The 110,005-nt window shown below is 44.0% G+C and overlaps 1 protein-coding gene across 1 annotated transcript; it reads right to left on the minus strand.

Annotated features, from left to right (window-relative positions):
• Positions 1-10,038: 10,038 nt before the first annotated feature.
• On the minus strand, positions 10,039-55,858 carry LOC134355962 (mitochondrial adenyl nucleotide antiporter SLC25A23-like). Its single transcript, XM_063066519.1, has 7 exons — positions 55,790-55,858; positions 41,529-41,699; positions 23,249-23,398; positions 18,915-19,022; positions 15,931-16,098; positions 12,940-13,090; positions 10,039-10,557 (listed from the first exon to the last, which is right to left on the minus strand). Exons 1-7 carry the CDS (start codon positions 55,832-55,834, stop codon positions 10,379-10,381), a joined length of 972 nt encoding a protein of 323 aa, XP_062922589.1. The 5' UTR covers positions 55,835-55,858; the 3' UTR covers positions 10,039-10,378.
• Between the last annotated feature and the right edge of the window lie 54,147 nt (positions 55,859-110,005).

Here is a 110,005-nt window from a genome sequence, read left to right on the forward strand (position 1 = left end):
CGGAAAAAGCAACGAAATGGACTTCTAAGATAGTAAACCAGTGGGTTGTTGTTATGTCTCCCGTTCGCTGTGAAAATGGGGGACACCTCCCTCTCCCTTACCAGGGAGAGAGAGAACCTGTGGGTTGTCGAATTTGGATGAAATGCCAAACTTCTGGGGTAACTGCAAGGTCTGTGTCTTTGCTATTGCTTACCTCATGCTTCAGCTTGGTGATTGTACCGATGCACATTTTTTTGCTGGTGGAGGGAGGGGGAGGGGGATTTCCGCTTACGTGCGGGGGGAGCTGGGGGGAGCTTTGGGGTTCTCACGTTGAACTGCCATTCATTCTTCGGGGCACTCCTCTGTTTTCATGGATGTTTTGCGAAGAAAAAGCATTTCAGAATGTATATTGTATACATTTCTCTGACACTGAACTTAACCTTTGAACAACACAATAGGACACAGCACAACAAGCAACAACACAAGCCCTATTCCTCCCCGTTACCCATCCACTCACTCACCCACCCACACACATCCACAGTCCTCTAACTCCAGAATGGAACAGCCTCCAGCCTTCGGTCTCCAGTAGACATGTGGATTTGCAGATATTGGGCTTCAGCTTCCCTAGTGGACACATAGGGCTTGGCTATTGGGCCTTAACTTCTGATCAACCTTTGAGCTTCAATCTTCAGTATCAACTCCAGGGCTCACTGGTGACAAGAAAGGAGGACCCTGGATGAGGAATCCAATCTCCAGACCAGACTGGGACCAGTCAATCAAAACTGACCAGGTCTCAGCTATGAACAAGTTTCTCAGAGAGATGAAAGCATTAAAGGGATTGGCCAACACCCACCAGTGGTAGGGTCTCTGGAACACCCACAAAATGCTGGAGGACCTCAGCAGGCCAGCATTTTGTGTGTGTTGCTTGAATTTCCAGCATCTGCATATTTCCTCTTGTTTGTGGTAGGGTCTATGGATACTTACTGATGTAATATGAAGTGGCTGGCATAGCAACATTATAATAAGTACTGCTTCCTCTTTATCTGTAACTGATGTAGAATTGCCCCTCACAGATAATGTTGTAAAGATGTGTCAAGTATGAGGAGGGGAAAAGCTTACGGCACTTAATGGACCTGCCCTACTGGGAAACGCAAGAGCTCAGGGAAAACATCACATCTGGTTTTGTAAGACTGCAGAAGGAACAATTTTCAGGATTGATTCAGGGTTGGCGAACCTATGGTACAAGTGCCCAAGACGCCATGTGCAAAAAGTTTGTTGGTATCTGGTATGTAGTGCCACCCTTCGATTCTTTGAACCCCACCCATAGTAAAGAGATGCATATATCTTTTCTGCCAAGTGAAGTCTCTTACAAGCTGAGAGCAGTGAGCTAGTTTCACAGGAAACCCAGTTACAAGAACGCATGACGTTGAATGATACGTTTTGAAGTCCTTGCAGACCTGATGTATACCCATCAGTATTTGGATAATAAACAGTTACAATACTATTTAGAAATTATGTTATTTTTCAATTGGCTTTTTAAAAGATTAATATTAATTATTTTTGAATAGGCTTTCTAAAATGCTTCACTTATTTCAATCTGTCTCTGTAATACTTTCATTAATAGTGAAAGAACAAATACTAGACTCATCCTTTTTCCTTAATAAGCTATTAATTATTATTACTAATTCATTCATTAATGATAAACTCTACTCAAAATTACTGTGACACACAAGAGAAGTTTTCAGAAGGTTATCACCAAACTGGGCACAATTTCTCAAAAGGTTTTCCTACCCTGCTAAATCTGGGAGCAGTGACAGATGAGAAACCTGATGGCATTAAAGTGGAGTAAACCCCATCGTGTGGAAAGACGAAGGTAGAAACTAAAACATGATGGTTAACAGATGCTGGTCATTGAAATAGACTGGGGAACAGAAACAGGTGGGGTGACACTTGTTGGTGTAATGCTATAACTGAGCAGCAACCTGGGTTCAAATCCATCACTGCCTGTGAGGAGTTTGTATGTTCTCCCTGTGACCGTGTGGCTTTCCTCCGGGTGCTCTGGTTTCCTCCCACAATCCAAAGAAGGTTAGAAGGTTGATTATTCACATGGATGTAATTGAGAGGCACGGTCTCTTTGGGTGGGACGGGCTGTTACTATGCTGTATCTCTAAACAAATAAATACTAGTGTACCGACCCCACAGCAGAACCCTGGTCAGAACATAGGAAACAGGATCAGGACCCTGGTCAGAACATAGGAAATAGGACCAGGACCCTGGTCAGAACATAGGAAATAGGACCAGGACCCTGGTCAGAACATAGGAAACAGGACCAGGACCCTGGTCAGAACATAGGAAATAGAAACAGAACCCTGGTCAGAACATAGGAAACAGGAGAAGATTGGGCCAGCCAGCCTGTCAAACCAGCTCCATCACAAACCCGTTATGTTGACAGTGGAGCCTCCAGGAGCAGGGATAGCAGGCAAAGCACTGATTCACTCATCTGGCCAGTAAACACACAAGATGGGTGGTACCAATTGTCGGCAGACTAGACCCACGGCATTGTGAAAGAGGACCTACCATGATCCTTAAGAACAAAACTGGAGCAGGATATGTTTTTCTGTATTAGAAAAGGCAAATGGGTTCTGATCAACACTGGTATACCCCAATTACCAGCACAGTAGTGGGTTAGGGGTGGACATTATACATCACATGCCTGCTTTGCTGCTGCTGCTACTGTGTGGTCTCCGGAGGGGAAGGCCCAGAGTCCTCGGCTTTGCTTGTTGCTTGGCGGCCAGGGTGGGGTCGAAGTGCTCGGCAGAGGATGGTGCTCAGAGAGGCTGTGTTGGAGGCTCGAAGTTTTCGGACAGACTCAGAGTCCGCTGCGGTCGGATGCTTCCAATGGTGCTGCATCGGCAAGTTTGCGGCGCTTGGAGGTTCATGGCAGGGAGAGTTTCTCCCTTCTGCCGCCTGCATGAGATGATGAGGCTATCAGGACTTTGAGACTTTTTTTTTTAACCATGCCCATGGTCTTCTCTTTATCAAATTATAGTATTGCTTTGCTCTGTTGTAACTATATGTTATAATTATGTGGCTTTGTAAGTTTTAGTCTTGGTTTGTCCTGTGTTTTCTTGTGATATCATTCTGGAGGAACGTTGTATCATTTTTTTAATGCATGCATTTCTAAATGACAATAAACGAGGACTGAGTGCCCTCATAATCTAAAAAAAATAGGATGCCTCAGGGTCATAACAGCCTACCCATATTTCACTGACTTACTCAGATCACTCTAGGCAGGGCAAGGAGAACTATTTTTCAATATGTCAACAGCGAACTTGAAACTTCAGAAGGGGTAAAGGATCACATGAGGCTTATCCTAAACCCTGAAAGATGAAATGGGAGTGGGAGAGTTTTCTGGTATGTCCACCAGGCTCGAGGACAGCTTGCTATGCCACTGTTTTAAGACTAGTGAATGGTTACCTAGTACAATTACCCAAATCTCACCACCCCTAAATCTGAGGGCAGGTTTACTACCCCCACAGGACACCACGGTATCATAGCGGTTACCACGGTGCTATTACAGCTCAGGGCTTTCCGGAGTTCCGAGTTTAATTCCGGCACCGTTCTGTACGCCCTCTCCGCAGAATGCATGGGTTTTCACCGGGTGCTCCAGTTTCCTCCCACAGTCCAAAGACGTAGCAGGTAAGTTAATAGGTCATTGTAAATTGTCCTGTGATTAGGTTAGGGTTAAATGAGGTTGGGGAGTTGCTGGATGGCGAGGCTCGAAGGACCAGAGAGCTTACTCCGCACCATATCGCTAAATAAATGAGTAACTACATACAATAAGATAGACACTTGACCTCACAGTCTACCTCAGTATGATCTTGAACCTTAATGCTTACCTGTGCTGCACTTTCTCTGTAGCCGTTACACCCCATTCTACTTTCTTGTTCTATCTCAATGCACTGTGTAATGATTTGATCTGCATTAACAGTATGCAAGTCCAGCTTTGCACTGTATCTTGTATAAACCAAATCTGATTCCAAATCCAATTCCATTCTAGAGCTGGCAAAGTGATAGCATGAACTTAATAATGATGTAATTGAACAGCAGAGGATTGAGGCAGATTGGGAGAGGGAGACTGTGAGTATCAAGGCCAAAATACCAAGGAAGAAAATGGTTATCATCCACCAAGGAAGCTCTGGGCTCCAGCTCTCGTGCGCAGGACAATTCATTGTTACACCAGTGGGAGAAACATGCACCCTAGTGGACGTGAAGGGAATAGCCAGATGGAAACACTAAACACACTGAAACTGTCCCCACTGCCAAATGAGGAGAATTATCTATCTGACGGAGACCTAGACTGTCGTTTTATACGCAGGAGTTTGATTTTTTTCTATGTCCATCGGAAAGCATGGCTCAGTTCCTGGGTCCAAGCACTCAAAATAGGCCAATCAAGGAGGTGGTAAAGTCTGATGTCTGAACAGACCAAAAATAACAAGCAATGTTTGGAGTAACCTGTTTCATGGTCTTGTACACTATCCAAATGAAGTATGGAGACCCAAAATGGTGGAAATTGTGACACCAAGGTGGTGGCAACGTAAAAACAGGATTGGATGGTTAACTACAATTGTCTACAATTATCAGTGCTGACAACATCCTTAGATTCCATCTCCTTTACAACTCCTGAAGCCCCAATCCAATGTGATAAAGATACAAAAGTACTGGATGGTCATGGGTTGCTGATGGCCTCAGATCAGTCAAAGTCAAAATAAATTTATTATTAAAGCACATATGTCACCATATACAACCCTCGAGATTAATTTTCTTGCAGGTACTTACGAGAAAATAAAGGAATGCAATAGAATTTATGAAAAAACTATCATAAAACAACACTGACTAATAGCCAATATACAAAAGAAAGCAAACTGCACAAATAAAATAATGCCAAGAATATTAATTCTAGAGTCCCTGAAATTGATTTGGTAGGTTGTGGAATTAGTTCAGAGTTGAGGTGAGTGAAGTTATCGAATCCATTTTAGGAGCATGATTGTAATAATTGTTCCTGAATCTGGTGGTATGGGACCTAGGGCGCCTGTACCTTCCTCCCCATGGCAGTGGTGGGAAGAGAGCACGGCCTGGATGGTGGGGGTTCTTGATGACGGATGCTGCTTTCTCGTGGCGGCGCTCCTTGTAAATGGTATTCACTGTGGCAAGAGCTTTGTCTGTGATGGACTGAGCTGTATCCACTACTTTCTGTAAACTTTTCCATTCCTGACCACTGGTCTTCCAGTCCAGGCTTTGATGCAACCAGTTAGAATACTCTCCACCTCCATAGAAGTTTGTCAAAGTTTCAGGTGACATGCTGAATCTATGCAAATTTCTAAAAAGTAGAGGCACTGAGAAAGCAGATGAAAAAAAGTAACCCCTTTTTCCCGTGCTGTTGACACATCAGGCTCTGTTTAACATGTAGAAATCCTGTACAGGGATAGGCTGCTGTGCATGCGCTATTGTCAAAACTAACCTCGTTATTAAATGCCTAACTAACCTAGACCCTTCTGCTATACAATGCCCATATCCCTCCATTCTCTGCACATTCATGAGCCTAGCAAAGAACCTCTTAAATGTATCTATTGTATTTGTCTCCACTACCAGCCCTAGCAGCACATTATAGAGATCTACAACTCTGCATGTAAAACATTTGCCCCACACATCTGCTTTGAATTTATCCCCACTCACCTTAAATACTTACCCTCTAGTACAATACACCTCGGAAAAAGATATTGTCTATTTACTCCATCTATGTCTCTCATGATCTTTTAAACCTCTGTCAGGGCTTCCCTTCGCCCTGCCTCCAATGCTCCAGAGAAAGCAACTCAAATCTGTAAAGCCTCTCTTTATAGCACATGCCCTCTAATCCAGGCAGCATTCTGGTAAACTTTCACTGCACCTTCTCCAAAGCTTCAGTGGGGCAACAGGAACTGAATGTTTACTCCAGATACAACCCAACCAGAGTTGTGTAAAGTTTTATCTTACCAGGTTGGGCATCACAAACTGGTGTTCTACACCCACAAAGGAATTATTCCAGCATTTGTTAAGGAAGCAGTTAATAGGGAAAAGGGTAAGGCCACGTAAAACTGGAAGAGGACTCACAGAGATAGTGGGAGCATGATATGCTGCAGAGATAGCCAGAGCTAGTACGATAAACAGATCAAGAAACTGGGATCAGGTGGAAAAGCTGAAAGGTGAGATATGAGTGGCAGCAATGGGATTTAAGTTAGATGGGGAAGGAAGTAGCACAAGCATTCCTTAAGAAAGTTTAAAAAAAAAGCTCAAGGCAAATGAGGGAACAACAAATAGAATGAGTAATGTCGCTCATGAAGAGCAGTGTGGCTGTTGTCCCAGGTATGGGGCAGCATTCGCTGTTTAACCAACCACCAAACTCCAGTTGGGCTTTGACTCCACAGCTGAAACCATAGAGTCAGAATGTGAAACCAGACTGCCAAATGTAGTCATCAGCAATAGCCAATCAGAATATGCAAACTGACTGCCAACGGCAGTCATCAGCAGCAACCAATCAGAATATGCAACCTGATTGCCAACGGCAGTCATCAGCAATAGCCAATCAGAATATGTATCCTGATTGCCAATTGTAGTCATCAGCAATAGCCAATCAGAATATGCAACCTGACTGCTGCCAACATTCATCAGCGATAGCCAATCAGATGGGATGCTCAGGGAACACATATTGTAGGGACATCCCACACCAGTTTCAGAACAACACCTTTGTCCTTTACCAGGTGCATAATATTGGAGAATGCAAGCAGAGAATTTGGGTAAAGGTTTACAGTGTTTCACATCCAGCTATAATCATTGATAAAGAGCAAGGCACACTGGATTAAACAGATGTCATCAAGGAGGGATGTTATTGTGGGTTCATATGTTATAACAAGTGATATAAAGTAACCCCCATTACAAGTGTTATTCTGTCACAGGGAAGATACCACGTCACCACCTCAGTTAAATGGTACCAGAAGAATGGCTGGTATTGTGTCCCACCTAGCCATAATATTGTAGTTTAGCGTCTCACAAGGTCTATCAGAGACAAGGAACTGAAGATACCACATGAGGAGCATCAGACTGTGGCAAACCTTACTGTACTGTAAAATTATTTAGATGGGACCTTGAGGAGATATATTACCACCAAGCCGCCACCAATACTGCACCTCCAATGGGGAGTGGATGGCAGTGGTGCAAGGCAGTGAGAGGGTGGCTCATGAATGGCTCCAAAATACCAAAATTATTCGGAATCCTGATACCATAAGACCATAAGGCATAAGAGCAGAATTAGGCCATTCAGCCCATCGAATCTGCTCTGCCATTCCATCATGGCTGATCACAGACCCCACTCAACCCCATACACCTGCCTTCTTGATGCCCTGACTGATCAGGAAACGATCAACTTCTGCCTTAAATATACCCACAGGTTCACCATTCTCTGGCTAAAAAAATTTCTCCTTACATCTGTTCTAAAACGCCACTCCTCAGTTTTGAGGCTGTGCCCTCTAGTTCTGGACACCCCCACCATAGGAACACCCTTTCCACATCCACCTTATCTAGTCCTTTTAACATTCAGTAGTTTTCAATAAGATCGCCATGCATTCTTTTAAAGTCTAGTGAGTACAGGCCCAAAGTTACCAAATGCTCCTCATATGTTAGCCCCTTCATTCCTGGAATCATCCCCGCGAACCTCCTCTGGACTCTCTCCAATGACAACACATCCTTTCTGAGATATGGGCCCCAAAACCGTTGACAATACTCCAAGTGTGGCCTCACTAATATCTTATAAAGGCTCAGCATTATCTCTTTGATTTTATATTCTATTCCCCTTGAAATATATGCCAACATTGCATTTGCCTTCTTCATCACAGACTCAAGCTGTAAATTAACCTTCTGGGAGTCTTGCACGAGGACTGACTGCTAAGTCCCTCTTCACCTCTGATGTTTGAATTTTCTCCCCATTTAAATAATAGTCCACACTATTGTTCCTTTTACCGAAATGCATTATCATATATATCCCAACACTGTTCCGTGCATATTGCATGCAGTAGTAACTGTACATTTAGTTGTTTCGACCTTCCTACTTTGGGGTAATGGAAGGCAATATAAGAAGCTGAAAACCCTAACATTTATGAAGTAATCAGGAGGTAAATCACCACTCCCAAAGAGAATATTCGTGCTACTTAGTATGGTTCATGGGTGTAGCCAAGGGCTAGCAGAGGGGACTAAAGAAGGAATCTCCAGAAATTATAGGAAAATTAGGGAAGTTTGTAATAAGAATCTATTCTTCTTACATGCTGGAAAATTATTATGGAAAATTAGCCCAATCAAATATAGGTAGTTTGAAGCAACAACACAAAATGCTGGAGGAACTCAGCAGGCCAGATAGCATCCATGGAAATGAATAAACAGCCAACGTTTCAGGCCAAGACCCTTCATTGGGACTAGAAAGGAAGGAGGAAGGAGACCTTCACCACTTGCTATTCCTGTTTCCATCTTTCACCTTATCTCCTTATCTGTCCATCACCTCCCTCTTGTGCTCCTCCTCCTTCCCTTTCTGTCCTCTCCTATCAGATTTCCCCTTCTCCAGTCCTTTATCCCTTTCACAAATCATCTTCCCAGCTCTTTACTTCAACCGCCCACACCCCCTCGCAGTTTCACCTATCACCTACCACCTTGTACTTCTTCCTCCCCTCCCCCACCTTCTTAGTCTGTCTCCTTCCCCCTTCCTTTCCAGTTCTAATGAAGGATCTCATCCTGAAACATCGACTATTTATTTATTTCCATAGATGCTGCCCGACCTGCTGAGTTCCTCCAGCACTGTGTGTGTGTGTGTTGCTTTGGATACCCCGCACCTGCAGACTTTCTCTGGTTGAAAGTAGTGTGAAGGGCGTGCTGGTAGAGGAATGACAGTGATTAGGCTGGAGAAGAGCTTAAACTTCAGGGCAGGGTTAGTTCATCAAAATAGCCATGGATAGAGTTAGAACGTAGGATGATGAACAGAAAATGAGGATGAAGGGATTCAGATAGAAAATCTGGTCCTTTAGTATGTACAGATAATCAACGGCGGAACCATTATCTACAAGAAGAATTGAGTATTTGTAGTCAGGGAAGTTCCATATAAATCAATAACATGATCACAATCTACAATGAAAAACAAGAACATGATAATTTATTATGAAGCTGTAAAATCTACAACTATTCTAATATTCATGTGATTAATACAATAAATACTACTAAAATCTAAAAGTTTTTTGGCTCGATGAAGCATCCTTGGCCTCTTGCTTGTAAGACCCCCCCCCACCCCCGAAGTACATGTAGCAGCAGTCCAGAATAAACTGACTTGTTCAAAAACTTCACTGAGCTGTGAATAAGGCGGCAAATGGACCTCATGTGAAAGCCAGATCTTGAGTGTGGGTAAACGCACAAAATCCCTCCAGCCGATAGCCAGTCCACGGTTGGACATCTGGCTCATTTTGGTGACCAAGACTCCTATTGGTTGGTTAGTAGCCTTTTGTTGGTCAATGGCTACATGGCAATTGTGACTTTTACCCCCATGACAGTTTATCTTCCAAGGGTTTGATGACCTTTCAATGGTGGGAACCTTTCTGTTGCTTGGTTACTCTGTAGCCTGATGGCTTCCTGGCTTTCTGACTCCTGTCTGACAGTCCTGCTGACGATTGATAGGTGGCCTGAAGATGATAAGTTAGTTGTTGATTGATTAGCTGGATCTGAAGAGGTGAATTACTAACCTTTAATGATTGGTTGCTGTTCCCCTCCACGCCTTGTGATGCATCAGGTGGCGAATTTGTCGTTTCTTTTGCATTTTTATCTGCTGTTACAAGGCTGAGTTGCTACCTTGACATTCAACCCAGCATGGATTTGAACCTGGGGTCACTCGCCTCAAAGTCTGGTGTTGATTCCACTACACCATTGGCTTGGCCAGCCTTCTTACTGTTGGTAATGATGTGATTTGTCACATGACTTTCTGCACTACTATTGTTTAGTTGTCTTCTACTTTCTGACAGTTGGTTTGCCAGTTTTTGAGTGGTGGATTGTCCTAAATAAGTTAGATAGCAAGATGACTTCTGGTGGATAAGTTTGTTGCGATTACTGATTAAGTTTAGAAGTTGAAGTTTGATCTGAAATAACAGTTAGTTAAGTGGTCCTTGTCTGCCCATATCTGGCTGCTTGTTCTTTCACTTTGTTGGCCGTTCAGATCTCTGAAGTGGTTTTTGTAGTTTGATCATTCGATTTCCTCTCCTGTTTGTTAGTTATTGCATTGCTGGTCCGGATCAAAGAGAAGGTTGGGAAAAATGTGTTTGAGACATATTAGTGTTGATTAATTGATGCCAAGGAGATTTTTCATCTGTTCATAGACGACAAAGCTGATGCCCACAGCCGGGACAACCTTCATGCAGTTGGGTGTGAATCCTCGATAAAAACCTCTCCAGCCTTCCTCTTGCATGATAGTGCTGATATGTTGAAGCACGCTTGCCTTGGCCCCATCTTTGGCAATGACTAGAGAAAGAAATTTTATAGTGTGTTACACATAGGATCAATTGAGCCCATTGCTTCAAATCAAGGTTCATTCTATGTGTACGATTTTCATAATTATCCAGAACTTATTGGACTATATTATAGGAAATTGATGACATATTGACTTAATTCCACAATCATTGAACATAAACCGTCAAACATTGCAAGCACAGGAACCGGCCCTTTGGTCCATGATGACTGTGCTGAACACAAAGCTAAATCTATTAAAATTCCCCTGCCTGTCCATCTCCCAGATCACTTCATTTCCTGCACATTCCTATAGGTCTCTAGGTTCCATACGTAGTCCTCAGTTCTAAGAGACTAATTGCTGAGTTGCCTGAATAACTGCAAGATTTGCTAGCACACCGGGGTGTCATGCAGCAGGGGTGGGAGATGTGGAAGCAATCCATGAACTGTGCAGCTAATTATCAGGCTCTGCCGTTCACTTTGGTTACCATAATACAACCTAGAACAGCACTGCACAGAAACAGGCCTTTCGACCTGCAGTAATTGTGACAACGACGATGCCAAGTTAAACTAAATCTCCATCTGATCCAAATCCCTCAGTTCCCGGTGTATTCATATGTCTAAATGCTCCTGAAATCCCTCATCCTATCTGCTTCCACCATTACCCCTGGCAACCTGTTCCAGGTGCCCGCCCCTCTCTGTAAAAAGCTTACCGCTCACGTCTCCTTTAAACTTCCCCCCCCCCCCACCCCAACACTGAATGCATGTGTTCTAGTTTTTGATATTTCTACCCTGGAAAAGGACTGTTGAAGTTTTATAACACGGCATGCTGCGGTGCCTTGCTTCCAGGAGTGATTGTGTTGATACATTGTCGTCACCAAGAGAAATTGTTAAGTGGTTCTGAGCATCTTGCTAAAGTTAATGAAAATACTATGGGGGGCTGGGGGTGGATGTAAACAGGCAAAACCTGAACCCTGCAAGTAACCAGACATTTGGGCAGTAGTATGGGCAGCATGACAGCGTAGTGGTTAGCACAACACCTTACAGTACCAGGGACCCAGGTTCAATTCCCATGGCTGCCTGTAAGGAGTTTTTACGTTCTCCCCGTGACTGTGTCAGTTTCCTCCCACAGTCCAAAGACTTACCGGTTGGTAGGTTGATTGGTCATTGTAAATTGTCCTGTGATTAGGCTAAGATTAAATCAGGGGATTGCTGGGCGGCGAGGCTCGAAGGGATGGAAGGGCCGATTCTGCACTGGATCTCAATAAATAAATGAATGTAACCGCAAGATTCCATGTGTTTGAGGATTTAAATTTCAAACTCTGTCCCAAATCTGAAGATGGGATAGGGTTGAGTTAGCTCCTCTCAGGAATCAGGGACAGGTAGCAAATCCGCTGCCCAGTGGAGAGGCAACAGGCGACCCATCAGGTTGGTAAGAGGCAACCCATCTGGCTTTGGATAACCGGGTCTCCATGCTTCCCAATCATCCTTCCGGGTTTCCCAATGAAAAGCAAAACTGCTGCAGCCATTCTCATGGACCATTGGGCCGTGGGGCTGGAACAGTTAAATGGGCAGAAAGCAGGTAAAATTAGAGCACAAATGCCACTGCTCCATTTGGGTTGGGATACTGGACCTGCTCAGAAATGCACAGCTTTCAGGGCAGTTCTTCAAATTACTGCTTACTTGGTTTGGAGCACTTCGAACGTTTTGTTAGGTACTTGCTGCTTACTTTACAACATTCGCAATGGGAAAGTAGGTGACTGCACCTTGCCTGCCCACAACCTGCAATCACATCTCTTAGAGCAGGCCAGCAGAAGAGCAGCAATCACCAAGTCCCTTACTCCCAGTCCAAGCCCCCCCCCAACTTACTCCCAGTCCAAGCCCCCCCCAACTTACTCCCAGTCCAAGCCCCCCCCCCCAACCCGCTCTCAGCTACTTGCCTCCTGTATAAGGCAGCATGGGGGAGAACCCTCTGGATTAGGAGGTGGCACTGGGTGTTGTGATGTTACCCTCTGGTACACACCTTGTCTGCTGCCAGATCATTTCTGAGTCCAGTTTCAGAGAGATTTCTGAGCGGCCCCTCAGGTATCACACAATTCACAAAACTGGAATATCAAGAAAACGCTTGACGCCGGAAATGCCATCATGGGACTTATTGCAATCTATAAGCTCTCCATGCTTCCTGTGCTTCTTCAGTCACTATTCCCTTATGGTTTGCTTCTGCCAATAATTTATACCTTAGAGGCCAAGAGACAGGTTCTCTCCATGTAATTGGGAGACCTTTTCAGCCAGGTACCCAGATTCTCGGTGATTTTATTCAGAAAGCAGTCACCTCACACATCCATTAGCAACGAGCTCCCTGTGGGGGCCTAGACCTGAAGGTGCGAGAAGGCTCACCTTGTGCTTGCATCTTGGTCTTGATGAGTGCCAGGGGGTAGCTACCCAGCTGCCCACAGGTGCTGGAGATGGTGCCACAGCCAAGGTGGATGAACACTCCAGGTTCATTTGGCTCTTCACTGTACCTCTGACAATAAGCTTTCTTCAAAACCTGGCAAGAAGTAGTAAGTAATGCACATCGCTAGAAAAAGGCAACATGTAAAACAAATATGGCAGTTCGCTATTGTTATAAACATGCCAAATATTTCTCAGTCGAAGGTTAGGAAGGTCAGTTGGTAAATTGGTTTATTATTGTCACTCGTACCAAGGTACAGTGAAAAAATTAGTTTAGCATGAGTCCATCGTGTCAGAACATTGACATAGTAGAATAGAAAAATAACAGAATGCAAAATATAATGTTCCCATTAGAGAGAAAGTGCGGTGCAGGTACAAAATAAAGTAGAAGGCCATGATGTGGTAGACCGTGAGCTGATCATTTTACTCGCCATACTACAGGAGGACTCTGGTTGCTACAGAACTTAGAACACAGAAGTTCTTCAGCCTTCGATGTTGTGCCAACACTTTAACCCATGCCAAGATCAATCTAGATTCATGTGCCTATCTAAGAGTCTCTTAGGTATCCCCAAAGTACCTGCCTCAATTATCATCCCGGCAGCATTTTGCACTCTCACCACTCTCCGTAAAAAAACAGCCTCTCAATACTTTCTGTACACAATGAATTAGGCTCTAGGGTGCACAATGGAACAGAGGGACCTTGGTCTACAAGGGTGTCGTTCACTGAAAGCGGACTTACGGGTAGAAGGGTAGTGAAAAGGGTGTTGAGCCAGCAGCCCATCATCAGTCAAGGCGTTGAATATAGGAGTTGAACATTACATTGCAGTCGTGTAAGTCACTGGTGAGGCTGGATCTGGGGTACTGTGTATAGCTTTGGTCATTGTGTTATAGGAAAGGTATGATTAAACTGGATAGAGTGCAGAGAAGATCTACAAGGATGTTGTCAGGACAAGAGAGCCTGAATTATACAGAGATGTTGGTCAGGGTAGGCCTTTATTACTGGAACATGGGGGCATCAGGGGTGATTTTATAGAGGTGTTTAAAATTATTAGTGGCAGAGGTAAGATGGGTGGTAACACGTCCAAGATTGGGGAGCATATATATAGGGTTAGGGTGAGAGGGAAGAGAGTTAAAAGGGACCTAACGGGCAACTTTCTCAAGCACAGACTGGTCAGTGCATGGAGTGAGCTACCAGAGGAAGTGGTTGAGGCAGGTACAACAGAAACACTTAGGAAGTACATGGAGGGGTGGGGCTTTCAGATGGGCCGAATGCAGAAAATTAGGACTAGCTGGATGGGCAGCATAGCCAATCTCCATGCTCTATTGCTTTTTGATTCTAACAAACCAACACCCACATTTATGGCCACTGCACTGAACAAAGATAAAGGGAAGTGTGGTTCAACAATTTGGACACAATTCTTGGATATTTTTAACTTAAGTAAGTTCTTCATTTCCTTTGCAATGTTGACCAGGTCTCAGTGGATGGAACTTTCCCTCTGAGTCAGATGGTTGTGGGTTTAAACCCAATTTTAGGAATCTCCCTGTAAGGCCAAATGTGAACCATTGCTTAGCATGTGAAGACAGATTTCTGAACCACACCATCAGTGAGGACCTGTGCGAGGATACCACTCTTGTTGGTACCAAGGTGATTACATGAACCATGAACTCTCTCCACACTTCCCACTGCCTTAGTAAGCAGACAACATAACCATTCCAACCTAGACATTCTTCTTCTCCCCCCTCCCATCAGGCAGAAGATACAAAAGCCTGAAAGCACGTACCGGCAAACTCAAAGACAGCTTCTGTCCTACTCTTACAATACTACTGAGTGGACTTCCTGTACAATAAGACTGACTCTTGATCTCACAGTCTACATTGTCATGGCCTTGCACCTCATTGTCCACCCGCTCTGCACTTTCTCTGTAATTGTAACACTTCATCCTGCATTCTGTTATTACTTCTCCTTTGTACTACCCCAATGTGCCGATGTAATGACGTGATCTGCTGGATGTCACGCAAAAAAAAGTTCTTCACGGCATCTTGATACATTTTACTACAACAAACTCATTTACATTAAACAAATCACACGCACGTGTGTAATACTGGGAGAGAATTGTGTCCAGTAACCTGATCACAATCAATTGGTCACTGTCATCTTGCTTCTTATGAGAGCCTTTTGTTTATAAACTGTCTCCATTATTTCCTACTATGTTTCAGTCATATCTCAGTAGCATTTTGGGACAACATGTGGTTTTCAAAAGCCTTTTTCTAAAGTGACTTTAATATTTCCCAGCTTTTCTCACAATGCCAGTTTCCTGGAAGAACACACCCGGGTAATTCTGGATCCGAGGCTCATCTGCTGGGACTGCCCACCCACACCTTAGGTGAATATTTAGTCTGGATGATAGTCCCACATCAAAAGCAATGCAACAACCAACAGCATAGAGAGTTGATGTACTACTGAAGTTCTTTTGCTGCATGTCTGCTTACTGCTTTTGGACCGAGCTTCCAGAAAACAGAGGGGCTTTAAAACAAGAGTTCATGGATTTTCAAAACCAGAAGGATTTGGTCCTGCAAGGCTGCCCCATCATCCAAAATGATCTTCTATGCCAGTTCCCATTGCCCAAAGTTTCCCTGATCTTTCTCAATACTCCCAGTAATCATTCCCCACAACACTCTAGGATGACGAATTCCACAGATTCAACATCATCTTCAAGAAGTACACCTCAGTCTCCAATACACCTCAGTTTTAAATGACCACCTCTTAATCTTGTAACTGATGCTTCCATTTAAGATTCTCCCACAAGTGAAGACAGTTTAACAACTACAGTTCGGCTGCTCAAGATTCTGTATGTCTCAGTAAGATAGTTCATCGTTCTCCTAAAATCACCCCAAACATCTCTCACGAAATCCAAACTACCTTGCTTTGAAACTTACCTCATAGACAGTAAGCTCAATCCCTGCATAAGGAATGATGCCAAATAGGTTTGGAAGGTAACCTCTGTAGAGGCTGGACAAGCCTTCATTTTTGATGATAGTGTTGAGACAATTCCGGAACCCGTTGTACTGCCCTGTGTTTCCAAGTGCCAGTCTTGTCTTTATTACCTAGACCAGTTAGAAATCCTCGTTAGATCCTGTGACCTCAATAGATATCAATAACTCTGGAGTAAAGAGATTCCTCCAAACAATAGTCAAAATAATTTTCAGAAATATGTTTTTTTTCAGTAATGTGTAGACCTCGTGTATCCATTTGAGATTCCTAGAGAAGAAAGCAAAAATATAATGCAGGTGAATGTGGTTATTTAATTTTTTTAGCATGGGCTTCCAAAAAGTTTTTGATGAAATCTAATATATCGAAGATCTGAATTCAATATAGTTACAGTAAAATGAGCTGAGACTGAAGGGAGGTGCAACAGTAGAGTTGCTCCCTCTTTTGATATATTTATTTTACCAGGCTGGGTGCAAAGTTTGTAATGGACACAAAGCTCAGCTGTTGTGAGCAATTGCGAGGATAGCACGACACTCACTATCCTCTCAATGAGCGAAAAGAACAGATGAATGGCAGGCAATGTTTAACGCAAACATCTAGAGGATGAGGGCATGACACAAAACAGTGTTAATAGTGGAGTGCAGTAAATGTGATACTTCTGACTAATAGTGGAGTAAATGTGATAACAGGAATATTTATACAGAATTTTTGAACAAGTTTTAACCTTGGTTAACAGTACACAAAACTCATTAAAGCCAAGGAGGTATGGATCCTATATGCAAGCATATTCTGATAAACTATAAATCATCTATAAGTGTTTGGTGCTTTGTGCCGGATCTTGGGCATCACTCGTCAGAATGCCATTGCTTTAGAAAGTAAAAAATACTTGTGGGTCAAAAGCCGTAAAGCCTAGGAACTATCACTAAATAAGACTGCATCTGATCACCCGACCAACCCTCATTCCCACCTCAACCCTACATTCCTTAAGATTTTCCACAAGCTCTCTTGTCTGGAGAACTTCAAGATATCACAGTTACTTGTGTGAAGCGATGTCTCCCCAACACCTCAAGTTCTGGACTCTTAAACAAGGTGGAAGAACCAACCAGCCTCCACTTGTGCATTCCTTTTCGACCAACGGGACTGGGTTTTGTATCATTCGTTACGGTTATGGTCATGGCTACGGGACCCCCAACCCGCCTAGGTCACAGGGGCACTGTACAGATGAGCACTGTATCAATAGAATGACGGCAAAGGTCAATTATGCTGCTGTCACATTGTGACCCTGGCCACAATCACCGGTATATTTGTATGTTCTGTTAAGTGCAAGAACCCAAAGGTTGCTTGGAGTTCTTCAATTTCCACAGACATTGCCACATACAGTAGCTCTCTGATATCTGATCCTTCAGGTGTTTGCAGACTTTGTGTGAAGTATAAGTGAACTTTTCACGGTGCACAGTTTAACAATCTCTCTGGACCTCTAAAAGGAATATTATGAGACTCTCCTTTTTTGTGTAACTGCTAAATTGCCAAGGATTTTATTTAAGTTTTCATACTTTATCTTAATCTTTTCACACCTTGTACTAAATGTTTAACATTTTTAATTAAATTGTATTTCTTGGTGTATGTGCTTTATCACATTTTACCACTCGGATTTTTCAAAATGCAATGTTATGTTTTTCAATAAGATCTCGTTTTAGTGACTACAGTGGCGTTAGTCCACTGTACTCAGCTCCCCTCTTGGACAGCAACCTATTAAGTCAATACACATTGGTAAAACCTCCAGAGCAAATACACCCTTCCTTAAACTAGAAACCCAAACTGCACATAACAAGTATGGTCTCATTAAAACCTGGCACTGTGAAGCAGGAGGTCCTTACCTTTCTACTCCAATTCTCTTTGACTTCCTGTGTTTTAGGAACAGCTTTCTCCCCTCTGCCATAATATTTCCAAACAGACCATCAACCCATGCATGAACACAACCTCATTTTTTGCTCAAGCAATACACACAAAATGCTGAGGAACTCAGCAGGCCAGGCAGCATCTATATGGAATGAAAGCTGACAGGTCAGAGCAAGAAGGTGGGGGGAGGGGAGGAAGAAGTATAAGGTGGTGATAGGTGAAAGCTGGAGAGGGCGAGGGGTGAGGTATAAAGAGCTGGGAAACTGGTCAGTGAAAAAGGTAAAGGGCTGGAGAAGGGGGAATCTGATAGGAGAGGGTAGAAGACCATGGAAGAAAGGGAAGGGGGAGGTGATGGGCAGGTAAGAGATGTGTATGACTCAGATGCTGGGGATCTTTGACGATGGATGTGGCCTTCTTGAGGCTGTGGATTGGTGGGAAGGGATGCGTCTGTGACGTATTGGGCTATATCCTCTACCAACTGCAGATTCTTATGTTGCTGCACATTTGAATTGCCGTACCAGACTGTGATGCAGCCTTTCTGTAGAAGTTTGTTTGAGTGTCTGGTGACAAACAGAACCTCCTAAGAAGGTAAAAATATTGGCACAGTTTCCTTGTGATTGCATCTATATGCCGGGTTCAAGACAAGTCATCTGATACGTTAACATTCTGGAACTTAAACCTGCTTACTCTTCCCATTACTGACTCCTCGATGTAGATTTGCACAAGTCCACCCCCTTCCCCTTCCTGAAGTCAGAAATCAATTCTTTAGTGTTATTGACACTGACTGAGAGGCTGTTGTGGCACCACTCAACCAGGTGTACTATCTTACTCGAATAAGCTGAATTATCACCATCTGTGATTTGTCCAACAACACTGCTAACCAATTCTATGACTTAACCTCAGCAGATTATCTGCTCGTTAGGACATTGCTCATTATGTGAGTTTGGGAAATTGAAATCTTCTAATGTTAATGAACCTGGATTAACATATACAGGTCCCATGTTGGAAACTTCAGAAGCCCTGTAGACCTTACCTCCATGGGATAGATGATGGTCTGAGCAGTGACTCCAGCCAGAGATCCTGCAGCAAAGCGTTGATGGATGTCCAGCTTGGCCCGGTTGTCAGAGAAAAGCCTCTTGTACTGTTCAAAAGGGATTACACCGTTACTATAAGGATGGAAGCAACAGAACATTTCTCTGTTAATTTATTTAACGTTGCTGGGTTACAGTGGCACTGCGACTAAGCTGGTGGACCAGTTTACTATGACTTGGGGTGATGGTTGGAGGTAAGGTTTGGATCACACCCATACAGCTAGTGAAATAAAAGTCAAGGAATGAATCTAATAAAATCCAGATTCCACTAAAAGTGATCGCCAGGCCACTGGATGTTCATGAAAACTCATTAGGTTCATCAACACCCTTCTGTTATTCTTGCTTAGTCAACTGCTACAAGTCCTTAAGCACGAGTTCAGTTTGAAATGGTACGGTAAGCCACCCAATTTAATGAAAATCAGGTTTTGACAACAGCCACCTTGCCAGCAACACAAGATGATCAGTCACTTCACTTCCAGCGTAAGACGCACCAATATCCAGACTATCATTGTCATAGCATTGGAAGTTGAGTCAAGTAGGAATGACCTGTCAGTGTAGCGTTACAGACCACAGAGAGATCTACATGTGATGCTCTATACTATGTCTGAGAATCCATTTGGACCACTGACCCGGGTCACTGGAAAGCTCAGGTTTGGAATTGCAACCTGACCCCTCTGTTTTGTGATACAACATTGCACAGACTGGTCAAAACTGGCCACAAAAGCAACATTGGGGACCAAGGTACAGGAATAATCAGTGAGAGATCGAAATGGAAATAATTGGCTTGGTTATTAATTGTTACTAAATCTTTACACTAACTGTTCTTTGAAAAATAACAACAACGACAATGACATCGAAAGCAACAACAACGACAACGACAACATCATCAATAACAGCAACAACGTGAACAGCGACGACAACAACAACAACATCAACAACATCAACATCAACAACAGCAACAACATCAACATCAACAACATCAACAACGTCAACAACATCAACATCAACAACAGCAACAACATCAACATCAACAACATCAACAACATCAACAACATCAACAACATCAACAACATCAACAACATCAACATCAACAGCAACATCAACAACATCAACAACATCAACATCAACATCAACAACATCAACATCAACAACAGCAACAACATCAACAACATCAACATCATCAACAACATCAACATCAACAACAGCAACATCAACAACATCAACATCAACAACATCAACATCAACGTGAATAACAGCGACGACAACAACGACAACAGCGACAACAGCAACGACAAAGCGAAACAAGACAACACACGAAACAAACCCCTTTCTCACCCTGACACCCACCCACCCTCTCGCACACAGACAGACCTCCAGTGCCCAGACGGACAGCCTCTGGGCCTCCAGTCCACGGCCCCAGATTTCTCAGACTTGCAGATATCGGGCCTCCAGATTTGAACTTCACCCCAGGCCTTGCTGATCACAGGTTTCACTATCAGGCCTCACCCTCCAGACTTGCATGGAGCTCTGATGCAATGACCCTGACCCTGGTGACTTCTCCAGGCCTCTACCTTTAGACTTCTATCTCCTGGCTTGCTGTGCTCCAGATTTTGACTTTCGGCTCTGCCCTATGGACTTCGCCAACATTTGGGATTCGACTCCAGGACACGTCGACCTTCAACGGTGAAGAACACCGTGATGGGGCACATGGTGAAATCCAAGAGTTTCAAAAAGAATGTTCTATTCCCTTCAACATGAAGAGTAGAAAGTCCACGAAGCATCATCATTCCTCATGGTTATCATTATCACCCTCTTCAAGGCCAAGATTACTGAGCTGCTCAGTTTGATAACTATCTATTCCTAAAATATCCATCAGCAGCCTGAGCTAATCTCATCACCATTATTTCCTCTACTTCTAGTAATCTTCTTCTTCTTCAGTTGTCCCTCAAAATCCGATGACGACGTCCACTCCTTTAACGGTGAGATCTTTGATGGTACAGTCCTATCCTGGACCCACAAGCTCTATTGCAGGTGGGACATGTATATGTGATAGTGGTGGCAGCCATGGCTGCATTTCCCCTGGCTCTCTTCTGCTGTCTTCTGGTTGTTCGTTCCATCTCCAGAATACGAACCCCGTCCCTACACAGTTGTCGCCAAGTGGTACGGTCAGCAGCAAAATCCTTCAGGTCCTCGGGTCTGATCTTGCGCCTCCTTAAAGCATTCTTCATCTGATCCTTATAGTGCTTCTTTGGCCTTCCAGCTGAGTGTCGACCATGATGTAGCTGACTGTATAACACTCTGCAGGGTAGCCGACATGGGGGCATCCTTATCACGTGCCCCAGCCACTGCAGCTGACGCTGGGTGATAATGGCCTCAATACTCAATTACTTCTAGTAATACACATACCATCAACTGCTGCCAAACTTTGTTGCTGTCTTCTTCCAAGCTTACGTTTCCTGTTTCTTCCAAACTCTCTTATGGATCCCCTACTTTACACCTTACAAGTACAGCTTTGCACCCCCCCCCCCCCACCCCGGTTGCAACCTCTCCTCCTCGCTCCACTCTGTCTGGCTGCAGGGCATCAATGCAGAGAGAATTAACTGTGCCACTGATCCGCAGTAGCGTCAGCAACTTTAAAGCCCCTCCAACAGCTTTTGGCATGGTCAAACCTTCTGTGCAGATCATTCTACAACTGGATAGATAGATGTTTTAAAATATTACAGCTGCTGTGAATCGGGCACGTTGAATGGTTGGCTCCTGTGAGAAACCTTTGCTGTTTTTCTGAGCAGGTAAACACAGCAGAGATTTGACCGGGAACTTGTGAGATGGAGCGAACTTTGAACAAAGATCAAACTGCACGCCAGGAGATACATCCCGTGTAACATTCACAGATATCAAGGACACAATTTTGCATGCTGTGCACACACTATTTAAACACAAAACCACTGACATTCACCCAGGTTGTGCCAGTAAGAATTTCACTATGCAATCGAATTGCTGGCCCTCATTCGATTCCAGGGTGAGCGGTCCGAGGGAATAGTTTATCAGCAGGGAAACATAAAAGGGGACATGTCATTCCCACAGTTTCACAAAGCCACCAAAGGACTTTTGAAATGTCACTGTTGTAACTTGAGAAAGTTGGAATCCAATTTACACGCAGCAAGTTACTAAGAAAATCCCAGGTAAAGGGAATTTAAAAAAACAAAGAGCATAGTTATAAGGTGAGAGGAGAGAAGAAAATTTAAAAGGGACCTCGTTACACAGAGGGTGGCCCGCACATGGAACAGGCTGTCAGAGGAAGTGGTTGAGGTAGGCACAGCAACAACATTTAAAAAGTATTTGAACAGGTACTTAAGAAGGAGTTTAGAGGGATATGGGCCAAATGCAAGGAAATGGGACTGGCTTGGATGGACATTGTGATCAGCATAAATGACTTCGGCCAAAAGGCCTATATTTGCTCTCCATTATTCATAACCAGTCTGCCCTCACTGGAGGGAGGGGTGATTCCAGTGTCTTACTTCAAATGGGGGTGAATTTCTATATCCGTCTGAGAATTGAATGCTCTCTGAATCAAATCTTTCTGCTGTCCCTTTGCAGGTTGCTATATCTGTGCCAGCTCGTAGACGTGTGCCCAGGTGCGTGGTGCCAATCGGAGGCACCGCACATCAGTAAAGTGAGAGTAAAATAACATTTTAATAGCATTTCAGGGACGATCCCCTGTACGACATTGCCCTGGGAGACACATGAGGTTGCAGACACTGGAATCTGGAGCTGAAAGTCAGCTGCTGGAGAGACTCAGTGTGACAGACAGTGTCAGTGGACGGTCAACAATCTGGGTTGGGACCTTTCAGGGGGACCGCCCTGGGAACCGTGCCTCGGCTCTCTATTGGTTATGTCCTCCTGAAACACTGCTCAGTGACCATCCCGTTTGCTGTGACACCATCAGAGTTGATGTTGCCCGAGCATCGTCCTCTCCACGACCCCAACCAACCGCCTGGCCCCAGCCTGACCTATTCACTCCATTCGGTGCTGGCTTATTGAGACATCTGAGTCACAAAACATCCCTGGACCAGAGCCTCAGGCTAACAGTCTGACAAAACCAACAGCAGTCTATCATTCCCTTCAAACTAGTCCAGTGTGTCAGCCATCGCCTGACAGAGTGCAGCAGATCGTGTTAGCTGAGAACGGGCATTGTCATCAGTGTGGACTCTGAGACAAACGAGGCCGGGAAGGTTCCTCCAGGAAGGTTCTCCCCCTGGCTCACTGAGTCAGTTACCTGGTCATAAGCCAGAAACTTGATGCCAGTCTCTGGTGCTATTTTTGCTACGTTGGTTCCATTGCCCCTCCAGAGTGAGATGTAGCCACCCTCCTTCACCATCGACCTCCAGCTGCCCAGCAGATCCACACCCTGTTTGGCAGCGTTGACCTAGAGGAAAGAGAGACAGAAGCCGTTTATCCACACTTCCTAACCACTTACATTAAAATTCCTAACATAGCTGCAATGTTGTGCTGTAATAAATGTAACACATTAATTCTGTATTTTAACATGATGTTGTAATGTTCTGCTGTCTGATGATACAGTAAGAACAAAGTTAGAATGTGGTACTGTAAGATACTGCCGTAATGATGTTGCAATGTGGTATTGCAATATACTGTGTAACACGGGGCCTTGTGGAAGCATATTAATAGAGGCTGGAATTCCTCTGCTATAATCCAGGAGCATGACCAGATATTAAGTATTTGCAGCACGTTTATAAAATTCCAATACAATTAAAGTTCAAAGAACAAAGTAAACTTTATTATCAGAGTACATATATGTCATCACATACAACCCAGAGATTCATTTTCCTGTGGGCATACTCAGTAAATCTATTGGATAATAACTGTAAACAGAATCACTGAAAGATCAAGAGCATAGAAGACAATAAACTTTGCAAATGCTAATATAAATAAATAGCAATAAATAACGAGAACATGAGGTAATGAGATAAAGAGTCCTTAAGGTAAGATTACTGGCTGTGGGAACATCTCAAAAGATGAGTGTAGTTATTATATTCTGTTCAAGGGGTAGTAACTGTTCTTGAACCTGGTGGGGTGTGAGTCCCGCAGCTCTTGTCCCTTCCACCTGATGGCAGCAGCGAGTAAAGAGTGTGGCCTGGGTGGTGAGGATCTCAGCTGATGGATGCTGCTTTTGTACAGAAATGTTTCGTATAGATGAAACAATCACACAGAGTGTAAGGTTTTATGAAAGATAAAATGTGTTTGATAAATTTGTTAGAAATCTTTGGGATATAACTTGCAGCATGGATGACAGGGAGCCAGTAGATGTCGGCAACTTGGGTTTCCAAAAGGCATTCAATAGTGTGCCACATAACGTGAGAGTTTATAGCATTGTGACAAACACTTCATCCTGGGGAGATGATTAGCTAACTAACGTTGTTTTCAGGTTGATGGGCTGTAACTAGTAACAAGGGGCAATTCTGACTCCTCAACTAATTATAATCAAAATTTAGTGACTTAGATTAAAGGACCTGGTACATTATAGCCGAATTTCCTGGCAATGCAAAAATGGTTAGCAAAACAACTTGTCACGAAGATGCCAAATATCTGCAAAGGGATCGAGATTGGTTATGTGAGTGGCAGATGTGTTATATAAAGTTATGCATTTTGGTGGGAAAGGAAGAGAAACTGAACATTGCTTAAATGCTCAGAGTGCTGGTGTCCTATGGGACTTAGGAATCATTGTATAAGAAACACAGAAAGTTTGCTTCAGTTGAGAGTAATTAGGAAAGCATTCCACTGAAAAAGAGAAGATGCTAAACGTCTTACTGAGTTTAAAGGTGGACAAAGGACAGTAAATGTGGTATCTTTATTCAAAAAGGGAAGCAGGAATAAGCCAAGTAATTACAGAGCAGTGTGTCTAATATCAGTGATAGGGTAATGATTGGAAAAAGTTCTAAAGCACTGGTTTAATCTCAATTTGAAGTGACAGGGATTAGTCAAGAATTGTCAAGCATGGCTTTGTTAAAGAGATGCTCTGCATGACTAATCTGATTGAATGTTTCAAACAGATAATTAAATTTATTCATGACTTTGGTAAGCCTGTGACAAGTTTCCACGTGGGGCGCTGGTCCTGAAGCTAAGGGCTGGGGTATACAGGGCAGGTTGCCAAAATGTGTTTAATAATAAAGGACAGAGGCTGAAGGGGGAAAGTTGTTTTTGAGATTGGCAACCTTTGACCAGTAGTTCTGATAGCCTTAGTGCTTGTTATATGTGTCAATAATCTGCACATGGATATAGGAGGTATGGTTGGTATTAGAAACAGATTTGGTTTATTATTGTCAAATGTACCAAGACACAGTGTAAAGCTTGTATTGCATTCTGTTCAAATAGATCAAAATTATTACACAGTGCATTGAGCTAGAACAGGGCAAAATGCTAGAATGAAGTGTAAACCCTACAATGCAGGTAAACAATAAAGTGTAAGATCATAATGAGGTAGATTGTAAACAGGGTCTATGGAGGGGAGGCTGGTTTCCGTGATATGCCGAGCTGTGTCCACAACTCGTTACGGTTCCTTGTGGTCAGGTACAGAGCAGTTGTTATAGCAAGCCATTATGCTTCCAGATAGAACACTTCCTATGGTGCACTGATAAAAATTGGTCAGGGTCGCCAGGGACATGCCGAATTTATTTAGCTTCTTGAGGAGCGAGGTGTTGGTGAGTGTTTTTGACGGTAACTTCACAGATGGTGCTGTTGAAAGGAGGAGGGTCTTTTTTTTGGCTAAAGATCATATCAGTGAGAGAAACTACAGTCAAATGTGTCAGTATTATAGTGGAGTAAAGGGAATTGCAGAGGCATGAGAGAGGAGCTGGCCAGAGTTTATTGGAAGGGGACATTACCAGGGATGATGGCTGGAGTTTTGGGAGCAATTGGGAAAGTGCAGGATTGATACATCACTAAGAAGAAATATTCTAAAGGCAGGACAGGGTCTAAGACAACATAAAAGCAAACCAGAGGGCACATAACAGAGCAAAAATTAGTGGGAAGTTAGAGGATTGGGAAGCTTTTAAAACTAACAGAAGGCAACTAAAAAAGCCAAAAGGAAAGATGAAATATGAAGATAAGCTACCCAATGATATCAAAGAAGAAACCAAACATTCTTTCAGATATAAAAAGAGTAGAAGAGAGGTGAGAGTGGATATTGGACCACTGGACAATGATGCTGGAGAGGTAGTAATGCGGGACAAGGACATGGCAGATGAACTGAGTAAGTATTTTGCGTCAGTCTTCGCTCTGGAAGACACTAACAGTAGGCCAAAAGTTCAAGAGAGTCAGAGGGCAGAAGAGAGTACAGTTGCTATTACCAGGGAGAAGGTGTTGGAATGTTGTAAGGTCTGAAGGTAGATAAGTCGCCTGAACCAGATGGTCACTCCAGGGTTCTGAGAGAGGTGGCCGAAGAGTTTGTAGAGGCATTAGTAATGATCCTTCAAGAATCTTTAGATTCTGGCATGGTTCCAGAGGACTGGAGAGTTGCAAATGTCACTCCACTCTTCAAGAAGGGAGGAAAGTGGAAGAAAGGAAATCGTAGCAACACATATCAAAGTTGCTGGTGAACGCAGCAGGCCAGGCAGCACCTCTAGGAAGAGGTACAGTCAACATTTCAGGCCGAGACCCTTCGTCAGGGCTAACATTAGGCCTGATACGTCGACTGTACCTCTTCCTAGAGATGCTCCCTGGCCTGCTGCGTTCACCAGCAACTTTGATGTGCGTTGCTTGAATTTCCAGCATCTGCAGAATTCTTCGTGTTTGCGAAAGGAAATCGTAGGCCAGTTAGCCTAACCTCAGTGGTTGGGAAGTTGTTGGAGCCGATTGTTAAGGATGAGGTCTCAAGGTACTTGATGGTACATGATAAAATAGGCTGAAGTTAGCATGGTTTCCTTAAGAGAAAATCTTGCCTGAATTCGATGAGGAAATAACAAGCAGGATAAACAAAGGAGAATTGGCAAATGTTGTGTACTTGAATTTTCAGAAGGCCTTTGACGAGGTGCTGTACATATGGCTGCTTATCAAGATAAGAGCTCTTGGTATTATAGGAAAGATACTAGCATGGAGAGAAGATTGGCTGATTGGCCGGAGGTAAAGAGTGGGAATAAACGGGGCTTATTCTAGCTGGAATATTAGTGGTGTTCTGCAGGTTCAGTGTTGGGAACACTTCTTTTCACATTATATTCCGATGATTTAGATACAGAATTGATGGCTTTGTGGCCAGGTTTGCAGACGATACGAGGATAGGTGGAGGAGCAGGTTGTGTTGAGGAAGCAGGGAGACTGCAGAAGGACAGGTGAGGAAAATGGGCAAAAAAATTGCAGATGGAATAGAATATCGGAAAGTGTATGGTCATGTACTTTGGTGGAACAAAAGCATAAACTATTTTCTAAATGGGGAGAAAATTCAAGAATCTGAGGTGCAAAGGGGCTTGGGAGTCGTCGTACAGGATTCCCTAAAAGTTAACTTGCAGGTTGAGTCAGTGGTGAGGAAGGCAAATGCAATATTAGCATTCATTTTGAGAGGACTAGAATATAAAAGCAAGGATGTAATGTTGAGCATTTATAAGGCACTAGTGAGGCCTCACTTAAATATTGTGAGCAGTGTTGGGTGCTTTTCTAAGAAAGGACATGCTGACACTGGGGAGGGTTCAGAGGAGGTTCACAAGAATGGTTCCCGGAATCAGATGGCTCCGGGGGTGGCTTCACCAAGTTCATCTGCGAAACAGTTTCAATTATTTTCTTCAATGTCTCTTTTCTTGTCCTTTTCAAGGTGGCTGGGGTCCTGATGGAGTCTGTGATTTACAGCTGCAGTCATTCACACCGGAGGGTTCCCTCAGCGGCCTAGCACTTTGAGTGTCCCCAGGGGCAGCCTGGAAAATGTGCTCCTGCAGCCCTGCGGACAACCTGATTCCTTCTTGATGTCGCCAACTGAACTGGCATAGGAAATTGGAACATCAAGACAGCCAGTCCAGCTGTCAGAGGCCTCTGCTCTCTCTCTCTGTCTCGATGGTGAGTTTGAGTTTTCTGCCAGTTGTTGAGTAGGGGGTAAACTCTAAGCGACACTGCAGACTGCAACATCGGAGCAGAGGAATGTTGGTCTCCCCTCTCGCGGTGGTAGCAGCGATATCTCTTTAGTGAGACAGGGAACCCGTGGCATGTCGAAATGCTGGGATGAACAGTGTCTTTTTTTATGCATGCTAGATCCCGGTCTCTGTGGAGGCTTTTCTATTGCCTGCATCAGGGGTGGTGAGGGTCTGATGCTTTTGCTGAGGCAGGTGAGGGGACGGTTGACGCTTTACTGCTGCTTGTGTGTAGGAGTGGGAGGGAGCTTTAGGGTTCCAAAATTTTTTCTGTCATTCATTCTTTGGGGTTTTATTCTGTTTTCATGGGTGTCTGTGAAGAGTAAGAATTTCAGGTTGTATACTGTATACATTCTCTGATATTAAATGGAAACACTGCACCATTGAACCATAAAAGGCTTATATGAGGAGCAGTAGATGGCTCTCGGCCTTTACTCGCTGCAATTTAGAAGCATGATGGGGATCTCATCGAAACCTTTTAAATTTTGAAAGGCCTAGATTGAGTAGAGTGGAGAGAGAGTTTCCTACAGTGATGGAGCCTTGGATCAGAAGTTACAGCCTCAAAATAGATGGACAATTATTTAGACTGGAGATGAGGAAGAATTTCTATAGCCACAGGGCAATGAATCTGTGGATTCATTGACACAGGCGGCTGTGGAGCTCAAGTTGTTGGGGATACTTATGGTGGAGTTTGATAGGTCCTTGATTAGTCAGGGCATGAAAGGTTAAGAAGAGAAGGCAGGAGAATGAGGTTGAGACAGCAAGTGCACCAGCCATAATGCAATGGAGATGCAGACTCAATGGGCCAAATGGACTCATTCTGTTCTTATGTCTTGTGGCCTGAGTTATAGGGAGAGGTTCAGACTTTACCTACACTTTGGAACTCAGAAGACTGACGGGTGACCTGGCAGAAGTGTACAGAGTCAGGAGGGGTATTGTCAGAGTGACTGAAGGCAAGAGGTCTTTTTCCAAAGGGAAGGGCGTAGGTTTAAGGTGAGAAGTTGAAAGATTTTAAATCTTTCTCCTCTTTAAGACATGAGGGACAGAGGGTGAAGAGGATGAACAACGTTCAGAGAACGTTTGGATATTACATGGATAGAAGGAGTTCAGAGGGATATGGGCCCAATAGGGACAGATGAGACTAGCCTGGTGGGCACCAAGGTCTGTGTGGATGTGTTGGGCCATGCTCTAGTACTCTATGACACTAAATTGGATTAGTGTGGATCGTTAAGGCACTTTGAATAACTCCATGGCTCTCCATGTGTGAGAACGTAGAGCATAGCACACTTCAGCACAGGTTAGGCACGTTGACCCATGATGATGTGTTGATCTTTTAACCTACTCTAAGATCAGTCTAGATCTTCCCTCCTACATAGCCTGCCATTGTTCCCTCCTCCATGTACCTATGTTACTTAAATATCCCCAATATATCTGCTGCTCCCACCATATCTCTGGCAAGGCATTCAATGCGCTCACCTCTCTCTGAGTAAAGAAATTACCTCTGACATCCCCCTGTACTCTCCTCCAATCATCTTAAAATTATACCCCAGTATTAGCCATTTCCGCTCTGGGAAGTAAAATGTCTGGCTATCCACTTGATTTCTGCCTCTTATAATAGTGTACACCTCTATCAAGTCACCTCTCATCCTACTTTGTTCCAAAGAGAAAAGCCCAAGCTCACTCAACCCATCCTTTTAAGACATGCTCGCTAATCCACCTATCAACCTGGTAAATCTCCTCTGCACCCTCTCTGGAAGCTTCTGCACCTTCCCATGAGGAGGTGACAGGACTGAACACTATGTTCCAAGTGTGGTCTAACCAGAGTTTACATCACAGTTCCCGAGCTCAGTCCCCCTGACTAATGAACATAAGATGAGTCTTCTTAGCATCCCTATCAACTTGAGCGGCATCTTTGTGGGATCTGTGGATGTGGGCTCAAGATCCCTCTGCTCCTCCACACTGCCAAATATCATGTCATTAACTCTATATCGTGTCTTCAAATTCAACCTTCCAAAGTGGATCACTTCACGCTTCTCCGGGTTGAACTCCATCTGCCTCATCTCAGCCCAGCCCTGCATTCTGTCAATGACCCGTTTAAGCTACGACAACATTTTTCACTGTCTATCACCCCACCAGCCTTTGTGTCATCCGCAGCTTACTAACCCACCCCATCCAATTCATTTATAAGATTCATAAAGAGCAGGGGACCCAGAACAGATCCCTGCAGAACACCACTGGTCACCGATCTCCAGGCAAAATAGTCTCCATCTACTACCGCTCCCTGCCTTCTATAGATAAGCCAATTCTGTTCCACTCTGTCAGGTTTCCCTGGGTCTGAAGCCTCCTGACTTTTTGAACAAGCCTACCATGGGGAATCTTATCAAAGGCCTTACTAAAATACAAACGTTTGTACATATACCCTACATCCAAGGCATTTTACACACACGCGAAGAACAGGAGGATAGGACCAATCAGGAATAGAAGAGGAAACATGTGCTTATGGTAGGGGAGGTCCTTAATGAATAGTTTGTTTCAGCATTCACCAGTGAGATGCATCTTTGTGAGGACAGCATAAAACAAACTGATATGCTGGAACATATTGTTCTGCCTTCATCCATGTGCTTTGTCACATCCTCAAAGAACTCACTCAGGCTTGTGAGACATGACCTGCCCCTCACAAAGCCATGCTGACTATCCCTAATCATACAATGCTTCTCCAAATGCTCACAGATCTTGCCTTTATGAATCTTTTCCAATAATTTTCCCAGCACTGAAGTAAGGCTCACTATTTCTATAATTCCCAGTTATCCCTACTCTCTTTTTTTGAACAAAGCAATAATATTTGCCATCCTCCAATCATCTGGAACCACTCCTGAAGCCAATGAGGAGGCAAATATCATCTCCAAAGGCCCAGCAACCTCCTTCCTCACTTCCTGTAGTATCCTGGGGTATATTCCATCTGCCCCGGGGGGGACGGGATCCTGATCGATGCAAAAGTTGCAGCACTTCCTCTTCCTCAATGTCAGCATGTTCTAGTATATCGTCTTTGGAATGTGAGAAGAAACCAGAGCACCTGGAGGAAACCCATGCAATACTGAAGCAAAGTACCTCACTCACATTCTCCACTTCCAAGAAAGTGTCCGGCACTTTAACCCTGAGTGGTCCCATCCTCTCCCTAGTTATCCCCTTGCTCTTGGTGTACGTACAGAATGCCTCGGGATTCACCTTAACCCTACTTGCCAAGGACTTTTCATGGCCCCTCCTGGTTTTCCTAATTCCCTTCTTTAGTTCTTTATACTCCTCATGTGCTTCGTTTGATCCTAACTTCCAAAGCTTTACATACTTTTCCTTTTTCTTCCTGACTAAATTCATCACCTCTCCAGACATCCAAGGTTCTCTTCTCTTTCCATCCCCGTCCTTCCTTCTAACAGGAACATACCTTTCCTGTACTCTGTGCAATTAATCTTTAGACACCCTCCACATAGCTGGTGTGGACTTGCCAGAGAAAAGGTGTTCCCAATTGACTTTTCTTAGTTCCTACCTAATGCCCTCCTCCAATTTAAAACTCTCCCTGCTAGGATCATAGCTATCCTGAAAGTTAACGAGTTGTGGTCACTGTTCCCTAACTGTTCACCCTTTCGTCCATTCTATCACCCCACTCCTACCTGCACTAGTAGTCTGGGACTGTAATACAGTGCTATACAGTAGGGTCCTGATATTGTGATACAACACTGCAATGTTGACAATGCAATTCTATGCTGGGGTGTTGTAGTGTTGTTACACAGTGCAACACTCAAAGTTATGCTGTTGTATGCAATGCAGTGTTGTAGTTTTGTAATACAGTACAGTGTAGTCCAGTTCCATGGTACTCGGCTGTAATGTTGTGGTGTGCTAAGGCAGTGCCACAACGCAGTACTGCATTGAGGGAAGAATGTGCTATCTGCAGTGTTGTGACATCATAACACAGTGTAATGCTACTGTGCAGTAATGCATTGCTGTAATGCATTGTTGTCTTATCACTGCTGTTGCATTACAGTGTGAGGCAGTGTCATACAATACTGTACTGCGGCATTATCAGAATCAGGTCTATTATCACTGATATTTGTCATGAATTTGTCGTTATGTGGCAGCAGAACAGTGCAAAATACGAAAATAATTACCCTGTTACAACATGGTGCAAAAGATGAATGACAAGGTAGTGCTCATGTGTTCATGAATCAGGAATAAACTCGTTCATGGATCGGGAATAATCAATAAACAGACTCATGAATTATCAATAGACAGATTCATGGATCATCAATAAACTCGTTCATGGATCAGGAATCATCAATAAACAGGTTCCATGATCTATTCTAGTATTTAGTTATCTTGTACAAGAAGGGGCTTGCTTGTGTTGGAATAGATAAGGTTGACTGTACTGCAGGAGTGGAAGGGAGCCACCCTCGTGCATCAGGAGGGGGAGAACTGTGAATTCAAGCTTCAAGTTTTAACATTGTTTAATGTAATTTCCAGTACACAAGGGTAAAGGAGAACAAAATAGTTGTTACTCAGGATCTGATGCAGCATGAAAAACACAATAAGATAAATAAAACAATAATACTAAATAAACATAATAAATATAAATACATAAGATATCATACTTCCTTGTTAAGTTAGACTCAGTCTACAAGTAGAATGCAGACACCAGTTTTTGTGGCTATATAGATAGGTTTGGCAAAAACAAAGTCAGAAAGGCAAGTTACATACAGCAACCAAACAGGATATTATAAAACTACTGGAAGTGTACGGCAGCTGGAAGGGTGAGACACTGGAACATTGTGGTGGCATACTTGGTGCGATGTTGAAAGTTGAGCAATGGTGTGGCCATTAAAAAACTTCAATTGGAACATCTCCAAAGCAGACTGGGAGATGATTGAGGCACAGAGTCATACAGCAGAGAAACAGTCTCTTTGGCCCAACTAGTCCATGCCAAACGGCTTGTTTCTCTGCTGGTCCCTTTCACCAGCATTTGGCCCATCTTCTTCTTTCTTGCCTCATGTTTGTACCAGCCAGCCGATTGTGAGACCGGTGAATGCTGATGTACAAACATGACCTTGCATAACAGTCACTGAAAACAACCAAGGAGGTGAATCAAGCAGCTGGGAAGGCAAGTGGTTTGTACATGGGCAGTGATGACTTGACGATTAGACTGGACACAGGGATGGTATATTGGAACTCTTGGTCTTCTTATCTAAAAAAGCCATGCTTAGCCAAGAGGAAGTGCAACAAAGTTTTACCATACTGACTCCTGCCATTGTGGGATTGTTATGTGAAGAGACATTGGATCAATTATTATTTTGTATTGAAATGGAGGAAAACAGAGTACCTGAGAAAGCATGGAGAATGTACAAGCACCCCTGGAGATCAGAACAGAGCCCAGATCATTGGCCCCCTGAGGCACACCATTCCTGCAACAATCTCTATGCCTCCCCATGTTTGGAAGAATGAATGGGAATTTCATCAAAATGTGGTAAATTCTGACTAGGATTGACAGGCTGAAAAAGCTGGAGGACATCTTTCAACTGATCACTTCATTCTCAGGAGCCAGACCCAACAAGGCTCCCTTCCTGAGTCACCTTGTTTCTAGCCATTCAGAACAGTCTCCTAAACCCATTTCAGCCAGTCCTCCTTCTTCACCCTGAAGCTGAAAGGTCTGAAGGTAGATAGGTCACCTGGATCAGATGGACGATGCCCCAGGGTTCTGAAAGAGGTGGCTGAAGAGATTGTGGAGGCATTAATAATGATCTTTCAGGACCACTAGATTCTGGCATGGTTCCAGACTTACCTACCTACAGGCCTTCCAGCTTCCTAAGCACCTTCTCTCTAGTAATAGCAATTGCTCTCAGTTCTGCCCTTTGACACTCTCAATCTTCCACCATACTGTTAGTGTCTTCCATAGTGAAGACTGATGCAAAATACTTATTCAGTTGGTCCGCCATTTCCTTGTCCCCTATTACTACTCTGTAGCATCATTTTCCAGTGGCCCAATACTTATTCTCACCTCTTCTCTACACTTTATGCATCTGGAAAAAACTTTTGGTATTCTCTTTTATATTATTGCTTACCTTACCTTCACATTTCAACCAGTTTGATGCAACCATGGCCGACAAGGGAAGCAAAAGAACATATACACAAAAGAGAGGGCATATCATAGAGCAAAAATTGGTGGATACCGAAGCTGTTAAAACCAACAGGAGGCAACTAGGAAATTGCCCTCTCTTTTGCTTATATGTTGTTTTTCACTTCTCTTGTCAGCCACAGTTGCATCATCCTGTCTTTAGAGTACTATTTCCTTTTTGTGATGTATCTATCCTGCGTTATCTGAAATTCTCCCAGAGACTCTGCCCATTGCTGTTCTACCATCATCCCTGCTACCGTCCCCTTCCAATCAGCTTTGGCCAGCTCCTCTCTCATGCCTCTGTAATTCCCTTTACTCCAATCTAACACTGATACATCTGACTCTAGTTTCTCCCTCTCAAGGAGGAGGAGAAGATGGCGGTGCGACGGCAGCGCGCACAGCCTCTCCGGTGATGATATCTGTTATCTATCAAGTAGGGGACCGTGCACAATCCTGATTTGATGGAGACAGATGTGAGAGCGCGGAGGAACATCTGGAAAACTTCTGAAATGCCCGCTTCGCTGCCACTGCTACTGTGTGATAACCGGAATCTCCAGAGCAGAAGGCCCTGAATCCTCAGCTTTGCTTGTTTCAGCGGCCAGGGCTTGGTCGAAGGTGCTCGGCAGAGGATGGCGCTCGGGAGGCTGTATCGGAGGGGCTGGTTGGAGGAGTAGATCACCAGGCTCCTCAAACCTGTCCCATCATTTACCCCTTAGTTTCCTTTCAAACACCCTCTCATATTAATCCTAATCCTCCACTTTTAGGCACCCCTACCCAGTGAGACAGACACTGACTAACTACCCTACTCATGCATCTCGTAATTTTAAACACCTTCTTCAAGGATCAGGGATCACCTTTATTCACTGTTTACATTGTCACGTATTGGGGATTTGCTGTGGTGTGCTGGCCTGACATGCAACGAAAATCATTCAACAATTCTAAGAATAAAGAATTGTATAAAATAAACTTAGAGGTTAAAGTACAGGTATACCGTGGGAAGCACGGTAGCGTAGTGGTTAGCACAACGCTTTACAGTACCAGCGACCAAGGTTCAATTCCCGGGTCTCCCTGTGACTGCGTGGGTTTCCTCCGGGTGCTCCAGTTTCCTCGCACAGTCCAAAGGCATACCAGTTGGTGGGTTAATTGGTCATTAGGTTTGGATTAAATGGGAGGATTGATGGGTGCTATGGTTTGGTTTAAAGGGCTGATTCTGCACTGTATCTCAATAAAAAATAGAAATGTGCATAAATACATAAACAACAACATTATTAAAAGTGTTTTAAAGAGTTCCTTTACTGGTTTAAAGTGTTACTTTAAACTGCTTCAGAGAAAACAGACGCAGCCCACTTAGTCTCTCTCCACGACTTCAGCCCTCTCTCTAATCCAGGCAACTTCCTTTTGAATCTTTTCTCTACTCTCTCCAGTTTAATCACATCCTTCCTAGAGTGGGGAGCTATGCATAATACTCCAAACGTGGCCTAACCAATGCTTTGTGTAACTGTAGAATGACATCCCAGCTCTAACACTCTGTGCCTCAGTCAACGCCAGACACACTTTGCCAGCAGCACCTTGTCTGCCCGTGTCCCTGTGTGCGTGCCACGAATCCACGCTTGCAGAATTCACATGTGCCATCTGCCTGCTCCTGAAGGAAAGGGGTCTGCTCTCTGTTTGTTCAGGAGAGTGATCTGCTGGAGAGGAATCTGCGGGGACCACGGTGAGCTATTGCAGACTTGCTGCTCGCAATGCCCAACGGCGGTGTCGTGCTGCCCTCTGCTGGCCGGTCGCTGTGGAACCCGGACCTCAGACGTGCTTCCTGAGACTGAGTTTCACTGCATGTCAGTGCGCTCTCGGGAGCGGTCACTGAATCAACACGCGTTACGTGATGCGACTGACTGATGCTAAGCTCGCACAGGAAAATGCGCAGCATCCGGAGGTCTCCAGGATCCAACACAACCTCGTGCCCCCACCTCCTCGGCAATCACACATGAAAACATGCCCGCCATCTAGTGGTGCGTTTAAATCGGTCTCATTCTGAAAGCATCCCGATCGGTGTGGGTTGGAATGAACACCAGATCACCAACGCCAGTTCCCGGTGTGTCTATCGCCCTGTGACACGTATCCTTTTAATCCATCTCCCCCTCCCTCCGGTTCACAATTATAATGAAAGCCCAAACAACAGGAATTCTGCAGATGCTGGAAATTCAAGCAACACACATCAAAGTTGCTGGTGAACGCAGCAGGCCAGGCAGCATCTCTAGGAAGAGGTGCAGTCGACGTTTCAGGCCGAGACCCTTCATCAGGACTAACTGAAGGAAGAGTGAGTAAGGGATTTGAAAGTGGGAGGGGGAGGGGGAGATCCAAAATGATAGGAGAAGACAGGAGGGGGAGGGATGGAGCCAAGAGCTGAACAGGTGATAGGCAAAAGGGGATACGAGAGGATCATGGGACAGGAGGTCCGGGAAGAAAGACGGGGGGGTGGGGTGACCCAGAGGATGGGCAAGAGGTATATTCAGAGGGACAGAGGGAGAAAAAGGAGAGTGAGAGAAAGAATGTGTATAATGAAAGCCCATCCAGTTAAGACCCTAATAAATAGGAGCAGAATTACACTATTTGGCCCATCGAGTCTGCTTTGCCATTTCATCAAGGCTGATCGATTTTCCTCTCAGTCCCAGTCTCCTGCCTTCTCCCTGTAACTCTCCATGCCCTATCTGATCAATAAGCTATCAACATCAGCCTTAAATATACCCACAGCTGCCTGTGGCAAAAAATTCCACAGATTCACCCCTCTCTGGCTAAGTAAGCTTCTCCACATCTCGGTTCTAAATAGGTGTACCTTTATTCTGAGGCTGTCCCCTTTGGTCTTAGACTCTCCCACCTTAGGAAACATCCTCTCCACATCCACTCCATTCAACATTCAATAGGTTTCAATGAGATCCCCCTCATTCTTCTGAATTCAAGTGGGTACAGGCTCTTCGTATGGCAAGCCCAGAATCATTTTTGTGAATATCCTTTGAACCCCCTTCAATGTCAGCGCACCCCCTTCTTAGATAAGGGGCCCAAAACTGCTCCCAATACTCCAAATGAGGCCTCAACAGTATCTCATAAAGTCCCAACATTACATTCTAGTCCTCCTGAAATGAATGCTAACATTGCATTTGTCTTCCTCTCCGGTGACTCAACCTGCAAATTAACCTTTAGGGAATCCTGCACGAGGGCTTCCAAGTCTCTTTGCACCTCAGATTTTTGAATTTGCTCTCCATTATAGTTAACACTTTTACTTCTTCTGCCAAAGTGCAAGACCATAGACTTCCCGACACTGTATTCTATCTGCCAAGGCGCTGAACGGGCAAGCGTGCAGTGCAGCTCCGCGTGAAAACTCTGATTCTGTTCTGTCAGTGTTCACCAGGAGTTTGCGCTAATCCCTGGGGAACTGTGAGGTACAGGGACACATCAGTAATAACAGCCTGCTGCTTGGGACGGACAAGAGACGCGGGGGATCTGCAGATGCTGGAGGTCTTGAGCAACACAAGATGCTGGAGGAACTCAGCGGGGCAGGCAGTGGAGAGGAATGAGCAACGATTCGGGCAGAGGCCCTTCATCAGGATTGAAAACGAGGGGGCAGAAAGAAACGGGAGGGAGCGGTAAGGGGGCAAGCTGGCCAGCGATTGCTGCGAGAGCAGGTGGGGGACGGGGAATGATGTGAGAAGCTGGGGGTGGATATGTGGAAGAAGTAGAGGACAGATGGACAAGGACTGGATTTCGGCCTGGCAGAGACCCATAGTGTTGTGTCAGCACCAGCTTGGAGCGGCCCCAGCATCTCTCCACTGACCGGAACAGTGACCCTCTTGGGCACAGGGGCCACGTTCCCACGACTCCAGGGTCAAGCCCATTGACAGACAGCTGAGATCAGTTCTCTGTGCCCTTAAGCTGCAGGTGGACGTTGAGCTGCACACGTCCAAACAGAACGGGGTGTTGGTGGATGTCCAACACATGGAGCAGGCAACCCTGTCAGTCGTCATCCTGCGGCAGGGAAGCCTGCTCAGATATGCGGGGAATACGGTCACTGTGAACAGTATCATCTGTCAGCTGTTGCTCTTTCCAAACCGCTGTCTGACCTGCTGAACTGTTTTTAATTTCAGATTTCCAGTTTTCATTTATCTGACGATAGAAGACTTTACAGAATCACTGAAGACAAATGGACTGTGATTAGCTTGGAAGTTAAGAAGCCAAGTGTGTAGATTAGCCACGCCATTTAGTTCCCATGCCCCATGAGAATTAACTGCTCAGCAGCAATTTCAAGAGATCAAATACAACAACTTAAAACCAGAGCACTGGGTAACTGAGAGATGGGGAAAGACCGATTATCTCACCACCTTGGATCTGACCAAAGCTACACATGGTCCCAGAAATTAGAAACAATTTGTGTCCAAATCTCAAGAGGCTTGGTAGAGGCATTTAAAATGGTGAATGGAGACTAAATTAGAATCAATTATTTTCAATTATGGAAAGGCTGGCATTCAATAGGAACAGATTTAATTGTCCATTACTGTCATAAGAAAAATAACTCAAAGATACTTCACTGAGAAATAGTTGAAGAGGAGGACAGTTGTGACCATGGGGGAAATGATGAGGAATGGGTCTCCCTGGATGGTTCTTTCAAAGATACAGTCATCTGATTTCATCTATTTCCTGCACCTCTAACCTCAGCCCTCTTCGAGGTGTCACAACCGCAGGCTCTGCTGTGGGGTCAACACACCCACGCAGGTGAACTGCGGAACAGATTCATCAATCACGCTTCTGAGTTTGCTCGTTCCAGCCAATTAGTGTTCCATTACTGTGGTGTTTAACTCCCTCCTTTTCACTCTAGTCTTGTTGAGACTTGGCCAAAAGCACAACAACTTTTACCATTCTTGCTTACCCTCATCCTTGTCTGGGAAAGGAAGACTACCATCTTGATTGATGCGGTATGCTATTCATTTAGTACTTAGGCTTTGGCATCAGCCATTGTGTCGGCATTAACTTTCAGTTTGAGAACTTTAGTTAACAGCCCTGTTGGCCTAGTGCTTATTGTTCTCTTTTCTTTAAATTCTGCAACAGTTCTCATTAAAGTCAGTGAACTGTTGACCTCTTCAGGGCCTCTTTCTCTCTCCGCACTTGGGTCATATCTGCACCAGCTGACACTAGGACTCAGTACTGGGTTCTCAAACTTCTCATAATCTTATTTCTGTTTGTATCAGCACTTGATATTTTTGCCCGCCTTCAATCTGGCTCACTTTTTCACACTTCAATCTGGCTCACTTCTTCACACTTCCCTTCTTTTGTATTGTCTGTCCAGCCCAACACCGTGATGGTATTGGGTTCACTGTCCACAAAGCCCTGAACTCAAAAGGAGATTTTAAGCCCCACCTGATACAGGTATCTATGGGTACCTTCACTATAGGCTGGTTATATGAAATCATAAATCATCCTGCTCTTTAAAGACTAGCATACTTCCCTGTCTCTTCTCTGCACGGATACGGGTGAGGTCTAGCTGCCAATACCCACCACGTGAACGCTGGGCTCCCTCCCCTACCAAGGAAAAGATACTTCCAGCTAAAAAAAGTAGTCTAAACACAGTTTATCTTTTTAATGACAAACATTTAAATTTGGACAAATAGTTCTTAACACATATTTAAAACTCACAGAGGATTTCTGATATATTCTTAAAATTCTGAAGTTATAAAAGATTTATAAACTATAAATTATATCCAAATACAGATAAAATTTTTATGAAATAAAAGAATATTACCATCGAATTGCAGATGAAAGAATTGACCGCCGCAGAAACCAGTCTGAGTTTTGAATTCTGGTTCTTTCTGTCATTCTTGTGACTCCTATAACTTCTGAATGCTTTCTAATAGTTACACTGCCCTGCTACTAGTTGGCAGTCTCTGCATGTGATGTGTTTCAGATACCTTTGCTGGGACAAAGTAATTCACACAGATCGTCAAACAGCTACTGTGGAAAGAGATCCGACAGACCCAAAAATAATGCAGTGAGGGCTGAATCTTTGAGAAGAAAATTATCTCGAATATTGATTGATCAACTATACCTGTGACCATGACTTTACACAGATGGTCTAAAAACTTCCAGAGGCAGAGATCCCAGTCCCACCTAAAATTAATGATGTGTGTCAGACTCGCTGAATTCACAAATCTCCCAACTATAGCAGTGACCATGTTTGATGTGCTAAGCAACAAAACCAGTCGAGTCTGCAAGCTCCTTGAACTCAATCACAGTGGTGCAAATAACCTAGCCAGAGCTGTCTGGTTTGATGCAGGCCAATGAACGTAACCCAACTGCCCTGGGTTGGTTAATAATGGGCCTACAGGACCTCACTTTTTACTTGTTTACAACAAGAAGCTGACCAAGGAATAATGGTTAGAAGTTTAATTTTGTCACAAACAACTCTGATCAAAAGTTTGTGCTACTACGCTAGAAAGCTGAGGACTAGTTTAATTGTAATGGGCCCTTTTTTTATCTTTTCTCTTTTTTTTTCTATTATCTGTTTGATAAAGCTGAAATTAGTAAATCTACTTTCTATATAATTTTATACGGTGCACGATCTGTTATTTCTTGCCAACCAATAATTGTGTATGGGCAATATTTACACAGCATTCACTCAAATCGAGGTTCCTTAAATCAGAATTCTTGGAGTTCCTGTTTGGCTGAACCCCAAATCAGAGCGACCCTAGACGTATATTGTTTATGAAAGGTGCCCTTCTCACTGCCGAGTCACGTGGCTGTTAGCAGAGTTAGTTAACGAGCTGAGTTTGTATAAGAGCCCCAGCGAGTGGGTTGCACATGGATAGGAGGTATATCAAGGGGTACAGGCCAAATGCAGGCAAATAGGACAAGCCTGGTGGGGCACCATGGTTGGCATGAATAAGTTGGGCTGAAAAGTCTGTTTCCATGCTGTATGACTCTATCATGGCCAGCACGGACATGGTGGGCCGAAGGGCCTGCTCTGCATTTTAATCCATAAGGAGATAGGATTGTATTGGGCAGGCTCAAAGATCAAAGAACATGTATTATCAGCGTCTGTGTACATTATACAAACCTGAGATTTGTCACCTTACAGACAGCCACAAAACAAAGAAACCCAAAAGGTCCCATTTTAAAAAAAAAGACCGTCAACACCAAATGGAAGAGTTAGCACTGGGAGACCTCCGTAAGTCATTCCAGTACGCCAGACAACCAATTTGTTTCCCTTCACCCTTTTCACGTTACCTGTACAAAGATCTTGAGCCGGTCAAGAGGAGCGGTCCCTGTTCGTGACACAGCTCCGGCCATCGCTCCGGCTGCCAAGTGCTTCCACCACGTTCCAAAAAGTGTTTCATGTAACGAATTCTTGGAAAGCAAGCTCTCGCTGAACAGCCCCGACTTGTAGTCAGACTGAAGCTGGAACCAAGAAGATACAAGTTAGAAGAAGACATGCGTTTTCTTCCTCCATTGTAGTTTAACTCTGCTGAGTGGCTTCTGTGTTTTGTGCGGATTTCAGGCTGGGACCGTGAATTCTTCCTGTTAACATCCGGCAGAAGGTGCATGGCACCCCTTAGAAGTCCATCACTATCGATGGCATAAACATGAGAGATTCTGCAGATGCTGGAAATCCAAATCTATGCACACAAAGTGCTGGAGAAAGATCTCAGCCCAAATTGTCAACAGTGTATTCATTTCCTTGGCTGCTGAGTTCCTCCACAATTTGTGTGTGTTGGTGACTCCTTCTCCTTCTACTCTTTCACTTTGCTACACATTTTAAGATCATAAGATATAGAAGCAGAATCAGGCCATTTGACCCATCAAGTATCCACTGCCAGTTCATCATGGCTGATCCAATTTTCCTCTCAGCCCCAATCTCCTGCCTTCTCCCTGTATCCCTTCATGCCCTCACCAATCAAAAATCAATCAACCTCTGCCTTATCTATACATAGAGCTGCCTGTGGCAAAGAATTCCACATATTCACCACTCTCTGGCTAAGGATATTCCTCCTCATCTCCATTCTAAAAGCACGGCCCTCTATTCTGAGGCTGTGTCCTCTGGTCTTAGACTCTCCCACCATTGGAACCACTCTCTCCACATCCACTCTGTCAAAGCCTTTCACCATTCGATAGGTTTCAGTGAGGTCACCCCTCATTCTTCTGAATTCCAGCAAATTGAAGCCCGGAGCCATCAAACGCTCTTCATATGACAAGCCATTCAATCCTGGAATTATTTTCATAAACCTCCTTTGAACCCTCTCCAGTTTCAGCACATCCTTGCTTGGATAAGGGGCCCAAAACTGCTCACAATACTCCAAGTGAGGCCTTACCAGGGCTTTATAAAGTCTCAACATTACATCCTTGCTTTTATATTCTAGTCTGCTTGAAATGAATGCCTTCCTCACCACCAACTCAGCCTGCAAGTTAACCTTTAGGGAATCCTGCACAAGGATTCCCAAGTCCCTTTGCACTTCAGATTGTTGTAATTTCTCTCCATTTAGAAAATAGTCAGCCCTTTCATTTCTTCTATCAAAGTTTGTTCTCAGTACTTGAGTCAGGGTTACATAGGCATAGTCCAGATGGAGTCATAATCATTGAGGGATCCATCGTGGAAACAGGCCTTTCAGCCCATTGAGTCTATGCTGGCATTCAACCACTCATTTATATCAATCCTACATTCAGCCCATTTCCTGATCTTAGCTCTGAGCTCCAAACTGCTCTCTGTCTCCGTTTTTCACTGAACTGCTGGCTGCGCAGTCAAGCCACTCTCCACAGATGCCATCATAATTGCCACATGTGACTTCCTACCCTATCTCATAAGAACATCACTATTCAATTGCACTATATAAACTTCATTATCTAAATGTCCTTCAGAGACCCAACTCTCGAATCCCACCACGTACATCTACTTCCGTACAATTGCCAAACCCTCTCCCAGACACACATATATCCCAGGCCTATGAAGCCACCAGACCACAAATACCACTCTGCGCTCACTCCATTTCTCCACGCACACTCCTCTATCTAACATCACGAGCACACCTCGATTGCCACACCCCTCCATCCCTGTTGCAACGTGAAGCAGAATTCACCTTCCCTTTCAGACACACCCCTCTCGTCTTTTCACACAATCCACAGAACCCTGCCACACTCCAATAGCTCCAACTTCCCTTTCCAACACACCATGCACTTAAAAAAGGGAACAGTTTTCCTTAGCATATGCCAACCTCCCTCACTCACACACAGGCACCAGCACATAATCTGCTCAGTATACACACCATCTACATCGACCCCACTATTCAATCACACAACAGACAGAATATTATCTAAACCCTCAAATCACATCGGAGTGTCCAATCTCAAACCCACAGCTACTGTACCTAACCACACCTCACTAGCTTTTCAGTTGCACTCATAGATAAAGGGAAGCAGGTTTAGGAAGGAAAGGATTAAACAATTGAGAGGTCAAAATGGCAACATGAGCCGGCAACTTTAAGAAGATTGTAAAGTTCTGAATGAATACTTTGCATCTATTTTTGTGGATGGGGTTTGGATGCAGTTGTGGGACATTAAGTAATCATTATCATAAACCAGGAAGAATTGGAAACTTGAGAAATGGCTAACAAGCACAGTGAGTGAGGGAAAGTGAAAGAGAGAGGGGGAAGAGGAAGAGAGAGGGAGAGAAAGGGAGTCAGAGAGAGGGAAAGGGGCAGAGGGGATACTCGGAAAGAATGATGAATGATATAGAGGCAGGGAGAGAGACCGGGGTGGGGGGAGAGAGAAGAGAACAAACATATTAAGGGTTTAGCCATCTTTATCACGGATTAATTGGCAGGTTAGGAAAGTTTCCTGTGCACTTATAAGAAGTAAAGGAGGAAATGCTGCAAGAAGTAACATTTCTCAGTACTTTTGGGCAGTCAGCACTCTCTTCCGTGCAAGCTAATTCACTGAGATGTGATCAAACCACTGGGGTTTTCTCTGGGTTCTGGGTTCCTCTGCATTTTCTTAATTCCTGCCATAGAATATCTTGATATAGAGTTCTCCGTTCCTCCCAATCCACAGATTTTACCCCATTTCCTTTTTGACAACAGTTCTCAAACCCATTTTTATTTTCCAAATATGTACCAAGCATTGCCTGAAATTGTTTTCCCTCATGTTGCCTCTGGCTCTGTTTAAATCTTTTCCCTCCTGATATCAGACCCACAGCCAGCAGGCCCAATTTCTCTTTGCATATTCTATCTAAGCATCATGTTTGAATTACCTCTGTAAAATCATCCCTTATCCTTTTTGCTTTAAGCAGAAAACCTGACTCTTATAGAAAATAACACTTCACAAAAACGTATGACAGCAAAGTGCAGCTTTCGGCCCACATCCATTGCGATGGGATTAGTGTCGGTGATACATCTGTAGCCCTAGGAAGTCCTTCTGCTGCTGAGTTTCTGGAGAGGAAAGGATTAGAGGGATACGGTACAAATGTGGGCTAAGGGAATGAGTTTAATGGATGCCTTGCTAAGCATGGATGAGATGGGCTGAAGGGCCTGGTTCTATGCTGCATTACCTTACTCAAATCACTGACGTAAATCCCTCCTCACAGCTAATGAATCCGAAGTTACAATACCATATTCCAGCCAGCACTGAACAGGTACCTTAATTAGGCTTAGTCTAATTTTAACCATATAACCATATAACAATTACAGCACGGAAACAGGCCATCTCGGCCCTTCTAGTCCGTGCCAAACTCTTACTCTCACATAGTCCTACCGACCTGCACTCAGCCCATAACCCTCCATTCCTTTCCTGTCCATATAGCTATCCAATTTAACTTTAAACAACATTGAACCTGCCTCTACCACTTCTGCTGGAAGCTCGTTCCACACAGCTACCACTCTCTGAGTAAAGAAGTTCCCCCTCATGTTACCCCTAAACTTTTGCCCTTTAACTCTCAATTCATGTCCTCTTGTTTGAATTTCCCCTACTCTCAATGGAAAAAGCCTATCCACGTCAACTCTATCTATCCCCCTCATAATTTAAAATACCTCTATCAAGTCCCCTCTCAACCTTCTACACTCCAAAGAATAAAGACCCAACTTGTTCAACCTTTCTCTGTAACTTTAGGAGATGAAACCCAGGTAACATTCTAGTAAATCTTCTCTGTACTCTCTCAATTTTATTGACATCTTTCCTATAATTCGGTGACCAGAACTGTACACAATACTCCAAATTTGCCCTTACCAATGCCTTGTACAATTTCAACATTACATCCCAACTCCTATACTCAATGCTCTGATTTATAAAGGCCAGCATACCAAAAGCTTCCTTCACTATCCTATCCACATGAGATTTTCTGATTTTTGAACTGTATAGGTCTGGAAATTCACATGCGTTAAGGACTGCTTTGAAGATACGAGCACAAATAAGCCATTGTCTTTCTGTAGTTACACTGCCTTGTATTGTTTCTGTTTGTACTTCCCACCAATCATGTCAACCTTCACATTTTGGGTGTTGGATTTTAATTTCCTTCAGCGCCCCTTTGAAGTCCATCATGATCATGCTATATGTTACCTACAGCTCCATGATCTGTGCCAACAGGAAATTTCACTCAGTATCCAAGTCTAAGACATTAAAGTGCATAATAAAAACAATATGGTCCTAGATGGATGGGGCAGAATTTGTTAGTTGTGTCCAGGAAGGATTCCTGCTCAATATGTAGACAGACCAACTAGATGAGAGGCCATGTTGGATTTGGTGCTCAGCAAGGTCAGGTGTCAAATCTGTCAGTGGGAGAACATTTTGGAGACAGCCACCACAACTCGCTGACCTTTACGATAGCCTTGGGGAGGGATAGGAGCAGATCATGTGGGAGGTGAGCTGATAGAGATGTACAAGGTGATGAGAGGCATTGATAGAGTGGAGAGCCAGAGACTTTCTCCTAGGGCGGAAACAGCTAATACAAGGGGGCATGATTTTAAGGTGATATAGAGGACGTATCTGTGGTCAGCTCTTCACACAGAGAGTGGTGAGTGCGTGGAATGCCCTGCCAGGGTTGGTGGTAGGGGCAAATACATTAGGGGGCATTAAGAAATTCTTAGATTGGCACATGGATGATAGGAAAATGGAGAGTAATGTTAGATTGATCTTAGAGTAGGTTAAAATGTCGTTACAACATTGTGAGTCGAAAAACCTGTAATGTTCTATGTTCTAGAACTGAAACTTGGAAACTCCCTCTTATCTGAAAATACCACAGCTACTACCATAACTCGCTGTCTTGTTCCTAAAAGCCCCATCAGGTTATTTGACCACTGTGCATTAACTCTAGTTGTGTAGGCAAAATTTGGGTTGAATTGATGTGAATGAGAGAAAATGACATACAGGGAAAATGTGTGCTGCTCTGTGAGCTGAAACTTGCATAAAATCAGAACCAGAATTGGGCTACTGGCACCGACATACGTCATCAATAGAGCGGAAAAAGGAATAACGGGGTAGTCTTCATGGATTCTCGGACCATTCTGAAACCTGAAATCCAGCAGAGAAGAAGAAGCTTATGTAGTAGCCTTCTTCTATGTTGTAAGGAAATACGAAAATGTAGATTAAATAAATTACCCTTGATCATCTTACCAATGAATTGAATCAATATATTCCCTCATGAGTTGGCCTTAGCATACAGTGTAACACTTCTCCTGTAAGGAAAGATGAAGTAGCTGCCTTACAAGTCTGCTGAACATTAATCAATATTGATCCACCCACTTTTCATAAAGCTCTCCCTCTCTGAGACGTTAAATCAGCTTAATCCACACAACCATCAATGCAAATTCAGCCTCACAAAGAGCTCGCGAGAATCAAATCAAAATAAAACCAAAAACTGTTACCTCCTCATCAGTGTCGAAAAGCACTGATTTAGAATTTAAGTAAAAGAAAATGGAATTCATTGGGATGGTAACCGAAAATGGTAGTTTCCACCCCAGACACTCCCGGATAAAATTCATGCTGAAACCTTCAAAGCACCCGAAAAGCACTTCCGTCGCTATGTTGTTGGTAACTGAAGCTGACTGAGTGGCGATTACACAGTGGGTGGATGAAAAGGGTATCTCACAATGGAAACCTCTGAGCACACAGACAGTGCCTATGTGACCTCACCACTGCATCAGCCAGCACTTAACATCACAGCACGTCACCTCTGCCCAGCCGATCAGGTGAGGGGAGGGGGGAGGGGTCCAAGATAAGGACCAACTGAAGAGGAATATCATTCAGAGCAGTGGAGATGAGAGGAATGTCGCTGGGGATGGAATGCTTTCATTATGAGGAGGGGCTGGACAGTCTGGGTCCGTTTTCCCTGGAGTGGAGGAGGCTGAGGGACATTATAAAGCTGTACCAAACTATGATGGGCCAGAACCTGAAGCTGTTGCCTCACTGCAGGTGTTATCCGTATCCTGCGGCAGAGGTTCTGAGCACAAAAACCTTTGGGACAGGGTCCGTGTGCAGTGAGGCATCAGAACTTCCCACAATGTGACCAGATGACTTCCCAGAAGGGGGAGACCATCGGAAGTTCAAGTTTAATTGTCATTCAACCATGTACATGAATACAGCCAAATGAAACCCTGCTTCTCCAGGGCCAAGGTGCGGGACTCAGTACCAACAATCACACACAGCACACAGCACATAGCACAGATAATTATGATACCAGCAAAACATAGATACAAAAAATTATAATATAAAAAATAACGTAGCCCCACTCCCCACGTGTCATGGCCTGCACATCCATGGTGCACGAGATGTTGTGCTGGAGCCACGTTTCTGCGAGAACAAGACCACAGCAGTTCCTCATTTCGAACAAGTGCAGCCACAGACGAACACACTTTTGCATTGTCTTCCATTGAGCAAACTCTGGAGGGCAGTAGCAACCCAGCGTGGTACCCCTGCTCTATCTAGAGGACCAGGTGGCCCACAGTTAAATAATGCAACTTTGAGATACTTCGGGCAAAGTCTGGGAGCATGAATGCTTGAGTGAGTCGTCTGGGGGCCTGGAGAAGCCCATCATAGCACAAAGCTTTGCATGGAGTCACTTGATCAACTTCAGTGGGAAGATGGCTCCATCAGTCTAAAGGTAGAACGCAGTACAGGCCATTCGGCCCATGATGTTGTGCTAATCTTTAAACTTACTCCATAGTCAACCTGAACCTTCCCTCCTCCACATACCACAAACCTCCATTTTCATTCATCTATGTGTCTGAGGCTACTAAAATGTTACATCTGGTCAATCTTGCTGTATGCTTCCGAAACATGGACTATAACACCAGAACTCCAAAGAAACTTGGAAGCAACAGAAATGTGGTTTCTTAGAAGAATGCTGAAAACATCATATAGAGATAGGGTAACTAATGAGACAGTACTCCAACGTGCCCATACAAAAAGATCTTTAATGAGAACATTAAATGAGGGGAAACTTAAATTTCCTGGGCCATGTCATCAGAAAGGGAGAAATAAAATGCCTTACATTACAAGGCCGTATCCCTGGGAAACGTGGAAGAGGAAGGCAAAGAAGAAAATATATGGACACTGTGAAAGAACTAACAGATCTAAGTGTGCGAGATATCATTGATGCTGCGAGGGATCGTTCGATGTGGAGAGCCAATGATCACCCAAGCGTGTAACGCGCAAGGCACATGAAGAAGAAGAATTGTCTGAGTCTCTGAAGCGTCCGTAAAGTCTCCGCTTTTACCACCAGACCCACAGTGTTTTCCAGGCACTTACCACTCGCTGGTTTTAAAACTCTGACATCTCCCCTAAACTCCCCCCCAATCACCTGAAAGGACGTCCTCTAATATTGGCCATTGGCACAGTAGCATAGTGGTTAGCACAACACCTGACAGTGCCAGTGACCACCACTGGCACCATCAATTCCCACCACTGCCTATAGGGAGTTTGTACGTTCTCCCCGTGACCGCGTGGGTTTCGCTCGGGTGCTCTAGTCTCCTCCCACACTCTAAAGTCAGACTGGGTTGGTAGGTTAAATCGTCATTGTAAGTTGTCCTGTGATTATGCTAGGATTGCATTGGGGGGCTGCTGGGTGACATGGCTCAAAGGGCCGGAAGGGCCTATTCTGCACTTATCTAAATAAATAAATACGATGCTGGCTGTCTGGTCTGTCTATGCTTCTTATAATCTTATACTGTACTACCCTATCGAGTGTCCTCTCATCCTCTGCTGTTCCAAAGAGAAAGGTACCCAGCTTGTTCAACCTCTCCTCATAAAAGATGTTTGCTAATCCAGGGTTTCAAGAACATTACCATGAGGTAATGTTTGGAGCAACAGGAGGTGAGTTGAGGTACTCATGGCTCTCCTCTGCACCTTCCCTAAAGCTTCCATATCCTTTCTATAACGAGGCAACCAGAACTGAACACTGGTCTAACCTGAGTTCTCTAGAGCTGCAGCATTTGCTCATGGTTCTTGAATTCAGTACCTCAACTAATGAAGGCCAACAAATGAAGGCCTTCGGAACCACCCTATCAACTTGTGCAGCAAGTTTGAGGGTGGATAGAGGTCAGAGCAGAGGTCGGACAGAGGTCAGAGGTCAGGTCGGAGGTAGGAGCCATCCATTTATTGAGTGCTGCCATACCCATTAGACCGGACGAAATTCCATGAACACTCAGGAGTATTCAGCCAAACTGATGTGGATGTGCTGCCTGTTGCTCACTTCTCGGGGAGGAGATGAATTATCCTCACGGTGTGATTGCAGCAAACTACGAGTGACATACAATGACTTTCAGCCAGTCCTACTGGTCCAGAGGCTGAGCAAATCAGGGCCATTTTAACCTTCAGATACAGGGTGAGCCTGACCTGGCTCCACGGACCTTGGCCTGCAAAGCTGGCAGATCTGAATGACCTCTCTCATATATCTATCTGTGTGCCATACTGTGATCCTTTGGCATGTAGCTTGCCAGTTTTGTAACTGTCCATAGCAGCTACTTCAAGACTCAACATATGGAGTGGCTACTGCACAGGACCAAAAGAAGCCGCAGAAGGTTGTAAATCTAGTCAGCTCCATCTTGGGTACTAGCCTACAAAGTACCCAGGACATTTTTAGGGAGTGATATCTCAGAAAGGCAATGTCCATTATTAAGGACCTCCAGCACCCAGGGCATGCCCTTTTCTCACTGTTACCATCAGGTAGGAGGTACAGAAGCCTGAAGGCACACACTCAGTGATTCAGGAATAGCTTCTTCCCCTCTGCCATCGGATTCCTAAATGGACATTTACTTATTTACTTATTATTTTTTTCTTCTATATTATGTATTGCATTTGAATTGCTGCTGCTAAGTTAACAAATTTCACGACACATGCTGGTGATAATAAATGCAATTCTGATTCTGAAAAGGACGAGAGGCGTTCTGACAGATAGAAGGATAAACGATAACAGATATAAAGATAAAAGATGTTCCGTCTTGAGATCAAACCAGTACCTCGTTTTGGTAAAAGTGAATGATGGCACTTTCTCTTCAGGATTGTCGAAGGACTTGGTTGGCCAAGTTTAAGTGCATTCCATGCATCAATTCTGATTCATTGTGATCCAAAGCTTGCAACTGTCTAAAGCTGGTGAAGAGTCTTGCCATGTCCAGGTCGGGGCAGCTCACTCCCTTTGGTCGCCACCAGACACTCAGCTCTCACCTGTGGCTCCAAACAGCTGTTTGCATGTGACCGCGACTGCTTCCCAGTACACCACTGGGACAGGCGGGCTAAACCAGGTGAGGACACCAGCAGCCTCATACCCGGGTGAGATAGGGTGAGATAGGGACCTGCCTGTGTTAGCCTGCAAAGTCAGCTCTGGCGGATTGGCTGGATGAGATCTACAGTGAGATCCAACTGCGATGCTCCATGGAGAGCGAAGGTACAGAAGATGTCGCGGTCATCCACCGCAACCAAGGAAGACCCCAGTTTGTGGCTCTTGTTGGTGCCACTGGACCCGGACTTCTGAGGTCGAGAGAGTGGAACTACCCCAGTGAAACGTCTTTTCCACTTTAAAAGCACTCCCACACAGGTTTCCTGTCATCGGTGGACACGATGGACAACCAACTACCAGTCTATCAGTGGGTCTGATGGGGGTTATAGTTATGGCACAAGAGGACCGTCAATTAAAACTGAAGGGTGCAGAAATGTCATCTTGGCAGAGCGATGAGTCTCTGGAGTTCTCCAACCTGGAGAATTATAGAGACTATGCGCAGTGGTACATAATAACGACACAGGAGGTACATATCAAAGTAGCCACAGAGTGCATATACACTCAGATCATTGGGGTAATTAAAGGAGAGGCAGGTAGATGTTAGAGAGACTGAGAAATTGGTCTCCTTGGGGATTTGGCACAGAGGAGGGGTGTGGCCTGCGAACAGTTGCAGTCCTCAGTTAAGGAGCCATGACTCTTCAAAGCAGGGTCCACAGTGTGACCACTTCATTCAGTTATTCTAAATGCAATGATCATCACACAGCTTTGAAGAGCTAACCGCTCCAGCTACCAAAAAAAAAGTCACATTTCGATAGCCTGCAGATCCAAGAATAACACAGACAACAAAAGCAATTTCTGTGGTTATATGAAATAAACGCAAGATGTGACCTCATGTCTGGAAACCCTGAGAACCATTTTGTACAGAATCTGTTCCACAAGTATTAATGGCAGCAAACACTCCATTTTCTAGTCAAGGTTAATAACCAACCCAGTCATGCACGAATTGAAACAAAGATGCTGGAAATAGTAAACAGGTCAGGTGGCATCTGTTGGAGCTGAGAAGGAAGAAGAAAAAATCATGAAACTGCAGGGAGGATGGGGGAGGTAATATCTTTGATAGGGTAAAATTGAGGTTCCCAACTTAAACTGAAAGCATGGTTATCTGACCAATGAGTGAATGGGAGCCCTTAGAGTGAAGCAGTAAATTAACAACTTTAAATTCTTCGCTGTTCTTATTTCAGAGGATCTGTCCTGGGCCCAGCACGTAAGTGCAACTACGAGGAAGGCACAACAGCAACTCTATTTCCTTAGGAGTTTGTGGAGATTCGGCATCTAAAACTTTGATCAACTTCTATAGATGTGCAGTAGAGAGTACATTGACTGGCTGCATCACAGCCTGGTTCCGGAAACACCAAAGCCCTTGAACGGAAAATTCTACAAAAAGTAGTGAAAACGGCCCAGACCATCACAGTTAAAGCCCTCCCCACCATTGAGCACATCTACATGAAATGCTGTCGCAGGACAGCAGCATCCATCATCAGGGACCCCCATCACCCAGGTCTTGCTCTCTTCTCGCTGCTGCCATCAGGAAGAAGGCACAAGAACCTAGGACTTACACCATTAGGTTCAGGAAGAGCTACTACCCCTCAACCATCAGGCTCTAGAACAAAGGAGATAATTTCACTCAACTCCACTTTCCCCATCATTGGAATGTTCCCTTTCAAGGACTCTTCATCTCATGTCCTCTATATTTATTGTTTATTTATTTATATTGCTGTTTCTTCTGGTTGCATTTGCACAGTGTGTTGTCTTCTGCACCCCAGTTGATCTTTCACTGATTCTGATGTAGTTACTATTCTATAGATATGTTGAGTATAGAAAGAAGAAGAAGAAAGCCCTTGACTCCTTGTGGAGTCATCGGGACGCCGTCATGACGGCGTTTTTTTAGCAGGCTTTCTTAGTTTTACGAGGCCAAGTTGCTAGCTCAACCCATCATGGATGGAAAGCGTGCAAGGGAGCCGGGTGGATTCAAACGCGGGAGCCTTCGCTCCGAAGTCCGGCGCTGATGCCACTACGCCACCAGCCGGCAGTTTGTTGAGTATGCTTGCAGGAATCTCAGGGTTGTGCATGGTGACATATATGTACTTTATGATAAATTTACTCTGCACCTTGTAAATTAGCAAATAGGAAAATTAGTTTATTGTTGTCACAGGTACCAAGGTATTTTGAAAAAAATTACCTTGAGTACCAGTTTACACAGACCAATTCTTTACAACAGTGCATTGAGACATGACAAGGTAAAACAGTAAGAGACTGCAGACAAAAATGTTACACTTACAAAGACAGCACACTGCAGGCAGATAATGAAATGCAAGGTCATTATGAGATAGATTGTAACATCAGGTCTTCATCTTATCATGCTAGGGAGCCACTTAGTAATCTTATAACAGCAGGGCAGATGATGTCCTTGAGCCTGGTGGTATGTGCTTTCAGGCTTTTGTGTCTTTTACCTGATCAAACAGGGAGAGGGGAGAGAATGCCCAGGGCGGGTGGGTCTTTGACTATGCTGACTGCTTTACCGAGGCAGCCAGAAGCGTAGGCAGAGTCCATGCAGGGGAGGTGGTTTTTGTGATGTGCTGAGCTGTGTACACAGCTCTCTGCAGTTAGAATGTGGGAGTATGAAGCGCAGAGCGAGGAGACTTACCCAGCAGGTCAGCTGGGGGTGCTCACCTCTCCCTGAGATACAAGGAGAAAAAAAAAAAGTGCAGAGCAGACAGACAGTAAGGTGCAACAACCAGGTGAACGAATGATAGGTGGCTTGATGCAGGCAGGGAAATCAAAAGATCAATAGAGTTCAATACCGTCCAGAAAGCTGCACCATGCCCTGATGGACGATGAGGTACAGTTTCCCAGTCTTGCTGTAGGTTTCATTGTAACAGTCCAGGAGGCCACAACCCAACAGGTCAGAGCGAGAATGGAATGGAGAAGTAGGAGGCAAGGGGAAGCTGGGGGTCACGAAACCCAGACTGTGTCTGGTTTCTCCAGAGAATGCAGTACACTAACCTGGAAGAAGTGAAAGTGAAACACTGCTTCACCTAGAAGGACTCATCAATGCCGTGGTTGCTGGGAAGGGAAGAGGTAGAAAGAAAAACTTTTGCATTGCCTGGTGTTGCAAGGGGAAATGGCACAAGGAGGGGGGAGATTTGGGTAGGAACAGAAGAGTGGACAATGGCATCATGTAAGGTCCAAAACGCTGAAACGAGAGGAGGGAAAGTCATGTCTGGTGGTGGAACCCCTTTGGCAGTGGCAAAGATTGCAGAGAATGATCTGATGAACGGAAGAGCCTAGGTAGTGGAAGGTGAGCACATTCCTTGAAACTTGTGCTGGCTGACTCATTCTTTGATGAAAAGTAAACTGCAAACTTACAGAGTTTTACTGACGTGAATAGAAATGGTGTGGGCAGAGCAACACAAAGGCCAGTCGTCCCCATTACCAGCCGGGCAGTCTCACAGGTCACCTTAACTGGGCAAAGATGGGCCAACAAAACCTCGATAGACTGGAAGCATGTTATCAGAATTTCACATTGACACATTAGAAACGTAGAGAATTAAAGTTCAGAAACAGGCCCTTCAGCCCACTGAAGCATGCCAGCCATCAAGCACAAATTGACACTATTCCCACGTCAATCCTCTTTGATTGCCCCCCCCGACCCTCATCAATGTCTCCACTTTTCTGCACACCAGTTGTAGTTTACAACGGCCACATGACCAGCCAACTGACACATGGGAGGAAGCCAGAGCACCAGGAGAAAACTCTGTCGCCGGGTGAAAATGCAAATTCCAACGCGGACAGCACCCGAGGTCAGGATTGAACCCAGCTTGCTGGAACTGGGAAGGAATAATGAATGGTTCTACCTGCTGCACCATAGTGATGCCCACATTGTGGGAAAGACCTGCCAGAATATTCAAAGGCAGCTCCGCTGGTATTTACGAGTACAAAGCTCAAAGTTCAAGGTACATTTATTATCAGCGTATGTGTACATTATACAGCCCTGAGATTCGTCTCCTTACAGACAGCCACAAAACAAAGAAACCCCAAAAGAATCCATTTAAAAAAAGACCATCAGACATCCAATGAGCGGAGAGAGAAAAATGCATCGTGCAGAACTGAAGGTTTATGAAAGACACGAAGCCAGGCATCACTGCAGCTGGAGCAGGCCGCAGTTTCAGTTCATCGCAGAGCCAGTCTCTTGTAGGTCCGACACCAGTCCACTATAGAGTCAGGGAGTGTGAGCCAGTCTCTTGTAGGTCCAACACCAGTCCACTATAGAGTCAGGGAGTGTGAGCCAGTCTATTGTAGGTCCGACACCAGTCCACTATAGAGTCAGGGAGTGTGAGCCAGTCTATTGTAGGTCCGACACCAGTCCACTATAGAGTCAGGGAGTGTGAGCCAGTCTATTGTAGGTCCGACACCAGTCCACTATAGAGTCAGGGAGTGTGAGCCAGTCTATTGTAGGTCCGACACCAGTCCACTATAGAGTCAGGGAGTGTGAGCCAGTCTATTGTAGGTCCGACACCAGTCCACTATAGAGTCAGGGAGTGTGAGCCAGTCTATTGTAGGTCCGACATCAGTCCACTATAGAGGCAGGGTGAATAAGCCAGCACAGTGTGCTGTGCTTACGAAAACCAGCCTGGGTGAGTGGGCAGGATCAATACTGATGGTGCCTTAGGCAGACCATGTGGAGACTATAAAGTCACAATAAATGACGCTGGAGGTAATGAATAATAACCAGTACCTGATTCATAATTCCTGTACAGCCAGTGAGTGAGATCAAAGGCATTCACTGAAGTGGCCTCCACTGCACAGCCGGGATAATGCTGAGAAAGAAGTCAGTAATAACTGACCAGCAACATGCACCATGCTGCCAAGTTTAGTGGACAAACAGTCAGTGACCTGGACCAACAGTCAGGAGACCCAAGTTCAATTCAGGTAGTGCCTGGCATTTTAACAAGAAACAGCTGGTCCTAACGCAAAAGTGCTGGAACTCCTGCTCAGCAGGCTAGGCGATGTCTGTGGGAAGTCACCTATTGGCATGAGGCCTCCTGCAACACTCCAATTGATAAAAGAATTTTAAAACCATGCAGTTGTACCCCGTTGGCTTTGAAAGTAGTTTGGTATCTCCAACTGTCCATCCTGTAAGGCACGGTGAAGGTTACCCCGATAAGTAGCAATAATATCATTGAAACAGAAGAGCTGGTCTGGGTGGTGGGTGCATTTCCTTCAATAGTGTTGAGCTGGATATGGTTGAAAGCTTCAAGTTCCTTAGTGTAAACGTAACCAATACCTTGTCCTGGTCAAGCCATGTAGACATCATGACCAAGAAAGTGCACCCAACTCCTCTAGTTCCTGAGGAGGGTAAGGAAACTTGGTAAGTTCCTGCTGACCCTCACCAAATTCTATAGATGCACCGTAGGGAGAGCCCTACCTGGAATAACACAGCTCGGTATGGCAACGGCTCTGCCTAAGACCACATGTGACTGCAGAGAGTTGAGGACAAAGCTCAGCTCATCACAAAAATTAGCCTTCCCACCATCGATTCTGTTTACCCTTGCCGCCTCAGTAAAGCGGCCGACATAATCCGGTCCCTTCCGGTAAGATGGCAGCACACACGGTCGCAGCAGCCTCTCCAGGTCCAACCAAAGGTGTCATGGTTTTCACTTTGCAGCTTTTTTTCAATCGCAAGACGCGCTGCTGACTACGAAGAACTTCAAGTAGTGCAGGTCTGCCCCATCAGGAAGTTGCGTGAGAGCGATGGAGTTGGACTTACTCTGTGCCATGTTGTCATCTGGACTTGTTGTGTACTGTTGCTGTGCAGAGGCCGTGCACAGTCCAACAAACAGTGCAAATGATTGTCTTGGACTTTTTTATTGTGATCACAAGACCCTGTAATATATTGGTAACGTAGAATACTTCCAGTCTGCTTCACTGCTTCGTTGGTGAGATCGATGGCGGGAGGAGCTGCGTTGCCTCGGCTGTGGTATGGACCAGGCCTGCATGCCATGGTGTTGCCTGTTGCAGCCACCCAGGAGCGGAGACACCAAAAATAGCGTGGGAGAGAGCAGAGGCCTCTGTATGCGTGCCGGAATCCACACTGGGTTGAGGACTGGGCCCTCCTTTCGGTACTGCCCTCCAGCGCTCGCTCCATGGAAGACACTTTGGACCAGGTCAACCTCCCTTGCACCATCAATTTGCAGGCTACGCCACTCAGAGACTTGGGCTATGTTATTTTCTGTAACTGTGTTTTTCTGCTGTCGTAACTATGTGTGCTGTGTGCTGTTGGTACTGTGTCTCGCACCCTGTCTTCAGAGGAATTCTGTTGTGTTTGGCTGTATTCATGAGTATGGTTGAATAACAATTACGTTGAACTTAAACTTTATAATCAAAGATTCCTCACACTCCAGAAATTCACTACAAACACTAACGACTTGCATAGAGAGACACTCTTTAATGTACTAACACATTCTGCGGCCAGTGGTGTAGTGGCATCCACACCGGACTTGGAGGCGAGTGGTCTCGGGTTTGAACCCGGCTGGCTCCTTGTGCGCTCGGGTTGGGCGTCGAGCTGGCAGCTCGGCCCCGTAAAGAAGCAGACAAGTGCTGAAGAAATGGCATAGTTGCCACCTGATGTGCCACAGGGTGCAGAGAGGAACAACGGTAACAACAGCCACAAAAACTTTGCTTAAAGCTTGAACACATGAATTGATACTAGGACAGATGAGATGCCCGAGATGCTATCACTGTTTTTTGCTCCATAGACATCACCTGACCTGCTGAGTGTTTCCAGCATTTTCTATTTTTATTGCTGAATGTACCTCTTGCAATATGAGGGACCCTTCACATGACAGTCTGAATGAGATGCTCTGCTAGGGAGATTTTGTATATGAATGTCAACCAGCAGTCATTGCCTGGATCTGAAGCTTCTACTTATGTCATGACTGCCGAAGCGTGACGTAACATTGCAGGAAAATCACGATCGTGAATTGACTTAAAAGAACCCAATCAATTTGCCCAGAGAGGCAGGATGCAACCCAGACGTGGTCAAAATCATGTTCCCCTCTAGGTATGACACAATTTTTATTGCAAAGTGTTGAGAAATGGGATATAATTTCTAGGCAGTATTCTTTCATGCAATCTGTGGTTACAATCTGGAATGTGCTGCCTGAAAATGCAGAGGAGGTAGATTCAATAGTATCATTCAAAGAGCAATTGGAAAAATATTTGATAGGAAAACCTTCACAGGCCTTTGGGGGAGAAGCAGGAGCCCGGAACCAGCTGGACAGCTGTTTTAAAGACCGGCGTCCTTCTTTGCAATGTCTCTCTCTGATGACAAGCCCTCTTTATGTATTTCGTAAATTCATGTCCTGCTAGCTAAAAAAAGCACTTAAACAACACCTTTTTGCATACAGTTACTCTTTAACAAGGATGTGGTTTACTGCACATTATCATTTCCTATGAACCTGTAGTTGGTTGACGTTGTACTTGGTCAGTGTTTGAATGTCGTATGTAACACACAGATGGGATGTTCAGTGCTATGATCCAATTAAATGTTTAATTTGCTTCAAAACTAGGCAGCTACTTGGCACTGGACTGAAACAATTGCCAAGAGTAATTGATAACCTTCAGGTAACCTGAAGCTCAGCTGACAGTTGTTACTGTTTCAAGCAGATTCAGTTAATGACACTAAAATATTTAGAGGTAAGCCGGAGCTGGGACATATACTGATTTTGACAGGAAATGGGATCTGAGAGTCAAAAATAGAGGCTTAAATTTGAAAAGTGGTGAGGTGATGGTGGACTGGTTAGGCCACAGCAGAAGTATTGCACCGGATTCTGGCCCCTGAATTTTGGAAAGTGATGCAGAGGCTGCAGAAAATATGTACTCAGTTGGCTCCAGAGATAAATGTTCGGCTTCAAGTTTAGACTAGGGAAACTATTTGATGGAGGTGTACCAGACTGTGACTACTTTACATAAGGTATATGAAATACATTGGGAGGTTCAGGGGGGCAAATTTAAAGTGAAGAGCAAATGACACAAGGTGCAGATATTTTTTAATTCTTTGCTTAAGCAGAGAGAAGTTACAAACTGGAACTCAGTGCAATTAAGGGTGGCGGAAAGAGAACTAATCATCTTTCTCTGACAGGAATCTGGCAGGGAATTAAAAGAAGATTCTATATAACACCATGGGGAAGAAATGCAGCTCTTACAGTGGAGCTGAAGACTCTTATTTCTTCCAAAACTTATCTGGCAGGGAATTAAAAGAAGATTCTATATAACACCATGGGGAAGAAATGCAGCTCTTACAGTGGAGCTGAAGACTCTTATTTCTTCCAAAACTTATCCTCATTCCTGACTTCCAGTGCCGGGGCAATTTTCACTGTTGACCTAATCCATCTGAGTCACCAATTGTTCACATCCAACAGAAATATATCACCCACTTCAAACACATTGCAACTGCATCTCTGTGGTCGGTATCAGATCAAACCATGCAACATCATAATTGGTCACAGATGACATTATTACCAATGTTCTGTTCATTCAGATTTAACACTACACTTTTTATTTTGACTTTCAATTTTTTTACTGTTTTCCTTTCTTTATTTGTTATGCTTTGTAACTCCAGAAACTAAACAAAAGAAAAACATTGGAACCCGGGGATAAATGTGTTTACTTCATTTTAGTTCAGTGAGACGCGCGCATATGACATGGAGACGTGATGACGTATACCATTCACATACTTTTACAGTGACTTATGAGAACAACAAACAATGCTTAATCAAACAAGATATTTACAATATTACTTAAATATTACTGAAATATTAAATACGCAACTTAGCTCTAAACTCCAACTCAATATATAATGCATCTCAACTATATACATATTATGCTATATAATACAACTACTATACAGACATCCACAGCATAGTATCTAAATCAGAATCAGAATCAGGTTTATTATCACCAGCATGTGTCGCGAAATTTGTTAACTTAGCAGTGGCAGTTCAAAACAATACATAATATAGAAAAAGAAAAAAATAATAATTAATTAAAGTATATGTATACTGAATAGATTAAAAATCATGCAAAAAGCAGAAATAATAATTTTTTTGAAAATGAGGTAGTGTTCATGGGTTCAATGTCCATTTAGGAAATGGACTGCAGAGGGGAAGAAGCTGTTCCTGAATCACTGAGTGTGTGCCTTCAGGCTTCTGTATCTCCTACCTGATGGTAACAGTGAGAAAAAAGCATGCCCTGGGTGCTGGAGGTCCTTAATAATGGACGCTGCCTTTCTGAGACACCGCTCCCTAAAGATGTACTGGGTACTTTGTAGGCCAATACCCAAGGTGGAGCTGACTAGATTTACAACCCTCTGCAGCTTCTTTTGATCCTGTGCAGTAGCCCCTCCATATGTTGAGTCTTGAAGTAGTTGCTATGGACAATTACAAAACTGGCAAACTACATGCCAAAGGATCACAGTATGGCACACAGATGAATATAGGTATATGTATATACTAGTAAGTTAGTATGGAGCTGACTAAATTTACAACCTCCTGCAGCTTCTTTTGGTCCTATGCAGTAGCACCCCCCCCCATACCAGACAGTGATGCAGCCTGTCAGAATACTCTCCACAGTATGTCTATAGAAGTTTTTGAGTGTACTTGTTGACAAACCAAATCTCTTCAAGCTCCTCATGAAGTACAGCCAATGTCTTGCCTTCTTTATAGCCGCATCGATATGTTGGGACCAGGTTAGATCCTCAGAGATCTTGACATTCAGGAACTTGAAGCTGCTCACTCTCTCCACTTCTGATCCCTCTATGAGGATCGGTGTATGTTCCTTCGTCTTACCCTTCCTGAAGTCCACAATCAGCTCTTTCGTCTTCCTGACGTTGAGTGCCAGGTTGTTGCTGCGGCACCACTCCACTAGTTGGCATATCTCGCTCTGGTACATTTTAAACTGTCTCATTCAGCCCTAAAGATTTAACTGGTGTGCAGGACTTCTTACTCTTGTGGAATAATGTCTTTCTCTACTTGGCGGGAGAGACTTGTAGCTGTGAAACAATCTGCGGTTCTGGGGCTTCCTCCGTGGTGATTGTAGGAGTTAACTCTGGGACTGCAGGAAGTGATTTTTTTCTGCTCTGACAATTGTCCAATATCCTACAAAATTCTATTACCCACTGCTAACACATTGGAACTACGTCTCTGCTCTCCTCAACTGATGGATGTGTCACCTCCAGTGTAGAAGAGCATTCTGTTCTGTCCTCAATCCTTCCAAGTACCCATTTTTGATCATCCCTGTAGTCCCTCGCCAGGACTGCTTGTCTGGGAGTGAAACATTGAACCTCCTTGTTTGAGGAGCCCCCAATTTGTCTCAGCTCTTTGTCCTGCATAGTCATCTGAAATTGGGTTTGAGGGGATCCAAACATGAACGCAAGGGACAACCCAGAAATGATGTAGCCGGTTGTAGAGTATGCTGCATTGTGATATGCAAGCAGGAAATTGGTGAGCTTCTGATTCAGTGTTAGTGTCGTGTGTTCTGCTGCGATTAGCCTCTGGACAAACCTTTCTGCCAAGCCATTTGTAGCTGGGTGATATGGTATAGATGTAATATCTCTTATTCAATTCATTTTCAGAAATGGCTGAAACTGTCCCACCACAAGCTGTGGTCCATTGACACTGACTAAGTGTTCTTGAATATGAGCCCTTGAGAAGAAGCATCTCATCACAATAGTGTGTGAGGATGTAGTAGAGGCTATTGAGAACATTACTGGCCACTTAGTAGCTGCATCTACTACTACCAAGAAAATTGTGCCCATGCATGGTCCAGCAAGATCCACATGAATCTTCCGCCAGGTCAACACAGGCCATTTCCCAGGGATGGAGAGGCGCTGCTCTAGGCATCATCGGGATGTGTTGGCATCCCACTCAGCTTCGAGCCAACACTTTCATTTTGAACGCACCTAGATGACCGGCATATAGCTCCTTGATCAGCATAGCTCTCAGCTCGCATGGCACTACAACTCTCAATCCCCACACAAGGCAATCCATGTCAAGGGCAAGTTCATCCAGACACTGATAAACATGGGCGAGCTGGAACTTCTGCTGCACAGAAGACAGCGTGAGGTCTTTTCTGATTTCCCTTTGTATCATCTCTGCCATAATAGGGCAACTTTTAATATGCATTAGGGAGAACAGAAGAAGTAGAGTATCATCTTATACATTATTCAGGTATTCCCTCTTCCAAGGATATACCGAACAATCCATCAGCATTCCATTCTTAGTTGTCCCCTTGAACTCGATCTTGTAATTGTCTCTTCCAAGAAACAGAACTCATCTCTGCTGTCAGTGGAACACCCTTCTGTGGATTGAAAATGAACACTTGTGGTTGATGATCAGTATTATGGTTAACTCTCTCCCATACAGGTACTGGTAGAAATGGTTTACACCCCACACTCAAGGCCTCTCTGTGAAGCTGTGATTGTTTTTCTCCACAGCAGTAAGGGAATGAGATGCGAAGGCTATGAAGCATTCACTTCCATCACTCATAACCTGTGACATGACTGTACCTACACCGTAATGTGAGGCGCCGCAGGGAAGCTTCACTGGATGATGTGAATCGTGATGTGTGAGTACAGTGTCTGATGTCACTTCCTCCTTTGTCTTTTTGAAAGCTACGTCACACTGTTTTGTCCATTGCCATTTCTTCCCAGTCTGTAGTAATGAGTGGAGCACAGTAGCCAGGTTTACCAGGAACCTGTTATCGTAATTGACAAATACAAAAAAGGACTGCATCTGTGACACGTCCTTTGAGTTTGGGCATCCACCACAGCCTGAATTTTGTCAGCATACTTGTGTAAATCTTGTGCATCAATGGTGTGACTACAGTAAGTGATGCTTGGTTTAAATAATACACACTTGTTACGTTGTGCTCTGAGCCCCTGATTTTCTAATCATTTTAACACTGTCTTGAGAGTTCGGAGATGTTCTGTGTCATCCACACCGGTAACAGTGATGTCATCCAGGTAACACTGAGTACCTGGGCAGCCTTGCAACACCTGGTCCATAGCTTTCTGCCAGAGTGCAGGTGCAGGTGCTACTCCAAAAATAAGCCTATTATTGTGATAAACCCCTTTGTGAGTGTTTATGGTGAGAAACACATTGGACTCTTCTTTCATCTCCACCTGTAGGTAGGCCTCAACTGTCCACTTTACTGAAGTGTTTTCCTTCAGAAAGATATCCTCTATCCTAGGCAGAAGGTATTGATCTACTTTCAGTACAGGGTTGACGGTGACTTTAAATCACCACAGATCCTGACAAACCCATTCTTCTTGATTACTGGGACCACTGGTGTTGCCTGTGGGCTCCACTCAACCCTGGAAAGAATTCCTTCAGTCTCCATGGGATCTAGCTCACGAGCCACTTTATTGTGCAATGGTACAAGGAACTGGACAGGCTTTGTAAAGCTTGAGCGTGGCATTTTCATTTAACATTACTTTACCCTTTGATATGTTTGAGTTTTCTAATACTATCCTTGAACATTGTTGTGCAATCATTCAGTACCTTTCTTAATTCGCTTTGAGTAGGCTCTGTCGTAGGGGATGTGGCATGCAAATTGTGGATGGATCTCCAACCACATTGCAATTATCTCCGCCAATCATGGCCCACAAGGCTAGTCCTCCTGATTTTACCACATACAAGTCCAATGTGGCTTGCTGGTTATTGTATTGCACTGTTACAAATGTTATTCCCACAGGAGTTACCTTTTCTCCAGTATAAATTCTTAGATGGATGTCTGCAGGCTTCAGTATCTTTGAAATGCCATTCAAACTCATTTTGTGTCCAACTCCATTTTAATTAATTTGCCATTCACTTCTGGTATAAGCCATATTCTTGGCCCTTGTTAGTTTTCACATGTAGATCTCAAGGCTATTCAGTCCAGTGTCACTCTCATCATTATCAGATTTTTCATCAACAGCATGCAGATTAGTGCTCATTGTGAAGCTGCAACTTGAAGACGTTTTACATTTTTCCCTTCCATGTGCAGTCCATTTATTTTTGTCTGCCTGACATGCTCTTTGTTTGTACCCTACTTTGTTGCATTTTCTGCAAGTTTCACCTTTAAACCTGAATTGGCCTGGTGTATGTGAGCCCCTGTCACAACAGAAACACTATTTGTTCAGCCAGGCAGGTTTCTGTTTAGATGTTGCAATTTTGTTCATGCTCACTTCCATTCCTGACTGTGACTCAATTGCTTCTCTGGCTGCTGTTTCCATTGATACAGCAGTTTCCACTGCTCTTTTAAATGTGAGTTGTCCTTCAGTTAGGAGCCATTTTTGAATGCTTTCTTGCAAGGTTCCACAAACTAAATGATCTCTCAGTGCATCATTGAGCCCATTACCGAACTGACAATCCTCAGATAAATTCTTCAGTTCAGCCACATAAGCTGAAATGGACTCCTCTTCTTTTTGATTATGCTTATGAAACCTAAAGTGTTCTGCGATCATCAATGGTTTTGGTTCTAAATGGTCCTGCATTACTTTCACAATATCAGCAAAGCTCATTTTGACTGGTTTAGTTGGAGCAGTCAGACTTCTAAGCAAACTTTATGCTTTTTATACCTATTTCACTCAGTAACACTGGCACTCGCTTTTCATTAGCCATTTCATTTGCTTCAATATATTGCTCAATTTGTTCAGTATATATGATTCAGTCATCTGTTGTGTACTCAAATGCATCTATCTTTCCAATGTAGCCAGCCACTTTTGCTTTTTTAAAAAATTATTATTATTATCACCTGGTACTCAATATTTATGTTTCCATGAACTTTGTCCGTTTTCTGCCTTTTTTTTCTAACCCAGCCATCTTTCTCCCCTTGTAAAGAAAAAGGCATGCTGCACTTCAACGGATAGTCAATCATTCCAGTTTTGTTTTAAAACTTACTCACCACCACTGTTATGTTTTGCAACTCCAGAAACTAAGTGAATGAAAAACATGGGAGCCCGGGGATATCAGAATCAGAATCAGGTTTAATATCCCCGGCATATGTCATGAAAAGTGTTAATTTTACAGCAACAGTACAATGCAATACATGATAATAAAGAGAAAAAGAAACCTGTGAATTACAGTAAATATATTAATTAGTTAAATTAAATAAGTAGTGCAAAGATGGTTAAATAAAATAAGTAGCGAGGTAGTGTTCATGGGGTCAATGTCCATTTAGAAATCAGATGGCAGAGGGGAAGAAGCTGTTCCCGAATCTTTGAGTGGGTACCTTCATGCTTCTGTACCTCCTTCCTGATGGTAGCAATGAGAAGAGAGTGGGTGATGGGGCTCCTTGACAATGGGTGCTGCCTTCCTAAGGCACCGCTCCTTGAAGATGATCAGGATACCACTGAGGCTGGTAGCCATGATGGAGCTGGCTAATCTTACAACTCTCTGCAGCTGATTTCAACCCTGTGCAGTAGCTCAGCATGCCCCCGCCCCCATACCAGATGGTGATGCATCCCGTCAGAATGTTCTCCACAGTACATCTGTAGAATTTTGCAAGTGTTTTCAGTGACATATCAAATCTCCTCAAGCTCCTAATGAAATATTGCTGCTATCTTGCCTTCTTTAGAGCAGCATCGATATGTTGGGTCCAGGTTAGATCCTCAGAGATACTGACACCCAGGAACTTGGAATTGTTCACTCTCTCCACTTCTGATCCCTTCTGTAAAGACTGGTGTGTTTCCTCATCTTACATACTTCAGATAGTAAACCAATGTGGTTTCACACTGTGATTTAGATCTATTCTAGGTTTTAAGCTCTTACCTGTGTTTTTTTTCGCCCTGTATGGACAATGGCAACTGAATTCTCCCCCTTTCTTCTCCAGCCATGCCTCTGACTGAGTAACACCGGCTTTCACATTCTGATGGTGGCTGGAGTGAGCAGTTTCCAACCTCCTTACTATACCATGCCCACACACTACCACAGTCAGGGGAGAAAAGTGTTATGGGACAATGGAAACAAGGTTCTAATGAGAGGTGGTGGGCTGGAATGATGTAATGGTTAAAGGTGGAGAAAGTGCCGGGTAAGCAATAGGTAAACCAAAATGTGATTTACAGTAGGGAATTACCTAGTCATAATAGCGACCTGCAAGATTCAGATGGTGCAAAGGTAAGCCAGATGAAACAACATCATTGAGAGGGAGGTTGCCATTATTCCTCAGGCAAGTTTGGACCAGACCAATGCTGATATGTCTATCCACAATAATGGTATGATTGAGAACAGCCTCATTAACACATTATGGAGATGCAGGAAGAGGCCACAGAACTGGATAAGTCAGTGATTGGCATGACTACCCTGCAGTGGATGTACTGCGTAGGATGTTGCGTATGGGGCAAATAGTGTTGCAAATGATAGGGTGGCAGCAATGAATTCTTCAATGGACTTTTGGGGGGATTAGAGAAGCAGAAAGGGAGCGAGAGGTTTGGTTAAGAGATTGGTGGCAGGAGAACTGAAGAAACCGAAAGGCCAGATTACCTGAAAGGAGAGAAATGAACAAGTATTAACATCTGGTGTGGGTAGTGCAAGGATCATGGAGAACAGAATTTTCAGAACTTGGGAAAATGTAGGAACGTTAATGGTTTGGGGACAAGGTTGCTCAAAGGGTTCAGAGGGAAATTCAAGTTATAAAGGCCCAATCATGTGGAAATGGTCAGGATACAACATTTATCCTGGAGTTATGCAGGGAATAGTGGGATATTAGTCTGAGGCAGTGCTTTGGGATAAAGTTAATGAGCCAACCCCAGCAACCCATCATTCTCACCACCCATGTTATCTCTGCACTGAGGCCTTGGGTAGCTTGGACGGCTTCAATCCAAAAGTGAAATCTCGACATTTCCTCTCCTCCAACACATCCTGCTCAACCCATCCAGCAGATAGTGTGTCGCTCCAGATTCCAGCATCTGCAGTCACTGTGTATCCTTAACCAGCAGATCTCAAAGCTGCACCCCTGAACTCCTGCTGACAGCCAAAGACATTACATATACTGTATCTGAAATCAATCTATATAATTTAAAATATTTTTCAGATAATAATAAACTTAATTGATGATATGTTGGACTGAAAGAAATATGTTCAAATCATTATAGGAAAACATTTAAATTTAATTCTCAGCTCAGATGGAGGGAGTCATGTGAATGTACCCTGATCATAATTGATGAGAAGGGGTTGCAAATTCAGATGCAAACTCTTTCCCGCTCCCTCGGCTTAAAGAGCTGATTATCAACTACAGGAGGAAGAAGCCAGAGGTCTATGAGCCAGTCCTCATTAGAGGAATGGAGATGGGGAGTGTCAGAAGTTCTAAATTCTTTGGCATTACCAGCACTCGAGTGTCGTAGCAAAGATCAAATTGATCCAAACCCAACAGCTAGCCAGTGGTTCTCTCCAGAATCATGGCTGGGGTGTGGCAAAACCCAGTCCAGGCAGCTAGCAGAGTCACCACATCGATGACTGTCATCAGTTCAGAAGTTCAAAGTTCAAAGTGAATTTGTTATCGAAGTATCTACTACAATATTCTACCTTCTATTTTCTTACAGGTACATAACGGTAAAAAGTACAATAAAATTTACGGAAAAACTATCCATAAACAGATAAAGACGGACAAACAATCAACGTGCAAGAGAAGACAAACCAGAAAAAACAGTGAAAACATGAATTGTTAAGAGTCCTTGAAAGAGATTCTGCAGGTCATAGAATTTGTTCAGAGTCAACGAGAGTGAAGTCAACCACGTTAGTTCAGGAGTCTGATGGTTGTGGGGTAGTTATTGTTCCCGAACCTGGTGGTGTGAGACCGAAAGCTCTGTACCTCCTGCCCAATGGTGGAAGTGAGAAAAGGGCATGGCTTGGACAGTGGGGGTCTTTGATGATGGATGCAGCTTTGCTGTGACAGCATTCCATGCAGATGTATTCATTTGTGGGGAGGGATTTCCCTGTGAAGGACTGGGCTCTGCCCACCACTTCCTCTAGCTTTTTCCATCCCTGAACAATGTTCCTTTCCACATGAGGCCATGAGGACACTCTCCGCTGTGCGTCTATAAAAGTGGGCATTAACACAGCCCAGAAGTTCAAAGAGGTTGTACCAGTGGAAGTGTTGAAGATCCAGAATGTTTCAGGGTCATGTAGCATAAAAATGAAAATGTTAGTGGAAACCTGAAGTCACGAACAATCCAGAAGTAGTGGCTCCAATGCCAGGGCTGACAAGGAAATAGAGCTGGGAAGGTCATGATTTACATAGGAACTAAGAACACTGGTAGAACTTTGTAAAATATCAGGTAGGCCACAGCTGAAGTACTATGTGTATTTGATCATCACATTACAGGGAATCTGTGTTTGCTTTGGAGAAAGTGCAGAGAAGATTCATCAGGATGTTGCCCGGACTGGAGGATTTCACTGATAAGGAGAGACTGAGCAGGCTAGGGGGAGGGTGACTTCTCTCGCTTGGAGGAGAGTAGACTGAGAGTTGACCTGACAGATGCACATAAGATAATGAGAAGGATAGGCAAGGGTAGATAATAAAAATCTCTGTACCCCCCTGTGTATAAGATAAGAGGCCAATGGTTCAACGTGAGAAAAGAAGATTGAGTGGGAATCTGAGGGTACAGAAGGTCGTTGGAGTCTGGAAAGCTCTGCCTGAAGAGATGGTAGAGGCAGACGCTCCCAACACATTAAGATGCATCTAGACAAGGCGTAGACGGCTGTGGATGTAATGCAGTTAAATGGGGCAAGTGGAATGTACAACAAGAACATGATGGGTCAATGGACTTGATTCTGCGCTATAGGACTCAATGACTCTTAGAAGCTGTGAACTGTTATAAAGATAACTGTTCTGCAGAAGCTGGAGGAGAAGATGGTGGCGCGACAGCAACGGCGCGGCCACTTCGGTGATGATGTCTGTAATCTGTCAAGTAGGGGACCGTGCACAATTCTGATTTGATGGAGACGGATGTGAGAGTACGGAGGAACATCTGGAAAACTTCTGAAATGCCCGCTTCGCTGCCGCTGCTACTGTGTGATAACCGGAATCTCCGGAGCAGAAGGCCCTGAAATCGTCAGCTTTGCGTGTTTCACTGGCCGGGGTGAGGCCGAAGGTGCTCGGCAGAGGATGGTGCTCGGGAGGCTGTATTGGAGAGGCTGGTCGGAAGCTCGAAGTTTTCGGATGGATGGACTCAGTGTCGGCTGCGGTCGGCTACTTCCAAGGCATCGGGAAGTTGATGGTGCCTGGAGGTTTATGGCAGGGAGATTAAAAATGCAAACACGAGGAATTCTGCAGATGCTGGAAATTCAAGCTACACACATCAAAGTTGCTGGTGAACGCAGCAGGCCAGGCAGCATCTCTAGGAAGAGGTACAGTCGATGTTTCGGGCCGAGACCTTTCGTCAGAAAGGTCTCGGCCCGAAACATCGACTGTACCTCTTCCTAGAGATGCTGCCTGGCCTGGCAGGGAGTTTGTTCCTTTTGCTGCCTGCTATCGGAGACTCGGGGACTTTTGAGACTTTATTTACCGTGCCCATGGCTTGTTCTTCATCAAATTATGGCATTGCTTTGCACTGCTGTAACTATATGTTATAATTATGTGGTTCTGTCAATGTTAGTCTTTGGTTTGTCCTGTTTTCTGTGATATCACTCCAGAGAAATATTGTATAATTTCTTAATGCATGTATGCATTTCTAAATGACAATAAAAGAGGACTGAGTGTTCTCATAATCTAAGTCAGCTCAGCATCTCAGATATGAGGTTAGGGTTTGACAGAAAGTGAACCAGCGGACAACCCAAAGCACGGAAACCATGGCTGAGTTTAGATGCAAAGTTACCTTTATATTTATAGCTCTTCAGACACAGCAACTGAGTCTCACACTGTAGGCCAGCGTAGTCCAGAATGCAAGTACTGTCTTGGTGCCAAGAGATGCCCAGGAATTTGGAAATCAAACGCAAGAATCGGTGGTCACTTAAAAACGTGAGTAACATAGTGGTCAGGAGAGCTACAGAAATCCTGCAGGGTAGTGCAGGCCACATGATCAAGTTGTCAGGGGAATCCAGGATTTGGGAGACAAATGTGAGCACACGACTGTTGTTGAAAGAGGGAGAGTGAGAACAAAGAGGCAGCCGTATTGGTGGGCATCAGAAAATGCTGGAAACATTCAGCAGGTCAGGCGTATCTGTGGGAAGACAAACACAGTTAACATTACATTTCAGGTCAAAAGCCCTTCATCAGAAATCAGTTAGTGGAAATGAAAAATGCAGAAATGAGATAAAATCAGAAAACTTACTTACGCATCTGGTGTTTATAGTCAGAAAAAAGAAGTCTGAAATACACTGTCAGTGCATTTTTGTAGTGTATGAAAATTCACAACCTCTAACTCAGCCCGTGCTTGCAAAAGGTGTTAGCTCAGGAAGCAAGTTCCAAATAATACTCACATTGCAACTTGCTTGCACCTCCTTTGACACAAAGAGTCCTGAGTTCCAAGTTTGATGCCTTCACAGGAAAATTCTGGAATGGATGCTTCCCTCAGAGGAGGAGGGAACCGAGGACATACTCAGTAAGATTTGAGAGTGCAGTAAAGAGTCGCTCTTTACAACGCAGAATAACCTCCTGCCAAATATGTCCAATTCGTTGCTATCATTAGAAACCAAAAAAAAAGCTAATGCGGGGACACTTCAAAGAGAACTTGGTCAATTCTCTTCCTCTTTAGGGCAGCAGTGTGGTGCAGCTCGGAGAGCAGCTACCCCAGAGCACTGGAGACCTGGGTTCAGTCCTGACCTTGGGGCTTGTCTGTGTGGAGTTTGAATGTTCTCCCTATGACCAGCTGGGTTACCCCAGCATCTCCTGTTTCCAAAGATGTGCAGACTGTTAGATTTTATGTATTTGTTGAGATACAGGTGGAGTAGGCCCTTCTGGCCCTTCAAGCCGTGCTGTCCAGCAATCCCCCGATTTAACCCTAGCCTAATCGCAGGACAATTTACAATGACCAATTAACCTACCAGCCAGTAGGTCTGTGGGAGGAAACCAGAGCCCTCCGGAGGAAACCCACGCAGTCACAGGGACAACGCACAAACTCCTTACAGGCAGCAGTGGGAACTGAACCCAGGTCGCCTGCGTTGTACAGCAATGTGCTAGCCACTACGTTACCGTGTCGACCACAATTAGTTGGCCAGCGGTGATTGCCCCGCTTGTGTAGATGGGTGGCAGAATCTGAGGGGAGTTGATGGGAATGTGGGAGGAACAGTAAAAGGATGAATACAGGATTAGAGTTGTGATGGACAGCAGTCACTTGATGGGCAGAAGGGCCATCCCCCCCCCCCACCCGCTTGAATCTACAGCTCTACAAAATATAGCTTTCAAATGAAATTATATGGACTTAAACATGGCCTTGAACTTGTTTGTAAAACGTTTGAGGTCAGAGGAGTGGAGTCTCAAGAATGTGGGGGGGATTCAGTGAAGACAAAATTATGAGTGGGAGGGACAGGAATGAGGTCGAGGGATTGGAGAACTGATTGGGATAGAAGGGGTGGAGCAGAGACGTTTGGTGCGGGGTGAATCAGAGGAGTCTAAGGGTGGGATAAAGTCGAGTGTGGGTAGGAATGATTCCTGCAGCCCACGGACAGCCGCACTGATCGCCGACAGCAGGTGGATCTGATGTCAGGACGGCCAGATGTTTCCTAAAGGCTGGCAGGAACTCCTGTAAAGGATACAGGTCCTAGCTGAAGGAGGGAGAAAGCACACTGATTCTGCAGGGATATGAAAGGAGGACGGAAGCTTCCTGGGGTGCTTGAACAGCTGTGGAATGAGATGGTCTCTGGGGATAAGGACATCACCAGTAGCTCCTGACAGTGGCCACATTCCTGACAAGAGCAAGGTTACATTTCGGGGAAGATTTACTGATCTGAAACTTGGAATGGGTTGTCACGGAACACTGAATAGGCCAGGTTGGTATTTGTTGAGGTTTTAGAAGACTGAGGGGCAACTTGAGTAAAACTTGAAACATTCTGCGGGGTCTTGATCAGTAGATGACATTTCATCCTGACTGAGAAACCCCTAACTTGGGGCTACCATTTAAAAATAAAAACCACCAACTTAAGGTAGACACAATGCAATTTTTTGTTGTTCTTTTACGGAAGGTCATGAAACTCTCTTCCTCCAGGGGCAGCAGATACAGTGAATTTGAATATTTTTAAGGTAGAGATACAGAGATACTTGATAAACAAGGGGTGAATAGTTACTGGTGATGTGGCAGGTGGAAAAGACTACAGAGCTGAGTTATAGTCAGATTAAGCACAGTTTTAATAAACAGTGAAACAGATTTGAGAGGTTGTGTGGACTAATCACACTCCTAATTCATATGCAAGTCTGGTACAAGCAGTGTTAAGTACCATATGGTTAAAACAGCACCACCCACATCCTCATTCCCAACAATAATCAAAATAATGCCCAGTCACAGCACTTTGCATTCCACTCCAACCAGCACGTCTTGCTTCATAAGACTCATTAGTTGAACTGCATACTCAGCATTATTGCAGACTGCAACCAATAACTCACAACTCAAAGTACATTTGTTATCAGAGTGTGTAAGTATACTGTAAACAGCCTTGAGATTCGTCTCCTTACAGTCAGCCACAAAGCAAAGAAACCCAATCGAACCCAGAAACAAACACCCAATGTGAAAAAAGCAACAAATTGTGCAAACAATTAAATAACATTTAGCACTAAAGTTCACGAAAGTGAGCTCCCAGCCATGAAGCCAGTCATCATTCCAGCCGGTCCAGGAGCCATTAGTTGCAGGCCGCGGCCTCAGTTCAGCACAGAGATGAATAAACCTCTCCAAGCAGCAAGCTGAACACTGGCCCATCCCTCGCCTCCGGCCTCAACACCCTGCTGCCTTGCCTTGGATTGGCTCCAAGCCCACTCCAGTGATGGCCAAACATTGGTCCATTCCACACTCTTGGGCCCAGGCCCCACCGCCGGCTCATTCCACACTCTCGGGCCCGGGCCCTGCTGCCTTGCCTGGGATTGGCTCCAAGCCCACTCCAGTGATGGCCAAACATTGGCCCACTCCACACGCTTGGGCCCAGGCCCCACCGCCGGCTCATTCCACACTCTCGGGCCCGGGCCCTGCTGCCTTGCCTTGGATTGGCTCCAAGCCCACTCCAGTGATGGCCAAACATTGGCCCACTCCACACGCTTGGGCCCAGGCCCCACCGCCGGCTCATTCCACATTCTTGGGCCCAGGCCCCACCGCCGGCTCATTCCACACTCTCGGGCCCGGGCCCTGCTGCCTTGCCTTGGATTGGCTCCAAGCCCACTCCAGTGATGGCCAAACATTGGCCCACTCCACATGCTTGGGCCCAGGCCCCACCGCCGGCTCATTCCACACTCTTGGGTCCAGGCCCCACTGCCAGCTCATTCCACACTCTCGGGCCCGGGCCCTGCTGCCTTGCCTTGGATTGGCTCCAAGCCCACTCCAGTGATGGCCAAACATTGGCCCACTCCACACTCTTGGGCCCAGGCCCCACCGCCGGCTCATTCCACACTCTTGGGCCCAGGCCCCACCGCCGGCTCATTCCACACTCTTGGGCCCAGGCCCCACTGCCAGCTCATTCCACACTCTCGGGCCCGGGCCCTGCTGCCTTGCCTTGGATTGGCTCCAAGCCCACTCCAGTGATGGCCAAACATTGGCTCATTCCACACTCTCGGGCCCAGGCCACGGCTCCTCTATTCAGCCCATACACACCACACAGCAACCATCCTGCACTTCAGATCACACTGCAAACTTGCCAGGTCGTACAGACGATTCAGAAGCTCATCTCTGAAAGGGATTGTTTACCAGTAGTTTTCGCACAGATACAGACAGCTACTCAGCTGTGTTGACTATATTCTCCACAAGGTTCACATTTTTCTTGCAGCATGTAATGGTAGGAAACGCCAGGCAGCTAAGTGCCCATGGCTGGAGTAGACCATGCCGCTACTTGTACCACCACAAGTGTCCATTAAGGCTATAGATGAATTTCTGCAGCCACTCCGCTTTCTCACCTTGTCCCTGGTCTTTTGTGACTCTTCCGCTGCCTTCAGAGTTAAAGAGTCCAAAGCCTCTAGCCGAAGGCAGCAAGCCATCAGATGGGATGCTGTCGCTCCACAACCCAATCCCCTTCCCCTTCAAACCACCTTCACCATGGTTCCAACCATGACAGAAAGAGGCAGGGCTGAGGCTCCAGATGGTGAAGTCATCAGAGATCCTCACAACCAGAGACATGACTACCAACAGGGAGGGGTACAGGAGCCTGAAGACCCACACTCTGCATTTTAGGAACAGCTTCTTCCCCGCTGAATGGTTCACAAATCCATAAGCTCTAACTATCTCCTTATTCCTCATCTGCAGGAATTTTTTTGTAACTTAGTTTTTTTTTATATCTTGCACTGTACAGCTGCCACCAAACAACAAAGTTTCAAGACAAACGTCAGTGACAATAAACCTAATACTGATTCTGATCTCATTCTGACAGCACTGAAGGACAATCTGTTCAAGGTTTCCGCAAGTTTAATTTGTTTCTGTTTTCCGTCACCCCACATCCCCGATCACACCATCCCATCTTTCCAAAACGTGAACTCCCTCAGGCTGGGGAGGAAGTTGAATACAGTGCTGTGGTCAGCCACAGAATGAAAGGCGCTGTGGTCCTTGAAGTTTCTCATAGACAGATCATCCATGCATGAGGTGCTTTGGGAAGCTTTGTATCATTGAAAAGGCATGAAAATATAAACCGTTGTTGCCTGATGTTGCCTTCTATAGGATCATAAGAAGTTATAGAAAGTTGGAGAATTAGTCAGCTCCAGCTTGGGTACTGGCCTCCGTAGTATCCAAGACACCTTCAATGAGTGGTGCCTCAGAAAGGTGGCACCCATTATTACAGACCCCATCACCCAGGGTATGCCCTTTTCTCATTGCTACCACCAGGAAGGAGGTACAGAAGCCTGAAGGCACACACTCAGAAATTCAGCAACAGCAATTCTTCCCCTCTGCCATCCGATTTCTAAAGGGACATTGAATCCATGAACACTACCTCACTTTTTTCTGTTTTTGCACTGTTTTTAAGTTAACTGTTTAATATACATATATATACTTAACGTAACTGACTGATTTATTTATTTTCCTATATCTATTGTGACAGGGTCCTGAATTACCCCTATGAACTGTGCTTTTGAAAAGAGAGAGAGAGAAGTGCCCAACACAAACACCTTGTTAAAAAGAGAGAGAAAGAGAGGCGAAGACTGCTCACAGCATGTTTATACTTTCTACAAGGACTCTGCCTGCTTGGAAATTCTTACAGAGAGGGAAGGAAGAAGCTGCTTGAGAGACAGTTGGTATTCAGCACGGGGAGACAAATAGAAGGTCAGATGTTAGACCTACAGACACATGGTTTTGGACACTGAATGAGCTTTGTTGTGCCCACAGAAAAAGTGGGTTTTGGAGGATCAATCAGGCGGATCAATCAGTGGCTCTCACAGTATGAAAAGGGCGTGACCGGTGGGGAGTTATTTGTGTGTCCAACCCTCGCCTGGGTTGATAAGTCCACCACAGAAGAACGGTCCCCTTTGTTGTGGTCACAGTCGGTGACTTCTAAAGGATTTCGGAGGACAACGGGATGATCAACGGCGTCAGCTCACCTGAAGACTCAAATCTCTCCCTCTCTCTCCATCACTACTCAACTCAATACCACCAACTGAACTGAACTTTACTCATCATCGTAAGACTGTATTCATTTACCCCTAGATGTGAAGAAGCTTGGTTTTCATATATTTCCACACTTACTTATATATATAATCATTGCTAACTTGTTTGATATATCTGCATTCATATTACTGTATTGCGTTGTTACTAATCAATACCATTAGTTAATAGCAATACTGGACTCCAAATTGTTTTCAATTGCTGCTGGTTCTTTAACCCATCACGGGGTACGTGACAAAATTGGGGCCTGCGTCTGAGATATGAACAAATTGCTTGGGGTTTATTTGGAATTGATTGGGGAACATCCCTTTTGATTTGCTTGTGTGGAAAAATAGCAGAAATGGATGTTGCAGAATTTCTGGAATCCCCAAACCCCATGTCCTTGACGAAAGCTAGGAAGTATGAGTTGCGGGACATTGTTAAGGAATTACAGCTTACAACGGTAAAGAAGGGTATGACTAAGGTAGAAATTCAAAGAAAAATAGTTGAATATTATGTTTCCACAAAGCAATTTACTGAGGATATGTTGAAAATGTTCGCAGAAGGTAAACCTACTGAGGCTGAGTTTCAGGTTCAGTTGGCAAAATTAAAGATGGAGCATGAGTTGGAACTGAAATGTCTCGAGGCTGCTGAGGGAGAAAAACAGAGAGGATTTGAGAGGGAGATGGTGCAGCAAGGAGTTCCAGTGACAAGCCACAGTAGGGAGCCAGTTGTACAGTTTAATGTTCGCCAAGAAATTAAGTTGGTACCTCCATTTGAGGAAACAGAAGTCGATAGGTATTTCCTACATTTTGAAGAAGTGGCCATAAGTCGGAACTGGCCGAGAGATCAGTGGGCTGCTCTGTTACAAAGTGTGATTAAGGGGAAGGCCCAACGAACGTATTCAGTGTTGTCTGTTACAGACGCTAATGATTATGATGTAGTGAAAGGTGCTGTACTTAAAGTTTACGAGTTGGTCCCAGAGGCATACAGGCAAAGGTTCTGAAATTTGAGGAAGCCTTGGGACCACATGTATTTAGAGTTTGCCCATGAGATGCCAACGTACTTTGATCGCTGGTGTACCTCGAAAGGGGCAAGTGAAGATATTGACAATCTGAAAGAGTTGATATTGATTGAACAGTTTAAAGGGTGCGTCCCTGATGGTATAAGGACGTACTTGGATGAGAGAGAGGCAGCGACACTGTCAGAGTCTGCTAGATTAGCAGACGAGTATGCCTTAACTCATAAGGTTAGGTTTTTTTCCCACTAGGAATTACCAAAAGGGTAATAGAGACAATCCACCGGCTAAACCAGAGAGTAAGCCAGGGACTAGTGACAAGAGTAAGGATGATGGAAAGCAGTCGGGGGGAAAATTTCCCAGTTTCAAGTGTTATTTTTGCGGGAAACCTGGTCATGTGGCGTCCAATTGTTTTGCTATGAAAAGGGAAAAAGGAAAAGAAAAACAGAAAACCCCAAATGCCTGCGTTCAGACGTTTAAAACACCGCTGAAAAAGGAGGGGTCTGACTGAGTTCAAGAAGGACTCGAGAGATTTACTTCAAATGGGTTTGTGTCTGTGAAGGAGGGGTCAAACCCAGTTCCAGTGAGAATCTGGAGAGATACTGGAGCTTTTCAGTTGCTGATATTAAAGAGTGTTTTGGAATTTGGTGCTGAGACGGAGACTGGTGAAGTGAATATTAGTCAAAGGCATTGGATAGGGAACTGAGGCCGTGCCTTTGCATAAGATAATTTTGGAATGCGACTTGGTATCCAGACCAGTCACAATAGGGGTACGATCTGAATTACCAATAGACAATGTTGATGTCTTACTCAGTAATGACCTTGCAGGTGGGGATGTTTATCCAGCAGTTCGGCTCACCAGTAAGCCTGCTGCTGCTGAGGACCCGCCCGTAGATGCTGATGTGTATCCCGCATGTGCAGTGACCCGAAGCATGTCCAGAAAGTCTGCTGAGGCTCATGTTGATTTATCGGAGACTTTCCTACTGTCCCTATACCAACAGGACTTAGAGGGTAGTAAGGCTGAGGAGATCAAGGAGGAAGGAAAAGGCTTGTCCTTATCGAGGAAGGAATTTATAGGGGAACAGAATAAAGATCCTGAAATTGTGGCTTTAAAAGAGACAGCTCTCTCTGAGGATGAAATTCAGAAAGAGACAGCGGGATATTACCTTAAAGATGGGGTGTTGATGAAGTGGAGACCAGCCACTGTGCCTGCAACTGAGGATTGGGCTATTGTGTGTAACGTTCAGTTATATTGGCTCGTGTATGTCTCGGGGAAATCCAGCCCAGCACCCACCTCAACACTCCCCACAGGGTCGGTCGCCGCCCGAATCAATCACAAACATCAATCATCAGCCAGCACACCCAGTAAATTTTAACAAATACACTTTATAGATATTACTAATTCTATGACATTAATATACATTTGATACAGAGAGGAAAGTAATGAAAAAAAAAGGCGCCAACACTTATCAAAGTCCAAGTTCTCTGCGCGCTACGTTGGAGCTCAATTCGACTTCAGGCAACCACCTGAATTCCGTCAACGCACAGCTCGGGACCACCCTGAGTGATTGACCGGAGCCTCTCCACACGTCCGCGGTCTTCCTCGTCTCTCCTCCAACTCCCCGCCAAAACTCAGTCCACAGTCATATCATACAGCATGGTATCCGAAAACAAAACGATACATAACCACCCATTGGCTAATAGAACCCTGTTATCTCATTTTAAAGTAAAACAAACTGTTAGCGCAAACTCTCATCAGCGTTAAAGCACAACAAAGCCGCATTCCCCAGATTAACATAACAAAGTCGCCATTTTAAATGTAACAAAAGAAAGACCCCGTACATGTGCATCAGGTAGCGGTTCCAAAGGTTTACAGGGCAGAAATTTTAAACCTGGTCCATAAGATGCCTTTAGGGGGACATTTTGGAGTAAAGAAGACAGTGCACAGGATTTTGAGGGAATTTTATTGGCCTAACGTGAAGAAAGATATTGTCAATTACTGCAGAGGGTGTCATACGTGCCTGGTGGTGGGAAAACCTAACCAGGCTACCCCAAAGGCACCACTTCGGCCAATACCTGCTCTTGGTGAACCTTTCTCTAGGGTCATAGTGGATTGTGTAGGCCCGTTGCCAAAGACTGAAGCTGGTCATCAGTACTTGTTAATAATTATGTGTGCTGCATCTAGGTTCCTTGAAGCTGTGCCTCTCAGAAACATACAGGCAAAGACTGTGGTAAAGGCACTCAGCAAGTTTTTCGCACTGGTAGGTTTACCTAAAGAAATTCAATCTGACCAGTGTAGTAACTTTACTTCAAGAACATTCCAGCAAATAGTTTTTGAGCTGGGGGCTAAACAAATTGTGTCATCTGCCTACCACCCAGAGTCTCAAGGGGCTTTGAGTGGTTTCATTACACTTTAAAGACCATGATTAAAACCTACTGTTATGAGAATGACAGGGACTGGGATGAAGGGATACACTTATTACTTTTTGCCGTGAGAGGCACCATTCAAGAGTCCCTGGGGTTCAGCCCGTTTGAGCTCATTTTCGGCCATAGGCCCAAAGGACCTCTGACCTTGCTCAGGGAGCAATGGTCTAATCCAAAAGTGTGTGTCAGCGTGTTAGATTATGTTTTAAAATTTCACTAAAGACTTAACAAAGCTTGTGACCTTGCCAAGAAGAATCTGCAAAACTCTCAAATTAAAATGAAACATTGATTTGATAAGAGAGCGAGGGAGCAGGTGTTTGAGGTTGAAAGTAAAGTGCTGATTCTGTTCCCTCTTGTGACCAACCCCCTCCAAGCACAATTCCATGGACCATACCACATAATTAGTGAAATTGATTCTTTGAATTATGTTATTGAAACTCCCGACAGGAGGAAGGTGACCCAATTAGTACATGTAAATATGCTGAAGCCTTATCATGACTCTGAGACAGTACCAATAAGTACTGCTATGAAAACAAATGGAGCTGCGGAATCTGATAATGAGGTGCAAGATCATTTTGACAAACTGAATATTGTATCAACAAGACCTGAGAATTCCACTATTTTGAAAGACCTTACTGATAAAGTCTGTCACCTAGAGCCTACACGGAGAAAACAATTGCAAGAACTAATTAGCAAGTATAAAGATTTATTTCCTGACATTCTAAGATGGTGCACAGTTGCAGTGCATGACATCATTATAAATTCAGCCCAGCCCATTAAACAGCATCCTTACAGAATGAACTTAGAGAAAAGCAAAATGGTTGAAAAAGAAATTGGCTACGTGCTGACAGCTGGTATTATTAGGCCCTCTACCTCAGACTGGGTGTCGCCCTGCGTCCTTGTCCCTAAGCCAGACAGTAGCATAAGATTCTGTACTGACTAAAGGAAAATCAATGCAATAACCAAGACAGATGCTTATCTTTTCCCGAGAGTCGATGACTGTATTGATAAAGTGGGAAAGGGTAAGTACCTCACAAAAATTGACTTGCTGAAAGGATATTGGTGTGTTCCTTTGACCGACAGGTCCAGAGAAATCTCAACGTTTGTCACACCTTCGGGGCTGTATGAATATAATGTTTTACCGTTCGGGATGAAAAATGCTCCAGGGACATTTCAAAGAATGATCAATTCTGTGATTAGAGGTTCAGAAAATGCAAGGGCTTATATCGATGATTTAGTGGTCTGGAATGACACGTGGGAAGAGCATATTGCAGTGGTAGAAAAGCAGTTTGAAATGCTGTCCAAGGCTAATCTTACTGTGAACCTCGCTAAAAGTGAGTTTGGCCATGCCTCAGTAACATATCTGGGCTATGTAGCAGGCCAAGGCCAACTGGCTTCTGTACAGGCCAAGATTCAAGCTATTGCTGAGGTTCCTATTCCGACCGGCAAGAAAGCTTTAGGAACATTTTTGGGAATGGTTGGGTATTATTGTAAGTTTTGTAAGAACTTTGCTGACATCGCTCTCCCCCTAACAAAACTGCTAGGGAAAACTGAAAGATTTATATGGAGTGATTTTTGCCAGGAGGCATTTGAATGCCAGAAAACCATCCTGTGCTCAAGGCACCTGATTTTTCCAAGCCATTTTCTATAGCAACAGAGGCTAGTGATGAAGCTGCTGGGGCAGTACTGTTACAGAAGGGAGTGGATGACATTGAACACCCAGTAGCCTATTTCTCAAAGAAATTTAACGTGTACCAGAAAAATTATTCCACTGTTGAAAAGGAATTGCTAGCACTTATTTTGAAGTCTACGTTTGTCCTGCCCAGAGACCACTTGTGGTTTACATGGATCATAATCCGTTGGTGTTTCTAACTAAGATGAAGGATAAGAATAGAAGGTTATTAAATTGGAGTCTGATATTGCAAGAATATAACCTGAAAATCAAACATGTGAAAGGTACTGACAATATTATAGCTGATTGTTTATCCAGATGTTAAGTTGGAAATTGTACACGTTTTTGCTCTGTCATCTGATGATTATACATGCATTGTTTCAAACTCTGAAATTTCCAGTTAAACAAAAACTTCGCCTTCGTCAAAATTTTTGTTTTGAAGGAAGGGGGTGTGACGGGGTCCTGAATTACCTCTATGAACTGTGTTCTTGAAAAGAGAGAGGGAGAGAGAGTTGCCCAACACAAACACCTTGTTAAAAAGAAAGAGAAAGAAAGAGAAAGAGAGGCGAAGACTGCTCACAGCATGTTTATACTTTCTACAAAGACTCTGCCTGCTTGGAAATTCTCACAGAGAGGGAAGGGAGGAGCTGTTTGAGAGACAGTTGGTATTCAGCACGGAAAGATAAATAGAAGGTCAGATGATAGACCTGGAGTAACATGGTTTTGGACACTGAATGAGCTTTGTTGTGCCCACAGAAAAAGGTGGGTTTTGGAGGATCGATTAGGCGGATCGATCAGTGGCTCTCACAGTGTGAAAAGGGCGTGACCGGTGGGAAGTTATTTGTGTATCCAACCCTCGCCAGGGTTGATAATTCCACCACAGAAGAACGGTCCCCTTTGTTGTGGTCACAGTCGGTGACTTCTAAAGGATTTCGAAGGACAACGGGATGCTCGACGGCATCAGCTCACCAGAAGACTCAAATCTCTCCCTCTCTCTCCATCATTACTCAACTCAATACCACGAACTGAACTGAACTTTACTCATCATTGTAAGACTGTATTCATTTACTCCTAGATGTGAAGAAGCTTGGTTTTCATATATTTCCACACTTACTTATATATATAATCATTGCTAACCTGTTTGATATATCTGCATTCATATTACTGTATTGCGTAGTTACTAATCAATACCATTAGTTAATAGCAATACTGGCCTCCAAAGTGTTTTCCATTTCTGCTGGTTCTTTAACCCGTCACTGGGTAGGTGACACTATCATGTATTACATTGTACTGCTGCCACAAAGTTAACAAATTTCACAACACATGCTGGAGATACTAAAACTGATTCTGATTCTGGGTCTTTGATGTCGTAAAGGGTCAAAGAGCAATAAAGCACAGGAACAGGGCCTTCAGCCCATTGATTCTGCCCCAACCATCAAAATTCATTTATACCCTTATCATAGCCTGACCCTATTTATTCTTCCCAAACTCCCATCAACTCCCCCCAGTTTCTGCCACCCATCTACACATTAGGGCCATTTGCAATGGCCGATCAACCCACCAACTCACACATGTCTGGAATGTGGGAGACTCTCATGGAGAATGTACAGGCTGAGACTAGTCACTGATAAATTGGATTAAATTAGGTTCTGACAATTAAATTGCAATTGCAGCATCAACAAGGTAAATTTGCAGGGAAGGCTGATTTACATAACTAAGGAAGAGAGGGTTGTGTTTTTATTTAATCCTGTGTGGAGGATTCACAGTGAATATTCACTGCCAATTCTAGTCTTTCACTTTGGAACATTCAGGCCTTTCCAGAGACTGATAATCATTTTGGCTTGAGCAGAGTCCATCCCCGAAGGACGAAACAAAGGCACAAGAAATGGGAGCAGGAGTCACCATTCAGCCCTGCAGTGGATCTGCCACTCATCAAGGCCAAGACTGATCTTCAGCCTCAGTGCTATTTTCCAGCCCAGTCACCACAGTTCTTCATCTCTTCAATGCCCAGAAATCTGTCATGCTGTGCCATAGCCTGCACAGACATCCATGAACTCTAGAAATTCACCATTTACTAAGAGAAAAATACTTCCTCATTCAAGTCTTAGGTGGCTTACTCCCTAGACCCAGATTCCCCTGGCAGGGGAAGTAATTTTCCTGCATCCAGACTGCCATTTAATTAGGTACACCTGCACACCTGCTCATTGATGCAAATATCTAACCAGCCAATCATGTGCAGCAACTTAATGCATAAATAAAAACATGCAGACATGGTCAAGAGACTCAGTTATTGTTCTGACCTAGCATCAGATGGAGAAGAAATGTTATCCAAGTGATTTTGACCGTGAGAACGATTGTTGATGCCAGGAGTGTTTTGAGTATTTCAGAAACTGCTGATCTCCTGGGATTTTCACAAACAGTCTCTAGATTTTACAGAGAATGGAGCAAATAACAAAAAAAAAACCATCAGTGAGTTGCAGTTCTGTGGACAAAAAAGTCCTGTTAATGAGAGAGGTCAGAGGAAAATGATCAGGCTGGTTCAAGTGACAGGAAAGTAACAGTAACTCAGATAACGATGTGTTACTAAAGTGGTGTGCAGGACAGCATCTCCGAATGCACAACATGATGAACCTTGAGCTAGATGGGCTACAGCAGCAGAAGACCATGAAGGTGACTTCCGGGGTCGAGTATGGAGTGAGTTGGTGTGTGTGAGTGTGGCTCCCGATTTTTATTGAAAAGCTACCTGTTTGTCTTTGCCGTATGCTCGAGATAACTGAATATTTACCATTGTGAACAACGCAGGACATAGCTGGACATTGAAATGGCAAGTAGAATGTACCTTCGAAGTAAAACTGGGGAAAAAGATAGCGAAGCCTCAAGCAAGAAGGTGGATGTTACAGTAATGGCGCCGTTGCATGCTGCTGGAGCTGGACCCAGACGTGCGCTACCCGATGACTTGGAGAGGCTTTGTTTAGTACTTATTACTGACATGATGCAAGCGGTGCATTCTGCCCTAAAAAGAGAACTTGAAGATGCTTTATCACCAGTGACTGCTACCATGGAACAAATTATGTCTGCTTACGAGACACACGACGAACGCATTCGTGGGGTTGAAGACGGCCTGAATGATTACAGTGACCGACTGGTGAGCGCCGAAGCCGCCATTGCAGCGTTGCAGAGCGAAAACGCAGTTCTGAAGGGAAAGCTAGATGACCTCAAAAATCAGTCGCGGAGATCTAATTTGAGAGTGGTCGGCATTCCTGAAAATTTGGAAGGTTCGGACCCTGTTAAATTTATGACCGAGTTTTTTGACGAAGTGCTGGGGGCAGATTTTTTCCCAAGTCCTCTCGTACTTTCGCGTGCTCACCGAGTCGGATGTAAACCATCCGGTGTCTCTGGAGCCAAGCAAACGAGACCAAGAACGTTCCTGGTTTGCTTTCACTCCTTTCAAGATAAGCAACGCATCATTAACAGACGGAAGCAGGAGCTGTATTTCCGCGGACACCGCGTGTTTTTTTATGAAGATTTTAGTGCGGAGCTGGGTAAAAAACCAGCAGCTTTCAAGGAGCTGAAATTCCTGCTTTACGGGAAAGGGGTCAGGTTTGGCTTCTTGTATCCTGCCCAGCTCATGCATGAAGGTAAAAAGCATTATTTCGATACACCAGAGGCGGCCAAAGAGTTTTACCATTCGTGCTGGGGAGAAGAAGAACGAGACGAGCAATGGCTTTTTTTTAGGTTATTCGTGCAGCATTGAAGGGGCCTCATGCCGAGGCAAACTGTTAATTTTCACAATCCACTTGTTGTTCATTTTTTCCAGTTTAATTTGTGGAACGCGATCGGGTCGAACTGCTATGCTGCCAAAACTGATTAACAAAAACTTTCAACCAGCAAAATGTAAATATTTGGGATTTATATCTCGGGTGTTTAAGTTGCCCAGTGCTTTTTTTTTGTTTTTAATGCTTAGCTTGACCTGTGTCATCTTTAGCCTATATGTTATATTAAAGGTAGTATAAGTGATAGGATAAATTTTGAGGGGAGCCACCCTAGATTAGATTGAAAGTTGGGCTGTATGGGGAACACCTTGGAAGTTTTGTGTTGGGTACTGCCTGCGATCATCCTCAATTGGGGAGGTAGATCTAGGTTTCGGGGGTTAATTGGGTTTTTTTGTTTGCGTAAAGGGGTGGGGGGAGTGTTTTGGGGGATTACTATGGCAGTTTATTCTTTTGTGTGTTACGGATTGATCAGACTTTCTTCTCATTGTGCGTTATTGTGTGCAACTTATACCCTCGCACTGTTTTGGATTGTAGGCCCTGTGTGCCTTTTGATATGGTTAACGTGAGTGCTGCTGGTGGAGGCCACCCTGTGAGGTTTATTTCTTGGAATGTAAAGGGGCTCAGTGGTCTGGTTAAAAGAGCAAAAGTTTTCTCTCATCTGAAACAATTAAAAGCAGATATATTATTTCTACAAGAGACACATTTAAGAGTGGAGGACCATAATAGACTTCGTAAAGCATGGATTAGTCAGGTTTTTCATTCCAGATTTAATAGTAGGTCCAGGGGGGTGGCAATATTAATCACCGAAAGAATGCAGTTCACACCATCTGATGTAATCAGTGACCCTAATGGTCGCTTTATTATAGTCTCTGGCTCTCTCTTTCAGATACCTGTTATTTTGGTAAATGTTTATGCTCCTAATTGGGACGATGTCCAATTTGCAAATAAGGTTTTTTCATTAATACCTAACCTGAATACACATAAGCCAATCTTTTCCGGAGATTTGAACTGTGCTATTGACCCACTGCTTGATAGGTCTTGCCCTAGAGGAACATTTTCTGGTATGGCAAAGGCCTTCTCGATGTTTATGCAACAAAATGGTTATATGGATCCTTGGAGATTTTTGAATCCATCAGTTAGGCAATTCTCTTTCTTCTCTCATGTTCACCACTCCTATTCCAGGCTAGACTATTTCTTTATCGATAATTCCTTGATACCTATGATTAGACAAATTGAATACACTGCTATAGTTATATCTGATCACTCGCCCGTGAAACTGGACCGATGTTTTCCCTTAAATGTTAGAGAACGGTCTCTGTGGAGACTTAACCCCCTTTTGCTTTCTAATGAGAAATTTTGTAGTTATATATCAGCTAACATTGACACATTCTTCGAGACTAACAAAACTGAGTCGGTATCGTACTCTTTACTTTGGGAAACTTTAAAAACTTACTTGAGGGGTCAAATAATATCTTATACTTCACATGCCAATAAAGAGCATAGGAAGGAAATGCAAGTGTTATTGCAATCTATTTGGGACCTGGATAGAAAATACTCTGAGGCACCCACTGCGGAATTATATAAAAGCCGGGTTGATTTGCAAGTGAAGTTTAATCTTCTATCTACAAACCTATCAGAACAATTAATTTTTAAGACACGTGGCCTCTATTATGAATATGGTGACAAGGCGAGCCGGCTTATGGCTCATCAGTTGAAACATCAAGCTGCATCACGACTTATTCCTCAGGTAAGAGACATGCATCAGAACTTGACAAGCAACCCAAAAGAGATTAATAACATCTTTGCAACTTTTTATTCCTCTCTGTATGCCTCAGAGTTCCCCTCAGATAAAACAAATATGGAACGTTTTTTAGATAATTTGGAAATACCAACTCTTGAACCAGAGGAGGTGGAGAACCTAGACCGGGCTCTTGGGCAGGAAGAGATTAATAATGCCATTATGGTTATGCAGAGTGGTAAGTCCCCAGGTCCTGATGGTTATCCAATAGAATTTTATAAGAAATTTAAGGATAAACGCATACCAGTCCTTCTAGAAGTGTTTCAGGAATCTTTGGAGAATGGCTCCTTATCCCCTTCTCTTTCACAGGCAGCTATTTCACTACTTCTTAAAAAGGACAAGGACCCGACTCAATGTGGATCATATCGCCCCATCTCCCTTTTGAGTGTAGATGTGAAAATTTTGGCTAAAGTGCTTGCATGTTGTTTAGAACATCCCCTTCCCAAGATAATTTCAGATGATCAAACAGGTTTTATTAAAAATCGCTATTCTTTTTTTAACATCCGTCAACTGGCTGATGTGGTTTATTCACCCAGTGATTCTCCAAGTCCAGAGGTTGTTATCGCCTTGGACGCGGAGAAGGCATTTGATAGAGTGGAATGGGTATACTTGTTTAGTGTTTTGGAGAAATTTGGATTTGGCAGAATATTTATAACTTGGGTTAAGCTATTATACCACTCGCCTTTAGCATGTATACAGACAAATTATTTTCGATCTGACTATTTCCCATTAACACGTGGCACTCGCCAAGGCTGCCCACTGTCCCCTCTTCTTTTTGCAATTGCAATTGAGCCTCTTTCTATTGCACTTAAGTCAACTACATTATTTCAAGGTGTTAGAAGAGGGGACATGGAACACTGTGTTTCCCTATATGCTGATGACCTCTTACTTTATGTTAACGATCCTATAGGTAGTAGTCCTGCTATTGTGTCATTATTAGGTCAATTTGGAGCCTTCTCTGGCTATAAACTGAACTTTCAAAAAAGCAAATGCTTTCCCATTAATAACTTGGTCCTACAGATCCGACAGGAATCCTTGCCCTTTCCTTTATCTCAAGATAGTTTTGTATACCTAGGAATACATATTACTCGCTCTTTTACATCTCAGTTTGAAGCTAACTACAGGCCTCAGGTTAGCCAAATGAAGGCTGATTTCGAGAGATGGCGCAGTTTACCCCTTACTATAGCTGGGAGAATTCAGTCAGTGAAAATGACTATACTTCCTAGATTTCTCTATTTGTTTCAGTGTTTGCCAGTTTTCTTATCTAAGTGATTTTTTAAATCAGTCGATCAAGCTATAACCTCCTTTATTTGGGAAAATAAGGTCCCAAGGGTTAATAAGCGCATTCTTCAAAGAGGTCGTGACGTAGGTGGAATGGGTCTTCCCAGCTTTATTCATTATTACTGGGCATCGAACATTCAAAAAGTATTATTTTGGCTTCACCGGCCAGATATAATCTGGTGCCTGCTTGAGTCACAGTCTTGCCACTCCTCATCTCTCCCAGCTTTGGTGTATTCTTCCTTACCATTGAAATCCTCTCAATTCACATCTAACCCGGTCGTGCTCTCCACCCTCAAAATTCTTAATCAATTTCGCTGCCACTATAAGTTCATATCACCTTAGTTTTGGGCCCCATTCATAAAAAACATTTATTTCCTCCCTCCACATTCAATTCAGCTTTTAGACAATGGGGTTTGAACGGCCTTATGCGCATTAAGGATTTGTATACTGATAACATATTTGATAGTTTTGATAACCTGCGCAGTAAGTATGGCCTTCCGCATAATCATTTCTTTAAATACCTGCAGATTCGCCACTTTGTCAAGGAAAAATTTCCCTCTTTTCCTGTTCTACCACCTGCTATGTTATGGGAAAAAAAGGGGCTGATTTCTGAACTATACTCTCAGCTGATGTCTTTGGGAGTTCAAGATCTAAACAAAACTAAGAGTAGGTGGGAGGACGACCTCGGTATGGACCTTGCGGAGGAATATTGGGCAAAAGTATTGAATAGGGTTCATTTCTCATCATCATGTGCTAGACTGGGGCTCATACAATTTAAAGTTTTACACAGGGCACATTTAAGTAAAGCCAGACTTACAGACATATACCCTGGGACAGATGTTGGCTGTGACAGGTGTTCCTTCTCTCCGGCTGGTTTAGTACATGCATTTTGGTCATGCCCTCGGCTTGATGACTATTGGGCACTGGTTTTTAAAATTATCAGTGAGGTTTTGGGGGTGACACTGAGACCTTGCCCACTTATAACTGTATTTGGTGTGGCAGATGATGATTTGGGTTTAAATGCAAGCCAATCGGATATCATTGCATTTACATCGCTATTGGCCCGTAGGAGAATTTTGCTGGTTTGGGAATCTGCCACTCCCCCAACTGCTGCTGCTTGGTTAGAAGATGTAATGTTTTTTCTGAAATTAGAAAAGATTAAATTCACTTTGAGGGGGTCTGTGAAAAAGTTCTATTCGAAATGGGGACCTTTCTTATCATATTTTGGGAGTCTTAAGGAATTACCTACTAGTTGAGGGTATTTGATTGTACTTAGGAAGTTGCCTCCCATTTAACACGCTTATAATTTACCTCACAGGGTGGTTGATGAATTGTAAATATGAGTGTATTTTGGATCACCTGACATGTTGCAGATGTGTGTGAGCCGTTGTATTGAAGTAGTGTGGGGGTACGGTTGTGAAATGTCCGTACTTGTATTTGTGAATTGTTGTGTTGTAAATATATTAGCTGCCATGATATGTTCAGGGAGGGTGGGAGGGGGGGAGGTTTGTTTTGGGGGTACGATACTAAAGCAAAATGGAGGAAAATGTAATCCATTATGTATTCTGTATTGTGTCATTCCTTCAATAAAAATAAAAATAAAGATAAGTTTAAAAATTAAAAAAAAGACCATGAACATATACTCAGTGACCAGTTTACTAGGTTCCTAAATAATGTGACCACTGAGTGTATATGCTTCTATGAGATTGTCTTTTCATCTCCTTAACACTAGAAAGTCATGTAACACTTACAGTATGTGCTTAATGTTTTATCATCTAGCATTCCCACCACCCCTGGAACCAGTCAAGTCAATCTCATTGCACTCTCTCTCTATGATAAGTAATGAATCTATATCAATACATAATACATATACAATTGCTACAAGATTTCCTCATTCCTGTATCAAACTGTTGTTACACCATTCACTTGCTGCACTGCATTTTGGCTTTCAGTGACTTACAGTGGTATGCAAAAGTCTGGGCACTCCGGTCAAAGTTTCTGTTATTGTGAATAGTTAAGTGAGTAGAAGATGAACTGATCTACAAAGGTCATAAAGTTAAAGATAAAACATTCTTTTCAACATTTTAAGCAAGATTAGTGTATTATTTTTGTTTTGTGCAATTTTAGAGTGAAAAAAAGGAAAGGAGCACCATTCAAAGGGGGTTAAGCACATTTTTCCATGTTCTATTCTTAGTGCCATGTTCACACTCAATCCGCTTGTGTATCTTCCTTGAAACCTCTACTTTCTCTTTCCTAGTCACTGTCCCACCTAGTTTAACATCAGAAATGTTATATTTGGACCCTTCAGAAGTTACAGATACAGATTGTAAATAGTTGCAGCCCAAGCACGCATCTCTGTGGTATCCTGCTAGTCTGAAAAAGCTCCATTAATCCCTTCTCCTTTGCTTCTTAATGTCTAATTCTCAGTACATCACCTCCAATGCCCTGGGTGCTAATTTTGTGGCCATCCTCCTGCCTTTTGCCCACCTAGTCCAGGGCAACTCTTTTGTCCATCTGCATGAATCCCATTTGCCAACATTAGGAGCCTACCCTCCTATTCCGTGCCTATTTAATGCCTGTCTAAATGCCTCTTGAACAGAATAATTGTATCTGAATCCACCTTCTTCATATAACAACCACATTCTGTGTAAAAAGCTTTCCCCTTATATGCCCTTAAGTCTCCTTAAACCTCTTCCCTCTTGTTTTAATAACATATATGGCAAATTTGGGTGGCCTCCTTCTATGAAGTCTGAAGTAAGTCTGAAATCTTCAGCCATTCCCTCATTGACCCATAATAACTATCTCTACACTGAGCCTACATGTCCCTTTGCTACTCTCTTCCTTTTAAGGATATACTGTATAATAGATCTTGTGATCCACTCTGATGGTTCTCATCAGACTATTGTGATAGTATATCATGTCCTTTTTAAAATAGATATTCTGGTTCCCCTTTTGCTGAGCTCCAAGACATCCTCAATTCTCAAGCTTACTGCTATTTCTGGCAAATTTACACAGTACGTCTCTTCCTTGGATATAATACCCAACTTAATTTTTTCCTGGTCAGCCATGGATGAATCACATTTCCTTTTGAGTTTTTTTTTGTGTCTCAAAGGAACGTACTCCTTTTGCAACTTCTACAGTTTTTAATGCTTCACCTTGCCTGTCCATCTCCATGCCTTTCAGTGTGTTTTCCCGGTCAGCCATGATCAACCGTCCTCTCTTTCCTTCATAGTTTCCTTTGTCCAGGTTTGAGACCCTCACTTCACATTGCAGTACAATGTAAAATGTGATCATATTACTCTCCCTTATAAAGTCCCCTGACAATGAGATCACCAATCAGAATTTTCTCTAGTCGATTTCTCAATATTAAAGCATCTTGCACACACTCCGTAAATTCTTCTTCCTCCTTATAAGGGCAAGTTTGATTCATCCAGTCTATATATAGGTTAAGGATTCCCAGCAGCAGTGTTGCATCCCTCCTACTTAGTACGATTAATGCTGACTTCTCATTCCAGACTTATCAAAGTGAGTAAATTTACCATGGTGGGATGAGAATTCCAGTCGTCAATTGTTTTGCCCTGTAAGTTAGTGATGATGTTAATATAAATTGTCACTAAAGATCAGACGTACTCTGTGAAATCGCCTGATAATGAACTCGTCTTTGAGATTCTGATAGTCAGGTCTCCTCCATCTTCTTGTCCCTCTCAGCTTCTATTGCCCTGCACCTTTACCCACTGCTTACTTGTTGCATATTCCTTCTGCCTCCTCTTTCTTCTTCCCCTGATCCTACATCTGTCTCCTCTTCCTCCATTTTCACTTCATAATTCATAATCTTTTCTTCATCCCATTCATCCCAGCCTCCTCTTCTCACCTTTCCCTCCATTATCTCGTCCATCCCCACCCCCTCCACCTCCTGCCTGGATCTCCATCCAGTTCTTATGTACCTAATTCCTTCTTCACTCTTCATTTCATCACAATTGTGGCCTCTTGCACCTCTTTCACAATCATTGGACATGGAATGTGTGACACACAGTTTGCTCTGCATACGGAATCCATGACTATTTGTTTGGATAAAAAGGAGAGGGCGTAACTGTTCTCCCCGGATCAGAGGAGACTGCAAGATCTGATAGAAGTTTTTAAAGTCATAAAGACACGACAAGTTAGGCGTGGCAAACTTGTTCATATTGGTGAAGGGATCTTGAACCAATTGACATAAGAAGGAAGTGTGGACAAGAGATCCAAAAATGACATAAGTGAAATTTGTTTTCATGTTGGGACCACAGTTAGGGATAGAGGTGGTAGCTGATTAACTTGTAGCATGCAGAAGGTTCACGGCATAAAAATATAGAATTAGCATGGATAGCTGATTGACTGGCTGAGATTAGGCATATAGTATGTGGTTCTTTTTCTGGTTGGTAGGATGAACTGCATAGTGTGCCTCAGCGATTGGTGCTGGAGCCTCAACTTTCTACAAGTTATGTGTCAATTGAATCAAGGGACCAAAGTCACGGGCAAAGATGGCACAAAGATCATCATCAGCCTCATCAGCTTCCACGTCATATGATGTGGCAATCATTGTCCCATGACCATGATGGTTCTTACAAATTTTTCTACAGAAGTGGTTTACCACCACCTTCGTCTAGGGAGTGTCTGTACAAGATGAGTGACTCCAGCCATTATCAATACTCTTCGAGACCGTCTGCCTGGTGTCAGTGCTCACCTAACCAGGATATGCACCACCTGCTCCCATGACTTCATGTGACTCTGATTTGGCGGGGGGGGGGAATGCTAAGCAGGTGCTACACCTTGCCTGCAGGCTAACGAGGGAGGGAGCGCCTTACACCTTCTCCCCCCGCCACCCACAGCACAAAGATAAGAAAGAAATAAGGTGATATAGAGGGCGAAAGGAGATTACAAAACCGATCAATGGGTTGAGTGAGTGGAAAGAGATTTGGCAGATTGGGAGTATAATTTGCAAGAGACAAAATAGTTAATTTTGGCAATGGAAGTTGTCTGCCTTATCTGACGATGGCAAGAAACCTGTGTGGGAGAGTTTTTAAAGTGGAAAAGACGTTTCACTGGGGCAGTTGTGGTCTCTCAACCTCGGAAGTCTGGGTTCAGTAGTACGAGTGGTCGTCACAACTGGGGTCTTCCTTAGTTGCAGTGGATGACCATGACGTCTTCTGAGCCTTGTCATGCCCCTCAAGGCTGATTTATACTTGTGCGTACAGGCTACACCATAGGCTTGATTTATACTTTTGTGTAGCCCTACGCCGTAGCGAGCATGCGCAGTTGTGTCTGCGTCGCTCTGCAATTCACCGCCAAAATGCTAGTTGGCGGTGGGGTTTCTATCCTACTGTGTTGAGTTTCTTCGTGAGAGACATGGACGAGGAAATGCATTTCAAATATTTTCGGATGTCAGCAAGTAGATTTGACGATTTGGTTCATCGTCTCTAACTGTTTATTTCACATCAGTGTACAGACATGGCGGAGAAAAGCAACCGGAAATGCGTAGGAGGAAATGCGATGCTACCAAGCGGACCAATCCCAGTTGTTGCGGTCCGCGTCGCCACGACGCGTGAGTTATTTTTTCAGGGAGGTGCACGTCATCCTACGGCATAGGGTACGCGGTATCTATGGCGAACATTTGACGCAGAAGTATAAATTGGGATCACTCTCCAGAGAGCGCTGCAGTAACGCCTTCCTGGCCGTTGGATCTCACTGCAGATCTCATCCGCCCAATCCTCTGGAGCAGAGGTCGCATGCTAGGGCAGGCGTGTCCCTATCTTACCAGGGTATGATGCCCACTGCCTACCATCATCTGATTTAGCCCGCCAGTCAAAGCGGTGCGGTGGGGTGTGGCTGCTGTTGCATACAAAAGGTTACTTGGAAGCTGAGTGTCCGGTGGGGACCAAAGTTAAGTGAGCTGCCCCAGAGTGGACATGACAAATCCCTTCACCAAAGGTGCTACCCCTCCCTGAACACTCCATACAGCCCAATTCTGGCAATAAAAGATATATCATCTAATTGATGACAGATTGCAAAGGTCTGATTGTATGTCATTCTGCAAACGATTGGGATTGCTTACATTCCCTTTGCTTAATGCAAAGTGAACTGAACACAAAAGTAGGGAGGTTAGGTTTCAGTTAGAGGGCCATTGGTGAGACCACAATGGTACAGTACTGGCCTCCTTATTTAAGGGAGGATGCAAATAAAGCAGTTCAAAAAAGATTTATTGGATTAATACACGGAAAGGAAGATTGTTTTACCAGAGAATATTGGATAAACTGAGCTTGTATCCCTTAGAGATCCTGAAAGTGAAAGGGGACTATTGAAAAATATAAAATCCTGAGGGGCTGCAACAGGCAAATGAACAGAGGATATTTTCTCTTGTGGGAGAACCTCAGAATGGGAATCGCTCTCTTATTTGACATGAATTTTGTTATTCTCCAGCAGCAATACAGAGCGGAGACATAAAAATACTATGAATCACAAAATTTTAAAAAAGGAATAATGAGGTATTGTTCATGGGTTCATCCCATCGGTCAGAAATCTGATAGCGGAGGGGATGAAGTTGTTTCTGAATCATCAAGTGGAGGCCTTCAGGCTCCTGTATCACCTCCGTGATGGTCCAAAAAAGAAGAGGCCATGCTCTGGGTAGTGATGGTCCACCGTGTTGGCTGCTGCCTTCGTGAGGCCCCACCTCTTGAAGATCTCTTTGAAAGGATGGATGGTTGAACCTGTGATGGAGCTGGCTAAATCAACCACCCTCTGTAGTCTCTTGTGGTCTTGCACTTTGGAGATTCCACACCCAGGCTGTGATGCAAACAGGAAGAATGTTTTCCACTATATAACTATAGAAATTTGCGAGTGTTTGGTTATCTGCCAAATCTCCTCAAACTCCTAATGAAGAAGGCTTGCCAATGAAGTAGAGCCACTAGTATGCCTTCTTCATGAGGGCTACTATTTAAAAACTAGTGGACAGAAATTTGAAAGTGTTTCACTCAGAGGGCTGTGAGTCTGGAACTCTCTTTGAACATTTCTTAAGACAGAGATAGAATAATAATAGGGGTGACTGTAAGTATTGGGAATGTGTTGTCCAGATTGCTGGGAAATGCCTGAAGAAGAGATCAGCAGATTCAGAGAAGATCAGGGAGGTCCGTGGAACAGATGGGGTCAATGGATAGAAATCAAAAGTGTCTGAGAAATAGTGAAAGATGTGGGAAGTCAAAGGAGAGTCAGAAGAAACCTGAAGGATCTGGGAAGATCAAAGGGATTTTATAGAGAGATTGAAGATTTTTTAGAAGGAGAAGGATTTGTTGAAGCTGATGCTTGGAAATGTAGACTATTCAATAATACCGGGGGATGAAGACTAAAGGGGTTAGGAGAAGACTGCAAGAGTTATGGGAGGAGATGAGAGGCGAATTCCAGAGGTAAAGCGAGAGTGATGGCTTTTGACATAAATGACTGAGAGTGGCTTCAAGAAGCCCTGATAATCCTGAAGGCACCGAGGAAAAGCACTCTGAAGACTGAACTGATAGCTCACACAACACCAGATAATTGAGGTTGCTGGAATCCAATCACACCAACCCAAGAACATTAATATCAGAGTTCCTCAGGGCAGTGTCTTAGATCCCAGCATCAAAGGATGTGGTTCTAATGCAGACAAATGGTACGAGTGTAGATAGCATGGATATGCTGGGTTAAAGGCACCGCATCTGTATGTATGACTCCATCTGCCGCTTCTTTAACGACCTTCCTTCAGACATGAGCTCAAGAAAATAATGTAACCACTTAACCCTTCACATCAGTGACATTATCGTCACTCTCCCTCACCGTCAATATCGTAGATGGAAGAAAATAATACTGAGCAAGTGTTCATGAGTTCAAGGTCCATTCAGAAATCTGATGGTAGAGGGGAAGAAGCTATTCCTGAAATATTGAGTTTGTGTGTTCAGGCTCTTCTACCACCTCCTTGATGGCAGCACTGAGAAGAGGGGATGTTCTGGGTGATGGGGGTCCTTAATGATGGATGCTGCCTTTTTATGGCATCACCTTTTGAAAGGGTCCTGGATACTGGGGAGGCCAGTGCCCATGATGGATCGGGCTGAGTTTACAACTTCCTGCAGCTTTTTCCAATCCTGTGCAGTGGCCCCTCCAAACCAGATGGTGGTGTAACCATTTAGAATGCTCTCCACGGTACATCTGTAGAAATTTGTGTGTGACTTTGGTGATGTACAAAATCTCCTCAGACTCCAAATGAAATATAGCTATTGTGGTACCTTCTTTATAATTGCATCGGCATGTTGGGCTCAGGACAGATCCTCAGAGATGTTGACACCCAGGAAGTTCGGAAACTGCTCTCCCGCTCCACTGATGATGACTGGTGTCTATTCCCCTGACTTTCCTTTCCCGAAGTCCACAATCATTTCCTCAGTCACTTCCAGATGAACGCTGTTTTGTATGGCTGTATTCATGTATGGTTGAATGATAATTAAACTTGAACTTGACCTTGGTCTTACTGACATTAAGTGAAGGTTATTGCTGTGACACCACAAAACATAGTGGATACAGCCCAGTCAATCACAGGCAAAGCCCTTCCCACCAATGAGCACATCTGCAAGGAGCTTTGCCACATTAAAGCAGTAAACCATCATAAAGGAGCCTCACCATCCAGGCCCTGCTCTCTTCTGGCTGCTGCCATCGGCACGGCCTTAGGTCCAACACCACCAGGTTCGGGAACAGTTATTACTCTTCAACCCCCAGGCTCTGGAACCATTGTGGATAGCTTCACTCACCCCAACACTGAACTGATTCCACAACCTATGGACTCACTTTCATGCACTCTGAAACTCATGTTCTTGGTATTATTTATTTATTCTTTTTTTATTTTTTTATTTGCACAGTTTGTGAATGTGTGTTACAATCACTTTGGTCTCCGAATGAAGCTTTTGGCCATTTAAAAGGTTGATTTGGAAATTGGCAAGGAAACTATTAAGTGGCCTTTGCTGCGAAGAGACAGCAGCCTGCACTTTGTTGAGAGGGAATCATCTCACATCCCCACTTATAACATGGGATTCATATAGAAATAAGTTTTACATTGCAGAAAATCATAATATGGACAGCTTTCTAGGAAAGCAACCCCTCAATAACACAGGGGTTCAATGTAGAAGACATGCCAGGACGGTGGTGAATAAGCTCCAGTTGCCTGGGTAAGTACTGTTATTATTGGCCTCCCATCAATCACACTAAGCATACATTCCCTCCATCCCTGTGTAAAGAGGCTTCACGATGCACCGTCTATGAAATGCACTTGTAGTTTCTAATTCCAGGCTACTCTAGCTGCACGTCCTTAAAACGACAACCACTACCACTAAGAAAGACAAGTCAGTTGGTGCTTGGCAAACAACAGGAATTCTGCAGATGCTGGAAATTCAAGCAACACACATCAAAGTTGCTGGTGAACGCAGCAGGCCAAGCAGCATCTATAGGAAGAGGCACAGTCGACGTTTCAGGCCGAGACCCTTCATCAGGACTAACTGAAGGAAGAGTGAGTAAGGGATTTGAAAGCTGGAGGGGGCGGGGGAGATGCAAAATGATAGGAGAAGACAGGAGGGGGAGGGATAGAGCCAAGAGCTGGACAGGTGATAGGCAAAAGGGGATACGAGAGGATCATGGGACAGGAGGTCCGGGAAGAAAGACAAGGAGGGGGGGGTGACCCAGAGGATGGGCAAGAGGTATATTCAGAGGGACAGAGGGAGAAAAAGGAGAGTGAGAGAAAGAATGTGTGCATAAAAATGAGTAACAGATGGGGTACAAGGGGGAGGTGGGGCCTTAGCGGAAGTTAGAGAAGTCGATGTTCATGCCATCAGGTTGGAGGCTACCCAGACTGGGAGACCGCTTTGCTGAACATCTACGCTCTGTCCGCCAGAGAAAGCAGGATCTCCCAGTGGCCACACATTTTAATTCCACATCCCATTCCCATTCTGACATGTCTATCCACGGCCTCCTCTACTGTAAAGATGAAGCCACACTCAGGTTGGAGGAACAACACCTTATATTCCGTCTGGGTAGTCTCCAACCTGATGGCATGAACATCGACTTCTCTAACTTCCGCTGTTCAATGCAGTTGAGGTATATAATCATTTTATTTTTGAAAATGGAGATAATTTAAAGTTAAAATCGATAATGGACAAACTTGAAGCATTTTGTATACCAAAGCGTGATGTGACGTACGAGCGGCATAGATTTTTTACATGTACTCAGAGAGCTGGTGAAACTATTGATCAATATGTTATTGAATTGAGACACTGGAGTTAAAACATGCGAGTTTGGAGAACTGACAGACTCTCTCATTAAAGACAGAATTGTTTGTGGCATTCTGGATAATGGTCTGAGAGAAAGTCTGTTAAGAGAACTTAGACTTAGACTTGGAAAAAGCTTTGATGCTCTGCAAACCTTTGAAAACCGTGACGTCACAGGCTAAAGAACTTTTCATTGAGAACTGCAACATAGATGCTGTGAGGAAGCACTAACATATTAGAAAAAATAAAAAAACGTTAACAAAACCGACAGAGAGCAGGACGTCATCTGAGAGCTGTGGGTGGCAGCATCGACCAAAACAGTGTCCAGCATCTGGAAAAATGTGCAATGACTGTGGTAAGAGTAATCATTTTTCAGGCTGCTGCAGAAGTAGAAAGAAAATAAAACAAGTAAATGCAGTGCTTAAAAATGAACTTGAGGAGTTTTATATAGATGTGCCTTGTGAGAACAAACGAAGTAAGAATAACTGGACAATTCCATTGCAAGTGAACCAAAACAGTATTCTGTTTAAACTTGATACCGGAGCACAAGTAAATGTTCTTGCAGAATCTGTGTTTAATGCATTAAAGCCAAGACCAAAGTTACATTAGACAAATATAAAAGTGACTGGGTATTCAGGTGCAGACAATCTAGTTAAAGGAACATGTGTGGCAAAAGTATCACACAAAAATATTGTGCACACACTTTCATTTGTGGTAGTGCCAAGGAATGTACCTCAATACTGGGTTTATCTGCCTGTGGGAGACTGAATTTGGTGAAAAGAGCCTTGTCCTGGACAGTGACACAGAGTCAGAATACAGTGACTTGATGGAAGAGTATGAGGACTTGTTCAAAGGGCTTGGTTGTCTCCCAGGAGAGCACACGATTAAAATTGACAACACAGTGCCATCCGTAGTACATCCATGTAGAAAAGTGCCTTTTGCATTACATCATCAACTGAAAACAGAGCTTGACAGAATGGAAAGGTTAGGAGTCATACAAAAAATTAATGAACCAACTGAATGGGTCAGTTCACTAGTCATTGTTGATAAGAAAAATGGAAAACTGAGGATTTGCTTAGATCCAAGAGATTTGAATCGAGCCATTAAAAGAGAGCATTTCAAATTGCCTACTCGTGAAGAAATTATGTCACAGTTTGCTAATGCAGAGTACTTTAGTAAATTAGATGCATCCTCTGGATTCTGGCAACTTAAACTAGATGAACCGAGTTCAAAGTTGTGTACCTTTAACACTCCTTTTGCCAGATACTGTTTTCTTAGGCTCTCTTTTGGAATTGCATCAGCTCCTGAAGTGTACCATAAAACCATTCACATGCTACATGAGCACATTGAGGGTGTGGATACATCCATGGACGATATTATTGTTTGGGGATCAACTAAACAGGAGCATAATGCCAGACTCAGACAAATCTTTGAGGCAACACACAAGGCAAATCTGAAGTTGAATAAAGACAAATGTCAGCTAGGAGTGACTGAACTTACCTTTGTGGGTGCTATCATCAGCAAAGAGGGTGTGCAGCCTGATCCATTGAAGGTTTCTGCTATTGAGAACATGCCAAGACCGCAATGTAAAAAGGATGTTCAGAGGTTTATGGGAATGGTTAACCACATGGGAAAATTCATACCCAATCTCTCGGAACAGCTTGATCCATTGAGGCAGTTAACAGAAAAGGGAAATAAATGGAGCTGGAACCATGAACAGGACAAGGCATGGCAAAGTCTCAAGAAAGTGCTTACTAAAGAACCTGTGTTGAAATTCTATGATGCTGAGAGACCCATCAAAATCTCATGTGATGCATCTCAGGCAGGCTTAGGAGCAGTAATACTCCAGAAACATGATCAGGAATGGCTACCAGTGATATATGCATCTCGTTCATTATCTGATCCAGAAACAGATAATGCCCAAATTGAAAAGGAATTGCTCAGTATTATGTTTGCTTGTGAGAGATTTCATCAGTTTGTGTCAGGGCAATCTATTGATGTTGAAATTGGTCATAAGCCTCTGATTGCATTGTTTAACAAACCTTTACGTGACTGTCCTTTGCGAATTCAGCGAATGATGATCAAATTGCAAAGATATGCATTGAATGTGTCATACACACCTGGAAAATTTATGTACATGGCTGACACACTTTCCAGAGCTGTGGATCCAACAACAAAAGACAGTCAGCTGTTGATGTTCAGGCATTTGTTGATATGATCATAGAGACCGGACCTGTTGCTCCCAAAAAGTTGGAACTGCTGCATCTTGAGACAGAGAAGGGCAAAATTCTCAGTCAGGTAATACAAGTGGTGATGGATGGATGGCCAGATAATAAGCATGACTGTACCTTAGTAGTACAAGAACATTGGAACCATAGATCAGAACTGTCTGTTGTGGATGGGATATTATATAAAGGTAGCAGAATTGTGATTGTATCCTAAAAGTATCCGAAAAGAAATGCTTGGGAGAATTCATGAAGGCCACCTAGGTATTGAAAAATGTAAGAGAAGAGTGCGGGAAGTGATGTTTTGGCCCAGGATGAATCAAGAAATTGCAGAATTGATATCTTCTTGTCAAATATGCCCTAAATACCAACCTAGCAACCCTAAGGAGCCACTGCATTCACATCCTAGTCCTCAGATACCTTATCAGAAGGTATGCGTTGATCTTTTTGTAACTGACAACAAAGATTATCTATTAATAACAGATTACTACTCATTGTATCCTGAAGTGTGTGGTCTGAACAGAACAACAGCAGAGACTGTAATTACATGCATGAAATCAGTTTTTTTCCAGACATGGTGTGCCTGATGAAGTTTTCACAGACAATGATCCACAATTCAATGGTGAGTGCATGAGATGTTTTGCTCATGAATGGGGCTTTATTCATACAACATCTAGTCCTTTTTTCCCTCAGTCCAATGAATTAGTTGAGAAGTCAGTAGGAATTATCAAGAAACTAATGCGCAAAGCAAAAGATAGTGGAAGTGATTTTTATAAAGCTTTGTTAGCCTATCGCAGTATTCCACTTGAATGTAGATTTTCACCTGCTCAGCTCTTGATGAGACACCATTTGAGATCCAATCTGCCAATAGATGAGAGCCCTCTGAGAACAGAGGGAGGTGAACAAGTGAGAAGATGGAAAGATGAACACAAAGCAAAAAAGAAAACATACTTTGACAGATGTTCTCGTCCATTACCTGAACTGCACCAGGGAGATGAAGTAAGGATACAAGTCAAAATGAACACATGGACACAGAAAGCTACAGTACTTGAAGAAGTACAACCCAGATCATACATGGTCCAAACAGAAGAAGGAGCAGTGGTAAGAAGAAATCGCAAAAACCTCAAGAAAGAACCAACTTCAGAGATTCAGTTAACTGATGCAGACCAGACAAAACATGGAAATAACAACGAAACACAAGAACTGTGTAAACCACTTAGAAGGTCTACATGTTCGTAAACCCCCAGAGAGACTGATAAAGACATGTTAAATTATGCATTTGCTCTGGTCAATGTTGCTAATTCTTTCCCTTTTTAAGGAAAGGAAGATGTGGTGATATGACATGTAAGAAAGTGATTGGAGAGAGTTCTGAGCATGCGCAGAGATGATGGAAAGATTGAGAAACATGGTATCATAAAAACGTTGTGGTTGTTGTTAAATAAAAGTTCTATTTCTTCCAGATCATGGTTCTTTATTAGTAACCCATGGTACATATGAATATAAAGAACACAACAACTTGTCTCTGTGCTGAACTCGGGCTATGGCCTGCAACTAATGTGCTCCTGAATAGGCGGCAGTGATGACTGACTTTATGTCTGTGGACTCACTTTCATAAACTTCAGTTCTGAATGGTATTTAAAAAAACATAACAACAGGAATTCTGCAGATGCTGGAAATTCAAGCAACACACATCAAAGTTGCTGGTAAACGCAGCAGGCCAGGCAGCATCTATTGGAAGAGTTTCAGTCGACGTTTCAGGCTGAGACCCTTCCTCGGCCTGAAACGTCGACTGAAACTCTTCCAATAGATGCTGCCTAGCCTGCTGAATGGCATTTATTTACTTTTATTGTCTGCAGAATTTGTTTTATTTTTAACTGCACATTGGATGTTTAACGTTTTTTTTAAATGGGTTCTATTGGGTTTCTTTGCTTTGTGGCTGCCTGTAAGGAGACAAATTTCAAGGTTGCTTAAAGTATACATACTTCAATAATAAATATACTTTAATAATAAATGTACTTCGAACTTAACATTGTGATTAAGTCTATCAGACTAAAAGTCACCAACCTTTTGATCATTCTTTGAACAAGTCATGATGTTTTAATCACCCATGTACATCTGGACTTCCACTGGTTTTAGACTTCTCTGTAAAAATACTCTGATATTTTTAGATCCACACTGAGTGACCTCATGATTACCTATATTCATTGATATTTGCATCAATTTGTGCTATTTTTTTAATCCATTAATATTTCTGTCATTTAAATCTTGCTTTTGCCATGGTTACGACGTGAGATTTTTGCAGCATCACCAAACACAGACATGTGGTTTTTTTTATCCAATCATCTGAACCATTTATAAATATAGAGAAAAGCTGTGGCCTTAACAGTTTGTCACATCCTGCTATTTGAATACTAGTGCTGAATGCTTATTCCCTCCCTCCTTCACTCAGTTTTAGTGCTGGGATCACAATTTACTCTCAGCTCCAGCTAACTTCTGAACTATTCAGTGTCATTAACTGAACCTGCCAACAGTCAGCTGAGCTTCAGGTTACCTGAAGGTCATTAATTACTCTTGGCAATTGTTTCAGTCCAGTGTCAAGTAGTTTTGAAGCAAATTAAACATTTAATTGGATCATAGCACAGAACATCCCATCTGTGTGTTACATACGGCATCCAAACACTGACCAAATACAGCATCAACTACAGGTTACTGATAATGTGCAATAAAACCACATCCTTGTTAAGGAATAACTGTATGCAGAAAGGTGTTGTTTAAGTTTTTTTTAACTAGCGGGACATAAATTTACAAACTACATGTCATCAGAGAGAGACGGGCAAAGAAGGACGTCAGTCTTCAAAAGGGCTCTCCAGCTGGTTCCGGGTTCCTGCTTTTCCCCCAAAGGCCTGTGAATGTTTTCCTTTCAAATATTTTTTCCAATTCATCTTTGAATGATACTATTGAATTTGTACTTTGAGACAGTATTTTCCAGACTGCAACCACAAATTCCATGAAGAAACTTTGCCTAGAAATTACTTCTCACTGTGCTCTATTTTGCAATGCGGAGCACTAGAACTTGGGCTCTCCACAGAGTGCAACATGATTTCCACCATGTATGGGTTGCATCCTGCTTCTCTGGGGAATTTGACGGGGCGTTTCAAGATGGTGTGCAGACAAGAGCATCAGCTGCATTTTCAGTTTGATACAAGCAGCTAGTGATTTTTGGCTTTCATTGTAAATTCAAACAAAAGGTTATATCTGATCATGTGTAAGTTAATAGACAAGTGAGCAACTATTCATCATGCCTTGAACCATTTCACCTTTTATAAACCCTGTGTGAGAAGCAGTATGTTGGGCATCCTATTGCAACCTCTATTTATCAATGTAAGGGCAAAAGGACCCGAACACTGTAAACATTTATTCATCCCGTAAGGATTGTGATGGGAGGACACGGCCTTGCTGGGACCAAACACTGTGTATCATTTGAGAGTCTGCGGTAGCCCCAGTAAGGCAGCATTCTCCCCTCACCATCTTCACACTTCGCCTCTGTCAGCGACTGCCAGTGAATTGAACAGAAGAGAATTACGGATGCCAAGAGGCATCACCAGTAAAATGCCTTCACTGGGAGGGTAACATAGCACAGTCTGCAGCGGCTGATCCATGGAGACGTATTGCCTGTGCATGGCTACAGCCCTGCCCTCAGGGTTTGTAACCACATCCATCAACACAGACGCTCAAGCACTTTGGAAGCAGCCACGCAGATGTCAAACATGCAACATGCACAGGAGCGACCACAGGGCAGTCACCATATTCCCTAAAGTAGTTTCCTCTGCTGACCTTGACTAACAGCATAATGGTCACTTATTGATTTAGTCTTACTTCCTGCTGTCAGAAATTATTCCACAATGCCCTCCAGTTGAATGGTTATCTAGGCTGAGTGAGAATCCCCGGCAAACATCTTTCCTCCAGTTGTTATATTCAGATGGATACATTCGGCACAGAATTGTAGACTGGTTACAGCAGGAAAGGGGGCTGCTGGTTTCAGTGGATACCATCCCAATGCTACTGGTTACATTGGATCCTGTCAGAGTGCTAATAGTCACTCTGGAAACTGCCAGAGTACTAGTAGTTACTCTGAACACTGTCAGAGCATGGCTGGTTATTTTGGATCCTATCAGAATGTTACTAGCCATTCTAGGCACTGTCAGAGTACTACTGGTTACTTCAGTTCCTGTCAGAGTACTACTAGTTACTCTGGACACTGTCAGAGTACTAATAGTTACTCTGGACACTACCAGAATACTAATAATTACACTAGACCTCATCCCAATACTACTAGTTACTCTGGACTTCATCCCAATGGTACTAGTTACTCTGGACACTGTCAGAGTACTAATAGTTCCTCTGGACACTACCAGAGTACTAATAATTACACCAGACCTCATCCCAATGGTACTAGTTACTCTGGACACTGTCAGAGTACTAATAGTTACTCTGGCCACTGTCAGAGTACTAGTTGTTACCCTGGCCCCTATCCTAATGGTACTAGTTACTCTGGACACTGTCATAGTGCTAATAGTTACCCTGGACATTGTCAGAGTACTAATAGTTACTCTGGACACTACCAGAGTACTAATAATTACACTAGACCTCATCCCAATGCTACTAGTTACTCTGGACTTCATCCCAGTGGTACTAGTTACTCTGTTGTAGTGCTAATAGTTACCCTGGACACTGTCAGAGTACTGGTAGTTACCCTGGACCCCATCCCAATGGTACTAGTTATTCTGGACACTGTCAGAGTACTAATAGTTACTCTGGCCACTGTCAGAGTACTAGTTGTTACCCTGGCCCCTATCCTAATGGTACTAGTTACTCTGGACACTGTCATAGTGCTAATAGTTACCCTGGACATTGTCAGAGTACTAATAGTTACTCTGGACACTACCAGAGTACTAATAATTACACTAGACCTCATCCCAATGCTACTAGTTACTCTGGACTTCATCCCAGTGGTACTAGTTACTCTGTTGTAGTGCTAATAGTTACCCTGGACACTGTCAGAGTACTGGTAGTTACCCTGGACCCCATCCCAATGGTACTAGTTATTCTGGACACTGTCAGAGCACTGGTTGTTACCCTGGACCCTATCCCAATGGTACTAGTTACTCTGGACACTGTCAAGAGGACTGGTAGTTACCCTGGACCCTATCCCAATGGTACTAGTTACTCTGGACACTGTCAAGAGGACTGGTAGGTACCCTGGACCCCATCCCAGTGCTACTAGTTACTGTGAACCCATCCTAGAGCCACTAGACACTCTGGACCCTGTCCCAGTACTACTAGTTACGCAGGTCCCTCAGCTGGTATTGCTAGTTTTCCCAGAAATTACTGTTCTTTTTTGCTGGTTTCTCCAGTCCTGAATCAATGCTGTCAGGTATCCTAGAACACAGCCCAGCTCCTAACCCTATATTACTAGCAGCCTGGGACCCTCTGCCCCAGCATCCCGTCCTGAAGTTTCCAGTTATTCCAGACTTTATCCCAATGCAGTTTGAAAACCTACTGACAGTTAACCCAAAGTCTATTTCTTGCTAGTTACCGCAATCCCTTTCTCCTTGTTGCTGGTTACCCTGGACTCTATTTAGGGCACTGCTGGTTATTCTGAACCCTTTCTAGTACAACCAGTTAACTTCACTTTTAGCTTGGTGTTGTCACTTATCCCAAACCACGTCCAGGGCACTACTAGTTACTCTCGACCCTTTCCAGTCATCTGGACCATATCTCACTGCTGCCAGTAACTTTGGACTTTATCCGAGCTTTGCTAGTTATACCGGATCCCATCCCAGTTGTTCTAACTACCTTGGATGTATCAGGTTCCTGGCAGTTATTCTGGCCTCTGTCTTGGGACTGACAGCTTCACTAATCCGGTGATGTCAGTCACCTGGTCCAAGTGCTGCCTGATCACTGGACCCTCCACTGCCATGTAGCGATCCCAGTGCCACCAATTAACAGATTGCTGCCAATTACCCTGGACATTATCCTCATAAGAACAGTTATCTTGAAGCATAACCCAATTCTGCTCATGAACCCAGTGCAGCCAAGTACTTGGACACCACCCAGTACATGATTCCAAAAACTATTTCATTGCTACTGTTTATTCAATGTGGGCCCAATCCCACGCCTCTGCGCCCCCCCCCCCAGTTCTGTAGTTATCCTGCCCTTGTCCTAGTACTTCCAGTTACTCAGAATCCTTTTCAACAATGCCAAGCACCAATGTGGACAAAATAGTATGTGGAGAGTTCACATAGTATATAGCTCAAGAAAATGGATAAGACCATGGAAGATAGAATATAATCTGTAAAAATGTGAGACTATCCATTTTGGTAACAAAAAAGCAAGGCAGTGTTTTTATTAAATGGCAAAAGAATGAAAGGTATCAGTGTTATGAGTGATGCGGGTATATCTATAGAATTCACTGAAACATAAAACAAATAGTGTTTTACGGTGGGAGAGTCCAAGGCCAGAGGGCACATACTCAGAGTAGCAGGACATCCATTAGAACGGAGATGAGGAGGAATTTCTTTAGCCAGAGAACGGTAAGTCTATGGAATTTGTTGCCATGGGCAACTGTGGAGGCCATGTGATTGGGTGTACTTAAGGCAGAGGTTAATAAGATTCTTGATTACTTAGCGCATGAAGGGATGGGGGAGAAGGCAGGAGACTGGGGCTGAGAGGGAAAATGGACCAGCCATGATGAAATGGAGGAACAGACTCGATGAGCCAAATGGCCTAATTCTGCTCCTACACCTTATAGTCTTATGGTCCAATAGCACTGCAAACAATTAATTGTGTTTCATTGCAAGAGAATTTGAATACAAAAGTAAGACATCTTGTCCCAATGATAGAGGATGGTGAGATGACTTCTGGAATATTGCACACAGGTCTGTTCTTCTTACCTAAGGAGAGATACACGTTCAGGAATGAGGGAGTGCAGCAAAGACTCAGCAAATTGATTTCAGAGTGGTGGGTTTGTTCCATGGAGATAAATGACGCACATGGGGTCTATGTTCTCTTGGGTATGGAAGACTGAGAGGTGATTCAATTGAAATATGTAAACTTCTCCCAGGGCTTGAAGGCTGGTGTTTAGGAACTTCTGCACAAGAGTGGTGAATCTTTGGAAATCTCTACACAAAAGTAGAGATAAGTTAGATATGAAACTACATGGGATGAGCTCCGAAAAGTGGTGCTGAGGTAAAAGATCAGCAAAGCAAATGGAAGGGCCAAGTTGTCTATTTCTCCTTCAATTACTTATATTGATGCTTCCTAGGATTCCACATGGTTATTGCTGTTCTTCTCATTCTGGATACTAACCTGTGCTGTCTGTTAACTGGGCCTTCTACCATGCTAATTGGTAACCATCCCAATGTTGGTAGTCATATTGGGCACTATCCCAGTGCTGTGAGTCACCACGTGGAAACTTATGGGACTGACAAAGCTGATATCTGGAGCGAAACAAAACAGCTGATGAAGGAACTCAGCAGGTCAGGTGCCAGCTTGTACAGGGCAATGGTCAGTCGACGTTTTGGGTCTCGGACCGTCAACTTTCCATATCTCTCCATAGATGGTACCTGAACTGCTGAGAACAAAGGTTCAAAGAACATTTTTTATCAATGTATATAACACTGAGATTCATCTTCCCACAGACAGCCACAAAACAAAGAAAACCATGGAACCCATTCAAAGAAAAACATCACCCACCCCCCACCCCCCACCCCATGCAAAAAAAAAATCCAAATTGTGCAATGGCACATAAAATAAGCGAAAAACACAGAATATAAAACCAGACCGCAAAGTCACCGTCGAAGTGGCGCAAGTAGATTCATTTTAGCTCAGTTCAGTTCAATACAGCGCTGTCAACAACAGGAATTCTGCAGATGCTGGAAATTCAAGCAACATACATCAAAGTTGCTGGTGAACGCAGCAGGCCAGGCAGCATCTGTAGGAAGAGGCGCAGTCGACGTTTCAGGCCGAGACCCTTCGTCAGGACTAACTGAAGGAAGAGTGAGTAAGGGATTTGAAAGCTGGAGGGGGAGGGGGAGATGCAAAATGATAGGAGAAGACAGGAGGGGGAGGGATGGAGCCGAGAGCTGGACAGGTGATAGGCAAAAGGGGATACGAGAGGATCATGGGACAGGAGGTCCGGGAAGAAAGACGGGGGGGGGTGACCCAGAGGATGGGCAAGAGGTATATTCAGAGGGACAGAGGGAGAAAAAGGAGAGTGAGAGAAAGAATGTGTGCATTAAAAAGAGTAACAGATGGGGTACGAGGGGGAGGTGGGGCCTTAGCGGAAGTTAGAGAAGTCAATGTTCATGCTGTCAGGTTGGAGGCTACCCAGACGGAACATAAGGTGTTGTTCCTCCAACCTGAGTGTGGCTTCATCTTTACAGTAGAGGAGGCCGTGGATAGACATGTCAGAATGGGAATGGGATGTGGAATTAAAATGTGTGGCCACTGGGAGATCCTGCTTTCTCTGGCGGACAGAGCGTAGATGTTCAGCAAAGCGGTCTCCCAGTCTGCGTCGGGTCTCACCAATATATAAAAGGCCACATCGGGAGCACCGGACGCAGTATATCACCCCAGTCGACTCACAGGTGAAGTGATGCCTCACCTGGAAGGACTGTTTGGGGCCCTGAATGGTGGTAAGGGAGGAAGTGTAAGGGCATGTGTAGCACTTGTTCCGCTTACACGGATAAGTGCCAGGAGGGAGATCAGTGGGGAGGGATGGGGGGGACGAATGGACAAGGGAGTTGTGTAGGGAGCGATCCCTGCGGAATGCAGAGAGAGGGGGGGAGGGAAAGATATGCTTAGTGGTGGGATCCCGTTGGAGGTGGCGGAAGTTACGGAGAATAATATGTTGGACCTGGAGGCTGGTGGGGTGGTAGGTGAGGACCAGGGGAACCCTATTCCTAGTGGGGTGGTGGGAGGATGGAGTGAGAGCAGATGTACGTGAAATGGGGGAGATGCGTTTAAGAGCAGAGTTGATAGTGGAGGAAGGGCTGTGTCGTTTTTTGATTCCCGGCCACAGAGCCAGTCTGCCCCGATAAAAATAGCACAAAAATAGCAACCAGAAACCAGAAACACATCATCATGTGAACTACAGAGTTCAGTCCACAAACCATGTCAATTAAACCTTGCCCAGGACCCAGTTCTTCAGCCCCATCCTCCAGTAGTTTGCTTTCTGCACCTTGAACAGTCCTCCAGTGTCACTAATTCCTTCTGTATCCCGATTTTGAAAAAATTGGTCTCTGACGAAGGGGAAAAGTAGAGTGCAGCTTCTGGTATTGATACTATTGCCCACTACATTTCTTCATGGATTTGGACACGCACAGGACACAGTTTTAAACTTTGCTGGTATTGCAACATTTGGAGGATCCTGACAGGTTTCAGGGAGTAGCAATAGGCAGCTGGAATAGGCAAGCAGATAGCAAATGAAGTTTTACACTGATAAATACAATATGTTATACTTTTGTAGCAAGAATGGGGAGAGACAATGTAACTAAGCACATAATTCTAAAAGACACACATACTAGCAAGTGTGAGGTTACATGTGAATCTGGCAGGGCTGGTTGAGAAAGTGATGAAAGTATCTGGGAGCCTGGGCTTTCTACATAGAGCACAGGGTTCGGTAAACAAGGAAGCTTTTCATGAAACACTTGTTTAGTC

This window comes from Mobula hypostoma, chromosome 13 (assembly GCF_963921235.1).
Source record: "Mobula hypostoma chromosome 13, sMobHyp1.1, whole genome shotgun sequence".
Classification (NCBI taxonomy): Eukaryota; Metazoa; Chordata; class Chondrichthyes; order Myliobatiformes; family Myliobatidae; genus Mobula; species Mobula hypostoma.

Coding starts and splice junctions, on each gene's coding strand:
- LOC134355962 (XM_063066519.1), bottom strand. CDS start 55,834: ATGCCTTTGATCTCACTCACTGGCTGTACAGGAATTATGAATCAG. Junction 41,700..55,789: donor GTACAGGAATTATGAATCAG/GTACTGGTTATT, acceptor TCTTGGTTCCAG/CTTCAGTCTGACTACAAGTC. Junction 10,558..12,939: donor GACCAAGATGCAAGCACAAG/GTGAGCCTTCTC, acceptor TTCTTTCTCTAG/TCATTGCCAAAGATGGGGCC.